This window comes from Nycticebus coucang, chromosome 13 (genome assembly GCF_027406575.1).
Source record: "Nycticebus coucang isolate mNycCou1 chromosome 13, mNycCou1.pri, whole genome shotgun sequence".
In the NCBI taxonomy this organism is placed as follows: Eukaryota; Metazoa; Chordata; class Mammalia; order Primates; family Lorisidae; genus Nycticebus; species Nycticebus coucang.
The window spans coordinates 7,171,315-7,315,493 of record NC_069792.1 but is presented as its reverse complement, the minus strand read 5'-3'; the positions used below and the strand labels follow the sequence as shown (position 1 = coordinate 7,315,493).

The 144,179-nt window shown below is 44.8% G+C and overlaps 1 protein-coding gene across 6 annotated transcripts; it reads right to left on the bottom strand.

The window, feature by feature from the left end:
• Positions 1–23,371: 23,371 nt before the first annotated feature.
• LYN (LYN proto-oncogene, Src family tyrosine kinase) lies at positions 23,372–140,733 on the bottom strand. 6 transcript variants are annotated; one of them, XM_053558419.1, is made up of 13 exons: positions 140,494–140,733; positions 88,636–88,709; positions 84,020–84,065; positions 83,124–83,229; positions 80,696–80,794; positions 80,472–80,575; positions 79,780–79,929; positions 78,201–78,353; positions 63,833–64,015; positions 61,493–61,569; positions 37,450–37,603; positions 34,843–34,974; positions 23,372–24,821 (listed from the first exon to the last, which is right to left on the bottom strand). In XM_053558419.1, exons 2-13 carry the CDS (start codon positions 88,702–88,704, stop codon positions 24,619–24,621), a joined length of 1,476 nt encoding a protein of 491 aa, XP_053414394.1. In that variant the 5' UTR covers positions 88,705–88,709; positions 140,494–140,733; the 3' UTR covers positions 23,372–24,618. The 6 variants fall into 6 exon arrangements, with proteins under 6 accessions (XP_053414394.1, XP_053414390.1, XP_053414393.1 ...); XM_053558415.1 differs by having other exon boundaries at positions 88,573–88,709; positions 140,494–140,732; XM_053558418.1 differs by lacking the exon at positions 140,494–140,733 and adding an exon at positions 107,781–108,144 and having other exon boundaries at positions 88,573–88,709.
• Positions 140,734–144,179: the final 3,446 nt, after the last annotated feature.

Below are 144,179 nucleotides of genomic sequence, written 5' to 3'. Positions count from 1 at the left end.
TAATTATTTGTAATTTAAGGTTCCTGTCTATCAGCATAATATATTGTAAACTCTGGGGCAATAACTCAGCCTCCAATATATTCCTTTAGGTCAGGAAAGATAATACAATTCTGTTTTGCATTGGTATCTAATGGGTGTAGTATGCATAAAAATATTAAAGATGAAGATGGAAGGCTCGGGGGCCATAGCTCAGTGGGTGGGGCACCAGCCACATACACCAGGGCCGGTGGGTTCAAATCCATCCCGGGCCTGCTAAACAACATTGACAACTGCAACAAAAAAATAGCTGGGCATTGTGGCAGGCGCCTATAGTCCCAGCTACTTCGGAGGCTGAGGCAAGTGAGACTCTGTCTCCAAAAAGAAAAAAAAAAGGAGATGGAAAATTACATGAACTTTCCCAAAGACAGATGGGGGTCTGTAGAACTAATAGTGACAACGATGGCCTCTGAACAAGTGAATGACCTGCTGGGCTGGAAAGGGGATGTGCTAGTATTTACTTTCACATTGAAATAGCTGGTAAAACAGCTCCCATTTCCCCACCTTGATTAGCAATGATTCAGATCCAGAAACAGGGTGGAGTTCGTCCCTCTTTTGCCTTGTGATGTGTTACTTGTACTGAAACATTGTTTGGGTGAGATCAAAGAGGCTAAACATTTTATACAGAAAGAGGTAGAAAATAAAATTTTATATTTTCTATGTACCACACCTCTCCTATACAATTAATTATAATTCCCATTGAAAATATTATCAACAAATGTCCTGACTTCATATTCTTTTCCCTGACCAATGAATGTCCTTAACTTTCCCAAATATATTACAGTCATGTATGGCTTAATGACAGGGAGGATTAAGCAGATTTTGTCCTTGTGCCAACATCATAGAGTGCATGTACACAAACCTAGAGGGTATATATATATATATATATATATTTTTTTTTTTTTTTTGGCCAGGGCTGGGTTTGAACCCACCACCTCTGGCATATGGGACCGGCACCCTACCCCTTTGAGCCACAGGCGCCGCCCTATATATATATATATTTTTTTTTAACATGCATTTTTTTCATATGGAATACTAAATGTCTCAGCACCATTACTGAATACTAATCACTTCTTCTACTTGATCTGCAGTGCCAATATCAAGCACCATATATCACGTTTCTATATACAGTTGGCCATTGAACAGCTTAGGAGTTAGGAGTATTGAACCCTCCTGCAGTTGAAAATCTGCATGTAACTTTTGACTCTCCCCAAAACTTAACTACTAATATCCTACTATTGATCTTATTTAAAATATATACAGTGGATCAACACATATTTTGTAGGTTATAGGTATTATATACTGTATTCTCATAATAAAGCAAACTAGAGAAAAGAAGATGGTATTAAGAAAGTTATAAAAAGAGAAAATATATTTACAGTATTTGATCAACATAAATGTATCAATAACATAATTTACATTCCCTGTTTAGAAGCTGGATTGTCTGTCTTAAATTATAGCAAAGGCAACTGCAGACCTCAGTCTACAGCACCCATCAAGCAATTCAACTTTTTCTTCTAATGCCATGACTTTGTGTCTTGGGAGCACTTCCAGCATCACTTGTGACACTTTGTATGGGTCCCACGGTGTTATGTAAGGTGTGTGGTATCACACTAAATGTGATGAATATGTGAGCACCTCAAGAGATCACATTTTACTGTGATACACAATTTACTGGAGAAATGAACTGGTCACTTGGATACTCACAGCATTGGGGTGAGAGGTGGCTGCAAAATTATTATGGTAGTACAGTACGTACTAAAGTTAATTTTATGCAGTTATGATTTAATGCCACCTCTTTACATTCGTTTATTACATTTCTCTCAGTTGTGAATGATGCCATGGGTTGTCTGTGTTTGTTGTGTGGAAGTTTTGGTACGTTTTAAATTTTTATAATAGATTTGTATATATTTTATGGTAGTAAATGATAAAATTGACTAATTTCTACATATATTTTATGCACTCTGGACATACCTTTTTTAAATTTTAAAATATTTCTAGACTATAAGTTACACTTATGAGTTTTTTCAAATTGCCACAAATCTCAAAAAAAGTTCCTATATATATTTTTATTTTTTTTCTTTCTCTGTCTGTCTCTCTTTTTCTTTCTTTTTTGAGACAGAGTCTTACTCTGTTGCCCTAGGTAGAGTGTGGGAGTGTTGTCATAGCTCACAGCAGCTTCAAATTCATGGACTCAAGTGACCCCCTTACCTCAATCTCCTAAGTAGCTGGGACTACAGACGGATCCCACAATGCCTGGCTAATTTTTCTATTATTTTCAGTAAAGATGGGATCTCACTTTTGCTCAGGCTGGTCTCAAACTCCTGAGCTCAAGCAGTCCTCCTTCCTCAGCCTTCCAGAGTGCTAAGATTATAGGCATGAGCCACTACACTCAGCCTCCAATATATTTCTTTAAAAAAATTGTTTGTAAGTGAACCCGGACAGTTCAAGCCTATGTTGTTCAAAGTCATCTGTCTGCTCCAGAATAATCACATAGGATCAGCACTCCTTGATCAAAACATTAGCATGCAGCATGGCTATATTTCTCTTCCTGACTCAATGGGCTTACTGTGATCTCTCTTTTGTGATTATGGGAGTGACTGGCCAGCCTAATCTTGGACACCCTTTTTTCTATAATGACCCTGAACAAAGCTCCACCCGCCCTAGCTAGGTCTAAAATCTATTGTGCATCAGTCCATCCTACAGATTTGATGTGGTCAAAACAGGTGGAGCACAAGAGCATGTCTGCGGTGGCATGTCTTGTTCTCATCCTCTCCTTACTCTTCCACTTTTCCTTTTATTAGGAAAAAAAAAAAAAGGCAGGGACGGCCCGAGTGTCCAACCTGTGGCCTGCCAGGCGCATGTTGATTATTTGGACACTGCCTTGCTCATCTGTGGTGTCAGATATCCCAAAAAGTGCATACGCGGACCTTTTGTTTGTTTTGCTCATCAACTTTTGTTAGTGTTTGTGTATTTAATGTGTGGCTCAAGGCAACTCTTATTCTTTTAGTTTGCAGCAGAGAAGAAAAAAGGTTACACCCTTTAAATCATTCCCATGTCAGCCGTTCGCATCTCAGAAAAAAAAAAAAGACAAAAGAAAACGTTTTTGATGTGCTTTTTCCATTTGAGGAGGGCGTGGATGTGAAGCACTCAACACAGCCCCTGACAGGATGAACAAATGTTGATTGATTTCTATCCCCTTCCCTGGGAACGGTCAACGTTTTGCTTCCTATCTCAGTATTGATTCTCTCGGTACATTTGGAGGCCGGCGAGCCAGCGGCCGGGGCTTGGGGCGGCGGCTCCGCTCGCTGCTCGCCCGGATCCCGCCCGGACCGAGTCTTCCTTCCCAGAGGTGGGGGCGGAGCCCGCCGCGAGGCCTCTCATTGGCCGAGCCCGGCTTCTGGCCTGTCCGTCAAAGCGGCCGCCTTCAGATGACGTCACTCGCCCGCAGCTCCTCGGGACTTAGACCCCTCCCTCCCGCGCTCTCCACGTGGATGTCTTTCCAAAAAAGTGCTTTATAGAGATGATAATCTTCAGTCGATGTGTGATTTGGGGAGAAACAAACCCAACAAGCGCGCTGGGGTTTTATTCCTCCCTCCTCCCCCTGCCCGTGTCTCCTCGGCTCTCCCCATCTGACCTGACCTGGCCTTCAGTGCCTCTTCCCACGTTTGCCGAAGTTTTGCGTCGGGAATCCTTGTTTCCGGTGCCCGCACACCATTCTTTTCTTGCCCTGCTCCTGCCTGGCTGGGAGGAAGATCTTTGAAAAGGCAGAGTGAAGAGTCGTCCAGATTACGCTGTGAGAGAGTCCCGGGGAGCGTTCAGAGCCCTGGTCTCCTCCGGCCGTGCAAGGTGACCAGCTGCCCACCTGACCGGAGCCCCCGCCCCCATCGCGACTGCTGAGGACGAGGGGCACCGAAGCGCACCACGCAATTTATTCTCTAAAAACGAAGCAAAAAGTTTTGTGCCTTGTGATTTCATGTCTGTGACATTTTAGAAAAGGTAAAGCGATGGTGCAGAAGTAGGTGAGAGGCTGGGGAGGAGCGTGCGGAGGAACCGCGGGAACTTGCTGGGATGAGGGACACGCTCTTCCCAGATAGTGATGCTGGTTACCTGAGGGCACAAAGTGTCAAAACTTTTTGTATATCCAAAATTATTCGTGGAAAATTAGCTAATTTTTTTTTAAAGCTAAAATTCCCCCACCTTAAAACACGTAAGAGAGCCAAGGCAGCTCCCGGCCGCCTGGGTGATTCCTCCTCGGATTCCTTCGCTGGAGACCCGTGTCCAGAGTCCTGGTGTTCAGTGAGGAAGCCCCGCTGAGTGGAGCTGATGACTTTGCTTAGTTTATCTCTTTCTCATCAACCCTGAGGCTCCAAGGGAGGGTGGAGGATGACAACAATACACTGTAATAAGGAAATAAATCTGGAATCCACTTCATTTCTCTACATCTTTCGTGGATCATCCTAAGAACAAAGTGGATCAAACCCAACCCCCCGATTTCCACCCTTTGTCTAAACAGGGCTCTCTGGCTCCTTATTGGCCATTCAGTTGGGACTGGAGACCACAGTGTCCTGCCTAGGCACTCCCTGACCTCTCATGGGGAGCAGGCTCATTAGGCCAGTCCTCAGGACTCCGTGCCCTCCCATACACCCGGTTAATGGGAAGTGTCTCTTTAGTTCTCCAACAGCCCCCAGAATTCACTTATAGCACAGAACATCTTCAGGTGTGTTTATTAATGCCAGGGATTTGAGATTGGTATAAAATTTATTAGAGCAAATTTAAATCATTGCACAATTTAATTTCAACTTGAAGAGATTCCTGACAGGGATATTTTTCCCTCCTTAAATATTTAATAATATAACCCCTTGGTCATTAATCTGCCTGGGCAGTCAGTGGGAATGTTTTCACACCTGTAGACCTCATTCAATTATAAATCTCCGTGACCTCCCCTCATCTACCCATGGCACTGAAAGTCATTACAATGTTTTAAATTTACTTCATTCTCAAGGGGTATCCTAAGCATTTTAGTTACAGATAACATTTTGTGTCAGTGAACAGTTTCCAAACTTACTGTGCAACAAACACTGAGTGAAGAATTGCATTAAAACTGAAATCCTACTTCATTCCCTCAATAAGAAAACACTTTTAGGGGTCATAATTCTTACTTGTTTTTAAAGCAACTTGCATAATCACATGTTCTTTCAAGAATGTCCTTAAAAGAGTTTCTCAAATCAATTCACCTTCCCTTTTGCTAGGGATGAGTGAAGGTATATTTGTTGAAGACACACCCCAAAGAAACAGCGGAGGTCCACTGGAGCTTTTCTTCGTTGACTTAGGATTTGGACAAACATTATGAAATAAGTCAATGTGGTGACTTATTTTGTGACCTCTTATTTCATAGTGTTTATTTCTCTAGGGTAAGAAATCCTTAAAGTAGAAAGGGACTTATTCATCGTTGGAGGGAGCAAGAAATTTTGGAGAACAAAAGCCCAAAGCATAGACTAGTGTTGGCGCTGCTGGAGGAACACAGTGGTGGCGCTGCTGGAGGCCTTCTGCCAAGAGATTACAGGGATCTGGCCTGGGTCTACGGTGCAGATGAAGAGTAGAAATTTCTCTCTAAGCCATGGCCTGAGGGCCCTTGGTTGCCTCCTGGAGTGGGGCCATTATATTTCACTTGGTGGCGGCCCCACCTAAAATTTGGCAAATATGCCCACTGGTTGCAGTATTAGTCAGCGTTCTCCAGAAAAACAGAACCAGTCACATAGACACACACACATACACACTTGTTCTGGGAATTGGCTCACATAGTTATGGAGGCTGAGAAGCTTTCAGGGGCTGAGAGTGGTGGTATAAGTCTAAGAGTCTGAAGGCTGGAGAGTCTAGGAGCTCCTATGTCCAAAGGCAGGAGGAGATTCAGATCCCAGCTCAGGAGGACAGCCTGCTGCCCTTCCGCCACCTTTTTGTCAATTTGGGCCCTCAACAGATTGGGTGACGCCTGCCCACACTGATGAGGACAGGTCAGTGTCTCAGTGTCCCAGTACAAACTCTAATGTCTTCTGGAGATCCCCTCACAGGCACACCCCAAAATAATGTTCATCAGCTGTCTGAGCACCCCTCAGCCCAGGCAAGTTGACATATAAAATAAATTATCACTTGCCCACCCCTTGTCAACTTGGTACCCACTTGCTTCTCTTTAAACCATATTCAATCCCCAAATTAAGATAATAACAAGGTCATAGTGCCACCTAACATAATACGACTGTCCTGTGTACATCCAGAAATGCGTTACAGGCAGTTCCCAGATTACCAGTGAGATAGGTTCTGTAGGTTTGTTCTCAAGTTGAATTTGTATGTAAGGTGGGACAGGTACATTAATCTATTACCTGTAAGAGCCCCCATTCGTGTGAGTCATAGATCAGTCAGATGTTTTTTAGCTTGGGGACTTCACTGTAGTAGCCCCTGTATGTAAGTGAGAGGTGTAAGAAAGTCGGGCATTCGTAACTCAGGCACTGCCTGTAAACCCTTCACCAGAAGGGGAGGCAAAGTCCCAGAGAGATGCTTACTTTTCTCCTGATATCCCATAACTTAAATACTATGACAGAAAATTAATAGTATTTAAATGCTGATCTGATATAAAGTCAATGTGTCTCCTGTTACATGGTAAGGAAATGAGAGAGGAAAGAAAACAAAGATACTTGCTTAATCTATGTGTGTGTGTACAAACATATTCATAACAAAATAAGAAAGAAATACATCAGGTACAGCCTAGCATTTCTTACTTGCAAGCATCCTTATCATTTTCTTACATATGAAAAGAAAATCATTTCTTTTTTTTTTTTGAGACAGTTTCACTATGTCACCCTCGGTAGAGTGCTGTGGCATCACAGCTCACAGCAACCTTAAACTCTTGGGTTCAAGCAATTTTCTTGCCTCAGCCTCCCAAGTAGCTGGGACTACAGGTGCCCGCCACAACACCTGGCTATTTTTAGAGGAAGGATCTTGGTTTTGCTCAGGCTGGTTTTGAACCCATGAACTCAGGCAATCCACCCGCCTCGGCCTCCCAGACAGCTAGGATTAAGCCACCGCCCCTGGCCATGCAAAATCCTTTTTGAGTGCCTTCTTACATCAGATCCGGTGTTAAACATCTTCACACACATTGGCTCATTTACTTCTGAGCACAGCCTTCTGAGGTAGGAGGCTTTATCCCCGTCTACAGATGAGGTCTAACCAAGGAACTGCAGGAACACATGTCACCTCTGCCCTCCAAAGATGGTGAAGGAGACTCCCGAGAGGCAGCTCTCCTGGCTCTTTGCAGACTCTGCCCCCATGGTGAGGAGACTAATTCCATCTTCCTCACCCAAGGACCCACTTGTTCTTTGTAAGGACAACTTAGCACAGCCAAAGGCCACTTCTCCGCAGCTTTATGAGGATCTCAACCCGAGCTCTCTTCCTGAAGTTCCTGGCAGCGCTCTGTTTCCTCCTTCTGCAGGGCTTGGCGGTGGAATTTACCTCCTGCTCAGTGTTTTTCTTCTCACTCCTGCACACCTTCCTCATCCCAGGAAAACTGCCTCTCCACTGCCTGCCTGAGAGGCTTCTCTCATTCTCTCCAAGTTACCAACACCCTGGATGTTAAAAGGCCTCAAGATGGTTTAAGTCTGTGGAAACCATCAGAGAACACAGCATTTATAACACAGGTCTGAAGAGAATGCACTGTGACCCACGCTTTTATTAGACTGATCGCATGCAATTTTTTCTTTGGTATGTCCTAGGATTTGAGAAGAAAAATCCAGAATCTTATAAAATCTGTGTTGCTATAACATACGAGAGTCCATCCATCTTTGGACATCCTAAAGATTTTTTTTTTTTTTTTTTTGTAGAGACAGAGTCTCACTTTATGGCCCTCAGTAGAGTGCCGTGGCCTCACACAGCTCACAGCAACCTCCAACTCCTGGGCTTAAGCGATTCTCCTGCCTCAGCCTCCCGAGTAGCTGAGACTACAGGCGTCCGCCACAATGCCCGGCTATTTTTTGGTTGCAATTTGGCCGGGGCCGGGTTTGAACCCGCCACCCTCGGTATATGGGGCCGGCGCCTTACCGACTGAGCCACAGACGCCGCCCGAAAGTAATTTTTTTTTTTTTTTTGTAGAGACAGAGTCTCACTTTATGGCCCTTGGTAGAGTGCCATGGCATCACACAGCTCACACTAAAGATGTTTTATAAATGAGGCTCCATCTTTTCTTTTGGAGCCTAAGGGATTCATGAAGACCTTTCCTTATACCTCTGGCCAGTTTCTGGCTTTGCTGGATTTTTGCTCCAGCTTACACTTCTGCTCTTTCAGCTCAGGAAGGAAAGCAATGCGATAGGTGAAGATAGTTATTCTGATGAGTTCATATTTGAAAAGGAAAATGTTTCCAAATAATAATTCTGCCCTAGGATAAGTTGGTAGAACCAGTGATTTTCAGCTGGTGTGCCATGAGAAGATCTTAGGTGTTCCTTGAAAATTGTTAAAGATCATTAATTAAATTATTTTGAAAGAAGTTCAAAGCACAGTAAATATATTCTTTTTTTTACTCTTTTTTTATCAACATAATTTAAGTGTGCCACAGAAGTTTAACTATAGGTTCAAGTGTTCCCTGAGATAAAAAAGGTTGAAAAACACTTCCCTAGACTAGAGACTTCTCCAGGACACGCATACAGATGGGGCATTCTGCCTAATCTTCTGCTGGGGGTCACCTGTGTCCTACTTGTGGCCTTTTCAGTAGTTTTACTCATCACTTGCACTGTGTAAAACCTCAGAGGAAGAGATTTGGAATTACTTCTTGTTTCCATGCAGACTTACAGCACACATCAGAGCCATAGCTGAAGCTGAAAGCTGACTGTCGCCAACTCTTATTTTGTGCTTCAGAGTCCTGTCTTCAATAGCTTCACATTTTTGTTCATTTCTAACATCACAAAAAGTATTTGACTTTCTCTTTCTATACAAAGGGGAAATCAGCGTGGTTAGTGTCATCTGCTAAGTGTTACCATTGCTGAGAGGAGACCTAGAGAAGACAACATTGCTTACCTGGAGCTACAGACAAAGGAAGGCACCAGGCCCAGGGACACCTCTTTGCAGCCCTGAGTGCTGAGTGTGGGGTGGCTCTGTGCATGGCACAAGTCACTGTGGCGGGGAGGGGCGCAAGTTGCAAGCTTCTAAATAAGAAGGGGAGGGTGGAAGAGGAGGATTTCCCAGTCATCACCACATTAGCCTGCTGAATCAATTTTATCTGAATTTATGTACTGTGGCTTTAGGGATGCAAGGTTGATTTAACATAAGCAAATCCATAAATGTAATTCACTACACAAATAGAAGCAAAAACAAAGACCATATCATCCTATCATAGAAGTAGAAAAAGTGTTTGACAAAATTCAGCGTCCTGGCTGGGCGCGGTGGTTCACAACTGTAATCCTAGCATTCTGGGAGGCCAAGGTGGGTGGATAGCTTTAGCTCAGGAGTTTGAGACCAGCCTGAGCAAAAAGTGAGACTCCGTCTCTACTAAAAATAGAAAAACTGAGGCAAGAGGATTGCTTGAGCCCAAGAGTTGGAGGTTGTGAGTTATGACACCATAGCTCTCTTTACAAAAAAAAAAAAAAAAAAGAATTCAGGGTGGCATCTGTGGCTCAAGGAGTAGGGTGCCAGGGCCATATACCAGAGGTGGTGGGTTCAAACCCGGCCCCCCGGCCAAAAACTGAAAAAAAAAAAAAATTCAGCACCCTTTTCTGACAAGAACACTTAAGAAAATAGACACAGATGGGACATTTCTTAAACTTATAGAGGCCATCTACAACAAACCCAGAGTACTGAAAGGAGTAAAAGTATTTCCACTTAGAACCGGAACCAGACAAGAATGTCCACTATCACTACTACTATTCAACATAGTGCTGGAAGTTCTAGCCAATGCAATCAAGCAAGAGAAGCATATTAAGGTTATCTAGATGGGGACAGAGGAGGTCAAACTCTCACTCTTTGCTGATGATATAATCTTATGCTTAGAAAAACACAGAGATTTAACCACAAGATTCTTGGAAGTGATCGAGAAATACAACGTCTCAGGATATAAAATCAATGTCCACAAATCAGTGCCCTCTGTATACACTGAGCAAACCAAGGACACACTATCCTTTACAGAGCTTCAAAGAAAATGAAAAACCTGGGAATATATCTGACAAAGGAGATGAAGGATCTTTACAGAGAGAATTATGAAATCCTGAGAAAAGAAATAGCAGAAGACATTAACAAATGGAAGAAGATGCCATGCTCTTGGCTGGGAAGAATGAACATTCTTAAAATGTTTATACTACCCGGTGGCGCCTGTGACTGAAAGAGTAGGGCACTGGCCCCATGTACCAAGAGTGGCGTGTCCAAACCTGGCCCCAGCCAAAAACTGCAAAAAAAAAGTTTATACTACCCAAAGCAATCTACATATTTAATGCAATTCCCATTAACATACCAAGAGCATACTTTGAAGAACTCAAAGAAATAGTTCTGCATTTTGTATGGAACCAGAAAAATAAAACCCATGCAACTGTATTATTACACCTTCCTGTGTGTGAGTTTCTGTTTCTGTTAAGATCTCTTTTATATACATTACTTTTTACTGCATTTTTGAAAATAGAAATAGATATTTTGTAAACATAAAAATGCTAGGATAAAGTTGCAAATGAAATAAAGTTATTTAGGGCAGAGCCCCAGTAGCTCAGTGGGTAGGGCGCCAGCCTCATACACCGAGGCTGGTGGGTTCAAACTCGGCCCGGACCAGCTAAACAACAGTGACAACTGCAACAACAACAACAACAACAAATAGCCGGGCATTGTAGTGGCGCCTGTAGTCCCAGCTACTTGGGAGGCTGAGGCAAGAAAATCGCTGAAGCCCAAGAGTTTGAAGTTGCTGTGAGCAGTGACGCTAAGGCACTCTACCGAAGGTGACAGCTTGAGACAATGTCTCAAAAAAAAGAAAAAGAAAGAAAGTCATTTACATTTTATTACTCAAGAGTCATTTGAAATTATGAGCACTTTCTCGGGAGTTAAGGGGGGCCTGCTTCCGATTCATTGTTCTTTTCAGTTTGGAAATGGGAGTTAGGATAGGGTTAGTTATCCAAAGAGATGCAGCAAACAGAAATAACAGGAACCGCCATCGGTTCGTTTACGCGATAGAACACTAGATGGCGCCGCTTCCCGGCGGAATCGACAAGAATTGCCCACCGAGCCTGCAGAAAGCCTGTTTCAGAAGTTGGTTCCTTATTTTGTGTTTTCCAGAAGCGGGAGAAAAATATTCCCTTTACTTTTGGTGCTGAATAAAGTTTCAACTTTATGAATAAGCATCTAAATTAAAGCAAATATGGACTTATTAAGGTAGCTCTAGGATGTTGAGTAAAGGTGTCTGGCATGATGGGCTTCGCAGTCCCAAGAACTGACCCATGAAAGTTGTTTACTTTTTTTTTGCTGGTCTTAACAAACTTGATTTATGTAACAGTTTTATATTTATAGAAAAATTTCCAAGATCATACAGAGAGTTTCCATGTGCCCTGCATCCGTGTCCACTGTGATTGACATCTAGTGTGGTACATTTGTCAAAACCAGAGACTCAGTATGGACACATTATGATTAATTAAATCCCACATTTCATTCAGATAGCCTTCGTTTTCACCTAATGTCCTTGCTGTCCCAGGATGCCACATTCCATTTAAAGTCGTCGTGTCTCCTTAGGCCCCTCTTGGTTGTGGTAGTTTCTCAGACTTTGTTTTTTATGACCTTGACGGTTTGAGTGTGACTGGTTGGGTATGTTGTAAGATGCCCCTCTATTAAAATGTTTCTGATGTTTTTATTATTATTATCAAGAGGTGATAGGCTTATAGGATTAACACAACAGGGGTAAAGTACCTATTTATCACATCAACTCAAGAGTACATCCTCCCCACATGAGTGACCACAATTGACCTTGACTTTGATCACCTGGATGAGGATGTTGACCAGATTTCTCCACTGCAGCTATTTCCCCCTCTTCCTAGACTGTCTTCTTTGGAAGGAAGTCACTCTGCACAGTGAATACTGAACGTGTGGGGAGCTATGCTTCATTCACCTCCTTGAAGGTGAAGTACTAACATAAATTATTCAAAATTCTTCTGCCTGGGTAGTTTTTTTCTTCTCCCCATGTATTTATTTATTGAATTATTTATACCACCATGGACTCATGGACATTTATTTTAAACTCTGGGATACAATCCAATACTATTTTATTGATCTTGTTACTCAAAATGTTCCAGCTTTGGCTCTTGGGAGCTCTTTCAGTTGGCTCCTGTGTCCATTGATGGGCCCCTGTCATTGGGACTATCTTGTTAATAAATTGTTTACATTTTAATAGATAGTTTTTGTTGAGTCTACAAAGAATTTAGCCCCATTGTTATACAAGCAATTCTCTTTTCCATTATTAAAATAATACATAATAATAAAAATTGAAAAACACATGAAAATAGAAAAAAAGCCCAAATCAATATTTGTTATTATTTCAGTGGTTGTTTGTTTATTTATTTATTTATTTATTTATTTTATGTCTCCTGGGCTACAGTGCTATCATCACAACTCCTAGCAACCTCCAGTTCCTGGACTCAAGCAATCCTGTTGCTTCAGCTTCCTGAGCCGCTGGGACTGTGTATACACTGCCATACCTGGCTAATTTTTCCTATTTTTAGTAGAGATGGGGTTTCACTCTTGCTCTGGCAGGTCAGTATGTCTGAAGTCTTACTTTTCTTCCACTTCCTTGCTTTTTTCATTTTTATTACTTTGCTTTTTTTTTTTTTTTTGAGACAGAGCCTCAAGCTGTTGCCCTGGGTAGAGTGCTGTGGCATCACAGCTCATAGCAACCTCCAACTCCTGGGCTCAAGTGATTCTCCTGCCTCTGCCTCCCAAGTAGCGGGGACTACAGGTGCCTGCCACAACGCCCGGCTATTTTTTGGTTGCAGCCGTCATTGTTGTTTGGCAGGCCCGGGCTGGATTTGAACCCGCCAGCTCTGGTGTATGTGGCTGGCATCTTAACTGCTTGAGTCACAGGCACCGAGCCTACTTTGCATATTTTAAAAAATAGATGCAGTCATCGTAATTCTGTATTCTGATTTTTTATATTTAGCGATACACTGTGGACATTTGTCCACTTTCTTACATATATATCACCTAATAGTCTACATTAGTTCAACTAACCTTTTCCTTATAATTAACTAAAACTGACCCTTAAATAGCCTCTGGATGCCTGTTTCTTAACGCATAATGGACCTATAATGTATAGTGACTGGATGAATTAGCCATTTAGAGAGTTTCAGACAGTTCTGAATTATAAATAGTGATGCAATGACCACATTCGAACCTAAAATTTATTTAAGCAGTTTAACATTACAGTTAAGATTCCTAGAGAGTAAGCTAAGCCCATAAAAAAAGCCCATTTTTGAAGCTCTTGATTCATAATTAGATTTTTACAAAATTAGGTAACTGGTGTGAAGCTGATCCACAGAAGGAAAGGGAAAGGTTTATGCAAAGAGTCGCTGGTTGAGAATCTAAACAAAACCAGCTGGTTAATGAGAAATAAGACTTTTCCTATAAACAGTAAGTCTAATTCAAAGCCCGAGCACGGGCTTCTCAGCATGCATTCTCACTCAAATTTGTGCCACCAGTTTAATTCAACTTAGTTTAACAAAAGACAGGAGAAAATTTGCTATGGCTTACCCCTGTAATCCCGGCACTCTGGGAGGCTGAGCCAGGTGGATTGCTTGAGCTCAGGGGTTCAAGACCAGCCTAAGCGAGACCAGACCCTGTCTGTACTAAAAAAATAGAAAAACTAGCCCAGCATTGTGGTGGGTGCCTGTAGTCCAGCTATTCGGGAGGCTGAGACAAGAGGAATTGCTCAAACCCAAGAGTTTGAGGTTGCTGTGCGCTGTGATGATGCCATGGCACTCTACCAAAGGTGAGAGAGTGAGACTCTGTCTCAAAAGAAAAGAAAAGACAGGAGGAAAATAATCCAATCCAGTGCAATTCTGGTCACCTGACCCTTTCCAGAACTTTCTATGTGGGCAGAATGGGAGGTGGGGGGGCGTTAGTCTTCACTGAGAATTTCTCCCCAAGGTCTCTTCTCCCTTATACAAAGTGTTCATTACAGAATCAACACTGATGCCTGAAAATGCCAAAAACACCAGAAGTCGACTTCTACCTCGGGTAGGAGGTGGTATAATAAAGGAACGAAAACAGATTTCTTTCTGTCATTTTCTTTTAAGTAAAGAAAAAATATTTTCTTCTTTTAAAGAGAGAAGTCGGGTCATGGGTTTGCCTTCCTTGGTGTAATACGGAATTTCCTCTCAGGGTTTTACATTCAGATTTTAAGGCTTCTGCTCTCTGTTGAACGGCGGTTTGGGAAGTGTGTCTGAGGAGAACTCAGCCCCTCAGAGCGTCCTCTGCGGGGAGCTGATGGAGCTTTTCTACTGCCTCAGCCTCGGGCCTGCACTGTGTCCTAGAGAGAAGGCCCTGTCTCTTAATGCACAGCCCTTGTCCCAGAAGTGGGCATGGATGTAAATTCACTCACTTACAGTATTCATTAATAAGAATAAAATTGTTATCTGACTCTTTGGCATTGAGTTTTAATTTTTATGCTTTTCATTTCCTTCTGCTTTATTTCTTACCACAGTCTGAGTTGCTATCTGGAATATGGTTTGAATATTTTTAAAGACAGATGGGAACCCGCTGTTCAGAGAGCTAAATGATAACTTAAGTCACTATGAGACTTGTTTTGTGTTTGTGCCCAGGTATTCTTCAGTAGATGGGCTTAAAGTACAATCCTAAGAAAGGCATCATTAGGCAACTGCGTCTCTGTTCAAGTATCATACTTACACACCCCAAGATGGTACAGCTGCTGCTTCCCCAGGCTGCACAGCATGCTTCTGTCCTGAATACTGCGGGCACCCGTGGCATGTTGGTAAGTATGTCTGTATCTAAACACAGAAAAGGCACGGTAGAAACATAGCATAACAGATAAAAAATAGCACACCTGGGCGGCACCTGTGGCTCAATGGGTAGGGCACCGGTCACATATACTGAAAGTGGCAGGTTCAAACTCTCCCCAGCCAAACTGCAACAAAAAAATAGCTGAGCGTTGTGGTGAACGCCTGTAGTCCCAGCTGCTAGGGAGGTTGAGGCAAGAGAATTGCTTAAGCCCAGGAGTTGGAGCTTGCTGTGAGCTGTGATGCCATAGCACTCTACCGAGGGGGACAAAGTGAGACTCTGTCTCTAAAAAAAAAAAAAAAAAAGGAAAAAAAATGGCACACCAAGAAAGAAAGAAAGAAAAAAATGGCACACCTGTGGAGCTTGCAAGACTAGAAGTTGCTTTGGGGACGTCAGTGAGCAAGTGAGTGGGGTGGGAATGTGAAGGCCTCAGACATTACTGTAGGCTTTATAAACACTATACATGCAGGCTGCACTAAATTTATAAAAATATTTTTCCTTCTTCACTAGTAAATTAACTTTAGCTTAATTAAGTTAGTTTAATATAGTTTTTACTTATAAACTTTAGATTTTTTGAGCATTTTTATTTTGTTTTGTTTTGTTTTTGTGAGACAGAGTGTCGTTTTGTTGCCCTTGGTAGAGTGCCGTGGCGTCACAGCTCACAGCTCACAGCAACCTCAAATCTTGGGCTCAAGTGATTCTCTTGCTTCAGCCTCCCCGAGGCTGAGGACTACAGGCGCCTGCCACAACACCTGGCCATTTTTAGACATAAGGTCTTGCTCCGGCTCAGGCTGGTCTTGAATTCAAACTCATGAGCTCAGGCAATCCATCTGCCTTGGCCTCCCAGAGTGCTGGGATTACAGGCAGGAGCCACTGTGCCCGGACTTTTTTGACAGTTTTGTATTGGTACTTAATTTAAAACACAAACGTTTTGTACAACTATACAAAAATATTTTCTTTGTACACATATCCTTATTCTTTTTTCTATTTAAAATTTTCTTTTCTGGGCAGTGGCTCAGTGGGTAGGGCGCCGGCCCCATATACCTAGGGTGGTGGGTTCAAACCCGGCCCCGGCCAAACTGCAACTAAAAAATATCCGGGTGTTGTGGTGGGTGCCTTTAGTCCTAGCTACTCGGGAGGTTGAGGCAAGAGAATCACCTAAGCCCAAGAGCTGGAGGTTGCTGGGAGCGTGATGCCACAACACTCCACTGAGGGCGATAAAGTGAGACTCTGTCTCTAAAAGAATGAAATAAAATTTTCTTTTGCCTTTTAAACTTTTTTGTTTAAATTAAGACACAAACACACACATGAGTCGATGCCTATGCAGAGTCAGGGTCATCAGTATCCCTGTCTTCCACTTCCTTAGGATCTCACCCCACTGGAAGGTTCTCAGGGCAGTAACATGCATGGAGCTGTCACCTCCTGTGATAACAATGTTTTCTTCTGGGTACCTTCTGGATGACGTCCCTGAGGCTGTTTCACAGTTCACTTTTATATAAATATATGTATATAAAGAAGTCCCCTCTAAGTGATAAAAAGGACAGTATATATGGTAAATACATAAACCAATTAGTCATTTCTTATCGTTCTCAAATATTATGTACTGTACATAGTTGTTTCTGCTAGACTTTTATATGACTGGTCTGTTTAATGCTAGCGTCATAAACAGGTGAGTAATGCATTGGCCTGTGACATTATGATAGCTAAGATGTCACTGTGCGGTAAGAATTTTTCAACTCCATTACCGTCTTACAGTACCACCCTCGTTTATGAAAACATGGCGTGACTGTCCATCCCAGCTGGGCCCAGCACTCAGCTCAGTGCTGAGCACACAGTAGGTGATCAATCAATATTAGATAACAGAATAAATGGATGAATGAAAGTCAAGGATACTATTGTCCTACAGTGTCCTTAATTGAGAATGATTCACTCCTGTCTCCTATCTAGGAGTTTTGGTTTCTTTAGGGAAAGGGAAATGGTCTAAAATGATAATACTGACAATAAAATAACAAGATGTGTCAAGAAATAATAGCAAAGAGTTCTATCTCCTGATATAATTTAATGTTTTTTATTTTTGAGACAGAGCCTCAAGCTGTTGCCCTGGGTAGAGCGCCGTGGCATCACAACTCATAGCAACCTCCAGCTCCTGGGCTCAAGCGATTCTCCTGCCTCCGCCTCCCAAGTAGCTGGGACTACAGGTGCTTGCTACCGTGCCCGGCTATTTTTTGGTTGCAGCCATCATTGATGTTTGGCAGGCCAGGGCTGGATTTGAACCCGCCAGCTCAGGTGTATGTGGCTGGCGCCTTAGCTGCTTGAGCCACAGGCATCGAGCCAACTTAATGTTTTTGTTTTTTTTTTTTAAAGCTTGAAACATACTTATATATCTCCTTTGTAACTATGACGTAATGGAAGATGGTCACCGGGATGATATTATCTGTGTGTGGGGAGTACAGGAATGTGGCTGGAACTCACGTGGGCTTTGGTTCTTTTTCTATGACACGAAGGGACGACTCTGGTCACCATGGTGGCTGCAGAGCCCTTTACCAGTTGCCGTTCTCCCTCCCTCCCTCCACTGTCCTGCTGTTCCACCCATGGGCATTGGCCATGCCCAGCGGGGCACCTGCTCAGAGTGCCTGAGGGGTAGTTGAGGCAATGCCACCCCTCACTTCCAACAGTTTTTCTTTCTAGCTTCTCCATTTGGCCTAAACCTGTCTTGTGTTGGGTTCCACCCCCACGCCCAGCATCCAGTGAGGCCAGGCCTCTGCATGGGCCTCTGCACTGTATTTCCCTCTCGCTAAATGGTGCCATCACCCACTTTTTGCAAGGATTTTGGTGACAGCCTTTCCCACTTACTGTGAACAACATAACGTATTGTAGACCAGAGTGCATTCTTTAAATCATTTCCCGCAGCTGTTAGGCGACAGCCTGGAAATCCTGCGGAGGGGGTTCTGAGCAAATCCAGGGTCAGACTGGGTCAGTGGCCCAGGTGAGGCCTGAGGAGCCTGGCCAGGCCAGGGCCTGCTCATTGCAAAAGGGGCCCCAGTGGTGACACAGCTCTGGGTGCTGGGGCTGAGTTCAGGCTGTCCATCTGTCTGTCATACTGTCTGCTGACTGGACTTCACAATGTGCTTTTCTAACATTGCATTTTATTTAGTATCTTTTTTTTTTTTTTTCTTTTGAGACAAGGCCTTTCTCTGCCCCCCAGGCTGGAGTGCAGTGGCATGATCATAGCTCACTGTGTCCCCAAATTCCCAGGCAGCTCAAGCCATCCTCCTGCCTCAGCTTCCCAACTAGCTGGGACTACAGGCTGTGCCATCACACATCTCATTTTTAAAATTTTTTTAGGAGAGATTTCAGGGAGAAATCAGGTCTCTCAGTCTTGCCCAGGCTGGTATCAAACTTGGCCTCAAGTGATCCTCCCACCTCAACCTCCCAGGCTCAAGCAATCGTCCTGCCTCAGCCTCCCAAGTAGCTGGGACTACAGACCATGCACCCATGGAATCCGGCTAAGTTTTAAAATTTTTTCCATAGAGAGGGGGTCTCACTATGCTGTCCAAGCTGATCCCAAACTCCCAGCCTCAAGTGATCCTCCTACCTCATTTTCCCATAGTGCTGGGATTATAGGCATGAGCCACAGCACCCAAGCACTCCAAGGCAGTATTCGATCAGAGATGATATTGATAACTGTGTTTTTCACTGAGAAATATAAATACAGGGCAGGCATAAAGTTCACGTGCAATTTTAAATAGTTGTAACTTTAAATTGTACCTGAACTTAATATGTTCATCATGTACTTGGCATCTTTGAACGTGGCTGCAGAAGAGGCTTTTTTGAGTGACCAAAATCTGGATATCCTCCATCTGAATCAAATATACCACATTTTTTAAGTGGTCAAGGGGCAGGTACCCTTATCCACAATCCTGAAATCCATAAGAGCCGGAAAGGTGAAAGATTTTTAAGAACTTGCTTGATGGCAAAAGCTGAGATGAAGCTATTTATAGGCTACAATCATTCCATCTGGTGTGAAAATTTGGGCATTTTTCTGCAGCAATATTTTATTTCATGAAAAATTTCCTTCTCAGTGTTCACTGAGGGGTTTACCACCAAATTTTCAGTATACTGATTGTATTCATCAAAAAAAACAACTGAAATAAAAAACACATTTGACCTTCAGGGCAGCAGATAAGGGATGAAAGGCCTGCTGTCCAGCCCCATGTGAGGCTGATGCTAACAAAATACAGATAATTTTCCTGCTCTGTGACATGGTGTCTAGCTCAGTGCTGTAGATAAGGCCACTTTTGATTCTAGTAGTTCAGTGTTAACATTGCACATTGACCAACCTAGATTCTTTCTAAAGTCTTTCCAGAGACTTAGTGATAGAGGTCACCAGATTGCCCGGCATTTCCCTTCTTCAAGGGAAATACTCAAGGTCATACCGTAGCCGTGTTGGAAACTCTGTGAGCTTTTCTAGCATGTCTACCAGAAGTATTTACTAGATTCATCAGAACACCGAAGATTAACTTGGAAGTCATCCCTCTTACACATGGATCAGGTTAGAACTTTCTGGGACAAAATGATCAATTTTAACATAAGTTCATGTTATGAAATGAAGCATCAATGTTATCAAAACATTCTATTCTCAGCTGGGTGCAGTGGCTCACTCCTATAACGCTAGGATTCTCGAAGACTGAGGCAGGAAAATCCCTTGAGCTCAGGAGTTCCAGACCAGCCTGAGCAAGAGTGCCACCCCCATCTCTACTAAAAATAGAAAACCTATCCAGGTGATGTAGCAGGCACCTGTAGTCCTAGCTACTCCCCAGTTTGAGGCAAGAGAATCATTTGAGCTCAGGAGTCTGCGGTTGCTGTGAACTGGGATGACACCTGGCACTCTAGCCTGGGCAACAGAGTGAGACTCTGTCTCAAAAAAACAAAAAACAAAAACAAAAAGTGTAGTGTCTACAAGTTGTCTTTAAAAGTGTGAATGGAGAGTTGAATTCTTCCATTATTTTTTTTCCACAAATAAAATTACTCCCAGGAAATTTCCTTTCCCTTCTGTGTGGACTCTGGTGGAACATTTTATAAGTAATACCCTGGCCCACTCAGAACACCAACTGTGTTGGGGACATTCTGCTACACAGGTATTTCCTTGTATTGGTTTTATTTCACAAGTAAACAATATGAAGGGAATTTATTTCTGTTTCTTCTGAGGCTTTAAATGAAGGAATAATGAAGCTGATCTGTCAGCTGTGAAATGGCGATAGCCCTGTCCAGATCTCCCAGGGTTGTGTGAGTTAGCAATAATTTATTTTTATGTATTTACTTATTTAGCCAGGAATGGTATGTTGAAAATGGCAATAATTGTTATAAATGCCAAGGTACAAGACAGCCGGGAGTAAACAGTGGGTGTATGGGTATCTTCGTGTGTTTATAATCACCTTTTCCATCAGGAAGAATAGCAAGGCTCATTTCCCCTTAATCTACAGATAGAAGATGGGGAATTGGAGTCTCCCTTCCACCAGCCAGAGACAGAAGAGAGAGATGCTCAGAGGAAAGGGGGAGGGGAGATGCTCTTGTCTGAGGAGGAAGGAAGTGCCACCAGCTGGCACAGAGCCCAGCACTTATAACCAGAAGAGCTGGGGAGCCAAGCTCGGGGGCCTGCATTTCTTTTCATTCATTTGAACATGTCAGAGGCTGGGTTTTCAGTGTTGGGTACCTTTTAGTAGCTACGGCCCCTGGAGCTCGTAGAGAGCTAAGTGAGGAGAAGAGTAAAGAGAAAGCAGGCCCCACAGCAGACTAGGACACAAGTTCAAGACTGTTTCAGTACTTTTTTTTAGAGACGGAGTCTCACTTTGTCACCCTTGGTAGAGTACTGTGGCATCATAGCTCACAGCAACCTCAAACTCTTGGGCTTAAGTGATTCTCTTGCCTCAGCCTCCCAAGTAGCTGGGACTACAGGTGCCCGCCACAACGCCCGGCTAGAGTGAGGTCTCGCTCTAGCTCAGGCTGGTCTCAAACTCTTGAGCTCAGCGATGCACCGGCCTTGGCCTCCCAGAGTGGCAGGATTACAGGCGTGAGCCATCGCACCCCGTCAGCTTCCGTACTCTTGATCCATCCACTGGGTAGGCCGAGACTTAGGGCCTCTCCTTTTATTCACTTTGTGTGCACTCCTGGCACAGGGCTCCTGGCTTTTGTGGCCGTGTGTTTTCCCCAGAGGGGGTCTTGGGCAGCCTGCTTTTCAGGGGGCTTATCGGAAGAAGCCCCCAATTGGATTTCACAGAACCCAGGGGGCAAGCTTGGAGGGGCAGCCCCTTATCTCGGGTGTGGTGGCGCGAGCCATTCTGCTTATCAACGGAGACCCTGATGATCCAAGGACCACCCATCTCTCATCACTCAGGCTGGTCATGGGGAGGCTGGAACCCTGTGGCTGCGGACAGCCACTGTGCTCACAGGCCATGGAGTGAACATGCGCTTTAGCAGGTGCTGGGGAAGAGCGCCAGCTTCATGGACAGGAGAAGTCAAATGGAGAACCAGAAAAGGAAGCAAAGTGGAGAGAAGCCAGAGGAGGTGAAGGTGCATTTAGGAATTTCCTAGAGACATGTCTTTGCCTCAGGGCCTCTCCACACTTCCTCTGCAGGTTATCCTGGGTGATATGTGTGGTTCTGAGATAAAATGTGAACATGGCGGGGGGAGGTGGGAGGAGGGAGGGTGATTGGTGGGATTATACCTGCGGTGCATCTTACAAGGGTACATGTGAAACTTAGTAAATGTGGAATGTAAATGTCTTAACACAATAACTAAGACAATGCCAAGAAGGCTATGTTAACCAGTGTGATGGAAATGTGTCAAACGGTCTATAAAACCAGTGTATGGTGCCCCATGATCGCATTAATATACACAGCTATGATTTAATAATAAAAAAATAATAAAAAATGTGAACATGGGGGTGTATGTGGAGAACTTGCTACAGGAACCAAGTGACCATCTGTGCAGGCGGTCCCTTCCATCTGTGTGAACGTGGCACTTGTGAATTGAGAATTTTAGAATAATCTTTTGTGTTGACCTGGATAGAATTGAAGAACATTCTCCTCAATAAAGTATCTCAAGAATGGAAAAGCAGGCACCCAATGTACTCAATACTAATTTGAAACTAGCAGAATGCCGACAGGCCCACACAAGAGAAAATTACAACTAAATGCAAGAAGGAAGCAGGAGGGAAGGGCTCAGTAAGTCCCACGTAACAGGTGCAATGTAGGGGTGTATGGCACACCCCCTGGGTGAAGGACTGAAAAACGACTCAGACTTTTCCTAACAAATGCAAACAATGTAAACTTATCGCAAATACTCTTGTATTCATCTGAAATAAGAAAAAAAGAGGTGAAAAAGAATTTTAGAATATTGTATAAAGGATATTTTAAAAGATCACATAGGAAAAGAAATAAAAATTTCGAAAAAGGTGGCCAGGCACAGTGGCTCACGCCTGTAATCCTAGCACTCTGGGAGGTTGATGGGGGTGGATTGTTTGAGCTCAGTAGTTGGGAGACCAGCCTGAGCAAGAAAGAGCAAGACCCCCTCTCTACTAAAAATAGAAAAACTAGGTGCCAGACACATACACCGAAGTTGCTGGGTTCAAACTGGCCCAGGCCAGCCAACCAACAATGACAATTGCAACAAAAAAATAACTGGGTGTTGTGGCGGGTGCCTATAGTCCCAGCTACTTGGGAGGCTGAGGCAAGAGAATCACTTACGCTCAAGAGTTTGAGGTTGCTCGAGTGTGACTCCATAGCACTCTACCAAGGGTGACATAATGAGACTCTGTCTCAAAAAAAAAAAAAAGAAAGAAAGAAAGAAAAAAGAAAAACGAGCACTGTGATGGGTGCCTGTAGTCCCAGCTACGTGGGAGGCTAAGGCAGCAGGATTGCTTGAGCTTGAGTTGCTGTGAGTACGACACCATAGCATTCAACCCCAGGGCAACTGAGTAAGACCCTGTCTCAAAAAAAAAAAAAAAAAAATTAAAGAAAAATGGAATAGCTTATCCCTTCCTCTAATCCCCTGAAGACTAAATGAAACACGTGAAATATAATTGTCATGGTGCTTTGCTAAGCCTATTGGAAAATAAGTTCAACTTGGCCCCGCCAAAGAGTCCAGGGCACCAGGTCTTCTGTTCTCTGATCTGAAATGCTCAAAGGATGGAGGCAGAATGTACACACGTTTAAACTGTGGAGCTCTATGGAGCCACTTCTCAACCCCCTCCCCACCCCCCTGGTACTTACTTTTACATTGAAAATAGTTGAGCATATAAACACAAGTAAAAAGCTTGAGATGTTATTTGGGCCAGGTGTATTAAAATAAAATCCAAAAAATAGAAATATTAGGTATATACACGACAGCGTAAGTGAAACAACGTGATGGAGCAGTTTCCATTCAAAGCTTACAGTAGAAAGATTTAGTAAACAAAATCCCTTCAATTTCCTGCCATTCCGGCTCCCCAGAGCCTCTGAAGTCACACGGTTTCCTTCAGATCCTTGAGTATAAATAGTCTCACACACACCTTACACAATTTAGAACAGATTGCTGAATCACAAAAATAGCCCCAAATATGGCATTTTTTCTTTCTAGAGTACAACTAAAATTAATATTTGATCCTGAAAATAATGTTTAAATCTTTCGAAGCAATAAAGGAAATTCCAATGTTTTAAAAAGCCCTATGAAGTTCTGCAGAGATTAGAATCCTAATCCTACATTGTCTAAAAAGTCTGTATCTAAGAAATGGCGGAAAGGAAAGCGCTGGACCATTAAAAATATGACTTCTGAGGCTCCCCTCCTGGGAGGTGTGGGCGAGCCCTGCGAGGTCAGAGGTCCACATTGCACCATGTGGCAGTTGTGCAGGCCCCCAAGTGACACTCCTGCTGGACAGGAGAGACGGGCATGCTGCTGCAAGTCTGGCGGACCTGAGAGGTGTTCAGAGAACGAACGTGTTTAACAGCCTCAGATTTCAGGGGGGCAGGGTCCAGGTAAGAAAAACAATAAGCCACAGAACTCTGGGAAAGACATTTTTAAGTGGCTGATTTCACCTGCAAAGTCTAATAGGGTGGATTAGTAATTTTTCTTTTTTTAACAAGTAAGCCAAAGCATAGAGAAAAATGTAAAGAAATGTCACGCTATGTGTCTGGTTATTTCAGCTTTATAAACGGGTCTAGTTCTGCTACTATCAGGGATTCGTTGCAATGGTCTCTGAATCTTGGAGTCATGTGTCCAATTGTAAACATAGGACCAATTGGGTGCATTTTTGGAGAGAATAGTTGTTTTCTTCTCAGGAGGTTGTATTCAGCCGTTGGTCAAAGTGGAATACAGCTGAGGACCAGTCCACGCCGTAACCCGCTAGGGCATGAGTCTAAGAGAACAAAATACTTTCCCATTTACGGGATATTCTTCCTGAGAAATTAAACCTCTTCCTTCAGGAGCCATAGATGATTCCTGTGCTGGAGAGGACCGGCACACCCAGTGGTTGTTACTTTTCTTCTCTGAGGGACTCAGCCGCCTGGGCCTCGTGACAGCTGTCTCCGTGCTCTATGGCTGCTGCTGGTACTGTCCTTCTGTGGCGGTGTAGAAGTCATCCAGGACACTCTGTAAGTAATCAAATGTCGGCCTCTCTTCTGCCTTTTCTTTCCAGCACATTTTCATAATGTCATAGAGCTCATCTGGGCAGTTCTCCACACGAGGCATCCTGTAACCCTGGGCCAGGGCAGCCATCACGTCAGCATTAGTTCTCCCTAGGGCAGGAAACAAAACAAACCATGCCATTTAGAATCCCAATAGAGGCGCCGGTGCTGCAATGGTCTTTCTGCTACTCAGATCCCCTCACCACAATGGAAGCAAGCTATATTGAGGCTGTTATGAGCTGAACTTTGTCCTCCCCAAATTCATAAGTTGAAGTCTTAACCCTCAGTACCTATGAATGTTAACTTTTATGGGAGGTAATTAAGTTAAAACGAGGTCAATGACACCCCTAGGGTGGGGCCCTAGTCAATATGATTAGTGTCCTAATAAGATCAGGAGGCAGAGACCACATAAGGACACAGTAAGAAGGCAGGCATCAGGCGGCGCCTGTGGCTCAGTGAGTAGGGCGCTGGCCCCATATGCCGAGGGTGGCGGCCAAACTGCAACAACAACAAAAAAATAGCCAGGCGTTGTGGCGGGCGCCTGTAGTCCTAGCTGCTCAGGAGGCTGAGGCAAGAGAATCGCTTAAGCCCAAGAGTTAGAGGTTGCTGTGAGCCATGTGACGCCACGGCACTCTACTGAGGGCGGTACAGTGAGACTCTGTCTCTACAAAAAAAAAAAAAAAGAAGGCACGCATCTACAAGCAAAGCAGAGGGGCCTCGGAAGAAACTGAACCTGCAGGCACCATGACCTTGGATTTCCAATCTCCAGAAAAATGGGAAAATAAATTTTGACGTTTAAACCACTCAGTCTGTGGTATTTGTTAGTAAATTTTCTGTAAGCAACTCAGTAAACATGATTTAGAGAGGCCAGGCATGGTGGGTCACACCTATGATTCTAATGCTCTGGGAGGCCGAGGTGGGTGGACTACTTGAGCTCAGAAGTTCCAGATTAGCCTGAGCAATAGCAAGAGTGAGACCTGTCTCTACTAAAGATTGAAAAACTAGCCAGGCATTGTGCGCATGCCTATAGTCCTAGTTACTTGGGAGGCTGAGGCAGGAGGCTCACTTGAGCCCAGGAGTTTGAAGTTGCTGTGAGCTATGATGATGCCACAACACTATAGCCTGGGCAACAGAGTGAGACTTTGTCTCAAAAAAAAAAAGAAAAAATAGAGTTTTAGTATGAAGGGGATCAAGACACCATTTAGTCCACAGTAAAAATAGGCAAATGTGTTAAGCAGAAGTCAAAGCAGTTCTCTGTTACCATAAAGGGATGATAGACTTACTCAACCTTTTAAAATTAATCACTCAAACCCAATTCTAACCCTCAATCTCAAATACTTTCATAGGATAGAATTTTTTCAGCTTTTACTTGCAACATATGAAAATGTCATTCCTACACGTTATCTTATACCAGCGTATGTTTTTAAATTGGCTTTTTATTGCATATTTACATTATATAACAGCGTCCTTAAATCAGCCAGAACAATTGATTTTATGCTTCCAAATAGTTAAAAACTCCAGGATTTATTTGGAAAATAGTGATGGTTTAGATAATCAGAAGGACACTTGTCTGTAGTTTGTGCTATGTAATCTTGAAGTGGTCGTCTTCAAAGAGCAAATGAGTAATTCAGAAGAACGCTAGCTCCTTCATATGCTCATGAAATCAGTATCTGGCTGGAGTCAAAGCTCACCCTGACCCTTGAATTTGCATATTCTCAGCCTTCCTATTGTGACAGCAAGAGGGGACTGATGACAGAGGATGGCTTTCATGTGTTCAAATGTCTCAGTGTAGTTTAGAAGATGTCCTGTCATTAAATATCCTAAGACTAGTTCTAAGGCAAAAAGAAGATCATTGTATGGGCGGCACCTGTGGCTCAGTGAGTAGGGCACTGGCCCCATATACAGAGGGTGGCGGGTTCAAACTTGGCCCCAGCCAAACTGCAACACACACACACACACACACAAATAGCCAGGCGTTGTGGCGGGCGCCTATTGTCCCAGCTACTCGGGAGGCTGAGGCAAGAGAATCGCCTAAGCCCAAAAGCTGGAGGTTGTGAGGCGTGATGCCATGGCTACTGAGGGAGGTAAAATGAAACTCTGTCTCAGAAAAAAAAAAATAGCCAGGCGTTGTGGTGGGTGCCTATAGTCCTAGCTGCTTGCAGGGCTGAAGCAAGAGAATCACTTAAGCACAAGAGTTTGAGGTTGCTGTGAGCTGTGATGCCACAGCACTCTACCCAGGGTGACAGCTTGAGACTGTCTCAAAAAAAAAAAGAACATCATTGTAATCATAGCTTTTCCCTCCACTATTAAGTGAGATAGAGAAATGCTCACGTAGCAGAAAGTATCCACATCTGGTGTTTGCCATGTTTTGTGGACACCCTATCCTGGAGGGAAGTGAGCGTCTCTGTGGAAGAATATTTTGTGCAGAGAATATTTTCGTGTGGAATATGTACAGTCTCTGGCATGTGAGTGGCACTCTATTCATTACAACCAACTTCCTTTCCATAGTTGTTTCCTTTCCATGGCCATTGACTTCATCAGCAGTCACTGGAAGAATCTAAATGATAGGTAGCAGCTTAGGGGAAATGGTTTTAGTAGACTTGAAACAGAACCTTCCTTTGAATGTAGCCCCTAATCGTGTTTTTCAAGTTGTAGGTCACCTCCCACTTGGGATCAACAAATTTATTTTTTAGGAGACTACTAATACTTTTAAAAACATTGGTAGACTCACATAGAAAAGATTAAAAAAGCATCATCCCACAGTAAAGGTCAGTGTGCTTTCGCAAAAATTTTGCTTTACCTGTGGAGTAGGTGTCTGTGTTTCTCACAGAGGCTTACTCTCAGTGAACTCTGAGACCCTCTGCCTTTAGTAACCCTTCTTTGTCTAAGGCAGCAGTTCTCAATCTGTGAGTCGCGACCCAGGAACTGCATTAAAGGGTTGCGGCATTAGGAAGCTTGAGAACCACTGGTCTAAGGACACAATGGCCCGCCCGGAATTTAAACCCCTAAAAAAAGATGTGATCATTTCTGTCTTGGAAGATCCCCTGTTTTTGACATAGAAAGAGCTAAGCAAACTTCTTTTCTTTTTTTTGAGACAGAATCTCTTTGCCGCCCTCCATAGAGTGCCATGGTGTCACAGCTTTCTGCAGCTTTAAACCCTTGAGCTCAAGTGATTTTCTTGCTTTAGCCTCCCAAGTAGCTGGGACTACAGGTACCTGCTACAATGCCTGGCTATTTTCTTTTCTTTTTTTTTTTAAAGACTCAGTGCCTGTAGCTCAGCGGTTAGGGCACCAGCCACATACACTAGAGCTGGCAGGTTCAAATCTAGCCCAGGCCTGCCAAGCAACAATGACAAATGCAACCAAAAAATAGCCCGGCATTGTGGCGGACACCTGTAGTCCCAGCTACTTGGGAGGCTGAGACAAGAGAATTGCTTAAGCCCAAGACCTTGAGATTGCTGTGAGCTGTGACACCATAGCACTTTACCTAGGGCAACATAGTGAGACTCTGTCTCAAAATAAAATAAAATAAAATAAAATAAAATAAAATAAAATAAAAGACTGGTTTGAACACCTGAGTTCAAGCAATCCACCTGCTTCAGCCTCCCAGAGTGCTAGGATTTCAGGCTTGAGGCACCACACCTGGCCCAGCTTGAGCGCAGGCAAGAGGATCACCAGAACCCAGTATCATTCAGATCTACTGAGAGTTTTTTAGATGGTAAATTAATTTTTCTCAAGTCTACTTCTGAAACACCATCTTCAAATATTTGTATAATGGCATTTTCTCACTGGGAGAAATCATCTGATTCTCCTTGCTCAAATCCAAGGCAGACTTGTACCCTCTTCTCTATGTGAGGTTTTAGCCTCCATAAAATTATGTGGCTCTGGCTGTTGGAACTAGCCAAGCTCACTTGGATAAATTTCAGAAGCAATAGCTGCGCTTACTTCCTCATGGGCCTCGGGTTACGCTCTGGGCTCCTGGTAAACAGCAACTGGACCTACAAACTTCTTGGGAATAGCTCTTCCCCTTCCTTCCTGGAGAACCTTCAGTTGCATAAAAAGTGAGAATGTGTCCCCAGAAGAAAAACCTTCCTAAGGTCAGTCGCGTCCCCGGCAGCTTTCCTCTTCCTTGTTCTTGCTATGCTTCCCTAACTCTGAAGAATTCTCAACGCTGCTGACAAAGTCCAGGCATCCTCTGTCCTGCCTGGGGAATTTGACTTGGTAAGAGGAATTGGAAGAAGGGAAGCTGAAATCTATCTTTTTTTCTTTTTGAGTCAAGAATCCTACTCTGTCCTCCAGGGTAGAGGGCTGTGGTGTTAGCCCACCTCATTCGCAGCAACCTCAAACTCCTAGGTTCAGGTGATCCTCTTGCCTCAGCCTCTGGAATAGCTGGGACTACAGGTGCCCACCACAATGCCCAGTCAGTTGTTTACTATTTTTAGTAGAGATGCGTCTTGCTCTTGCTCAAGCTAGTCTTGAACCCCTGAGCTCACGTGATCCTCCCCCCTTAGCCTCCCAGAGTGTTAGGATTAGAGGTGTGAACCACCACCTGGCCAGAAGTCTATTTTTTAAGTACAAGTGAATCAACAAACAAAATAAGCTAAATGACAAGTTCTATTGAAACAAGAAAGTGGGAGAGAGAGACCTCAACCAGACCCCAAGATTACACTTGATAGCTGGTGCTCGGCATGTTGCTATGTCAGGGAAAGTGAACAGCATTGGCTGGTGATCTCCTTATTAGGTAAGCAAATTCACATTCCATCCTGCCTTCTTTCAAGGAGCCCTTGAGTGCTCACACTCGGGGCTGGGCCATTAAGGGGTACTAAGCTCAGAGAGCTGCTGTGATTAAGAAAGAGTTGCCCTCAAAGGGCACACAGCTCAGTGGGGACACTGTGCTCACAGAGGGAGGCGGAGGGGACAGGAAATGGAATGTGGAGGGGACAGTAATTAGCAGAGTCTAATAGTTGGCAAAGGAGCACAGGAAAGAGAAAACTGTGGGACAGCAAACATGAGGGGAGGAATGGGAGTTTGGGAAAGGGAGGGGAGCCCAGCAGCTCCACAGGCCACGAGTGTCTCCAAGGACACAGTGGCCCTCTGTGCTGAGTGAGTGCCAGGGAGGAGGAACCAATTATCCTGGGACCACGGCCTCCCGCCCCATCATACTCCTTCCAGAAAGACTATTTTTATTTTCTGAGCACTGCTTGTGACCAAAGTGAACGTTTGCAGGGGGATGAATTTCTTGATTCTGATTTACGCTCGACATAAAGATAACAGATTCATGTGTATCTGGGAAGGGACAGCCAGAAAACCATGATGCTTCAGAAGGTTTTCTTGTGTTCAAACCTCTTTTCTCTTTACAGGAGTAAAGCAACACAGAACCCCAACTACAGAAACCCCTCTTTTTTCTTTATAAAATTCACAGAGGCCAGGGGTGGTGGCTCCTGCTTATAATCCTAGCACTCTGGGAGGCCAAGCTGAACTCAAGAGTTCAAGACCAGCCTGAGCAAGAATGAGACCCTGTCTCTAGTAAAAACAGAAAAATCAGGTGGGTGTTGTGGTGGGCGCCTGCAGTCCTAGCTGTTCGGGAGGCTGAGGTAAGAGGATCGGTTGAGCCCAGGAGTTTGAGGTTGCTGTGAGCCAGGCTGATGCCACTACATTCTGGCCTAGGGACAGAGCAAGATGAGACTGTCTCAAAAAAATATTTTTTTAAGTATTTTTTTCTGTGAATTTTATTTACTGAACCACAGGTTCAGTTTGAAGTAAACGTCTATTGCTTCCTCTCCCTTTTTTACTGTACAGAAAAGAGAACAAGAAATAGAAACTTATATCCCACCTCTGATAATACTGAGACACCTGGCAGCCAGAGGCAGAAGTGGTTGAGCCAAGAGAAAGAAAGTGTAACCAATGTGCCCACAGAGCAGGGGCAGGAGGCCTATCCCTACAGGCCCCGGGTGGGTTCCCACAGAGGGGGGACAGCAGGCAGGAGGGCTATCCTGACAGGCCCTGGGTAGGTACCTGTAGAGGAGGGACAGCAGGCCAGAGAGCTAACCTGACAGGCCCCGGATAGGTGCCTGCAGAGGGGGGACAGCAGGCAGGAGGCCTATCCTAACAGGTCCCAGGAAGGTTCCTGCCGAGGGGGGGCAGCAGGCAGGAGAGCTATCCTAACAGGCCCCAGGTAGGTGCTCACAGAGGGGGGACAGCAGGCAGGAGGCCTATCCTGACAGGCCCCAGGTAGGTGCTCACAGAGGGGGGACAGCAGGCAGGAGGCCTATCCTGACAGGCCCCAGGTAGGTGCTCACAGAGGGGGGACAGCAGGCAGGAGGCCTATCCTAACAGGCCCCAGGTAGGTGCTCACAGAGGGGGGGCAGCAGGCAGGAGGGCTATCCTGACGGGCCCTAGGCAGGTTCTAGCAAGTGGCTGGCACACCGCGAGGGAGGGCAAGGTCAGTGGATCCAGACAGGGTGGCACCCAGAGCCCGCCTGAATGCTGGAGAAATGGAGGGGAGAGGGTCCACGCTCAGAGCTGCCAGGCCTGGCGGGATGGAGCTCATGTGGGATGACGACCAGGGGTGAGGAGAAAGGCTGAAGACAGGCAATGAGGCATTTCTGATGCAGGCCACACCACAGAGGGACTATGGGGGACATCATGCTGCGTGAAATAAGCCACACACAAAAGGGCAAACCTTCGGACCCTGCTTACAGGTCTCCAGAGTAGAAACCATCACCAGGTCGCTGAGTGGTGGAGCTGTGTGGCCGGGGCAGAGCCGGCTGCCTTTCACCTTCACTGGAATTTAAAGCCATGGGACCAGATTCTTATTTATGAATAAGTAAAATGGAAAAAAAAAAAACAAACTCTACTTTATTCAAGAGGCAAAAGTATAATATTGAAAACTATGAGCAGCAAATACTAAAATAAATGACCCAAATTCCTGCTAGTAGATTTCTTTAAGGAGATTGGGGGCCCAAGAGCCAACTTTTGATTAGAAGCTTTTTAGAGCTAATGTGTGTGAGAATATTTAATAAAAATATCATTGAAAAAATTACAAACTTTTTGGCTGGGCATGGTGACTCACACCTGTAATCCCAGCACTCTGGGAGGCCAAGGAGGGTGGACGGCCTGAGCTCAGAGGAGTTGGAGCCCAGCCTGAGCAAGAGCGAGATCTCATATCAGGAAGAAAGGAAAGGAAGGAAGGAAGGAAGGAAGGAAGGAAGATGAGCCAGGCATCATGACAGGTACCTGTAGTCTCAGCTATTCAGGAGTTTGAGGTTGCTATGAGCTGTGACGCCACAGCACTCTAGCCTGGGCAGCAGAGCAAAATTTTGTCTCAGGAAAAAAAAAAAAAAAACAAGAAAAGAAAAAATTATAAACTTTAGAAATGTGTCAGAAAGAAAATTAAAGTAACCTATTATCTCTTTACTCAAGGATAATAACATTTGGTATATTACACCTCTTAGCATTTTTCCCTCCAAAAATGTGTTCACTTTATATAGGGCTTTCTTATTTCTTTTTTATATTTTATCTCTTTTATTTTATTTTATTTTTATTTTGCAGAGCTGGTCATATGGCTTCTGTTAAAAAAAAAAATCCAGCACTTTACCGGGTAGAGTATTCTCAGATAATTCAGTTATCCATAGCCTCTCTCCAGGACCCATGTTATAACAATGGTGGAAAATGGCATACTTTGGCATGTTTACCAATTTCTATGCTCTCCGTGAATCAAGTCCTCTGATGTTCAAGTAAATAGGATTGCTTGATTCTGTTCATAATTGCTAATGCTAGAGGCTTTCATAACATACTGTGACTAGAAAATCCATCCATCAGAGCCCCAAAGATAAACCCTTACTAGGGACAAGCAAACTGGGGGACAGATCAGGAGATGGTTTCTGATTGGTTCTAATATGTGCATGGTGCAAATTCTCACCATTCTTCTACTGGTTTATCTATTTATTTATTTTTCAGTCAGAGTTTTGCTCTGTCACTTATTTATTTATTTATTTATTTATTTATTTATTTATTTTTGAGACAGAATTTTGCTCTGTCATCCTGGGTAGAGTGCAATGGCATCGTAGCTCACAGCAACCTTAAATTCTTGGGGTTGAGCAGTCCTCTTGCCTCTGCCTTCTAAGTAGCTGAGACTACAGGTGCCCACCACAACACCTGGCTATTTTTCTATTTTTAATAGAGATGGGATCTCGATCTTGCTCAGGCTGGTTTCAAACTCCTGAGGTCAAGCAATCCACCCTCCTCAGCTTCCCAGAGTGCTGGGATTACAGGTGTGAGTCACCACGCCTCGCCTTTTTTATTCTTTCAGAATAATTTTTCACCCCAGGTATCAAATATTTCCATGGCCATTGAGCACAGTGGGTGAGGATGAGCTCTTTTGCCACAGGTGAGGGGTCCAGTGGCCTTCCCTGAGCCTCAGGGGTGTGGCTGTGCAGCACAGGGAGCACACCACAGTGTTACACACTACTTAGGAGGTTCTAAGTTTACTTTATCAGGGGTCAGATTTCATATACAATCTGCATTCACTAAGAAGAATATGTTCCAGCTCCATCCATGTAAACATGAAAGACGTAAAGTCTCCATCTTTCTTTAAGGCTGCATAATATTCCAAACAATGTACGCAGCTATGATTTAATAAAAAAAACAAAACAATACCAAACAAAACAATCTGAACGCACGTCTTCCTCTGTCACAGGCAGATCACAGAAGCAGATGCAGGCACAGGCACAGAGACGCGGATGGCCCCTGATGAGTAACATCTTTCCTATCCTGCAGCAGAGTTAATTTGGTAACTTCAGCGTCTGCAGCTGGGGTCAGTGGGAACGTGAAACGCTGGCATGAGATGGACTTCCTGGGACAACTACCCACTGTGCACCATGGAAGGCTGTCAGCAGGTCCCTGCCCACGTCTGTGTGGCTCGTCCACACTCAGCTGCAGGAGTGATGGGAGCACACGGCTGCTCTGTCTGGAAACCTTCCCCGGCTTCCATCCCAGCAAAGTAGGATGGGACACTCTTACAGGCCACTGAGGCTCTCCCCATGCCACCCTGCTCCCAACTCGATGGCCTCCTTTCCCACCCATAGCCTGGAGGCCACCTGGAGATGAGACGGCTTAGTTGAGTCCCTCATTCATTCATCAAATGCTCACAGAGATGCAACCACGCTGGCCTCCTGCTCCCACTGGTGAGGCCCATGCGCTGCTGCCTCCCTGAGGCGACATTTATCCTTCGCGTTGCTGAGTCCCTGCTGTTGCTGGGACCAATGGATAAAACTAGCAGCTCCCCCAACCCACCTTAAACCATGCACGTGGGCTCCACAGCACAGCTGGCCCACTGCATAGCAGGCTGGACGTCCACTGATAACCATGAGGGGCAGGAACGAAGACCACCGCATCCCTAGTGCCTCCACAGTGCCTGACACACTCAGATATTGTTTTAAATAAGGGAACGGCTTAAACATTAAAAATTTAATTTTAAATTTACTTTATCCACAAGTTTTGTTAGTATTGTGAAAGTTTTGGGATAAATCCCTCTTCTTAACTGCACAGACCTTAGAAAAAGGGAGGGATGGGCAACAATCTGGCTTCTTGGGCTTCCTCTGTTAGGAATCCGGAAATACTAAACTAAGTCCTCTCTGATACCAGCATGTTCAACACTGGAAGGACTTTTCACTGATAAAAGAGGTGGTTATTTCCTGCAAAGGTAGCAATTCCAGCATACTTTTTACAAAGCCTGTTTTAAAACTAAACAAAAAGCATTGGAAACCCTTGTCTGTCTGTTCCCTTCCCTGTGGTGCCCTGCCTTGGAGGGAACTGGGGGCTCCACCCTCACCCCCACCCCCACCCCGGCGCTCACGACGTGCCAGGTGCATTCTAGTGGGAGAGTTAATTAGTGGAGAAAAAGAATATGCCCTCCGTAAGATAAGAAGGCAGAGAAGTGTCCAAGTATATTTTAGAACCATTTCTACTAAATACAGTAAAAATCAAACTCTGGCAGAAAGTGATTATTCTTTGCTTTTGATTGAATGGTTTGGGTTTTTTTGGGTTTTCGTGGTTTTTTGGGGTAATGCCTTCACACCATTAGACTTTTCTCATATCTACTACTTGAATGTAAATAGGTAAGGAAATGATACCTGGGTAGGGAATTTTCCCATAGGTGACGATTTCATATAGGAGAATTCCAAAGGACCACACATCAGACTTAATAGTAAAACATCCAAAGTTGATTGCTTCTGGAGCTGTCCACTTAATAGGGAACTTAGCACCTGAGGAAGAAGACACACGGTTCTTACTTGGGTACCTGAACCTTTTTTCCATGTTTTACTTAAAATATTTACTTTGAATAGGTAACATATACATACAATACAAAATAGAGATGGAACAAAATACTACACTAAAAAATGTGCTTCTCTCCTCTGTTTCCTTTTTTGCCTATTCCTCTCTTTAGAAGCAAGTTTCTTGGGCATACTTCTAGGGATAGAACAGTTACACAACGTCCATATAAATAAGAGGGCACAGAAGCGAAGGGCTCTGTTCTCAGCGTGCGCATCTGACCCTCAGTACCAGCCTCTAACTTGTTCAAATTCTCTCTCATGCACCCATACTATGTGTACAGGGAACATAAATATATTTTTATGAGTATATTTTGTGGTTAAATATCTTTACATTTGTACCAATATGAATGTCAGATGCTACTCCAAACTTTAATGTCTTACAGAACAAAACGTGACACTTTCAGGACTTAGCGGAATGATGATTTGCCAAGAATAAGCCAGTGATGAGACCGCTCCTTTCTCAGGCAAACCTGGTGAGGCCAGGGGCTGGGGGGTAGGCAGGCCAGGCCCAGTGAGAGAAGCAGGGGACCCTTGGGGAAAGCGGGGATTCAGGCCCCCGGGAAATCTAGCAGCGGTTCTCAACCTGTGGTCGCGACCCACAGAAACTGTATTAAAGGGCTGCTGCGTTAGGCTGAGAGAGCAACTAGCTAATGGCTCCTACCAACCATATTTTTAAAAACACTTTTAACTTGATTGTGTGTTTGCCTGAGAATTTTTTGTGGTACTCAACCAAGACTGAAATCCAGATAGGAACAATGGGGATGGTAGCGAGCCTCGTGGAGTGGCTGCGATGTGCCGGTAACATTGTCACACGCTCCTGCCCTCACCTCCCACCCCCTACCAGCCACTGGGTTGGGGGCTGGCCACTGGGTCACGTCCAGCCAGGTTTGTATCCTGGCTCTGGTGTTTTCTGCTTGGCAAGAACCTGGCAAGTCACTTCTTGTCTTTGTGTTGTTTTGGTGCCTTCATGTGTAAAATAGGGGAACAATCAGACCTCCCCAGCTTGCTGTGAGGATTAGCCGGTTGAACCAGGGGCTTGGCACAGTATAAATCCCAAGGAAGCCTGGTAACCAAGGTCCCAGCGAACGCCACGTCCTGGGAAGGTGCGCGGCCTTCCTGCCATCCCGACAGGAGCCAGCAGGTGGCGTGCTGTTTGATCTAGAACCCGAGCTCTGGGGTGGAGCCACGCTCTTTGCAAGAGAACCATTGCTTTTGTGAGACTCCCAGCTTGTCAAATTCAACCAAGCCGGTGGAGTTAATTCTAAAACTCTTCATGTACTTTGAGGCTAGATCTCCGGAGTTCGAATCCCAGCTCCACCCCTTACTGAGGGACCTCCAAAAGTTACAGCACCTCTCCTTCCTCATCTGTAAGGAGGGAACAATAATGATAATACTGAGGCCTCCCATGTAGCATTATTTTAGACACAGAAGAGAGCCCATTCATAGACACTGAACGTCCTCAATACATCTCAGCTGTTTTTTTTTTTTTTTTAAGCTTCTTTTCTTCCAACCATTCTTTTCTTCCTGCCTTTTTGCTGCAGATAAGCATTCAGGTCTGAGATGAGAGGACACAAGCTCAAGGCAGGAGGAGACCCGTCCTGCACACGGAGGAAGCAAGAGACATGCCCCAGATCAGAACAACGCCTGCCATCTGCTCATCACCTCTGTAAGATGTGTGGAATCTTCCAGAAATAACAAACATACTGTTAAAAGAAAAATAACCCTTTTTAACAATGCTTAGGGATGTCAAGAAAGAGCTTATTCTTCTGGAAGAGAGTGAGCCCTGCAAAAAATATTCACTCAATCCTGCCAGCATCCTCAGGTCACAAGCTCCACAGGTGACCCCACCGCAGAAGCAGCCAGTGCTTCTCCGACTGTGCTCAGCCTGTAGATGGTGTGATGGGCTGGGGGGAGTCCTGTCTCTGTGCAGTTTGGGTCCACATTTACAACACAGAATGTGGGAAAATAAAGGAGTACATTTTTGTATCAATCATAATATTCAGTTCTGTGTGTGATAATGTCCATGTTTTAACTTGTTATTAAAAGGCCAGAATAAAGACCTCTGAATGACCCTTAGAAATATTTTCTCTACAGTTAAGGAAAGTACACTTCGTTGTTTGCATGAAAACTCTAACAATATAAACAAGGAATCTTGATCTTGCTAAATCTATTTTTGTTTGGCTTTACTTAATTGAAGTACAAACGATAGCATTTGTAAAAAGCTACGAAAGAATCATGGAGAGTTATTCAAAGAAGTACTTTTTAGAAACGATGATGGTACATCTTGAATGTATCAAAAAGTTTGTTTTTCAATGATAACTATTGTGATTGTTTTGTTAGAAACAGACAAAAATGAAATAAAACAAAACAATGAGAAGACGCCTACAGATGGTTACTAGGACATACCTTCCCTTGCTGTGTATTCGTTATCCTCAATTATTCTAGCAAGGCCAAAATCTGCAATTTTGCACATGAGGGACTCTGAGACCAGGACATTGGCTGCTCGTAGGTCTCTGTGAATGTAGTTCTTCCGCTCGATGTACGCCATCCCTTCTGCAATCTGAAAACAGAAATAGGCCCTCTTTTCATATTTAGGGTGGATGATCACAGAGTGCCATCAAGGAAAACCAAAACACTTCTGAGTTCCTGAATCTTTTCACATGTATTATTCTGATTACCTGGGTTTTTAACACAGTGGGTAAAGACAATCATCATTTGAGCCTTTCCTAAAATAGCTGCTCTCCCCCATCTTCAATAGTGGTAATCCTTTTAAAAAACTAGCAAAACAGGGGGCAGCACCTGTGGCTTAAAGGGGTAAGGCACCGGCCCCATATGCCAGAGGTGGCGGGTTCAAACCCAGCCCTGGCCAAAAACTGCCAAAAAAAAAAAAAAAAAAGCAAACCACAGCAACATGTCTCAATATTTTCTAATCTGTGAATAATTTTTAAGACCCTACTAAATTCTTACATGTAGATATATAGATGTCATTATTCTAGTTTTTTTTAAATAAGAAAACAGATGCCATGGACTGAATATTGGTGTCTTCCCAGAATTCAGATGTTGAAATCCCAGTCCCCAAGGTGACGGCGTTAGGAGGTGAACCGACAGGAGGTGATTGGGGCCCCAGTGTGCAGCCTTCATGAACATGATTGGTGCCCTTATAAAGGAGTCTCCAGAGCAGTGGTTCTCAACCTTCCTAATTCTGTGGCCCTTTTATACAGTTCCTGTGGGTCACGACCCATAGGTTGAGAACTGCTGCCCCAGAGAGGAGCCTTCTACCATGTGAGGATAAAGTGAGAAGAGGGTGAGCTATGAACCAGCCAACAGGCCCTCACAAGACCCTACATCTGCTGGCACCTGGGTCTTGGGACTTCCTGACCCCTAGAACCTTGAGAAATAAATATCTGTCATTTAAGCCATTCAGGCTGTGGTGTTTGGTTACAGGAGCCCAAACCAACCAAGACAACAGAGATGCAGAAAGTGACAAGCTAATCCAAGTAAATTTTTGGGGTGTCAAGAACAGGCTGTGTCCTTGGTCAACAGCATCCTCTCTGTCAGGTTAATGAACAGCTTGTGGAACTGGTTCTCCACGTTCCCCATACACCGTCCCTCCAGGAGGGTCAGAAAGACTCAGGTGACAAAGCTTGACAGCAATAAAGAATCAAAGATTTAAACAAAACAGTAACACAGGAGAGGTGGGACTGCTATTCATCACTTAACAGAAAATGTGGTATTGTTCCGAAATTAGGTTTGTTGTTGTAATAGTGGTTCTTTTAGAGTCAGGGTCTTTTACCCAGGCTGGAGTGGTGCCATCTTATCTCACTGCAGCCTGGAACTCCTGGGCTCAAGCCAACCTCCTACCTCAGCCTCTCAAATAGCTGAGACTGTAAGTGTGAACCACATGTCTGGCTAATTTTTAAATTTGTTTTTGTAAAGACAGAGTCTTGTTATGTTGCCCACAAAATCAGGTATTGTTTTTGTTTTTTTGTTTTTTGGAGACAGAGTCTATGTCACCCTGTGTAGAATGCCATGGAGTCACAGCTCACAGCAACCTCAAACCCTTGGGCTTAAGCAATTCTCTTGCCTCAGCCTCCCAAGTAGCTGGGACTACAGGTGCCCGCTACAACACCTGGCTATTTATTTATTTATTTGGTTGCAGTTGTCAGTGTTGTTTAGCAGCTAAACAACCAGGTCGGGTTTGAACCTGCCACCCTTGGTGCGTGTAGCTGGCGCCGTAACCACTGTACTACGGGCGCAGAGCCGCAAAATCAGGTTTTTAAGAAAGACATTACCAAATTATAAAGTTAAAGAGAAGGAAAGAAGAAAGGAAGGGAAGAAAAAGAGAGAAAGAGAAGGAAAGAAAGAAAGAGAATGGAAGGAAGAAAGTAAATTTTTTAAAAGTAAGGAAAAAAAGAGAAAGAGAGACAGAAAAGCAGAAGGGGGGGAATCAGGGCGAAGAGGGAACTGTGAGAAGTAAATTTCTCTTCCTTATGAAGTAAGCCTTCTGTTATACGTTATTATAGTAACACGAAATAAACGAAGACACATTGTCTAGAAGAAGCTGAATGGAACAAAGATGGTTTAAAACCAGCTTTTCCCTGTGATTCAGAAGAGGGAACTACGTTAGATGTTGATATAGTCTAGACTGGAATGAGGTTAACACCTTATCAGAATGAAAGCAACCAGGCTAAAATTAAGCAGGGAAATATACTTTCATCCAAATAGCCATAAATGTAAAAAGGCAATAGCTGTCATGCCCCTTAGAAATTTTCGGGGGCCAAAAGGAGATTACTTCCCCAAAGTCATGCCCCAGGTGAGTACAGTGGTTTGGAAGTGCATTTAACTTTCCTTCTGTGCATTTTTCAGTTAAATTAACTTTTATTCCTTAAACTGGTATTTCTCCCTTCCTTCCCTCCCTCTTTCTTTCTTTTTTTCTCTTTCTTTCTCTCTCTCTCTTTTCCCTCCTTCCTTCTTAGACAGGGCCCTGCTATGTTGCCTAGCTAAGAGGGCAGCAGCATCAGCAGACCTTACTGTGACTTTGAACTCCTGGGTTTAAGGCTGATCCTCCTGACTCGGCCTCCCAAAGTACTGGGATTACAGGTATGAGCCTCCTGGAGCCTGATCTTAAGCCAGTGTCTTAAGCCAGGTCTTAAATCTAACAGGAGGAACTTGTAAACAATATCACTGTCTAGCCCCCACCCTAACCAATTCAATCTGAATCTACAGGAGCCAGCATCCCCTGGTGATCCACTCTAGGCCCTTGGGACACCAAGCGTGGCCCACAACCAGCACATTGAAGTTTGAGTTGGGTGACGCTAGATCATATGCTTGTAAAGTTAAGCTCTTTCAGGATTTAAAATTCTGGATGGATTAGAATAAGACCTTGGTCTCAACATATTACCTATGCACAACCTCACACCTGGACTATTGTCTCCATAGCGCTGGGGAGGAAGCCTGGATGCAACGGGCTTCAGAAAAGCAGCAGCAAGACTCACAGACCCAAGAGGAAGAGGAGGCTGCTCCATGTGGAGGCGGGAGAGGGAGGGGGCAGGTGATGAAAGTGCTCAAAGCACCTTGGCAGAATTCTTAATCCTTCAGCAGCTCAGAACACACTGCTTGAGATTCTGTTTTCCCGCCCCTGCAGAGCAGGACCCTGTGGGCCCCGCAGCTTAGAGACAAGAGGCATGACACACAGGGCCTCTCCCTCCGTATCCTCACCCTGGGGCTGGGCAATTACTTAGATCAGTGGTTCTCAACCTTCCTAATGCCGAGACCCTTTAATACAGTTCCTGTGGGTCATGACCCACAGGTTGAGAACCACTGACTTAGAGGGTTTAAGAAACCAATTCAGTCTTCTGGTTCTAAATCAACTGAGGAGATTCTCTTCACCTGGGCCACGCCAGCATCACAATGCCAGGCCAGCGGTGTACCAACTTTTAAACCACCTGCTGACACCGAAGCAGCCATCAAAAATGTCTCTTCTGTTCTGTCCTAGAGAGTCCATGTGTGAAGCCCCTGGAAATTTGAAGTAAAAAGCATCCCCATTACCTAAATGAGAGCAGCCATGCAAAGAGATGATGTTAGTGCACCTTTCAGACACTGGTTTAAAGGCAGCTGATTTAGGCTGAGACAGGCTTGCCTTTCTTCTGCTCTTTGGCTCAACTCGCGTGGTGGATGTGTGTTCCTCTTTTCATACCTTCTTTGAAAATACACGATGATGAAATTTTCTCCTTCTGATGTTTGTGTTTTATTATTTTTAAAAAGTGGTTTATTGAGTTGAGTGGTAAGGGAGCCCATGGTACACTATGACCAAAGCTCCGAGTGCAAAGTGACTATTTCTAAAAATGCCTGTGGCTGAAGCAAGTGAAACAGAAGGTGCTGTGCTTGAGTACGCGGCCTCCCTGGGTCAGATCCCTGGAGCCCAGGAGCTTGAGGTTGCCGTGAGCTATGATGACACCACTGTACTCTTGTCTGGGCAACGGAGTGAGGCCCTGTCTCCAAAAATCAAAACAAAAAAAACACCAACACCTGCTCCCCCCCAAAACGAAATTAAAATAACGAGAGTGAAGCCCAGGAGCCAGTAGCCCTGGTGAAACTCCAGGCATCTAGTGCCCAGTGAAGAGTCTGGGTCAGTGGTTCTCAACCTTCCTAATGCGGCGACCCTTTAATACAGTTCCGGTGGGTTGAGACCCACAGGTTGAGAATGCTGGCCTAGGTAGAAAGAAGATATTAACTAGGACACTCCCCACATTCAACTCAAAGCTCATCTAGTTTGGTGCTACATAAATAGACTGTTGTCCTCCAGAGCAGCCTTTCCAATGTAAAGTTAGTCATCTGGGTGAGTCTGCCTCTTCCCTGTGGCCCAATCAGCTGAACAGGACTTGCTTGCAACACCCTGCCAGGTGCACTGAGGCGGCTGGAGGCACACGTGGGGCCAGAGAGAAGTAAGGTCTTACCACAAATGCTGGGGTGAAACAGGAAGTGTTAACCCTCCAACTGAGGTGCCCTTCAGGCCACAGCAGGTGACAAGGTAGTGCTGCTCGGGTGGAGGGACCCAGCTGTCAGGGCTGGTGGGCGAGCAAGCTCAGGGATGGATTTCAGACTAGAGCAGCATCTGGGAGGCCACGGCAGACACCCGCTGCATCACTGTACATGGAGGTGCTGGCCATGTGCCTCTATTTTTTGGTACATTCTTACCTCTAGATGTGATATATCTCTCTCACACACACAGCCTTACTTACTTATAATGGTATCAGAAGACAAAATCTAAAGTCCTATTTATTTTGCAAATAATTTTTTTCTTATGGAAATGAGGTTAAAATGTTAAATCAGACCAAAAACTTAGGAAGCATTTGAGTTCACAGCCCTCATTTAAATTCCCTCTCTGCTAAGAAAGTTTGAGGAGAAAGTCTGCATTTCTTATACCCCAAGTGGAGTGTGAGCCGTCTCCACCTATGTCCACACAGCCTAGCCTGGGACACCCTGAGGAAGGCGCTGGTCCCTCCCTCCTGACAGCCCTCCAGCTCTGGGTCATCAAATATACTGACTGAGGAGCTGGCCGGCTGCAACCACAGTAGAGGCAGGAAATACCTAAGGAGGAAGGCCCTTGGAAACACGTAAGATGGCGTGGGCCCTAGGGGGAAATCTCAACTATGCTTTACAAAACGAAGCAGAGATTGGAACTCAAACTACACCCCTGGCAAGCGGTCCGATTTCCTAGTGATGGCCACCCAGGTCTTTCCCTGCTTTTCTCAAAGGCCCAAGGAGCAGTCTGTCAACCCCAGCACCCCCCACCACGCTGCAAGCATCCAGTAAGCTCCTCCCACCAGACGCCCAGGCCCTGAGCCATCACCACTAGACCGGTCACAGAGCCTTGCTGGGCACATGCTCTGTGGACTGAGCTGGGCACACACCCGGCTGCTGTCCCCAGGGAGTGTGGCGATGCTTTGGATAAGAAGCTCTGTGGATGACCTCTGCAAGCCCTGCTTTAATGCTCTTGTGCTCGTTCCAATTACTATCGCTTGTCGGAGAAACTGGTAAACAACAGGCTTGGTGAGATTATTTATTTATTTATTTTTTTAACTTTAATGAGAAGAACCCTCATTTGAGTCAGATGATGGAGGGAAAAAGAGGGATCAAAGGAACCTTATCGGGGACTGAATGTGATCTCTCAAGCAAAGCTAAAATCTACCCCAGGAAATTCCAGCCTAAACGAGAAAGTGGAACTGAGAACGCAACCTGTCTTAGACTCGGCTAGCTGGAAAACATTTGTCATCTAGACAGGCAATGAGAAAAATTAAACCAGAAACTACCAAAGAGAAGGAAAGAAGGAACCCTGGTTCTCAGCTGCTTCACCTGTTCTAGCAGCTTCACTTGCTCGCTCTCTAGAGATGGGTTTGCTTCCTACACTTGACAAAAAGAAGAGTTCACAAGATTAATCACGCTCAAAAGCCCTGCGAGGCCTACGCGATAAGGATATTAATAATACTCATAAGTGGAAACTGAAAAATAAGTAGCAATTGAGTAAAACCTATAGTTTCTCTGACGGATTCAGCCCAGGGGCTCCCTGTTACAAAGGACTCTTTGTAAATGACCTAAAAAGACAATTTAAGGACGACAACAGAAAAACAGAATGTAAAGAAAACAGAGTTTGCCAAAAGAAAGTTTAAGAACACGTGTGTACTTGAAATACGACACATTTGTTTTATCAACATTTGTTACAGCTCATTTTTGTGAGCTAATATTCATTGATTCCCCTACATTGGAGCCTTATTTATTTTTTTTGAGACAGAGTCTTACTTTGTCACCCTCAGTAGAGTGCTGTGTCATCACAACTCACAGCAACCTCCAGCTCTTGGGCTTAGGCGATTCTCTTGCCTTAGCTTCCCAGGTAGCTGGGACTATAGGCGCCCGCCACAACGCCCGGCTTTTTTTTGTTGTTGCAGTTTGGCTGGGGCTGGGTTTGAACCCTTGGTATATGGGGCCAGCACCCTAATCACTGAGCCACAGGCGCTGCCCAAGCCCTACACTTCACTCCATAATTGGATGAAGGGAGGGAACAGTGAGCTCATTCACTGGTATGTCTACACTCTACATTTTCTGGGTCAAAATTTCTTGCAAAGTTTATTTTAGATTTATTTGTCTATTACAATAATGTTCTTCTTTTTCAAGTAAAACTGCTAAGAACAATAAAACCCACACTTTGATAATGATCACGTAGCTACCACATGTTAGAGCCAACTCACCCAGGCAATGTGCTAGGCAGTTGTAATCATTAAAATAAGCCTATGAAGAAGGCAATATTCAAGTGAAGATGAGGAAACTGAGTCTTGGAGAGGTTAATATTTTCCTAGGAAGGTGAGGGATTGAACCCAAGTCTGTCTGGCCCCACCACCTGTGTTCTTAACCATTCATCCATGGAGGAGGGGCTCCTTCCTTTAAAAATAGAATGCTTATAAGATTGGGGCAGGATAAAAGGAAAGAAAACAAATTAAAAAATATATATATATATTTAAATTAGCACATTTACATGAAACAGAATCACCTTCCTTAGCAGAAAAGAAAGAGAAGTTTGTCAAGGAACACCCATTTAGTATCTCTTCCAAAAATTCACCAGACCACTTCACACATATTAGGAATGGTTATTATTAAAAATCAGAAGATGAGGGCAGTGCCTGCCGCTCAAAGGAATAGGCGCTGGCCCCATACGCTGAGGTGGTGGGTTCGAACCTGGCCCCAGCCAAAAAATTGCAAAAAAAAAATCAGAAAATAACTATAGTTAGAGAGGACATGGAGAAGTTGGAAACCTTGTACAACGCTGGTGGGAATGTAAACTGGGGCCCCTGCTACTTGTAGCTTTTCCAGGTTGCTGTGCCCCTTAGCATATGAAAGCTGACGAGCCTCCCTCCATCCATCCGCCCTGGTCCAAGTGCAGTGTGGACCATCATACAGTTTTCTCTGTGCTGTTTACTTTCCGACGGGGGGAGGCAGAAAATCAGCAAATAAACAGGTGGCTAAGAAGTGAAGAAAATGCATAACAGGCACCTGTGCTATATTTCAACTAAAACAAATTATCTTAAAGAGCCTGAGTTTGGTGGTTCTGAACAATATTCCTGCTCTGAAAACAACCCTTGACTTACCTGTTCTGCAAGAAACTTAAAGGAAGTCTGTAACAAAATCTCATAAATTCCAAATCTACCCCAAACAGATTTGCTATAATCTTTATTTATGCTTCAACCCCTTTGAAATGAGTTTTCAAAATAACACACGCTCACAAACGGAGCCTGGGGAGGTCCACCCTCTCCGGAGGGTGGTAGGCGCTAGAACAGCTGGATCTCCGGAGCAAGTAGGACCCAGCATTTTGCCCACTAGGTGGACTCGGCTGGTGCCCAGTGACTTGGGCAAACAATTACTGGAGTTCTCTAGCTTGTGGCAGTGAGAGAATAAGAACGGTTCCTCCCTAGCGGCTGCAGATTTATGACAGGGAAATCAGCATCCCTTTGAAGATGGGATGACCTAGAAAAATGACCACTCAACTCAGTTTAGCAGATTGTCTGCGGCAGTGTTTCCCGTCCAAGCCCACCAAACACAGCTATGCTGGGCCCCTCAATTACTGCTAACATGACAGGGACCAAGACATCTGTAGGTTTTAAACAACAGTCCAAGGCTTATGATAAGGCAAGTATATGAGACTCTGCAACACAGATTTCCAGACAAATAAGAGAACAAAAAAATTAGGAGAAGCGTTAGCTTCTCTACACCAACACTGCAGGCCATTCTAAACCTGCAGTGACAGCTTCTGCTCTGCCCTTTCTGAGTGAGGCCAGGGATGACTGGCAGGTCTGACTGGTGCCTCAGGGCAGGGCTCTGGCCACTGTGCTACCATCGGGGTCAGGAGGCAGCCAGAGATGGAGCGCAGGACTAGTCAGGCGACCTGTTGATCCATTTTGAGAGAGAGTGTTTAACGTGGGACTGGATGACAGGGTGGAGGAGTTATAGGGATGTGAATCTCCTTTGAGAGTGGGGCCAACTGGACTTGCTGAGAGCTGAAGATGCAATGTAAGAAAAAGAGAGTTAGGCTTGATGCCCGCAGCTCAGTGGTTAGGCACCAGCCACATACGCTGGGGCTGAAGGGTTCGAACCCAGGCGGGCCTGCTAAACAACAATGACAACAACAACAACAAAAAAATAGCTGGGCGTTATGGCAGGCGCCTGTAGTCCCAGCTACTTGGGAGGCTGAGGCAAGAGAATTGCTTAAGCCCAAGAGTTTGAGGTTGCTGTGAGCTGTGACACCATGGCACTCTACCAAGGGCAATGTAATGAGCCTCTGTCTCAAAAAAAAAAAAAGAGAAGAGTCAGAGCAACTTTGAGCTTAGGGCTGAACACCGCCAGGATGGGCTGTCCCCCCCCACCCCCAGCAGAAGAGAAGACTGCTGAGCATCAGGTTGTGGAGGGACGGGAACAGGAGCCCAGTGTGGCGTGTGAAGTCTGGCAGGCCTACTGCGCTTCCCTGGGGGCTGCAGAGTGTGTAGCAGCTTAGGGGAGACGTTCGAGGTGGGGGAGTGGATTTCAGAATGGTCAGGATACAGACAGTTGTACTGGGTCAAATAACGTGACCCCCAAATTTATGATCACCCTGAACCTCTGACTGTGACCTTATTTGCGAATAGAGTCTCTGCAGATTTAACAAATTAAGCATCTCAAGATGAAATCACAGCTGGAGTTAGGCTCGGCCCCACGTCCAGTGACTGGCGTCTATAAAGAGAATGGCAGAGGGAGGTCTGAGACCCAGGCAGAGGAGAAGGCTGTGTGAGGATGGAGGCAGAGACCAGAGCGACGCCGCCATAAGCCAGGGAAGGCCTGGAGCCACCAGGAGCTGGGAGGGGCAGGAAGGGGTCTTCCCCAGAGCTTTTGAAGGGAGCTCGGCGCTGCTGCTAACTTAGCTCAGCCTTCCAGCCTCCAGGACTGTAAGAGAATAAATTTCTGTTGTTTTAAGCCCTGTTGCAGTTCTAGGAAAATAAAACACTTTCAATGTGATCAGTAAGGAGATGAATACAGACAAAGAAGAGGTTGAAGGACTGAGTTCTGGGACATTCCAGCGTGTAAACGTCGGGAGATGAGGAGGAAATGGCCAGCGAGGCGCAGGAAAAGCAGATAGTGGAGTCTGAGCAGCCAAGCAAGGAAACATGTCAGGAAGGAGGGAGCGACCTCCTCTGAGAGACTGCTGGTGGCCCCGGGCGAGGCTGAGAGAGGCCCTGTGGGTTTGGCATCATGGGCCCCTGATGACTCCTCCAAGCTGCTTGGGTCCGGTGGTGGGTTCAAGCAAGCAGGAGGGGGCAATTGAAAGAATGAGTATAGTCTTTCATGGATGTTTGTAGTCAGGGGAGGAGAAACGTGGAGGCAGAAGTAGCTAGAGAGGATGCGGAGAAAGGAAAGGCTTTATTACGGCTTCCGTGAGTGGTGCAGCAGTCATGGGGTGGCCGAGACATCAGGAAGGCAGGCAGCGGGCGGCCATGGGGGCTCCCTGCTGGTTGCATCACCTGTCTTAGGGAGAGAGTCCGGAAGGTAACACACTGAGCAGGAGGCAAGGAGGCTGGAAGATTTGCGTGCAGAGGTCCAGGCAAGGCACTGTCATCTGGGAGGGAGTGAGGCATGTGTACAGGATTACTAGGCCCCTGGTGGGGCTTGAATTAGAAGTGCAGAAAGGCAGCTCAGCACATCTGCTCAGGCCCAGATGTCACGCAGACATGGGGACACACTGATGAAGACTTGGGCTTGCACAGGCTGGGATTTGCCTCTGCGAACGTGACCAAGGGGCAGGGGCAGGAGTGTGTGCTGGGGAAGGAGGGAAGAGAACCAGCAATGGGAGGAGGCTGGAGACGGGCAGGCCCCAGGGATGGGATGTGCTGGGGTGCACTGGAGCTGAAGCCCTGGAGGGCAGCGGTGGAAGTGGAAACGACACAGTGGGCAGAGGGATGGGTCATACCCGGAGAGGCTGGAGAAGGGACAGAGTGCTGGAGGGGAGGAAGCCAACAAAGAGAGAGGCCTGGGTTCACCAGGTGTTCCTGATCACCAAGAACAAAGCATGGGTGTGCTGGGGCAGGCGGGCAAGCCAGCGCTGAGCACAGTGGTGAGTCTAGGTGTCCACATCCAGGGACTTGCAGTGAGGCGAGGCAGAATGGCACAGGCTGATGGCAGGGACTTAAAATCTAGGGGTGCCGTGGACAGCAGAGGAGGGTCTGGACATAGCCAGAAGTATCCAGTTTGTTGCAGCACCTCAACGCGACCTCACCTGAAACACACCACTGGTCCTGCTACAATACCGCAGGCTGAGCACACCTGATCCGAAAAACAATCTGAAAGGCTCCAAAATCCCAAACTTTTTGAGTGCCAACAACACCCATTGGAATATTTTGGTTTTCATTTTCGGATTAGGGATGTGTTGTTGGTAAGTATAATGCAAATATTCTAAAATCCAAGAAAAGGAACTCCAAATCCCAAACACTTCTGGTCCCAAGCATTTAAATAAGAGGTACTCAGCCTGCAGTATAAATATGATCCGAATCACTGAATGTGCAAGAGGTCAGTTCTACAACATGCATGCTACCCAGATATGGCACAGAGACTGGGGGAGGAGGGTGGGAGATTCAGAAGAGCTGGCAATCCTCACTTTGCGGAAACTCAAGCCCACTTTGCAGGAATCCAGAGTCTGCCTTCGACAGCAGCAAGGGCTCTGCTGAACACCAGGGGCAGGTGCGAGAGGTGCTGGGTGACCCTTGCGGAGGACGGTCATGTTCTATTGTGGGTAGTTTCCCTCCAAATTAGACTAATTGCATCTGCCACTGGCTTCAGTGTCAAATACTTCACCTACAATTTCTCACTCCTCCTGGTGTTCTGGATGCCACAGGACGGCAAAACAAAGCCAGACTTTGTCTTCTCTGACAGCCTAAATGAGAACATTCCACTTCCTCCTTTTTTTCAACCAATAAGGTCAGTTTTGCAAAATAAAGTAAACTCATAGTTAGAGGAAGGAGAAGAAAATACTTCACGGTTAAATACACCTGAATAGTGACTCAGAAAACCTTTTAAAGAAACACATGTTCTTCTCGTTACTCATTCCAGGCTGCATGAAGCAGAGGATAAAGAACTTACTGTTTTAAACGGAATATAGGCAGCTCCCCTTGAAGTAGCTGATATAGCCATTCAGGAAATATTGATTGAATATGAACTGTATACAAAGCACTCTGCTAAAAGCTGGGGAAGCCAAAGAAACAAAAACTTATAAAAAATTTCAATTTTTTGAAAAAATTCAAATTGCAGTCCAGGCTATAAAAGAAACTGACAGAGGGCCACAGGCAGTGGGCAGGGGGGTGAGATGGAACCACTTCAGGCGGAAGGTCAGGAAAGGCACTCTTGGGAAGGAGCTCAGGCTGGGAGTTTTCAGAAAGTGGCTCAGGAGAGGGTGAAATAGGAACGCTCTGGGCAGGCAGCAGTAGGGGGTCAGTTACACGCTGGGCCATGGACTGTCTGCAGCCGTGGTGAGAGTCCACTAGAGGGAGCAGGGCAGGGACGCAAACTCGCCCAGCTGGTGAGGCACCTGGAGTGGTCACATGGAGAAGATAAGGGTGGTGGCCAAGGGCTTGGGGAGGAGAACCGGGAGCTGGTGTTTAACAGGTGCAGAGCTTAATGCCACTAAGCATATATTTAAACACGGGTACACCAGAATGTTTTATGTCATGCATATTTTCTATAACAAAAAAAATGCATAAAAACCGTCATCCAATTATCTCTGCCTGCTCAGTGGAGCTCCGAAAGAGGGCCGCCAAAGGGACTAGACGCAGAGGTCCTCAAACTTTTTAAACAGGGGGCCAGTTCGCTGTCCCTCAGACCATTAGAGGGTCGGACTATAGTTTAAAAAAAAAAACTATAAACAAATTCCTATGCACACTGCACATATCTTATTTTGAAGTAAAAAAAAACAAAATGGGAACAAATACAATCACACCGCCTCATGTGGCCTGCAGGCCGCAGTTTGAGGACCCCTGGGACGCATCAGAGGCAGGCCCACCAGGGAACGTGCACAGGCACACTTCTACTAAAAGTTATTTGTTGTTTATCTAAAATTCACATTTCACTGGGTGCCTCAAATTTCCCTTTGCTAAATTGGGCAACACTAATGAAGAGACAGCAGTCCAGATGCGAACGAGGGTGACCTGGGAGGCAGATGTATTTTGGAAGGACTGAGAGGGTTTGCTTATGAGCTGTCAGGGCAGAGGATGAACACAAGAGGGGCTCAGGATGACACCCTGGGGTGCCCCAGGAGTGGGATCCCACCTCCAGGGCACTGCAGCCTGCCCAGGTAGAGAGACACTTGCACACTCAGGCTCTGACGCCAGCAGCCCCCGGCAGGGACTCTGGGGGGATCTTAGTGTGGGGAGGCCCAAGGCCAGGGATGGGGCACCAGGGTGAACTACCTGTTGAGCTCTGTAGTCGCTAGGGTTGCTGGGGACAATACCAACTCCTCTAGGTGACATCGAATCACCTAGATTAGATGAGAGCTGTGCTGGGGGGAGGTAGAGCCCAACCTCAAGGAAACCCCGGGGAACACACTCGGGAGCCACGCTGACCTCAGAATAAACACGGAGTCAAACCAGTCTGATACTGGGGGAGGGGAGGGCTACTTTTGGTGACTCAATTTTAAAACAATTATCATATTGTGTTTTACAAAAACCCCATGAGCCACAAAGCTACATATAAGTCTTAAAGCACGTGTTTGGGGCGGAGAGAGCAAGTTTTTCTACAGAGGCTACAAAATCATATTTTTTAAAAGACCAATAGTTTAAAAGTTACTCTGTCAGTTATTTTATTTCATTTTCCTCCTTTATATTAGAAAACCAATATGAACCTACTCTTAAAAATAAGGATAAGGCATGTACGGTGCCATTCAAGCCCAAATGGAAATCAAGGTTTATTCAAGAGTGTGGTGGGAAGTGGGGGGGGCGGGGAGAAGGAAGAGGACAAAGCAAAGGACAAAGAAAGAGGACGATGAGGAGGAAGAGTCGGCCAGGGTCGGGGAAGCTGTGGAGCCGGAGAGCAGGACACAGGGACACAGGAGGGGGCGACAACGGGCACAGGGAGGGGGACCAGCTGAGTGTTTGGCGTCTACCTAAAGCACTGAAGGGGCCGGCCACGTCCTCCAGAGACTCCCTTGTCACAAAGTCCAAGGGAAGTTTCCTTGTTCCCAAACCCTATTTGAACGTCCCGTGCCCCGGCCCCATGCCCGCCTCCTCCTTCCAGGACACCTGCTCCTGGTCTTCCCAGGCCGGCCTACAGACCTGTCCCACTCAGCCCTTTCTCTGGGGTCTGCCCGAAGTCGGCTCTGCCCCTCCCCACATTTTCTTGGGGACCTCATCAAACCCCCATGTAAAGACCATCTGCAGTGCCAGGCTCCCAACTGCTCCAGCCCCAGCCCCCACACTAAGACATCTGTGCACCGAGCACCTCTCTATCCGAGGCCCCATGGCACCCCAAACCCCACCCAGCTGCGGGCACCCCCACACTGAGCCTGCACTGCTGTCACTCAGCCGTGACACCTTCTCTAGTTCATTCCTCCTGCGATGAAGAGTCCTATCCGCCCCCCACCCCCTTGTCACTGGACTCAGCTTTTCTCCTTTCTAATCAAGTTGTATACAGCGGGTGGCTGGGTCTCATCCTGGTGGGGGGCCGGCCCCAGAAGGAGGGACAAACGCCCACCCATCATCCTGCCCCGTGTCCTGGCTTGGGCCTCACACCTGCGGCAGCACAACACCAGGAAGCCTCTCGGAGGAGAGCTTTAACTCTCCCCAAACTTGGGGTGAGCTTCTTCAGGTGCCTCTTGGCTTCAGGGGGCAGGGAGAGGGCCTGAGAATCTAACTCTGAATTGAAACAGCTTCAAATGCATCCTGTCCGTTTCAGGGGTTCCCTTTAGCTCCAATGGAGTGCAGACTCCCCATCCCTTTTCTATCCCACCCTTCCCAGTCTCAGGTATAATAAACAAAACAAAAAACAGCAACAAAAGAAAATCTTAGGAGCATGAAAAATACAGAGCCCTGTGGCTCCCCAGCAGTCAAATAGGACCAAGTTCCGTAAAGAACATCTTGGTGTGGGGAGGTGGGGAGAGGCATAAGCCGCAGCTACTAATGACTAAAAGGTAAACTACAAAACTGTGAGTCCTGCTTCAACAACTTTCTGAGTATAATCAATTTTATTTTTTGCATACACATTCTGTAAACGCTCCTCCTCTGTGACTCAGAGTGGACACAGCTCCAGTTTCCTTAACGTCCCTGTCTCTCTCCACGCTGCCCCCCACCATTCTCTCTCTACACCCCCACTCGCGCCCCCTCCTACTACCTTTTTTGTGCCCTTTATGCATCAAATCCCCACAATTGAAGACACTCCCTGCGTCCACACCCCCTCCCAAGCTAGCAGGGCTAACCCTGGCTGTCAAGGCCACCTCCTCCAGGAAGCCTTCCCTCCCGCCAGCTCCCCACTCACTGGGCCCTATGCTCCTGCCTGCAGAGAGCCCTCACTAAGTCCAAAGCGCCAGCCTACCCTGTCCTCACCTGTTACTTACCCGCCTCCCGCACCAAGCCATTTGCTCCTGGAGGCAGGGTGTGTCTTGCTTACCACACCTTGGCACAGGGCCTGGCTGTGCTCAGCACAGGCTTGTGGATAAAAAAGAGGGAGAGGGTGTACAGGGAGGGGAACCCGCTAGGTTTACACTCCGCTACTCCCTTGAGGGTCCATTCAACGCCTCTTTTAAATTGTGAGCAGCTGGCGATAAACTCTGCCTGTTCCTGACCTACTTCAATTTAATTCTAGCCTTGCAGGCTTCCATGATGAGTACTCAAGAGCAAATTATTTTGGGACTTAGGGTAGCACTGACCAAAACCCCCACCCTTGGACAAACGAATGCCAAGAAAGAGGCAGATGTGGTACATGGGCTGAAAGCACACTCTCTGTCCCTCACATTGACCCAGAGCTTCTTTCTGGTGCTAGAAAGCTTTCCAATCCAATCAAAACACAGATAAATTCTTCTGTCCTATTTGCTATTTTAAACAGCTAGTCATCGTTCTGGGCAAAACACCCCTACCGCTACCTACCAAAAAATAAAAAGAGTTCCTTGGGTGGCGCCTGTGGCTCCGTGAGTAGGGCGCCGGCCCCATATACTGAGGGTGGCGGGTTCGGACCCAGCCCCAGCCAAACTGCAACAGAAAATAGCCGGGCGTTGTGGCGGGCGCCTGTAGTCCCAGCTGCTCGGGAGGCTGAGGCAAGAGAATCGCGTAAGCCCAAGCGTTAGAGGTTGCTGTGAGCCGTGTGACACCACGGCACTCTACCCGAGGGCGGTACAGTGAGACTCTGTCTCTACAAAAAAAAAAAGAGTTCCTGTTTTATACCACTTTTTCAAAACGTTTCTAGTGCATATGATCCAGTTTTGCAATCTGACACTCTAGTTTCGTCTGCCCATTTTCTAAGTCTTCATGGTCAAAGTTTAATTTAAAAATGTAAAACTCATTCTTCAAGAAAGATGAGAGTATTTATGTCCCCAAGAAGTGGGCCCTATGTTAATGTGATAAGTTTGTGTTCGTTTATTTATAGCAGTATCAAAGTCTTACATGAATGTCGCCTGAATACACACAGAGTCAGGATCACAACTTCGGGGCGACAATTCACATAGACAGCTCAGTAGATTTTCTTAGTCATGGAATATCAGAGTTGAAGCTGCAGGACACCTAACCTGTGCCTTTCATTGTACAGATGGGGAGGCCGGGCAGGTTTCCTGGCTCTCAGCTCTGTGTTCTTTCCACCAGTAACATCGTCTCTATTTCCATTTGCAAAATAACAGCAATACTTCTTGAATTCTGCAGAAATAGCTGCTGTGCTCAGCTGTTTTATGTTGGAGAGCCATGGCTTCCGAGCAGGGGCTCCTCTCACGCTCACTGAGGGACCAGCCTGTCTTCGTCAGCCTGTGGCCCCTTCTATAAAATTAATTCCAAAAATGTGTGGGGCTTCACGGTCTGCTTGTGCCCTGGAAACGATGCTGCTAGACCTGCCAGGGCCTCCAACCAGGGTGGGAGGAAACCAATCTCTTCCCTGGGAATTGGAGACTTCAGCGGGGGCCCTAGAGAAAGGTTTTACCCCAGAAACAGGTCAGCTTGTGCTCAGTGGATGCTAGCAGCTGCCTCTCCTTTTGTCACCCTGTCCTGACAATTCATGAAAATGTCTAAGAGCAAATTGAGCTCCTCAAGCAATAAATATTTGGACACCCCCCCACCCCCCAGTAATAATAACAATTGGTTCCCACTTCAGTGCTGGCCTTTGCCCTTCTGAGCAGGCCCTTGTGCTTGAAAGAATAGGGAGTATGGGTGGCGCCTGTGGCTCAACGGGTAGGGCGCCGGTCCCATATGCCGGAGGTGGCGGGTTCAAGCCCAGCCCCGGCCAAAAATAAAAAAAAAAAAAAAAAAAAAAAAAAGAATAGGGAGTATGGGGCCTTGGGGTAGAGTCGTGCACGAGAACTCCCCTGTGAAGGTGACATTAACTATGGACTGGGGACAAGGCCTGGTCTCCTGGTGAGAGCATAAACCAGGTCAGCACCAAGTACAAACAGCTCAGTGCAACTCTTCCTGCAGTTAAGTGAATTAAACTTCATGACATTTGATGACACTATCATTTAAAGGCTAATAATAATTTTTTTTAAATAAAGTATTTGCTTCATGAAGATAATAGCTTTTTTTTTTTTTTGTCTCACTTTGCTGCCCTGGGTAGAGTGCTATGGCGTCATAGTACATAGCAACCTCAAACTATTGGGCTCAAGCCATTATCTTGCCTCACCCTTCTGAGTAGCTAGGACTACAGGCGTCCACCACAACGCCTGGCTATTTTTAGAGACAACATCTCGCACCTGTGAGCTCAGGCAGTCCACCTGCCTCGGCCTCCCAGAGTGCTAGATTACAGGCGTGAGCCACTGCCCCTGGCCAAGATAATAGCTTTGAGCTGGAAAATGACAGGGAGATGGATGGAATGGGGAGATGAGTGGTATTATCAAATACTCCAGAAACTTCTGAGAACATCCCCTGCTACACACTGCAGGCTTGATGTACCATCAACAGACTGGTGGGGCCCAGTGCAGAGTTACTGCAGGGGATCCCGTCTACATGCTGCTTTCTCACCCAGCAGATTCAGTACCCAGGGCACACTCAGGAAGCGCTGACGTTAAAAGGCCTTCCTACTCAAAAAGGTCAAGAATTGTATACTTGTACCAATTTCCAACTTAAAATGTGGTTTAAAAGTTAACACTAGGAGCTAAATATATCCTAACAGTAATCACTGCATGATAGAAAGAGCTACACTCTGGAAATAAAGATTTTTGGGGGGAGAAGCTTAAGAAATCATTCATTTTCATAGGCAAAAGCCATAAAGGGGGAGAATGTGAATCACAGCAGTCCTGGGTCCAAAACAACCCTCGAAGCAACTCTGATCATGGGGTGACTGTGGAGCACAGGGAAACACTCAGTCACTGGAGTCAGAAGACCCTGGATCAGTCCCAGCAATTCAACCCACCAGGTCCAAGTACACCTCCTTGTCTGTAAAAAGATTTGATAACAGTATAAATGCTTTCAAGGCTGTTAGACTCAAATTAGATAAATGAGGGTGAAGTACTTTATCAACTAGAAGGAGGTAAAATACATTTATTTGTTGCCATGATTATGACAACAACTTTGGTTTTGCGTTTCTTATTGACATTTTACTCACAAATAATTATTTCCTTTTTGGTAGTTTTGACACTGTGGGGATGTTGTTACCAGAGGGTGATAAATGCTTTGATACACTTTGAATTACAGGATGATTTATTTTACCTCCAAACTGCAACTGTGAATTTTCCTCTTCTTTTTCCACTCAGTGTTACAAGCCTACAATTTCATCTCTGCTTCGGCAGAAGGAAATTCCTACTGATTTCAACCCCTTCTCCTTCCAAGTTCATTTTTCTTCCCTCACGTGGGGTAAAGTCCAGAAGGGAACTATGCAAAGTCTTTCTGAAAGTATCAAACTTCCTTTGCAAGGAGGGATTTTCCTATTTCAGCATAAAAAGCATAAATGTGCTGCATTTAGCCCATCTGCTTCATTTACCTTCCATGTGAGTTGTATTTAACTTACGCTAGTTTTGAGCCTAGGGTCTTGGGAAGCATATATAACTCACACGTCTCTTGATGTATCTTGACCTAATAAAACACTGTGGCCCCAAGGAAAAAAAATTCTTCTGGTGTGGCAAAAACGCATTGAATAAAGCTGCTGTGCAACCGAGAGGAAGGCAGGCGGGCTGGGAGGGTGGGGATTACACCAGGGCTCAGACAAGCGCTTCAGAACGCGTCTGGAGACAGGAAGTGATGAAATCAGCTCTCATATGAACTGTCATGTGCACCCCGCCGCTTCCTGTCTTGAGCGGGTAGAGGGCATGAGGAAGTGGGTCGTGGGCAGAGGGATGAGGTGGCCAGAGACAGACGGTGGGAAAAGTCCCAACTCTGCCCCTTACGTTTCCCTTATTCTTCTGGGACTGGGATTAGATAAATTGGTTTATTTCCCCTCCCAATAACCTATCTCTCATCATGAAAATCTGCTGTGAACACTAAATTGCCCAACTCTGATGCTGCTGACCACGCTTTTGGAAGACAGCATCAACACATTGCCAAGCCCACTAACTGTTTAGTTAGAGCTCAAATGCCAAATGGACTTTCGAAATTCTGCTCTATCCCTCACAAGTGAAGCCGGGAGAAGGGAGGGGAAAGGCTGGATGATCTCAGTGTCCAGGCCCGAGGGAGGCATCCTCTGTCACCTTGGGCGGCCTTATTTACGACTCTCATGTTATTCACTGTGGAAAACGAGTGACGCAGGTTAGAGAGGAAAAGGTGAAACTATGTGGCGATGGCGCTCTTGGTACCGGAGATCCTCTCAGAGAGGAACACCAAGAAGGAAGAGAAGCTCTGGGTAGCGCTGACCACCGGGAATCATGTGAGTAGGGCGCTGGCCCCATATATCAGAGGTGATGGGTTCAAACCCGACCCCAGCCAGAAAAAAACCCCCACCGGGAGTCGAGAGTGTTCCAGTAGGGTGAGGGATCGGGCTGCGCAGAGAGAGAAAGTGGTGAGTGAGGCAGGTGGTTTCAGACGGCGGCTGAGGCGTCCAGGCCCTACTCCTTATTGCCAAGGGTCAGGCTCCCCTCCTCACATTTTTGGTATTATAATAAGAAAAGTCACAAGCAAGGTGAAGTCTCATCAGCTCCACCTTGAGGGAAGGACCAGGAAAGTCTAGGTGAGGGTTGAACCTGGAATAAAAAGGCGCTCAGAAGCAGCTAGGGCTCGGTGGTAAGGAAAATGAATTTTGTGCTGAACCCCCCTGCTTAGGGTCTTGCTGGCTGCTGCTGACCTGTGACTCCCCCTCTAACACTGGCCAGTCTGGCACTTAAACTAGATGTTTCCCTAGTCCTACCAGGACCCACTGCTCGGACACAAACCCTGTGACAGGTAATCAGGAGGTCGTCTGGTAAGGACTGGAATTGGTAAACTGGCCACCCTGGATGGAGACCAGGGGTGGTGGCCGTCTTCTTTTTTTTTTGAGTCATGGTCTCACTCTGTTGCCCTGAGTAGAGTGCCATGGTGTCATAGCTCATAGCAACCTTAAACTCTTGGGTTCAAGCAATCCTCCTGCCTCGGCCTCCCAAGTAGCTGGGACTACAAGCATCCGCCACAGCGCCTGGCTAATTTTTTTTCTATTTTTAGTAGAGGTGGGGTCTTGCTCTTGCTCAGGCTGGTCTTGGACTCCTGAGCTTAAGCAATCCACCTTAGCCTCCCAGAGTGCTAGGATTACAGGCGGGAGACACCAGGGGCCTTCACTGTCCTTCGTATTACTGATGGGGCTCAGCCCCATCGTAGTTCACAGGGGTTTGGTGAATCTACCTGGAATCCACAGTTTAAAAGTCACACCCAGTGCCAGGTTCTGTGACAATCTTCCTTGCAAGCTACAAAGATTTAAAAGAAAACTTTTCCTCCCTACTCATTTCTACATTAGGAAAAGTTACTCCTTGTCACAATGGTAGTAATTTACAAGGTTATATTAAAGAATAGACATAAAACTTTGACTATGCCAAGATAACGTTTTATGAAATAAGCTAGGTAAAATCAAATACAAAATACTCATGTAAATAAATTCATTATCCAGGTAGAAAACACACTTCCAGTGCAAGTGATTTTGACCCCACTAAACTGTGGGCATAGATCAGACCCTCGAGCAGCTGGAACCACCTCTGGGCCTCCAGTCCCACTTCCTCATATCCCTGTAAACCCCTGACAAACCTTTACTACCCTTAAGCCTCTCACCCAGCAGGGGACACCCAAATCATGATTCAAGTGACATCCTCATTTATCCGCAGCGAGTGTGACCTCTGCTTTCCTCACTGCCTCACCTGCCATCTACGCAGGGTCCAGAGTGCCCACCCGCATGACCTCTGCTTTCCTGGGTGCCTCACCTGCTGTCTACACAGGGTCCAGAGTCTATGCAGGGTCCAGAGCGCCCACTCATATGACCTCTGCTTTCCTGGGTGCCTCACCTGCCGTCTACGCAGGGTCCAGAGCACCCACCCGCATGACCTCTGCTTTCCTGGGTGCCTCACCTGCCGTCTACGCAGGGTCCAGAGCACCCACCCGCATGACCTCTGCTTTCCTGGGTGCCTCACCTGCTGTCTACGCAGGGTCCAAAGCGCCCACCTGCGTGACCTCTGCTTTCCTGGGTGCCTCACCTGCCGTCTACTCAGGGTCCAGAGTCTACGTAGGGTCCAGAGCGCCCACCCGCATGACCTCTGCTTTCCTGGGTGCCTCACCTGCTGTCTACGCAGGGTCCAAAGCGCCCACCTGCGTGACCTCTGCTTTCCTGGGTGCCTCACCTGCCGTCTACTCAGGGTCCAGAGTCTACGTAGGGTCCAGAGCGCCCACCCGCATGACCTCTGCTTTCCTGGGTGCCTCACCTGCTGTCTACGCAGGGTCCAAAGCGCCCACCTGCGTGACCTCTGCTTTCCTGGGTGCCTCACCTGCCGTCTACGCAGGGTCCAGAGCACCCACCCGCATGACCTCTGCTTTCCTGGGTGCCTCACCTGCTGTCTACGCAGGGTCCAAAGCGCCCACCTGCGTGACCTCTGCTTTCCTGGGTGCCTCACCTGCCGTCTACTCAGGGTCCAGAGTCTACGTAGGGTCCAGAGCGCCCACCCGCATGACCTCTGCTTTCCTGGGTGCCTCACCTGCTGTCTACGCAGGGTCCAAAGCGCCCACCTGCGTGACCTCTGCTTTCCTGGGTGCCTCACCTGCCGTCTACTCAGGGTCCAGAGTCTACGCAGGGTCCAGAGCACCCACTCATATGACCTCTGCTTTCCTGGGTGCCTCACCTGCCGTCTACTCAGGGTCCAGAGTCTACGTAGGGTCCAGAGCGCCCACCCGCATGACCTCTGCTTTCCTGGGTGCCTCACCTGCTGTCTACGCAGGGTCCAAAGCGCCCACCTGCGTGACCTCTGCTTTCCTGGGTGCCTCACCTGCCGTCTACTCAGGGTCCAGAGTCTACACAGGGTCCAGAGCACCCACTCATATGACCTCTGCTTTCCTGGGTGCCTCACCTGCCGTCTACTCAGGGTCCAGAGTCTACGCAGGGTCCAGAGTGCCCACTCACATGACCTCTGCTTTCATGGGTGCCTCACCTGCCGTCTACGCAGGGTCCAGAACGTCCACCCGCGTGACCTCTGCTTTCCTCTCTGCCTCACCTGCTGTCTACACAGGGTCCAGAGCCTCGTGCTGCTGGGCGCTGGTTTTCTTTTTTTTTTTTTTTTTTTTTGTAGAGACAGAGTCTCACTTTATGGCCCTCGGTAGAGTGCCGTGGCCTCACACAGCTCACAGCAACCTCCAACTCCTGGGCTTAAGCAATTCTCTTGCCTCAGCCTCCCGAGTAGCTGGGACTACAGGCGCCCGCCACAATAGGCGCCCGGCTATTTTTTGTTTGCAGTTTGGCCCGGGCCGGGTTTGAACCCGCCACCCTCGGTATATGGGGCCGGCGCCTTACCGACTGAGCCACAGGTGCCGCCCCTGGGCTCTGGTTTTCAAACTGCAGTCCTGAAACCTTCAGAAGGCTGCACCTTTCCATATTAGATACTGGCATTCCAGCTCACACCTGAGTTTCCTACTCAAATGAGGAAGCTATTTTGTTAGGCTTGCTGAATTCCAGCAAAAGAGATGAGGACGGAGGAGGGTGACTCCCCCGCACACGTTTGCTAGGACGATGAGGTGTGCCCTCCCTCGGTTTCCCCAGCTTCCACCCCCGAGCTCTGAAGGGCTTGTGTCTGTGGCACCTCGTCTGATTTGACCCTCAACACGTCCTTAAGGTAGGAATTACCATTTCCGCTTTATAGGCAAATAAACTAACCCAAAAAGGCAAAGGTTCCCCAAGAGCAGTATGGCTCCTGAGTGGCGGAGCCAGGACACAGACCCTAGTCTTGCAGAGTGTGCGTTCCAGTCCTATCTCAGCTGATATTTTACCTGCATGTTCCTTCATTCGCTCCATCTCAGCTTCCCAAGAAGGCCTTACAATCTCCCAACTAAAACTGGAGTGTGAAAGGGAAAATCACAAAGACCAGCCTTCCCTGGAGTTCCTATAAGTCTCTGTGAGCTTCCTGGTACGTGGCCTCCCCAGCATGAATCACCCGTGGCCAATACTGAGAAACAAACAATCCGATTACTGAACGCCACTCATGAACACAGTGTAACTATTAAAGGTCGGGGCTGGCATTATTCAAACATGCATTTCCTTGATAGGTGAGGCACATGGCTGGGTTTCTGAGTATTTTGCCTCTGTCTTAAATACACTTCAATCAGGAAACATGTGATTCCAAACTAAACAGATGTGTAACTCTTAGGTTAGTACTAGAAATATTACAAATGAACATTTCACAGAATCCTAATAATAGATCCAACAGGAAGGGGCGAACAGGTAGAGAATACTGAGGACTTAAAAATATTATGTTATATTCAAAACTTAAATAAAACATATGCACCATTTAAGAGCTGCCGTGCTCACACAGTATGGAATTGTCTCTCCCGAATGCTGAGCGGCACCGTTTATAAGACTTGTGGGGACATGGACATAAACAGGAAGATGTTAACTTGTCTTACAGACAATGATATCAAGTCAAAACTAGACACAGGCACACACTCCACGTCAATCTCCCATGACTGTCTCCAAGAAAGTGTACTGCTTTCTCACAACCGCTGCTGGGAGACATACCCAGGAAACTCCTTCCATCTGGAACCGTAACTGCTTCATGAATTTGAAGCAGGCAGCCCTTTGCCAATTTACATGCACACCGGGCTTTTTAACATGTTACCTGAGCAGAAAAGTCGATGAGCTTTGGAAGCAGCACTTTGCCACCTTCATCACTCTTCAGGAAATCCAGCAAACTGCCTATGGAGAGAGCAGGAACAGTTAGTATAGTTCAAACGCACAAGAACATAATCCAAACAAAATTTAAATGATCATCACGACTGGGGAAACCCCTCACACAACGATTAGCTTTGCAATTCTACCTGGTTATATGGCATTCCCCTAGGTTGGTCATCCCTGCTCCCCTCTAAGAAAGGTCTCATCCTTTTCACCTCATTAGGTCCCCGTGGACCTGATGTGAAACACAGCATGTGCTCCAGGTGAGAAGGATAAGGGATGAGGCTGCTTTTCTCTCTACGGGTGTCTGAGAGCCGTGCATTTCAGGGCACCTGCCACCACGATCCACTTACTGCCGTCACCTGATCTTGAGCGAGCTCCTCTGGACAGAAATCTGTGAGGGTCCCCGGAGGCCTGCCCTCAGCAAACAGACGCCCGGGCTCACGCCTGTCTATACCTGGCAAGAAGCATAGAGCCCAGTACCCACCATAGGGGCCCCCCAGTATTCGATGAGTGAACTGTGCCTTGGAAAAAGTGAGGCCTACCTATAAAGGTGTGTGTGACAGATAAAGGGTTCATCTCTAAGGCAAGAGCTGCTTTTCCTCTGGAATTTTAAGTACCAAGCTCATGAGAAGCCATGCTCAAGTTATTTACCTCATCTGAGTCTGTAAAAAGTGACCAGGCACTAGCAGCTACACATGTGTCAGAGCTTTTATGAGAATATAATCAGAGGATGGGCTCAAAGCACGTGCTATGGGGCCAGGCTCAGTAAATGTCACATGACTGCTGAGAAGTAATAACTACTGTTATAGAAACCTAGGAAGAAAAAAAGAAGTCAGGGTCTGCTTTACCTATGGAAAGCATCAAGGATCTGGTATACAGTCAGTGCTCAATAAATGTTACACTACCTCATGCGCATAGAACAATAGTATTAGCCCCAGAATGCTGAAAGGATTAAGGGAGAGTACATGAAGAGGAGTCTGGTATACAGTAAGTACTCAATAAATGTTAGGTATTGTTACGTGGAAAAACTCACATTTACATTTACAATTAATAATCTTGTTAGTTAATTCATATTTACAGAGCTCCTACAAAGTGACTGGCCCTGAGTCTGATTTCTGGGCTACAGCAACCCAAGCCATAGAAATCGATTTTGTTTCGTTTTGTTTTTTTAAATGACGTCCTTTTTCTGTAAGGACCCTGATTGATTGATATTAATAGATATTAAATAAGAAGATGTAACATTCAGCTTTTAAACCTGTTCAACTATGACTTTACACTATAATCTCCATTAGGCAGAGGACTGTTAATTCTCGATTATTGTTATGTTTCTTTCCTTCCTTCATTTGTTACTTCTAAAGACTTTTCATTTGGGGACTGGGTCTGTAATCCCAGCACTCTGGGAGGCAGAGGCGGGTGGACTGCCTGAGGTAGGAGTTCCAGACCAGCTTGAGCCAGAGCGAGACTTCCTCTCTAAAAATAGCCGGGTGTTGTAGTAGGTGCCTGTAAACCCAGCTACTCGGGAGGCTGCGGCAAGAGGATCACTTGAGCCCAGGAGTTTGAGGTTGCTTGAGCTGTGATGCCACAGCACTCTACCCAGGGTGACAAAGTGAGGCTCTGTCTCAAAAACAAAAACAAAAACAAAAAAACTCGTTTGGCAATTTCTTGGTCTCATTCCTAAACTAGAGGTGGACCAAGAAGCTAAGATGGTGGTTCCAACCTCTCGATATGAAAGTAATAAAGGTAGGACGAGAGTTGAAGAAAACATGGTTGTTTGCAGCCTCCTCTTCAGCAATTGAATGATTACATGGGAATTTAACTTCCACAACTTTTAAAAATATTAACTTTTTAAAGTGACACTCCGAAGACTGAGATAATGTTAAAAAGGAAAATGAAACTTGGATAATGCTGGAGAATGAAAACAAAGAGGAATTTAGTCTGAACAACTGTACTAAACATGTAGTTTTAGAATTTTGAGAACTCACATTTTAGGTACATAACAAAAGAAATGTTCTTTGATATACACGGGGTACCACTCTCACTCAGGGCTAAGAGGTATTTGCAGGCAGATAAAGAGAAATCAGGAGGACTATGTAACAATTTTATAGCATGGATTACTTCTGGTGAGTAGGTTTCTGGAAATGGTTCTTTTTCCTATATTTTAGACTTCTCAGCAGTAAGCATGCCGATTTACAATTAAAGCTATTGGAGTGTCCTCTGACATTTACACATTTTACTTTCTCAGTCAGAAAGCCTTGAAAGGCGCCGGGCAGTGGGAGGCGCTCACCTTTGGCCATATACTCGGTGATGATGTAAATGGGCTCCTCCCTGGTGACCACAGCGTAGAGTCTCACCAGCTTGTCGTGCTGGAGGGTCTTCATGAGGTTGGCTTCTTCGAGGAAGGCTTGCACAGACATGGTGCCTGGTTTCAGGGTTTTTACCGCCACCTTGGTACTATTGTTATAGTAACCTAGGAAGAAAAGGAGCAGTCAGAGCCTGCTTTACCGACAGAGCATCTGAAAGCTCACTTTGCAGCTATGGCATTAGGAGACAATTTAGTTACAGGTAGAAAAAACCTGAGATAAAACATTATATGTTGTTTAGGCCGGATGCAGTGGCTCAGACCTGGAATCCTAAAACTCTGGGAGGCCAAGGCTGGTGGACTGCCTGAGCTCACAGGTTCGAGATCAGCCTGAGCAAGAGTGAGACCCCTGTCTCTAAAACTAACAGGAGGTTATGGCGGGCACCTCCCGCTACTCGGGAGGCTGAGGAAAGAGAATCATTTGAACCCCAGAGTTTGAGGTTGCTGTGAGCTATGACGCCATAGCACTCTACGGAGGGTGGCAAAGCGAAACTCTGTCTCAAAAAGAAAAAAAAAAAATGTGGCACCTGTGGCTCATAGGAGTAGGGCACCGGCCTCATATACCAGAGGTGGTTGGTTCAAACCCAGCCCTGGCCAAAAACTGAAAAAAAAAAAAAGTTATATACTGTTAAAATTAAGGGAGATAGAATTAAAGGCATCTGGGAATTCTCTGTATTTTCTTTACCAAAAAAATTTTATCAAAAGATTTTTATAAAATGACATTTAAAAAAATTATTTGCACTCTACCAGGAAGACTAATATTTTCCTCTAGCTAATAAAATCTTCTTTATCTATGACTAATAAAATGAAGCAAAGGTCTTTATACAATATAATCCTTTACACACACACAGACACACATTATAATCCTCATTTTAAAAATATAAGCATATGTTATAGATACACAGACACATATAAACAATAGTCTGGAAGAAAATACACCAAAATACACTGAGCACTGGCTATTGTCAATGGTACGATTATGAGCAGCTTTAGTTTTGCTCACTATGCCTTTAACTATACACTAGATTTTCTACAATGAATGTGTATACATTTTTATAATCAGAAAAAAGATCTAGTACTTTATAAAGTTACACATACGCACTAACCTTACAGTACAATATCCTAGAGTCAAATGAGCATTTCTCAAAGTTTTCAGAGAAATAAACTTGGAAGAGTCTGTGTGCCAAAGGGCCCCAAGCTAAAGGCACGTGGCGTCCTTTCCTGCACCCCTCCCCTTCCAAGAGACGCAGCAGGTGCCTTTGAAGCTGGGAAAGAAACCTGAATTTGTTCACCTTGGCATCTCCCGCACTGTCCTAAACTCAGAACATTTGTCAAGTTCCCTTTTCACATCTCATAGAACACACTGGAAGAAATACTGACTCCTTAACATAATTCCCTTAAGGCACTACTTTTCTGGGACATGCCTTAATGAAGTGTTTGACTTCAATCCTGATTTTTTTTGTGTGTGAAAGCCTTTTTTCAGTGATTTGCCAAAGCAAAAACATATGCTGCAGTTTTATAGAACTTGCCCTAAGGAAAGGTAATGGGAGTCCAGGCATGGTGGCCTAAGCCTGTCATTTCAACAGTTTGGGAGGCCAAGGCAGAAGGATCACTTGAGCCAGGAGTTCAAGACCAGGCTGGGCAATATAGCAAGACCTGATCTGTACAAAAAGTGAAAATATTAGCCGGGCATGGTGATGAGTGCTTATAGCCCCAGCTACTCGGGAGGCTGAGGCAGAAGGATCACTTGAGCCCAGGAGTTTGATCATGCCACTGCACTCCAGTCTGAACAACAAAACATGACCTGGTCTCAAAAAAAAAAAAAAGGGTGGTGTGGAGTGTTTAATTCCCCTTTGAAGGCACAATGCAATTTGTATATGCACAGTGAGTACAACGTGGGATGACTTTACTTTCTCTTGTTCTTTTCTATTTTAATTACATTTGTCAAAGAGTATGTAGCTTTTTTCTTTCTTAATGAAAGGAATTCTTTCTTTTTATTTATTTATTTATTATTATTATTTTCTTTTTTTTGAGACACAGTCTCAAGCTGGTGCCCTGGGTAGAGTGCAGTGGCATCATAGCTCACAGCAACCTCCAACTCGGGCTCAAGTGATCCTCTTGCCTCAGTTTTTCTATTATTATTATTATTATTATTATTTTTCTGTAGAGACAGAGCCCCACTTTATCACCCTCGGTAGATATTTTTCATTTCCCTTTACATTTATAACTAACAATAAGAGAATTTTTTTTTTTTTTTAGAGACAGAGTCTCACTTTATCACCCTCAGTAGAGTGCTGTGGCGTCCCATAGCTCACAGCAACCTCCAACTCCTGGGCTTAGGGGATTCTTTTGCCTCAGTCTCCCAAGTAGCTGGGATTACAGGTGCCTGCCACAACACCCGGATATATTTTTGTTGCAGTTTAGACAGGGCTGGGTTTGAACCCACCACCCTCCATATGGGGCCGGTGCTCTACCCACTGAGCCACAGGCACCGCCCAGTTTTTCTCTTTTTAGTAGAGACAAGGTCTCGCATTTTGCTCAGGCTGGTCTTGAACCTGTGAGCTCAAGCAATCCACCCATCTTGGCCTCCCAGAGTGCTAGGATTATAGGCGTGAGCCACCACACCCAGCTAAAAGGAATTATTTCTTGAAAGAAAACAAATTATGTTTCTATTTCTAAACTTTCTAACAGGCAAGAGAAAAGGCATTAACTTACAAAGAACAACCCTACCTAATGATTTTTCTCCTGGTCATTAAGACTGATTTCTGTATTAAAGTGTTGCCTTTCAGGGCCGTCTCAGTGGCTCACACCTGCAATCCCAGCACTCTGGGAGGCCGAGGTGGGTGGATTGCCTGAGCTCACAGGTTCGAGACCAGTCTGAGCCAGAGCGAGATGCTGCCTCTAAAATAGGCGAGCGTTGTGGTGGGTGCCTATTGTCCCAGCTACTCGGGAGGCTGAGGCAACAGAATCTCTTCAGCCCAAGAGTTTGAGGTTGCTGTGAGCTGTGATTCCACAGCACTCTACCAAGGGTGACAAAGTGAGGCTCTGTCTCAAAAAAAAGTTTCCTTTTATATTCCACTTGGGTTTATGCTCAGTGGGAGCTTGCCATGCCCTATACAAAAATGGAGAATATAGCATAAAATAAGTGTTAAATTATATGGAGAAGACAGTAATAGACAGCTAGCAAAAAAACACCCTAAAGCCTTTTCAAAAGCCACAATCTACCCCCACATAACTGAATCATGAATATACCAAATTGACTTGCCATCTAAATTTATAATTATAAGCAATAGGGCATTTTCTATACAGCGTGTTATCTTAAAGGAAATTCCACCAACAAAAGTCCTTTAATCCAGAGAACTCAAACGTATAAGCAAGAAAAGAGCAAGTGATTCCATCGTAGGCTGGGCAAGGGACTTGAAGAGAAACTCCTCTGAAGAAGACAGGCGCACGGCCTACAGCCATATGAAAAAATGCTCATCATCTTTAATCATCAGAGAAATGCAAATCAAAACTACTTTGAGATATCATCTAACTCCAGTAAGATTAGCCCATATCACAAAATCCCAAGACCAGAGATGTTGGCGTGGATGTGGAGAAAAGGGAACACTTCTACACTGCTGGTGGGAATGCAAATTAATACATTCCTTTTGGAAAGATGTTGGAGAACACTTAGAAATCTAAAAATAGATCTGCCATTCAATCCTATAATTCCTCTACTAAGTATATACCCAGAAGACCAAAAATCACATTATAACAAAGATATTTGTACCAGAATGTTTATTGCAGCCCAATTCATAATTGCTAAGTCATGGAAAAAGCTCAAGTGCCCATCGATCCATGAATGAATTAATAAATTGTGGTATATGTACCCCATGGAATATTATGCAGCCTTAAAGAAAGATGGAGACTTTACCTCTTTCATGTTTACATGGATGGAGCTGGAACATATTCTTCTTAGTAAAGTATCTCAAGAATGGAAGAAAAAGTATCCAATGTACTCAGCCCTACTATGAAACTAATGTATGGCTTTCATATGAAAGTTATAACCCAGTTATAACCTAAGAATATAGGGAAGGGGAGAGGGAGGGGAGGGAGGGGGGCGGAGGGAGGGTGATTGGTGGGATTACATCTGCAGTGCATCTTAAAAGGGTACATGTGAAACTTAGTAAATGTAGAATATAAATGTCTTAATCCAATAACGAAGAAAATGCCAGGAAGGCTATGTTAACCAGTGTGATGAAAATATGTCAAGTGGTCTATAAAACCAGTGTATGGTGCCTCATGATCGCATTAATAATGTACACAGATATAATTTAATAAAAAATTAATTAATTAATTTTAAAAAGTCCTTTAATCAAGAAGATTTCATTATATGAGTAAGTCTGTGACAAAATACAGCAAGAAAATGCGCTCTGTGACACGTCTAACTGGTAAGGAATTAGCATCCAGAACATATAAAATACTCCTACAAATCAATAAGAAAGATAAAAACCTTAGGCAAAGGCTTGCATGGACATTTCAAAAAGAGGAAATGCAAATGACTAACATACGTGGGTACTCAGTCACTTGAGTAATCACAGAAATGCAAATAAAGCCATAAGGAGAAACCAAAGCAGAATTTGATAAAATTTTTAAAAATCTGACAATCTCAAGTGTAGTTGAGCAGCACCTGCCCCTTGAGAGGGACACCGTGGCAGCCCCCCTTTTCTAAGCATTACCAAAATTCAACTGCAAAGCTTCTCTAACAGCATTCCAAGGGGCCCATGAAGGGAGCTGAGACAGCACCTCTTTCCAAGTGGCCACCCACTGTCGGTGTCGCCCTGAGGCCCACGTCCCCTGGGTACAACCCCAGAATTCTTCTTAGTAATTCTGGGCAGAAGCGGTGCGGGAGGAACTCTCACATGTTGCTGGTGGGAGTCTAAACTGGGACCAGCACTTCGAAAAACAACCCCGGGGAAGCTCATGCACTCTTGCATCTGCACAAAAATGTTCAGAGCACACTGTTCATAGCGGCCAAGTAAATAGTAAAGTGAATGATAAGCTGTTGTGCACCTCCAATAAACACACAACACAATGCAACACCGAATGAAGATGGGAACGTAGCTGCTACCCCAAACACGTGGATGAGTCGCACAGCCCCGCTGAGCACAAGAAGCAGGGCCAAGCAAGCACGTCTGGTATGATTTACTTACGTGAAGTTCAAAACCAGGCAAATCTGTACTGTATTTTTGGGATGAGAAGCATACATCCCCATATACAAAAGTAGTAAAACCATGAAGAAAAGTAAGGATATTATGACAAAGGTCAGAATAGCAGCTGTCTTGGAGGAGGGGGCAGGCAGGACTTTGGGTGCATGTGGATGGAGGCACGGGGTGGGGATCTGGGGGCGCTGGCAAGTTTCCACTGCATGAGCTCAGGTGTGGACAGACGGGTTTCACTCTGTAATTACTCGTGAGCCTGGGCATCTGTGTCCTGGGCACCCTTCTGTCCTGTTTGCTACATTACATAGCAAAAAAAATGAAAGAAGCAAAACTGTTCCTCCCCGTCTACTGTCAACAACAAAAACTGTTCTCCTTTTGTCATTATTAAGACAAGGGAGCTCATAGAAGCTCTTCCGTAAAAAAAAAGTATGGGTAAAGGTGGAAGAAAAAAATGCTCTCCAAGGGTAGAGGAAACTACCAGGAAATACTGCAGCTGCAGATATTAGAAATGCTGATAAGGAGTTTGAGACAAACAGTGAATAAAACAGCTGCGTCAGACACGGCACAAGCATGACAGCAGCTCCACGCATGATCTCGCTTTGTGGAACTGCTGACACTGGGACAATAGCATGGTTTTACCTTTGCACTAAACCATACTTTATTCCCCAATAGTTTCAAGGTTCAAATTAACCTAGTCACGAAGATTTGGGTTGTCAGTACAGATGGAAAATAATAATTTTTTTTTTTTTTTGAGACAGAGTCTCTCTTTGTCACCCTGGGTAGAGTGCTGTGGCATCATAAACTCACAGCAACCTCAAACTATTGGGCTCAAATGATCCCCTTGCCTCAGTCTCCCAAGAAGCTGGGACTACAAGTGCCCACCACAATGTCCAGATAGTTTTTCTGTTTTTAGTAGAGACGAGGTCTCACTCTTGCTCAGGCTGTTCTCCAACTCCTGAGCTCAAGCAACCCACCCTCCTCGGCTTCCCCAAGTGCTGGAGTTACAGGCATGAGCCACTGTGCCTGTGGATAGGAAAAAAAAAAGTCTTTTTAAATCTTTTCAAAGTAGTAAAGAACTTCTGGTGGAGGGCTGCTTTTGCACAGTTAAGGAAAGCAGATGTGACAACTGAAGAAGGCTCCCATTCCAGCTGTGACCGATTTCCTAAAAAGAGTTGGAATACCTCACAAAATGGACAGTGGTTTAAAAAAAAAAATGGATGCGGTTGATTTTGGAAGTTGGCTAGTGATTAACTTTAATTCAGTTGGCTCAAACAATAATTTATCAAGCAAAAGTCAACTTAAAAAGTTTCCTTTCAATACAAAGCCTCTTCATACACCAAGAGGAAATATCGTCCTTAGCCTCACTGTTCAGCCAGTTCCCTGGGAATAGAACAATTCACAGAGGAAACATGTCACCCAAGTCAGATGTCACAAGGATCACACAAACAAGAGGAAACAGCTTGAGGCAGAGACACCTCTTTCTTTCATCCCTCATCCACCCGCTTTCCCCAAAGAACAGGTCACTTCCTACTATTTGTTCACTGTACTTCAGGCCAAAGAAATTCAGGCCATAAAATAGACTGGCAGTTTATGAGTGATTGCTTATGTTTAACACAAATATTAACTTACTTGGTGAAGGGTAATATAATCTTAATTGGTTGTATATATTTTTTAAATCATGAGAGAAGCAAGTCTGCTTATCCCTTGAGAAGTAAAATCTCAACTGGGGCAGTTCTAAGCTGTACAGACCTTGTTAGGTCAGCAGCCCCCAGACAATCAGAATGAGGTGCACAAACTCACAATGGACAGGGGCATTCTCTGTCCTCTGATTCATAACACAGGAGCACTAATCTCTACTCTTGGTTTTATTCCCGGTATTCCTTTGCTTGAATGTATTCAACATACTAAAATTATCTCAATAGCCAAGAAGGAGCTCCCTGGTGGACAGCCAAACTCAGAGACACTATCAGCCAAAGATCCAAGGTCAAAATTTGCTCTTCTTTCCCCTTTTCTTTCTTTCCTTTCAATGCAAGACTAGAAGGCGAAAAGCGCTGTTTAAAAACAAACAACTATCAATGTCAATATCCTAGTCGTAATACTGTACTATAATTTTGCAAGATGTTGTCACTGGGGGAAACTTCATAAATGATACCAAGGATTTCTCTGTATTGTTTCTTTTATACATATGCCGGCCTTGTTAAAATAGAATTCACTGGCATGCATTTATTCATTTAAAGTATATAGTTCGCCAGTTTTTTGTACATGTAGAATTGTGTAACCACTACCACAATCCACTTTAGAACGCTGTCATCAACCCTCCCCGCCAAACCCCATACTCATTATCAGTTCTCCTCACTGCCCGCCCAGCCTCCCAGACCAACCCTCTGCTTTCTCTGTCTACAGATTTACCTCTTCTGGACACGTCATATAAGTGGAATTTATGGTCTATGCTCCTTCGTGGCTAACTTCTTCCAGCATGGTATCTTCAAGCGTCATCCGTGTTGTAGTATGTTTTAGTTCTTCATTTTTGTAAACTGCTGGACACCCCGTTGTGTGAATATGCTAGTGTTTCTCCATTCATCCTCTGATGGACATTTGGACGGGCTGCATTTTTCGGCTATTACACACAATGCTGCTATGAATGTTCACAGACAAGTTTTTGTGTGGATGTGTGTTTTTATTTGCGTGTTATTTCTTATGTCTGTATGTGAATCCACAATTATAGCAAAATAAAAAATGAATTAAAAAACCAAAGAAACAAACAGCTTTTGTTTATCGGGAACGCTCTGAAATTTGATAACAGCAGTGCTTTGACTGTTATCGGTTGGACGAAGGGCCTGCCTGCATCACTTCATTCAATCTTCACACCAGCCCCACAAGTCAGGTTCTGTGTAACTCCCATTCCAGACAAGGCTCTTCTGCTTCTCTCTTGAAAATATTATTAGTAAATCAAATTTTCAAAAATGACTTTTGAAAATGGGGAAAAGACTTGAACATACATTTCTCCAGAGAAGATATAGAAATAAACAGTAAGACACTCAAAATCACTAATCACTAGGGGAATGCAAATCAAAATCGATTATAAATGTTTTAACACAATAACTAGGAAAAAGACAAAAAGGCTATGTTAACCAGTGTGGTGAAAATATTTCAAATGTATATAAAACCAGCGCATGGTACCCCATGACTGCATTAATGTACACAGCTATGATTTAATAAAAAAAAAAACATAAGGAGGGCGGCGCCTGTGGCTCAAAGGAGTAGGGCGCTGGCCCCATATGCTGGAGGTGGCGGGTTCAAACCCAGCCCCAGCCTGAAACTTCAAAAAAAAAAAAAAAATCATAATGAGATACTACTTTATGTCCATTAAAGTGGCTCCTATTAAAAAACTCAACCAGGCCAGAGAACTTCGGGGGGCTGATTTGGGAGGATTGTTTAGGAACAGGAGTTTGAGGCAAGCCCAATTAAGAGGGAGACCTCATCTCTGCAAAAATAGAAAAAATTAGCCAGGCGTCATGGTGCTACTCACAAGGCAAAAGTGGAGGATTGCCTGAGCCCAGGAGTTTGAAGTTGCTGTGAGGTATGATGATGCCACTGCACAGCAGCCAGGGTGACAGAGTGAGACGCTGTCTCAAAAACAAAGCAACAGGGGTGCCTGTAGCTCAGTGATTAGGGCGCTGGCCACATGCTCTGGGGCTGGTGTGTTCAAACCTGGCCCGGGCCTGCTAAACAACAATGACAAAAAAAGCTGGGCATTGTGGCAGGTGCCTATAGTCTCAGCTACTAGGAAGAGAATCACTTGAGAGAGAATCACTTGAGCCCAAGAGTTTGAGGTTGCTGTGAGCTATGACGGCACAGCACTCTACCGAAGGCAACAAAGTAAAACTCTGTCTCAATACAAAAACAAAAACTAAAGCAACAAGGCCAGGCGTGGTGGCTCACACCTGTAATCCCAGCACTTTGGGAGGCCCAGGCAGGTGCATTGCCTGAGCTTATAAGTTTGAGACCAGCCTGAGCCAGAGCGAGACCCCCTATCTCTAAAAAATAGCTGGGTGTTATGGCAGGTACCTGTAGGCCCAGCTACTTGGGAGGCTGAGGCTGAGGCAAGAGGATCACTTGAGCCCAAGAGTTTGAGGTTGCTGTGAGCTATGATGCCACAGCACTCTACCAAGGGTGGCAAAGTGAGACTGTGTCTCAAAAAATAAAATAAAAAACAATGTGAGATGTAAATTTTATGTTATATGTATTTTATCATAATTAAAAAACCGTTATTAACAAATCTATCCAAGTGATGTATTTTCACAAAATTTTTATGCTCTTTCAAAAAGTTTAAATAAAAAGTAACACTCTGGGGAGAACAGCTACATATTTTCCAAGGTCCCATTCTCCTTTCTCCTGAGCCTGAGCATCTACCCTGTTTTCCCGAAAATAAGACAGTGTCTTATTTTAGGGTGTGCTCCCAAAGATGTGCTAGGTCTTATTTTCAGGGGACGTCTTATCTTTCCTGTAAGTAGGTCTTATTTTCGGAGGATGCCTTATTTTCGAGGAAACAGGGTAACAGGCACCACCTGGATACACACCAACACCATTCTCTAACATCAGAGTGAACGTTTAGCCCACGGCCCAGCAGAAGCACATGAACAGGGAAGTGTAAGGACCGGGCAGGGGGATTTCATATATCTAAATTAGAAGCAAAGCGGTTTTTCAATCCCAGACAGGACCAATGTGCTTGATCCCAAGGTGCACAATTTCAGCCCATGCTTGTCTTTCAGGACACACTGGGGGCCACAGGCAGCTCCACCCAGGTGTGTGCCCGACCGCTGCCCGCTCCTGACTTCCTGCCCCGTCCTCGCACTCACGTGTACACAATTCCCTCTGCAGGTGTAGTTAACAGACTCGGTTCATTGTCACTATCTCTCAGGAGAAAATGGCATTCATTTCTACACCCTAATCCTGGCTCCTCAGCTGGATGAGGGGAGGATGGGACAAAATTCCAAATTGTCACTTTATACGCTGTGCTACTGTTTCAGGGTGAACAACTGCACCCTGGGTAAGCCCTGTCTAGTCCCCTTCACGACACATATGCAATTCCTCCATCAGCATATATCCATAGGAAGGATTATTGATAGCTTTGTTTCATAATTAAAATTGGGAAAAATTCATCAAACTAGAGCTCCCGTGGCTAGAACCAAAGTGGAAATATCAGTAGAAAACAGAGCGCACAGAGCCAGACTCTCCTGGAAGCACTTCAGGTGCATAATAATCTCATTCTTCCTTTCAACACTGATGAGATAGCTGTTTGCCCATTTCACTGATGGGGAAACTGAGGCGAGAAAAGTCAGCGAGCAATAGAGTACAGGGCTGGTTCTCTCACTGCCTTGACCAACCTTGGGTGAGTTGCTTATCTGATTCTCAATGTTGTCACTTACCAAATGAGCACGTGAGAATATCCGTGAAAATGCACCTGAACGGGGCCTGTGGGCTGTACGCGACACACTTTTTCCTCCTCCTCCGTCATCTTTCTCCCTCCTGCTCCCACTTAAAATCACGGTAAGAGGGAGGAGCCCACAGATGGAGTAAGAGCACAACTAACTTGACAGTGATAATGTTTTTCCTGCCAAGATGCTCAGTGAAGAGAGAAGCCTTGAAGAGGGAAGCCAGGGAGAGAAGGCAGAAGACCCTGGTTCCTGACAAGGGCCAGGGGACCCGAGCAGACCAGCCCAGGAAGCCTGGGAGGACCCCAGGGAGGACTGCAGAGACCATGGCAGCTTCCGAGGGAAGAGAAATGAGCAGATGATGATGAAACCATCTTGGGAAAGTTCTATTTACACAGTCTCAAAGCATCCTCCCACAGATGATTTATTCATGACAAAAAGGAATAAAAAACCACCGTGGACCACCTTAAACAAAATCAAACACAAAATCAGCAAGAAAGGGCCTCCGGATGACCCACGGAGCACAGCACACCCAGGTGGTCAGACGCAGCTGGCAGGCACAGCGTGAGCCAAATCCCAAGAAGCATCAGAGGAACTTCAGTCATGGCACATTCCACAAACAGCTGACCTGTGTTCTACAGAATGTCAGCCTCGTGAAAGATGAAGGCGTGATCCAGGTAAGACTGAAGACATGTTGAATAAGCACAAATTTGTGGTCCCAGACTGGAGAAAAAGTGCCCCAAGGACGTTATTAGAACAACTCGGGAAATTCAGATATCAACTCTATATTAGGTAACAGTATGTACCAATGTTAAATTTCCTCCATGTGACTACTATCCTGAGTAAAATAGCCCTGCTCTGAGGAGACCCATGCTGGCGTATTCAGGAGTGAAGCGTCACCACGTCAGCAGCCTACTCCCAAGCCGTTCAACAACATATATGTGTAAAGCAAATATTAACAACCACTGAATCAAGGTGAAGGCTATACGATGTTCATTATACTATTCCTGCCCCTATTCTGTGGATTAGAGAGAAAATATGAAGAAACAAATATAACTATTTTGAGAAGAAAAAAGGCACTCGTTTTTTTAAAAATGAGCACATAATAGTTTTCCAGTTCCTCAAAACAGATCTACATAGACGCAACATAAGCCCCAGCAACTGCAGTCCTAGGTACATGTGTACACCCAGGAGAAATGAAAATATGTGTCCACCCAATAACTTGTACATAAATACTTCTAGCAGCCTTATTCACCACCGCCAAATGGTGGAAACAACCTAAACATCCATCAGTGAGTTAGTGGGGAAACAAACTGTTTCATATTCAAACAGCAGAATATTAGTCATAAAAATAATGAAATTCTGATGTATTCTACAGCATGAATGAACCTTGGAAACATCATGCTAAGTGAAATGAGCCAGATGCAAAGGAACAAATAGTTATGATTCTACTCCTCTGAGGTGCCTAGATCAGTCAAATCATAGAGGCAAAAAATAAAGGAGTGGTTGCCAGGGGCTGAGACACCTGGGGAGTTATTGTTTAATGGGTACATTGTTTTCCCCAAACATTTTGGAACTTGGCAGAAGCAGTGGTTGAACAATACTATAAATGTGTTAAATGCTACTAAATCGTTCACCTTAAAATGATTAATTTTATGTCCTATGTATTTCATGTGTTTTTTTTTAAAGGAGATAGAGAAATGAGGAGGAGGAGGATGTGACTTAGACAATAAGAACATGTCCAGGAAGAAGGCCAGGCAAGGTGACTCACGCCTGTAATCCTCTCACTCTAGGAGGCTGAGGCAGGAGGATCGCCTGAGCTCAGGTGTAGGAGACCAGCCTGATCAAGAGCGAGACCCCATTTCTACTAAATATAGAAAAACTAGCCAGGCATTGTGGTGGGTGCCTCTAGTCCCAGGTACTTGGGAGGCTGAGGCAGGAAGATCACTTGAGCCCAGGAGTCTAAGGTTGCTGTGAGCTATGATGACATGGTACTCTACCCAGGGCAACAGAGTGAGACTCTGTCTCAAAAAAATAAATAAATAAAAGAGTATGTACGGGAAAAGATATCTAACGTGAACGCTCACTCTTGAATCTGCTGACCGGCATAAACACAGTGCCTAGTGTGCTCTGCCAGCTGGTTGTGAGATGTGCCAGCCGAAACGGAGAACACGGAGTTGTGTAATTACAGTTTCCCTGAATTGTGTAATACGTTCACCGTGCAGGAAGAATTAATTACACGTTGGGTCGGAATCACCTATATTTAAAAGTCACTAAAGAGAGGTGCCAACAGGAGAAAGGGGCAAGGCTGTGGTCACAGGAGCCAAGATTTTAAAGGGAAAATCTGCCCCTGCGCAGATCCCTGGATGCCGAGGTGGCGTGCCTGCCTGGTCACAGCAAGCTGGAAGCTCACAGTTTCTGCTCAGCTGGGGCTGGGGAGTTTTTAAAAGCCATCTGCCCCTTCTGTTTAGAAATCACGTTTGCTTTCACTCAATAAAGCTGGTACAGAAAAGTGACCCAGTTAGATATGTGTGACCTAACATGTTACCCTTTCCAGAAGCAACCACACTTTCAATTAGAACCATGAACAGAGTGCTATACTTTCTTTTAAAAAAAATTGCTTTTTAAAAAATTCTTATCACAAAAGAAATTCACATTTACTATGAAACTTTAAAAAAGACAGATGGGCAGAAAAAACACTGCAGAAAGCCATTGCCATAATTTGGGTGAACTCCCCAGCCTGAGAAGGAAATACTTAACTTTAAGAAATGAATCACGAGGCCGGGCAAGGTGGCTCACCCCTGTAATCCTAGCACTGTGTAAGGCCGAGGCGGGAGGACTGCTTGAACTCAGGAGTTCAAGACCAGCCTGAGCAAGAGTGAGACCCCATCTCTACTAAAAACAGAAAAACTGAAGCAGGAGGATCGCTTGAGCCCAAGAGTTGGAAGTTGCTGTGAGCTATGATGAGGCCAGAGCGACAGCTTGAGACTCTGTCTCCAAAAAAAAATAAGAAAGAAAGAAAAAAAGAAAGAAATGAATCATTAATGACAGGGCTTTAAAGGCTTTAGAAACTTTCTTGGTGACCCTCAAATTATAATAAATGTGATGCTTTGTATGAAGCCAGTGGGTCCTAACCCCAAGAACACCTTTCCTCAGAGGAAGCAAATTTCCGGCACTTAAAATGTGCATCCAGGGAGGCATTTTTCTTTTCTTTCTTTTGGATGCTCTGCCATCTCCTTGCTCTTTTCTCCCTGCCCTCTTCTCTCTCCTCCACCTCTCCCTCTCTCTCTCTTTCCTATCTCACTCCCTCTTTCTCTCTTTCTAAGATAAAATCAACTTACACTTTTATATCCTAAAAAAAATATGCAACCAGGGAATCGGATGACTAGAGGCATGGAAGAGTAGATAGAATGATCATGATAAACACCATCATCACGTTCCTAAGGAACATTAAGAAAATTACCAAGTCACAAGGAGGAGCATGTAGTTTTGCAGGTCCCTTCTCAGCCCCAGGTAGACAGGGGAAAACAAGAGAAATGGTGCCTCTGATGTAATTCAGTGCCTTGCTCAGAAGCTGATAGAAATGGGCTTGGGCCCTCACTTCTCCAGCTGCTGTCTTCAGAGAGGACACTGGTCCTCGGGCCACACACTTACCCATCCAGACTTCCCCAAACTGTCCAGCGCCCAGCCTTTTCACCAACTTGATGGACTCTCGTGGGATCTCCCAGGCATCTTTATCCCACGGCTTCTGTGGCTTGGGACTAACGCATGCTTTCTCCAGCCTTCTGCACAAGCCATCTGACTGCTCTGATTTGAAAGGGAAAACAAAGGTTAAGAAATGCAATGCTTTATATTTTACCAGTGTCCAGAAAGAAAAGTTTGGACTATTAATCTTATTATTATAAGATCTGCCACAGTCTATAAACCTAGAATGTTTATAAAGAGTATCCTTCACATTAATTGTGACTTTTGAAATTCTTAAAAGAAAAGACAATTTAAAACATACTTAAGCCAAGACAGGTGGATTGCCTGAGCTCAGGAGTTCGAGACCAGCCTCCTTTGCTCAAGCAAAGAGCAAGACTGGGTCTCTAAAAAAGTAGCCGGCCTTGTGGCAGGTGCCTGTAGGCCCCACTACTCAGGAGGCTGAGCCAAGAGAATCACTTGATCCAGGGAGTTTGAGGTTGCTTTGAGCTGTGACACTCTACTGAGGGCAAGAAAGTGACATTCTGTCTCCAAAAAAAACCTTGATTTTCCTTATTAGCACTGCTGATATATAAAACCAAAATGAACAAAGCCAACAAACAACAGATACCTAAAGGCTGACAGGTTGTCACACTTAATGAAATGTGATTTCAGATTAGTGAGCCCACCTAAGCTCTACAGGACACCACGCTGGGAACCTGGTCATGTTCCCATTGAACTTCCAGCCCCAGAACAGGTCCAGAGCAGAGGGCGCTCTAGACACGTGAGCCAGATGCATACATGAATGGTGAGGGAGGGAGAGTTGGTGAAATCAGAGGCACCTGTTCTCGCCACACTTAGAGACCTAAGCAGGTCTCTAATGTGCATCCCCTTCAAGCAGGCCCTAGAAAAGAGAGGTAGTAAGAACCACCGCACCTGCCCTCAATCTCACAGGAAATGAACCCAGAGGTTACAGGTCCAGGCTTCACAAGGCTGGAAAGTGGCGCCAGAGGTAAAGGAACATTGAAAATATTTTGGTGGCAGTTGGGTATTATTTCTATTTTCTTTCAATGAGTACATATTACCATTACACACACACAAAGACACAAATGTACATATTTGCAGTCCTATTCCAGATATTTGGATGCCTTGTAAAAGTAGGTATATCCAAAAATTGTACTTATTTTTCTGTTGGTAATTTTGGAACACTGAATGTCAAACAGCACAGGACAAGGTGGGAAGGACCGAGAAAACTGTTCGCAAAGATCAGATCTTCCTCTGCATGTTTAATCATAGATGGATTCCGCCAACTTCATCCAAAAGAAAATTGATGCATACGAAGTTTTAATATAAAAATAGTGCTCAACACCTTACACGTTATCATAATAAATGTATTCTGTCTCGCCCAACCTTCGGTTTTTTTTTTTGTTTGTTTGGTTTTGTTTTTTTGTGATTTTTGGCCAAGGCTGGGTTTGAACCTCCGGCATATGGGACTGGCGCCCTACTCCTTGAGCCACAGGCGCCACCCAACCAACCTTTGGTTTTTACGTACTTTGATAATGCTTAATCATGTCGCTGATACAGGGAAAAGTGATCCGTGGAGAGATGTAATAACCCCCATTGTCCAGGCTTCTGATTTTGTAGTGCTTAATGACGTCGCCGTGCACGGGGTCATAGTCTCTGACGGACAGAGAGAAGCTTCCTGTCAGGAGAAAAGTGTCAGTAAAGTATACACTCATATTTGACCAACAAAATCTGCATTAGACAACGCTGCAGTTCACATGTCACCATTAAAATATGCAAAATATAAATTATGCATATAATGGATCATTTGTAAGTCCTATGAAAATTCTACTTGACAAATGAGACTAGCATTTTGTTTACTGAGTAGCTTGCCAATACACCATTTTCTTTCTTTATGATAATTGTAAAAGATTATTATTTAGCTGAATGAAGAACTTACTTTGATTTTCTTTCTCTTTACATTTCAGTATTTTCTGTAAATAATAATGCCAGAGGCTCAGCAAACATAAACAATAATGAGGACTGGCCATAACTGCCTGCTTTCTGTGTAACTTAAAAGCAAAACTCACCATTTCAGCTTATTTGCTATCACACTATGAAACTTTTACTACCAGAACTAGCATGTAGAGTATAGCCTTCTTTTTATTTTTGAGTAATTCTACAATAGTTCCTAGAAATGCTTTCCTAGTGTTTTGTAAGAGGACTTAAAACACTCCCCACCTTTTAACGTTTCACTTTCTCGGATAAGGAAGGAGCCAGCACTGTTCCCTGGAGCCAGGAGCTGCCTTTCTGCGTCCTTCCTGGTGATATCCTTGAAAAACCACCTGTCAAGACATTTTACCACTTCATGAATATCATGTTCCCCAGCAAGAAGATGAAAATATCAACAAGAAATCCCTGGAAGTAAACAAAACCGCTGGAGAGGACAGCGTCTGAGGACTCACTCTTCTGTTTCCAAGGTGTTGACTTTGGCCACGTAGTTGCTGGGGATGAAGCCTTCTCTCTTTGTTGAAAGGGACTTAGCTTTCCACCATTCTCCATGCCTGGAAAAGAAACATGCATCAAAAATAAGCCAAAGGAATTAGCTGGCTGTGGTGGTACCTGCCTGGGGTCCTTGCTACTGGGAAGGCTGAAGTAGAAGGATCACACCCCCAGCCAGGGCGACAGAGAAAGACCCACTTCTCCAAAAACAAACAAAATTAAAAAGAAGCAAAAGATATCAAATATGCCCATCAATATGTACAAATATTATATATCAATAAAAAAATAACTTTAAAGTGACACAGTATTTCTAATTCTAAAGAAAAAAAAACATGTTCACGCAAAAACTTGTAGATGAACGTTCAAAGCAGCATTTTCTGTAAAAGCTAACAGGTGGAAACGATGCAAATGTCTACCAACTAATGAATGAATAAACAAAATCTAGCCTATCCATTCAGTGGAATATTATCATCAGTAAAAAGGAGTGAAGTACGAATACCCAGAACAACACGAATGAATGTTAAAAACAATTATGATAAGTGAAAGCAGCCAAACAGGACGACTGCATGATTCTATTTAGATGAAATATCCAGAACAGGTCAATCCCTAGAGATAATCAGTAGATTAGTGGTTTCCTAGGGCTGGAGAGAATGGCAGGGTTAGGAGCAATGGTTAAGGAATGCCCAGTTTTAAAAGGGTTCGTGGCACTGGTTGCATAGTTCTGTGAAAACTGCAAACGAATTGCGTGCTTTAAATTGGTGAATTGTGTGGAACCGTGAATTCTCAATAAAGCTATTAAAAAAAGAGAAAAAGCGTTTAGAGAGGATTTTGAACACAGAGAAATGATGAATGTTCAAGGTGATGCCACATGGTAGAAACACATCAAAATATTACTCTGTGTCCCAGAGATATGTACGGTTATTACACATCCACCAATGTTAACAGGGGAAAAAGTGTTTATATCCAAGACTCAAGAGCTGCAAAAGCAATTGTTTTAAGGTACTTGTTTTGGGGGTGGGGTGAGGGAAAGTGAGGAATATCCCTGGGACCCCAGAATTCAGTGGGAAAAGTCACTCCTCTCAATGGAATAAAAATACGTTTAGAGACTGAAGCAAAGTGGGAGGTCTTACACCCAAAGTGGGAGGTCACTGTGTTCAGTGCTGCCAAAGAAGAGTTGGTAAAAGTGACTCCCATCTTGCAGAAGCAAAACATCTGTATCTTCCCCCAGGATAGCTAAGAGAGGCTTTAGGACCCTCACGGAAATGAGAGGCAAGAGAATAATGGGTCGTAGTTCTTGTGTTATATACTCCTTTGTTCGAACATCTAGTAACCATAGAGATGGAAGCCGCGAAGAAAAGGAAAGAAAACTGTAAAAGAATTCCCAGCAGGTGGGTCATCACCAGCTCGCCTCCCCTGGAGCCTGGGAGGGGCTGAGGAGCTGGTGAGGAGGAAGCAACGGGTCCCTAACCCTGTGAGCCTTCACTGTGTTCCTCTGTGAGTTCTACACGCAGGTGAGACCCCTGTCTGCAACCCATGAGGGACAGCGAAGCTAACACCAAGCTCTACCTGCTCTGTGCCCGTCCTGTGATCACACACGCTGCCCACTCATGCCCACTGCTGCTCCCCGTTTATAAGTGAAGAAACCAAGGTATAGAGTGTAAGTGCCTGAAAGGTCACATAACCATCAAGTGGCAGAGTCAGGATTAAGCGAGGGTCAATCCGTAAGCAGCACTGGGGTCTCTCAGCCACAGGACACCTGTCCCTTACTTAGTGGGTCTCCCTCCTCTAACCCTATTTGGCTGGCCAGGGTGACACTTCACGCAGGATTAGTAGGAGCAGCAAGCTAGAAAGAAAAGCTTTGGAGTTCCTTATTCTTGGTACTGTCCTTTGCCCTGTGGTCTGGTGGGGGTGGGGAGGAGGAAATGATGTGGCTGAGTGTCTGCACAGAAGCGTGGCCGCCTGGGCTTTTCCAACATGGCTGCGTTAGGACAGTATCCTCAGAAATCGAACCAAGGAGGGCCCATAAACCCAGCATGAATCTGAGTGAAATAATACAATTAAAATGTTATTTAAAATAACACAGATGCCACACAGACTCAAACGTCTTAACGTTGGCAAGGCTGGAGAAAGAAAGAACGGGCATTGGCCTGCACCTCGTGGATGGACTGATCCGTCACGATCCCTTGTGGATCGTGAACAGTGCTCACGGCTGAAGCTTCCTTTGGCCCTCCTCCTTCCAATGCCCTGCCACAGTGCAGCAAGGAAGCTGGGAGGCTACACTGGCTGTGGGGGTCTGGCTGTGGTTGTGGCACTGGAAGCAAGACAGTGGACAGCCTGCAGGACCCAGTGGGCAGGACAGAGGGGCGGGGGCCAGGTGTGCTGGGCACTTACTCCTCCAGGACTTTCATCTTTTCTCCTTTCTTGAATGACAAGTCATCCGGATGGATGCCATCGTAGGGGTACAAGGCCACCACAATGTCTCCGTGCTCCTCTGGATCTAAACAGGAAGAAGACAAGCAGATGCCTTTGAGAACCCATCGGCAGAAATGTTTTAGCAAGTCCTCAGGAGGCACGGAGGGCCAGATGAGGTGCTGAGGACAGGGCAGCCGGGATCAGGGCATGGGCGTCCTCTTATCCAGCACAGGGCCATGTGCTGTGTCACCAGGTACGGTACTATTACAGAAAGTCACTTTACACCTGGAACTTCAACTCTGTGATTAAGAAATAAAAGCCCCTCATTCACAGCAGCATTGTTGGCAACAGCCAAAATGTAGAAAAAAATCCAAATGCCCTCAGCGGATAAATGGGTAAACAAAATGTTGTACATATTTAAAATGGAAATATTATTCAGCCTTAAAAAGGAATACGGTTTTGACACATGGGACACCACAGAGGAACCTTGTAGACAGTATGTTAAGTAAAATAACACCAGGCACAAAAGGACAGGTGCTGAATGATACCATGCACAATGGTTAGGTATCTAGAGTAGTCAAATTCATAGAGACAAAAGTACGCTGGTGGTTGCCAGGGGTGGAGGGCAAGAACTAAAGGAGGGATTATTGTTTAACAGGTTCAGAGTTTCAGTTTGGGAAGATAAACAGTTCTGGAGATGGATGGCCAAGAGGATTGTACAACGATCTGAATGTTGTACAAGCCACCAAACTCGAGATGAAAATCTATGTACATGTATTTCCCCACACACACAAAAAAGTCTAGAACTACTACTATTTTATAGAAGCTCTAATAGTAAAGAAAAACATTTAACTAGGGTGCTACCAAAAACATACCTTTAGTTTGAAACCTCTGTCCTGGTAAAAGCTGAGATTCTGGAACCTACAAGAGAATATTTATTAGAAAGAAAAATTGTATGTTTAGTATCTCTTACGTTCATGTTGCATAGCATTTTTCTAACAGCAGCAACTGATGTTTGGATTTGTTACTTATTAAGCTGGAAAGAACAGGAGTGCAGCAAGAAAAATCTGCTCAGCTGTGTTCTCACCTACGTGCCCGGTGACATGGGTCTTGTGTCATTTGCCTGTGGTGGCAGGAAGTTAGCAAGGCCCACCCATCATGACTCCCCCTCTCATTTGGTAACAGAACCCTAACATTATGTGGGGTGGCAATCTGCCCAGCTCAGGGACTGGCTTCCATGCTGTTTAGCCCCTTAGGCAGGTGGGGGAGGGGGTGTTTCTATCAGCAAAGTGGTTACAAGAGGTTTTGCCAAAGGCTCCCCCTTTCCCTCTTCTTCTTCTTTCCAGCTAGAAACGAGTGAAGGCTGGACTCCCAGCAGTCAAGGAAACCACCCAGTACAGCAGGGTGACACACGGAAATGGGGGTGGGGGGCTGGTGACTTGGTGGAATTGCCACCCAGCCCCGGGCTGGCCAACTCCAGGTTTTGAAGGCTTGTTTAAAAACATGTACTCAGGGCTCTAGTACTGACTGCAGAAAGCAAGTGCCTACTGACCCAGGCTTTCCTGGGCTGACCCTGACTCTGTCATGGGGATAGCCGGCATCTCCTGTCATTTTAGTTGGGGAGGGAGGTAAATTATTGGGAAGGTGTAGTGGCAAAAAGCCCACCCCAATGACCCTTTAAATAAATCAAATATCTTTTTCTCAGAGCCAAGTGAGGCCTCTGGGCCTCTTGTAAAGAAGGTGCTGTCAGAGGTCTTCCTCTACCACAAAACATGGAACTTTCACCCCTTTTTTTTATTAAAGCGATTTCACAGAATGGGAACAAAATGGTTTGTACTTAAATTTCTGATGAAAGTCAGCCCATAAATTCTCTAATTCAGTGACAGAGGTAGAGGAAAATTACTTTATTGTGGTATCAGAAAAATCCGGTGTGTGCTATCCTTCAGTACTTATTTCAGAAGTTTTTATTTATTTATTTTTGAGACAGTCTCACTTTGTCACCCTTGGTAAAGTGCTGTGGTGACATAGCTCACAGCAGCCTCAAACTCTCGGGCTCAAGTGACCTCTTGCCCCAGCCTCCCAAGTAGCTGAAACTACAGGCAACCACCATAACACCGGGCTAGTTTTTCTCTTTTCTAGTAGAGACGGGGTCTTACTCTCGCTCAGGTTGGTCTCAAACTCCTGAGGTCAGGCAATCCAATTCGCCTCAGCCTCCCAGAGTGCTCGGATTACAGGCGTGAGCCACCACACCTGGTCTTTATTTCAAAAGTTTTATGCTGATTTTTCAGTCATTTAGATTTGCATAATTAGGAGGGATGATCTATTTCATATGATTTGGAGGGAATAATGAAAAGGTGAAAAAAATAATTAAATCATTCTAAAAGCAGCAAGCTGATTTTTCAAATATCAAAGAGCTTACATTTTAATACATTTTTAAAAATATGCATCTCATATTCTGTCACTCCAAATTGTTCTTTGCAATGGATCTTTCTAGAGTGTTGTTTAATTTGTATCAGCCGCCCTTGTCCTCAACTCATGGGTACATCTGGCTGGGGCTGAAAGTGGTATTTACAGCTGTGGAACAGCCCAAACTAACGAAAATTTCTGTGACCACAGACGGCCCAGACCAAAGCATCCATGGTATACATGGGACTTGAAAGATCTCCAGCCTGTTTACTACTTCTGCTTTCTAACTTAACTTTTCATATTTTTTACTCTGAGCAAGAGGGAAAAAATGGTGGGAAAGTTAGTACTTTTCTCTTTTGCTTTTCTAAATAAAGGACATCTTCATTTATCATTTAGAAACAGAACCCCCCCCAAAAGAGTTTTGTTTATTTATTTATTTATTTTTGAAACAGAGTCTCACTTTTTCACCCTCAGTAGAGTGCCGTGGCATCATAGCTCACACCAACCTCAGTCTCTTGGGCTCAAGCAATCCTCTTGCCACAGCCTGCCAAGTAGTTGGACCACAGATGCCCAAATAATGTGCTATTTTGAGAGACAGCGTCTCGCTCTTGCTCAGGTTGGTCTCCAACTCCAAAGCTTGGGCAATCGTCCTGCCCCGGCCTTCCAGACGGCTAGGATTACAGACATGAGCCCCAACGCCCAGCCCAAAAATGGGTTTTAAAACACCTAAAATGTATAGCATATGGTACCAGAAGAAAATGGATCCTTTTCATGAGAACTTTGAAGTCTGTAAGAAAAATATCTGTGACTCCAATTCCTCTTATTTTACCTTCTATTAATTATATTTACATAATATATATTTCTGTATCTGTACATACTTATGTAATAGGTTTTTAAAATTTTATATTTATATGTATTCATTACTAAATTATTAAAGGTATTAAGAATCTTACACATTTTAAGTATATAATTTTCTCTATATAAAATTATAATGTTAATTAATCCAGAAATATCACATATGATAAGTTAATAGCATTTTAGTCACTCTTCATCTCCAGACCAAGTGACTCAACAATGTGACTACGCCCAACCTGTCCCTTCACTATAATGGGACAGGTTGAGGGAAGGGCAGGCAGAGGGCTTGATGACAAGAACATAATCTAAAATGCAAAGGCATTTATAAGCATGTCAGGCTAAAGAAACTAAAAATTCTTAATAAAGACATTTGGGCTAACCTGGAATAAGCTGGTTCCATCTTAAATTCTAAGGAATTTTACAGAAATCTGTTTATGTGAGGATATACATATGTGTCATGAGAAAATATATGTTAAAAATATAAGTGCTGAAATAAAGTCGACTTAAGGTTATACTGTTTAGAGCTTCCTCCTTTTCGTGAAATATACTATTAATTCTGTCTTTGCTAAGTATTCCCAAATGCATCAAATAGCATATCACTCAGATAAAATTTGTAGTACAGATATTTGCCTAAGGTCAAGGAGGAGAATTAGATCTTTAATCTTTTAATTTACTATAATAGATCATGACAACTTAGGATTTGTACTATTTTGAATTGATTGAAGAAATGAAGTAGGGTGTGGTGCAACACACTTGTAATTCCAGCACGTTGGGAGACCAAGACAGGAGGATAGCTTGTGGCCGGGTGTTTGAGACTAGCCTGGGTAACACAGCAAGGTCCCATCTCTACAAAAAATTTAAAACTTAGACAAGCATGGTGGTGTGTGTCTAGTCCCAGCTACTTGGGAGGCTGAGGTGGGTGGGAGAGTAGCTTGAACCCATGAGCTTGAAGCTGCAGTGACCTATGATCCAGCCTAGACAACAGAGCAAGAAAGATCATGTCTTTCAAAATAGAAAGAAAGGCTTGGCGCCTGTAGCTCAGTGGCAGGGCTGGCAGGTTCAAACCCATCCTGGGCCTGCCAAACAACAATGACAGCTACAATAAGTGCCAGACGTTGTGGGAGGTGCCTGTAGTCCCAGCTACTTAGGAGGCTGAGGCAAGAGAATCGCTTTAGCCCAAGAATTTCAAGTTGCTGAATTGTGATGCCGTGGCACTCTACCAAGGGCGACTCAGTGAGATTGTTTAAAAAAATAGAAAGAAAGAGCGAGAAAGGGAAGAGGGAAGGAGGGAAGAGTGAGGGAGGAAAGAGGACAGAAGCGGAGAAGGGGAGGGGAGGGAAAGGGAGAGAAAAGAAAAGAAAAAAAGGTACAATATATGATACACAAAACACCACAGGACATTAGCACCTATTTTAGCTTCTGACTTGTGTCCTGCTCTCCTTTAGCTTCCAAACCACTGTGCCAATCTTACTACCTGTCTTAAATCACACAAGCCTATTTTTTGGTGAGGGTGCCCCCAAAATGCATATACATTTTAAGAGAAAAGGCTACCTATTTATTCCTGTTGCATGGTGACACTAGCATTCATTTGATGAATGGCATCTTTTGAGCAAAGATCATACTATACACTGCTACTGTAATTCAATTCAGCTTTGAAAAGTAATACACAGATAACATTGCTTCAAATGTGCATGCACTTTGTGGCACCTCTAGTATACACACGCGTGTATGTATATATATAAATAATAAAATAATAATAATAGATATATACACACACACATTTTTTTTTTTAATGGGGTCTTTGCAGTAGGGATATGCAAAGATGCTTCTTTCCGCACATAAGCATGTGACCAAGGGCCTTCTCATTGCACAATCAGTGGCCTGGCTATCCCTACACTGTTTATATGTTCTTTAAAGAATTAAGTTGCAGGGCGGTGCCTGTAGCTCAAGGAGTAGGGCGCCGGTCCCATATGCCGGAGGTGCCGGGTTCAAACCCAGCCCCGGCCAAAAACCACAAAAAAAAAAAGAATTAAGTTGCAAAGCATATCTAAATCACTCGAGGCCTGAATGATCAATGTGATTGTTTTGTGTGCATATATTACAGATTAGCTCTTCAATCATGTAGCCATGCTTTGATCCTGCTGTGGGATTCTCCCCTGAGACTTACTGGCCTTTGCTGTTTATTGGATGTTGGATCTCTCACATAAATAGCTCGGTCAGTATTACGTACTGGTTGAGTCTTCAAATCTACTCCATCGTCATTCAGATTGTCTTTCCTTTTTGATTCTATACATCCCATAGTTCCTGTTGGGATATAAAAGGAACGACATTGTTTCACCTTTCCAGAACTTGCTTCAAGCCACCAAAATCTCTCCCTCAAAGATGACTAAAAAGGACATACTTTTATTCCTTATCACACATAGATTAATAAACTCAAATGGAGACATTGTTCACACATGGTCTTGCCTGTTCATTCATTCATTCAACAAATATTTATTGAGCATCCATTTTACGTCAGCCAGACATAATTCCTGCCATAAATATTCTCATATTCTTGGGGTCAAGATGTGTGAAGTGAAATTAGGGTACAAGGGGGGTGAGTCAATAACAGGGGGTGCACAGGACCTAGGAAAGGACATTTAACTCGGGCAAGAGGGAAAGGAGGAGGTCAGGGAAAGCATCACAGGAAACGCTCTGTGAGTCCAAATGGGAGGAATGAAAAAAAAACAATTATTATAAAATAATATTATACATATAAAATAATCATCAATGTCAACTGATACATCTATGGACATTTTACAATGGAAATGACTGATGAAAATATTAAAAAAAAAAAAAAAATGGGAGGAATGTCAGCCAGGCTGCAGAGTCAGGAAAGGAATTCCAGGAAGAAGGAACTTCACATGCAACCACAGTGACCTCAGACTGATGTGGCCCCTCCAGAGGACCAGTTCTATGACACTAAAGACAAGGGGCAGGTAGGGAAGACCAGGAGTCCAGACGGGAGAGGGAGGCGCATGCCGCACGGAACGCTGGGAGGTAACGCCCCCGTCCCTGAAGACAAGTGACACATTCGATCTGCAGAGGGCAAGGTGAAGAGAGGGGGCTGAGGTTACAAGGGCAGGCGTAATTAAGAGCTCGAAGATGCAGAACCTGGCTGCAACAGAGCACGGCTTAGGGCCTGGAAAGAGGGTGTCATCTTCACCAAGACTGGAAATAGAGGAGCAGACACAGGTATGGTCGAAATGACACTTGTGGGAATATCCCAATGATCAAATCCAGTGAGACATTTGAGCCTGGAAACCAAGAGAGATGATGGCACTAGAGGCAAAAGGACGGCCTCCAGAAGCCAGATGGTACTGCCAAGGAAGGGCTGCCGCGGCGAGAGGCAGACAGCACAGCCACACGCCGTGCACAGTTCACACCGGGACGGGCTGAGCGCTGCGCACAGCACGCTGGGGACATCTGAATCAGGTGTGCGTCTGCTTTACAGTGTAGCCTGGGGGTCAAATCTGTACACGAATAACAAAACAAGGCCTGTTCTGTCCTGTGAGAAGGGAAGATCCATGAAAAGAATAGATTCTCTGGGCACATTCCAGGAACTTCAGGGTGCTCCCATGTGATCAGGGTAATCCTGAAGCACTGTCAAATTGGGGACCACTGTTTAGTTAACTTTAGAGGAAGGAGAGATGGCTTGGGGTGTGTTTGGGGCTGGGTACCACAGGGGACAGGCATGTTCTAAGAAGCCTCCAGAGCTCTTCCCCAAACTCCTGGCATCCTCACTGCCTGGCTGCCTCCCACCCATCCCTGCGCCTTCCTGCAGGCTTCCAGCTGCTCTGGGAACTTCAGCTTGTTTGTCATTTCATGAGTTGAGGTATGAAGCCTCCACAGGACAGCCACACCTCTTTCTGAAACTAGCTATAGTTCCCCAAATAAAGGGGAAGCGAGTACTTCTTTGATTCAAAACAGCACAACCCCACACCCCTATGCTGAAGTTTCTGAGATGGAGATAGGTTTTAAGAGTTGGTCTGCAAGGAAACCTCAGTTCGTTTTTTCTGCCAGTCTCACTCCTCTTTTCCCCAAGAGCTGAGTCTAACTAATCAACTCCAACAATGGTGCTTAATAAATGAGCAAATATGGTAATGGGAAAGCCCTGCCATTGGGACCCCTGAGCACACTGCAAGCTCCAGAGGGGGGTCACACACCCTGGCCCTTCTCAGTACTGGCTCCCACCTGGCTCTCACCCAGTCCAGCTGCTCAGTGACCAGGGGAAAGGAAGCTGCCCAGCCCTATCCTCCCCTGCACTGGGGTGACCCCAGCCTCTGGACAAGCTGGCTCTCAGCCCCTCACTCCAGGGCACACTCTCTCATCTCTGTACTCTGTCTCTCTTCCAGATCTTACCCGAATGTCGCCACCCAGGCAAGTCTGCACTAACCGCCCTAGTGACAAGAGCACCCTTATGGCCCCTGCATCACGATCTACACCCTGTCGTGGTACCACCTATGTCCCATTACAAACCGGTCAGCTGCCCCGGCTGGAGTCTAAGCCAAGGGGGCAGCCTCCTCTGCTCTGCTCACAGAGGCGCTCCCAGCGCCCAGTGTCACAGAATCAGTGAGCCTCCCCCACCTCGGTGCTCCCAGCACTCAGTGTCACAGAAACAGTGAGGCTTCCCCACCTCAATCCTCCCAGCGCCCAATGTCACAGAGATAGTGAGACTCCCCTACCTCGGTGCTCCCAGTGCCCAGTGTCACAGAAACAGTGAGGCTCCCGCACCGCGGTCCTCCCAGCGCCCAGTGTCACAGAAACAGTGAGGCTCCCGCACCGCGGTCCTCCCAGTGCCCAGTGTCACAGAGACAGTGAGGCTCCCGCACCGCGGTCCTCCCAGCGCCCAGTGTCACAGAAACAGTGAGGCTCCCCCACCACGGGACTTCCACATGCCCAAAAGGGGAGCCAGAAATTGGAAAGGAGGGGGAACTCGCCCTGGTTCATTGTTTTAAAAGAGGCATAAAGAGAGAAACCTCCAGCACCAGCTCAGTTTGTGAGAAGTCGAGGGGAGAGAGAAACAAGAGGGTAAGACAAGTCGGCAAAGTGCCGTTCCCTAAAGACGGCTGGCTGGACACTCAACCACGGGGACAGGGCCTGGCCTCCATGTCAGGGATGGCCAGACAAACAATGTGAGAACCTTGAACCTGGACAGGGTGGCAGGGAGTGGAGGGGAGCAGCTGGAGGGGTAACGGGGCAAACCGGAGTTGATCTGAGCGTGCTATTGGAGCACTGCCGTTAGGTTCTGTCAGTGTGATGACGGTGGTGTGGTTATGTGGGTGGTGTGTAGGGATGAGCTTCACCGTATCCGCAACTTCCAACGCTTCAGCCAAAATGAGAAGAGGGGCGAGAAGAAAGGACAAATGTGTCAAATATTTTACCAATTAAAGAATCTAAGGAAAGGACATATTCTTTCATTATTTTCTGTAGATTTGAAAAATTCAAAATTAAAGGGTGGAGGGTAGAAAGTGAGGATATAATGAACTTCACGCAAAAGACAGTTTTCAAAATGTTAGAAACTCCAGAGATCGGGCTCAGTGGTGCACGCATACAATCCCAGCTCTTTGGGAGGCTGAAGAGGGAGGATTACTTGCGGGCAGAAGTTGGAGATGAGCCTGAGCAAGACCTTGTTTCTACAAAAAAATTTAAGAAGTAGCTAGGCATGGTGGTGCAGTTACACCCCAGCTCCTTGAGAGACTAAGGCAGGATGTTCACTTGAGCCCCAGAGTTAACAGTAACCTATGACCACACCACTACACTCCAGCCTGGGCAACAAAGCAGACTCTGTCTCAAAACTTACCAACCACCACCAACAACAAAAAAGTGCAAATGGATGTGTGTAGGGGCATCCAAGAGCAGAAGATGTATGCTAATTTTGTATCTTCATTGCTGCCATCACCATAGATAATTAAATACCAAATGTATATATTACGGATGAAAAAACTCAAAGGCCACTCCACTTGGAGAGTCAGCTTGGCCTCAGCTCACCAGTCACTCAGCACAGAGTGTGTAGGGCCATCCCCACGTTCAGACCCCCTCTTATATGAAACCTCGGAGAGTTCCTCCTGGTGACATGGGTCTTGCAATTCCTTATGTTGTACAAAAGTACCAGAAAAGTAGAAAATATAATCTACACCTGATTAAAAACTGAGAAACTGGTTGGTTACATGTTTCCAAGTGATATGAACCATCCTTTGCAATGATTTACAACTTAGTATTTTTTATCACTTTTATTATAAAGTACCGAGCATATCATTTAATCCTCAAAGAAAGACTGCAACTAAATTATTATCCCCAATTCACAGAGGAGCAAACTGAGGCTCAGAGAGGTTAAAAGGCTGGGTCATAGCCATAGTCGGGGAGTGTGAGGTTGGAACCCCCTCACGCACTGCTGTAGTCTAAAGCCTGAGTCCAAAGCTACACCTGCAGCCTGAGCTCTTACCACTGTTAAACTTGTGTTTTACCTTTTTCTTAATGCCAACAAAGAGATTATTTTTACAGCCAGCCTCTTTCTGGAAAGGATTTGAATACGTTACCACAAAAGAATCAATAATGAGGTTAGTACAATAAAAACAGAAAACTAAAACAAAACAAAAGAGAGAGAGAGAGAATGCAAATATGGTGGCTCCATGGTAACAGGCCTGCTACAACTGACCTACACATTTGCCCAGAGTTTGCTGGAAGGAAGGGCCAGGGGACCGCTTGTGTCACAGTGGGAGAGAGGACGGTGTGTCCCCAACAGGAATTCCAGGTTTCTCTATGACTTTTTATAACTGCTGTGGATGTTGCAGTTGGCAATGCTTCCAATACTATTCTTTGAAGAATAAATAAGGGCATATTTTATAGGCAGAAACTTTTGGTAAATAAAGATAACATCTGAGGCTTTCGCTTGCAGATACACCTGAGATACACTGAGTTCAAGTACAGGTTTGAAGGGAACATTTACCAACAGGTTCAGAAAATAACAGGCTGGTGACTTTTCTTTCTAAAACATCTTTATTTCATTGGAACAAAGATCCATTTGAGGTGGCTCATGCCTGCTGCCTCAGCTAGTCCAGGCAGTGATTTGCTGTTCTTCACCTGCTTGACAAAGAAGCAACAGTGTACTGGGATCCTGCTTCAGGGGATCTGTTCTTTAGATACATTGCATACATTGCACAAGAACGATGGCCCACCATCATTATTTATATAATAAACAGAGATAATTCAGGTGTCTACCAGTAAAGGAGAGCCCATTAAAAGGGATGCATTATGAAGGAGCTAAAAAGGAAAATTCGTGTATTTGGACATTCTTGATAATCAAAAATTGCTGAATTTAGCCAGGCACAGTGGCTCAAACCTGTACCTCCAGCTATTTGGGTGTCGGAGGTGGGAGGTTTGCTTGAGCTTAGGAGTTTCAGACTGGGCAACAGAGTTAAGACTGTGTCTCTATAAAAAAAAAAATGCTAATTGAAAAAATTATGTATACACACTCATATATCCATATATATATCTCTCTACAAAAATATTTAATGTACACAGAAAAAGTCTGGAAGGACACCAACCACCTTGTTGGTTAGGTTCTAAAATCCATGTGTAAGGTGCAAGATTCAATATAGAATTTTCTGTTAAAAATTCGTAATGACAACACCACGATTTGCAAAATATTTTGGAGACAAGACTATGTAGTTAGATTACTGAACCCAATTCCTGGGTCCATGGCCTGACTTTGCAATGTCATCTAAAGCAATCAGAGTGACCCCAAGTATCAACTCGGGTCAGCGCCAAAAGCCCAGGGTACAGAAAAAGGACAAACAGGTTAAGCTCCTCCTTTGTGCCCAGCATTTCACCGGCAAGGAAAGTAAAGCCCGGAGATGAACCTGTGCCAGGTAATCAAAGGTCTCAGCTAAAACTGGAACTTGCTTTTTATTCCTTTTAATTGGCACATACATTTTACATATTTATGGGGTGTAGTGTGATATTTTGATACCTGTATACAGTGTGTAATAATCAAATCAGGGTCTTTAGCACACCCTTCACCTCACACAATTAGCATTTCTTTGTGTTGGGAACACGCAATATTCACTCTTCCAGTGAATAAACAATACCTCTTTGTTAACCATAGTGGCCCACGGTGCTATAGAAACTAGAGTTTCTTCTTCCCCAAAAGCCGCACTTCTCAACCCACCCAAGTCCCTGCTGCCTCTCTGTGGAGGGAGTTTTCTAGATTAGTTTAGAAAGAAAAGACAGGGGGAAAAGAAGCCAATGGGTGGTGCCTTGATCTCAAACCAAAGTGATTTTGAGCTTCAAATTAGTTTCAAGTCTGGTTGGAGCAATGCTTAGAGGAATCCATCCCTAAAAGCACGCCCTCCGGCTCTCACGCGCTCTCCAGCGTCAGCTCTGTAACTTTGGGGATTTATTCTTCCTGCCAACACAGGCGCCTGACCTTCGATTGCTTTCCTTCTTACTTTACTTTCAGAAATGGGATTCGTGTTAAAGAAACAAAGTCTTTGAAGGAGCTGCAATGCTTTCTCTAAACCACCTGTCAAAGTCATGGAGTCAGAAGAGCCTGGACAGTAGCCTCAGGATAGCAGAACAGAATGGGGCACCGGGACTGAGCTCCACCACCAGATCCATTAATTCCTAACTTACGCAGGGTCTTCTTTTGTCCATTTCCCTAAATCCCTTTTGAAAGAGGTAAAACTGAAAAGGATGGAGCCAGACTTGCTTTACTTAAGCAACTAAGATTTTTCTCTTTACGTACCATGGTAATCATTTTCCAACACTCTCTGACAATTTTCCTTTATAAAATCTCCCAGAAACCCAGAGTTGACATACTTGGTGAGCTGGTGACCCAGGGTGTCCTGGCTTCAGCACTGGCTTTCTCTGTTGGACCGGCCTGCAACAGAAGGCCCTCCCTGCAGCTTAAATGCTGTGCAGGACAGGAACAGTGCTGGGGGCAGGTAAGGCCATGTTGTTCTGGCATCTCATGATCCCTCAGGTTGCAGACCTGCTTCTACGGTCTGAGTAGCACCTCCAGTGAGTGACTACGCTGGAGCCATTGGGTTACCCGTAGAAGGGAGGAGGATATGATTTAGAAGAAGCACTTATTAATTTATAAGAAGTGAGAGAGAAGTCTGAAGGAGAGAGTGAAGCCTGGAATACAACCTGTGTCCTAGGCACCTGCCAGCCCCAGCCACTCTATTAAGGGTCAGCCGGGAAAGGGAGGTGAGATGGAAAGTGGCTTTAGAATATCGCGAGTTGCAGGGTCCTGTTCCTCCCCACGGTTGGGATTTCTCCGGGTCTGGAAGAGGCGCCCACGTCTCTCCTCCTTTCACATCTCACACAGGATGAAGCAGGGAGGGCAGCAGGTGTCACGATGAAAGAGCTGGAGGCTCTCCTGGGGGTCCCCTCACTCGGCCTGTCATGGCTTTTAGAAGATCCGGAAGTTTTCTGTGTCCGTACGCCTTGCTGTGTGTGTCCAGATAACACTCCCCAAATCAGTAACACCCAGTCAAATCTCGGCAGGCCGGTCAGTGGTCCAGCCCAGCCCGGAGAACCCGGACAGAGCCCGTAGCTCCTCCTCCCAGCGGCACAGAGGCACCCTGAGCCCACCTTGACACCGTCCAGGAAAGGAGCAGGGGAGTAGAGGCAGCGGGAGGGACTGAGCTCTCATCTTGAAGAAACTGAGTCACGGTGGCAGACAGACTAAACCCTGGTGGCAAACTGCAGATATTCTCCCTACGGCTACTATTCAGCAGGCTGAGGAAAGAGTGGTCACAAAATCTGAAGGCTTTTTGTGTTATTGTTTGCAGACAGCTGTATTGCAGTGCATGCATTTGGCAAGCCTGCTACATGTAAAACGGACTGGCTTCTGCAATTAGTGCTGGTGGTATATGATGTTGAGAAAATACTAAGACCTTCTAAATTGGATACTTTAGGAGGGTCAGTTTTATGGTATATGAATTTTATCGATAAAAATTAATCAAAAATGCCCCAAGGGGTGGGGAAAATATTTTTAAAATGCCCCTCCCAAGGAGATGTAGTGCAATATGGCTGGTCTCCTCTTTATTTTTACTTATTTTTTAAATTAAAAAAAAACTGACCAGGGCGGTGCCTGTGGCTCAAGGAGTAGGGCGCCGGTCCCATATGCCAGAGGTGGTGGGTTCAAACCCAGCCCTGGCCAAAAAAAAAAAAACAAAAAAACTGACCAATAGAAACAGATAGGTTTCCAGTGTATTGTATTTATGTCTTTGTGTTCCAAATTATTTTATTTATGTTTGCTGATATCTTTAAACTGCTTTGGAGCCACTTTCACACATAATAACCATAGCCACAGGGAGACCCAGGGGTCCTGTACGAATGTGTGGCAGAAACTTATAAAGCTCACCCAATTCTGAGACATTCTGAAATTATGATGCATCCAAACAGCCCATTAACTTTGTTTGCCGGAACTTAATACAGCACTGGGTACAGCTTTAATCACCATACTTACTAGAATGGGTCCAGAAACGAATTGCAAGACAGTTAAAGAGGTACGTGAGGGTCAAAGACCTGGAACTTGGTGTCTGGAGCAGAGAGGCTGAAGGGTCAAGGGGCTGTGGCCAGAAGGCCCAGGGGATGGTTACACAGGAGAGGATGTGAGACTCAGGAAGTCTGGCTGTGGAGTCCTACAGTTATATTTGATAAGAACTGGACAGTCCTATAGTCACAGGCAGATCACTTTCTTTTCCAGACTCTAGTTTTCTCACCATCAAATGAAATCGTTGGGCTTGGCACAGAAGGATAAAAGATATAATCTTTAACTTGATAATGAGTCCTTTGGAATGCATGCACTTTTTAACCCAATACCACCACTTCCAGGAATTATTTCTAAGGAAATATCAGGAGTTATAAGAAGCTCTGTGTAAAAGGGCATGTTATGGGACTGTTGGAAATACCATACAGAAATATACTTGTTTGCCAAATAATAGGTCATTGATTAAATAAATGCAAATCAGCTCTCAAAACTGATTTCACCAAAGACCAGTATTGTGAGGGTTTTCATCTCACAAGGTAATAAACTCACCAAAATTTATATCTTTTAACTATTGGTGAGGTTCATGTAATTTCATATTAGATGAGATAGTGTTTGACAGTTTATAACAGTTTGTCTTAGTTGGAATCATTTTTATATCTTAAGAATATAATCACTCTTATCAAATCTAATTCCTTTAAAAGATTTTAAAGATTTCCTTTTAAGGAACGCTCTCTTTTTAAAAGCTAAGCATTTGCTGAGTCCTCTTAGGACTATCCTGACCTTAATTCATAATAACAGGTAGCTTAGGTGTTGTCTGAGATACAGTTGTTTTTCTAGGTTCCCAATTCATTTCTTACGTCACCCATCCTTACATGTTTAGGATTTTTAACTAATGAATATCATGTCATGTTTTTATCGTATTTGAAGTTCAAGTCTCCTGCCTCTTTCTGGTCTCCCTCTGCACAGCCTCACATTTCTTCCTCATCTCAGAATGGTTCTGTTCTTGTGGGCCAGACAGTTCTGCAAACAGCTGCCAAATTATCCTAATTTTTTCTTTTTAGAAATTGAAATTTAAGGGGGGTGGGGCCTTGGTGTGTGTCACACTTTATAATAATAAAAAAAAAAAGAAATTGAAGTTTAAGGTGTAGGGACGGTTTTGGTCATTTTCAACCTCTTTCTGATGCTTCTAAATTTATATTTAAATTTTAAAATCAAAATTAAATTTTAATTAAAATTTTGCATTCTTAATTGCATAAACATCCATGTTGGCGTGCTATTTGAAGAAATAGCAGAGGAACATTAAAATGCATTAGTATGGCCATTATGAAAAACCATATGGAGGATCCTGAAAAAACTAACGATATCATATAATTCAGCAATTCCACTATTGGGTGTATACCCTAGAGAAAGGGAACAACAATATTTCAAAGAGATATCTGTACCCTCAGGTTTATTGCAGCATTATTTACAATAGCTACAATTTGGAAATGACCCAAGTACCCAGCAGTGAATGAATGGATAAAGAAAATGGGCATATATTCTAGTGAAATATTATTCTGCCTTGAAAAAGAATGAACTATTGTAATTTGCAGCAACGTGGATAGAATTGGAGGTCATTATGTTAAGTGAAATAAGCCAAGTACAGAAAGACAATTATTGCATGTTCTCACCCATTTGTGGGAGCTAAAAAAAGATCTCATGAAGACAGAAAGCAGATTGGTGTTTTCAAAGACTGGGAAGAGGAGGGGGGAGGAGGGAGATAAAGAGAGGTTTATTAATGGGTACAAATGTGCTGTTAGACAGAGGAAATAAGACTTAGTGTTAGAGCAGTAAGGTTACAATCATCTGTTGTATATTTCAAAATAGCTAGAAGAGAGTAATTTAAATGTTTCTAGCATAAAGAAAAGACAAATATTTAAGGTAATGGATATCCTAATTACACTGATTTGATCTTTCCAAATTATATGAATGTACTAAATTATTACATGTACCCTGAAAATATGTCCATCTGTTATGAATCGGTAAAAGCTATTGGCTATGAAAAAGTTTAAAAAATATTTTTTACAGATAGAAATAATATTCAAGTAATTTAAAAAAGTTTCTGGGGCTGGGGCACAGTGGCTCACGCCTATAAAAAATAATATTCAAGTAATTTAAAAAAAAGTTTCTGAGGCTGGGCGCAGTGGCTCACGCCTATCATCCTAGCACTCTGGAAACCCAAGGTGAGTGGATTGCCTGAGCTCACGAGTTCAAGACCAGCCTGAAGAAGAGTGAGACCCCCATCACTACTAAAAATAGAAAAACTGAGGCAAGCGATCATATGAGCCCAAGAGTTGGAGGTTGCTGTGAGCAATGATGATGCCATGGCACTCTACTCAGGGAGACAGCTTGAGACTCTGTCTCAAAATAAATAAATAAATAAATAAAATAAAATAAAAATAAAGTTGGGCCAAGCATGGTGGCTCATGCCTGTAATCCTAACACTCTGGGAGGCAGAGGCAGGTGGATTGCCTGAGCTCACAGGTTCAAGACCAGCCTGAGTCAGAGTGAGACCTCGTCTCTAAAAATATCCAGGTGTTGTGGTGGGTGCCTGTACTCCCAGCTACTTTAGAGGCTGAGGCAAGAGAATCACTTGAGCCCAAGGATTAGAGGTTGCTGTGAGCTGTGATGCCACGACAATCTACCAGGGTAACAAAGTGAGACTCTGTCTCAATAAAAAAAAAAAAAGTAAGCATTTCACATTGTATATCAAATCACTACACTGTACCCCATAAATGCATCAATGTACACAGTTCTGATTTAATAAAGAAAAAAAGGTCTTCTGGCAAAATCAGAACATTTGATAAATCATCAAACTGGCCTTTGGGTAATCAGCTTTTGGAACACTGATCTATAATATGATACCTCAATGTAAAAGAATATTATGGTGCCATTAAAATATTGTGCATCTGTATTTATTAATATAAAAGATATCTACAATATATTTAAGTGAAAAGAAGGTAAAAACATTACATATAGCATGATGCCATTTTTTTTGTAAGGGGAAAAGGTATGAATGAACGGAAAAAAGTCTAGGAAGAAATATGCTAAAATGTCATAGTACTCCTCTGTAAGTAATGAGAGTCAGGTATTTTTGGTTTTGCTTTTCCAAATTTTTCAATTTTCCCATCATATATGTGTGTGCGTGTGTGTGTGTGTGTGTGTGTGTGTGTGTATAGATGTGTATCTCAGTTTGAAGGTCCTTGGGTCTCATGCTCAGTTCATCTTTTTCTAAAATTTAAAAAAGTTTTCCATTCTGCGTATTTTGTGTATATAACTATACAATGTATTCTTATCCCTATAATACACACACTAGTTGTACATATGAGTATGTAGCACAATATATACAGCGTGGATGTATAACTTATACACGTTAATTTTATGTAACATTGAATATAACTGTTCAAAGTTTTAAATTTCATGCTATTTTAAATTACACACAAACTTTATGGACTCCCTGTATACTATACACACAAGTACACAATATATTTTTATTATATAGAAGATGTAATTTATACAAGTGTTATTTAACATACAAAAATAAAAAACATTTTTAAAACACTTTAAGAAAACAGTCTGAACCCACGGCCAGAGGTCCTTCAAACTCCGATCATCTGTAGAAATGAAAAACTTGGAAAGGATGCAGCTGAACCCATACTTTTTGCTAAGAATTTAAAGGGAAATGGGCCAGGCATGGTGGCTCACACCTGTCATCCTAGCACTCTAGGAGGCTGAGGTGCAGTGGGGGGTGGGATTGCCTGAGCTCATGAGTTTGAGACCAGCCTGAGTCAGAGTGAGACCTCGTCTCTAAAAATAGCAGGGTGTTGTGGTGGGTGCCTGTAGTCCCAGCTACTGGGGAGGCTGAGGCAAGAGAAGAGCTTAAGCCCAAGAGTTTGAGGTTGCTGTGAGCTGTGATGCAACAGCACTCATGAGACTCTGTCTCAAAAAAAAAGAAAGAAAGAAAAAAGAATTTAAAGGGAAATGAAATGCAGTTCATGAAGATTTTTACTAGCCTTAGGAAAATTTCTTGACATCTAGAAGCTGAACCTGAGTGTGCTCTGCAGAGGTGGTGAGGGCACAGCTGGGTGTCCAGAAGGTGCCCGGGCAGTGAGGTAGAAGAACCAGGCCATACTAAGGTCCCACAATCAGAAGGAGCTGCTGGGGCTGGAGTGAAGCCAGCACAGGAAGGAGAAAGACAGAACAGAGGCCAGAGCTTGAACCTCACAGGCCAGTTTGCAGCTGCCAATGAGCATGTCCTGGCTCTGTCCTGGCACAGTCTCTTAGACCAACCTGCAGTAAAAAGCCTCCACTAAGTGGCTCAACTTCATTTGCATAACTTAGTTGAGCAATTTCACACAGAGGAAGACAACAGTGGATTGTTGAAACAAGTGGGGTTTTTTTGGTTTTGTTTCTCTTAATAATAAAAGGGAACACTATGAAAACAAGATGAGCTCATGGAAACTTATGCATGATAAGGAAATAGGGCATTTAAAAGACCAGAAGAGGAAATTCAAAGGGGACTGAATTACGCACGTACGACCAATCCAGAAGCATTATTCAACGTCAACTTTGTTTTCATAATTTACTATCTAGCCACCTGTATTTAGAAACATACATAATTATGTATTTATGCCCCTCTTTAAGAATTAAACCAGTTTACATAAACGCATGCAACATAATAGAAACTATTATGAAATCAGGTAAAAGTGAATCTAAGCTCAAGAACGGAATGTTATGCCACACCATAAGTTTCTGCACAATTGCTAGATGTAGATGGCAAATCTACAAAAGTCTAAGTTATCTAGAGGCCAAAGCAAAGAGGAAAACATGTCCCTGAATATAAATATATCTCCTCTGCAACAAGATTTCTCAATCTCAGTACAACTGACATCTGAAAATTATTTGCTGTGGGAGACTGTGAATTGCAGGATGTCTGGCAGCAGCCTTGGCCTCTACCTACTAGACGCCAGTAACACCCCTCTACCCTTCCCTACCACCAGTGTGACAACCAAAAACTGTCTCCACATAGTGCCAAATATTCCCTGATGAAAGCTGTCTGGCAGGAAATCTGATGTTTCATGGCTAGTATTAACTAAAGTATTGATATTTTCTATTATAAATTGGGACAGATCAATATGCTTTTTTGTTAGGTTTAATATCCCATTATAAAATTTAAAGAGCCATGGCTCGGTGCCTGCAGCTCTGCAGCTAGAGCGCCAGCCACATATACCAGAGCTGGCAGGTTCAAATCCAGCACAGCTGGGCCTGTCAAACAATAATGACAACTGCAACCAAAAAATAGCTGGGCATTGTGGCGGGCGCCTGTAGTTCCAGCTACTTGGGAGGCTGAGGCAAGAGAATCACTGAAGCCCAAGACATTGAGGTTGCTGTGAGCTGGAACACCACGTCACTCTACCCAGGGTGACATAGTGAGACTCTGTCTCAAAAAAAAAAAAAAAAATGTAAAGAGCCATACCCAGAAATCTTCTCTAAATAGATGTCTGCCACTCTGCCTGTGACAGACACAAACACATATGCATAGTCTTGGTGCCTGTTGCAATAGACCTGAACACTTCTTATGAGCAAAGCATTACCTTGACTATATACTTAAATATAGAGTAGTCTCATGGGACGAGGCTAGAAGAAACAGCAAGAGTGATTTATTCTGCTTACCAGTCCCTCACATGAGCAAACTAAGGGCCAATGAAATCAAACCAAAACTGGTTACTAACAGATTTTATTTTCACTGAAAGTAAGAAAAAGACATACATATTCTATACCTACAAAAGAGAGCCCAGAAATAGAATCATACAAATATAGTCAACTGATTTTTGACAAAACAGCGAAGGCAATTCAATGTAGAAAGTACAGTCTTTTCAATAAATGATACTGGAACAACCGAACCTGGAAAAAACAAATAATAAATCTAGACCCAGATCTTACACCTTAAAAAAAAATGAACTCGAAATGGATCATTGACCTAGGTGCGCAATACACTAAACTATACAACTGCTAGAGGACAACCCAGGAAAAAGGCCAGGTGACTTTGGAGTTGGTGAGGGAAGTCCATCTGTGAGGGGAGAAAAAAAAAACTTCTGCTCTGCAAGATGCTTAAGAAAGTGAAAAGATAAGCCAAAAACGAAAACAAAATCTTCACAAAATACATATCTAATAAAGGACTGGTTGCCCCAATAAGAAAGAACACTTAAAAATCAATAATAAGAAAATAACCCAGTTTTTTTTTTTTTTTTTGCAGTTTTTGGCCAGGGCTGAGTTTGAACCCACCACCTCTGGCATATGGGGCCGGCGTCCTACCCCTTTGAGCCACAGGCACCGCCCAATAACCCAGTTTTTTAAATGGGCAAAAGATATAAACAGACACCTTACACAAGAAGATATACAGATGGCAATAAGCCCACGAAAAGATGCTCCACATCCTATCTCATCAGGAAATTACAAATTAAAACAACGAGATATAACATTACACTCCTAACAGAACAGCAAAAATCCAAAACACCAACAATCCCAAATGCTGGCGAGGAACTCCGTTGCCTGCTGAGGAAATGTAAGACAGTCTAGCAGCTTTGGAAGACAGATCTGCAGTAACAAACTAAACAATTCTCTCACCTATGGTCTGAAAACCATGCTCCTTGGTTTTCATCACATAGCCACAAAGATGTTTACAGCAGCTTTACTCCTTATTACCCAAACTTGGAGCCTACCAAGATGTCTTTCAGTAGGTGAATGGATACATAAAATATGTTATATCCACACAATGGGATATTTTTCAGTACTAAACAGAAATGAGCTATCCAGCCATAAAAAGACATGGAGAAAACGTCAAGGTCTATTACTAAGTGAACGCAGCGAGTCTGAAAAGGCTGCCTACTGATGACCCCAACTACACGACATCCTGGAAAAGGTACAGCTATAGAGACAGGAAAAGCTCGGTGGCTGCCGGGAGTTTAGGGGAGGGATGAACAGGAGGAGCACGGGGGATCTGGGGGCAGGGAAAGTGTTCTGTACGACACGTGTGTACTGTCATGGTGGATAAGTGCGATTACACATTTGTCAAAATCGATGGAATTACAAGACAAAGAGTGAACCTAACGAAAACCAGGGATTTTAGTTAATAACGTATCGACGTCGGTTCGGCACCCGTAGCACAGTGGTTATGGTGTCGGCCACATACCATAGGTTGAACTCTCCCAAGGCTGGAGGGTTCAAACCCAGCCCGGGCCTGTTAAACAATGACAACTACAACAACAACAAAAAATAGCCGGGCATTGTGGCGGGCGCCTGTAGTCCCAGCTACTCGGGAGGCTGAGGCAAGAGAATCGCCTAAGCCCAAGGGTTTGAGGTTCCTGTGAGCTGTGATGCCACGGCATCCTACCGAGGGTGACATAGTGAGACTCTGTCTCCAAAAAATAATAAAATAAAATGTATCGACTTGACTCATCAACTATAACAAATGGGCACACTCGAGTAGGGTGTTAATAAAAGGAGAATGAACCTGGTTGGTAGAAGAGTTGAAGGGCAGTGAGGGCTGTGTCTGCTCAATTTATCTGTAAACTAAAACTGCTCTAAAAACTAAAGTCTACTATGACAGGATAGACATCTGCCCGTATACTTTTTGTTTTTTGGGTTTTTTGAGACAGAGTCTCAAGCTGTCGCCCTGGGTATAGTGCCGTGGTGTCATCGTGGCTCACAGCAACCTCCAACTCTTGAGCTCATGTAATCCTCTTGCCTCAGTTTTTCTATTTTAGTAGAGACGGGGGGTGGGGGGTCTCGCTTTTTGCTCAGGCTGGTCTCAAACTTGTGAGCTCAAGCAATCTGCCTGCCTTGGCCTGCCCATATACTTTTGAAACCATATTTCAGAAAATGGATCCTCAATTTTGCAAAGACTATTGCTTGAAAATATTTCTGCTGAGAAAATGTGCACATATCCATGTAAGGGGCTGTTTCTTTCTACCCAGGAGTTTTCACATTTATCAAGGGCAGACTCTTAACTAATCTGTCTTAATAATTATGATTTAAAATGCAACAGAATTTCATTAAATCTGCCTGTTAATTCTCAAACTTCTACAACCTCAGCTCATGAAAAGTTAGAGCTGAGAAATCTATTAATGTTTTTTGTTACACACAGTCATTATTTATCACACAGTCATTATTCTTATCAATATGCCCATAACTATCTATGACAGATCAAATGGACAAGTACATTAGACTCATAAAAGCAGCAAGGCAAAGTACGTCTGATAATGTGGCCTGAGCTTAAATGTATGTATGTGCATAGTCAACGAACTTTATCAGCAATGAGCGATCCTACACTTTCAATCAACAGTTCAGTACCTCAATAAAACAGGATAAACTGTTGGTGCGTGATGTATCTGGGGCCATCCAATCACTACTCCAGAGACACTGGAATTCAGGGTAAGAACGTGGTTTATCTGGTGGGTAAATCTGGGGGCGGGAGGTGCCTTCAGGAAAGTGGGGCAGGCATCTGAGTTTTATGTTAAAGCTTTGATAGTCTTCCAGGGGTCCTCAAACTGCGGCCCGTGGGCCACATGAGGCGGGAGCTTTCATGGTGTTTGACACATGTCATTACATTTTTATTTTTTTCTTTTTCTTTTTTGAGACAGAGTCTCACTTGTCAACCTCGGTAGAGTGCCGTGGCGTAACAGCTCACAGCAACATCAAACTTTTGGGCTTCAGCGGTTCTCTTGCCTCAGCCTCTGAGTAGCTGGGACTACAAGTGCCTGCCACAAAGCCTGGCTGTTTTTAGAGACAGGGTCTTGCTCTTGCTCAGGAACCTGTGAGCTCAGGCAATCCACCCATCTCGGCCTCCCTGTGAGCTCAGGCAATCCACCCATCTCGGCCTCCCTGTGAGCTCAGGCAATCCACCCATCTCGGCCTCCCTGTGAACTCAGGCAATCCACCCATCTTGGCCTCCCAGAGTGCTAGGACTTACAGGCATGAGCCACCGCGCCCAGTCCTCATTACGTTTTTCTTGAACGTTTGAAATACCCTGCGGCATCCCTATGACTTCACTGCGGGACCCTGGTATGCCTCAGCACACAGCTCCTCAAACTTATGGCACATCTTGGCCATCTTCATTTTTAAGAAAATAACTTTGGATTCAGTCATGACCTGGGGTTTTCTTTTAACTCCTAGAATGAATTTAAAAGGGCGTTCTAGTCCACTTCTAGTATCCTGACGCTGTACAGAGGCGCCACTTGGTAAGTCACTGCCGCTTTGGCTTCAAGCTGGGTCCAAAGAATGGTTTCCAGTCCACATTCTGCCTTATTTCTTATGTGTTTAAAATTTTGTCCCAGGTTTCAATCCTTGCCTGGCTTTTAACCATCACACTTTACTCTAAGCTGGTGGTTCTCAACCTTCCTAATGCTGCAACCCTTTAATATAGTTCCTGTGGGTCACGACCCACAGGTTGAGAATCGCTGCTCTAAGCTCATGAGTGTGCTGTTCCTTGAGGAAGAAGAATTTTCTGTACATTTATCTATCTTGGATTTTTTTTTTTTGAGATGGATTCTCACTTTGTTGACAGGCAGGACTCATACTCTTGGCTCAAATGATGCTCCCGCATGACCTCATGAGTAACAGGAGTTCAGCAAGTGCGTGGTGTCTGCCTGGCTATCTTGAATTCCTTTTTATTCTACCACAACCCCAACGGGATGCTATTTGTGACCCTACTATATGAGGAAACAGGCCGGCTCAAGTGCCAAGGAACAACAGAAACACCATCTATAGATGTTGCTTTTTTCCCTGTTGTGGGACAATCCAAGAGGCTACCCTAGGTACAAATGACTGGTATATTGGATTTGATTTTAACTTTCTATCACCTGTAATGTGTAAGAGCCTGGGGACTCTTCAAGGGCAGATACTGTCTATCATTCCTCTCTCTAGACCACCCACCTCCACCACCACGGCAACCACCCAGTTTCCAACTCAGCAACTGAACACCATTTGTTCAATTAAAGTGAACTTACAAATCCTAGGGCCTGTATTTTGTGGTCAACAGCCATTCTGTGAGTAACAACTTTTTTTTCTTAGCCACAATCTATTTGGTTTACAATAGGTGATTAATAAATGCGAATTCCTCAAATTGTTTTCATTTCAGATCTATAGACCATAAAAACAAGCAAAAGGACCCCCATTAACTGAAAATCTAGGATCAGTCAAGAATTTGAACTGAAAATCTCTTCCTGTAAGAAACTAATTTTCCTGACATAAAGCAGTAAAGGGCCTTAGAATGGGGAAATGGCTCCAGCCCGGGTGATCTACTTATCAACAGCCACATAAAGATCAGCAATTTACTTAATTAAACTTCATTTTCCTCTTCTGTTAAATGTAGATAATCCTCCTCCTTCCTGGTTTCTGGGAGGATTAAGTGAAATAGCGCGAGTTAAAAGCTTCTCCCGAAGCAAGCAAACAATGTGCTATTTCCCATTTTCCTTCCCTGTCCTTCAAAACAAGGAAAGCCCGATGATAGTGGCATTACCATACTTCCGTGAAGAAAGGCTCCTGGGACCTTCTGCACTAACAAAATTGTTAAACAAGAATTGTTGTGAGTGTGGATCCTTTATGAGGGTGGATTCTGCTCAGGAGTTTCCACAGCGCCCCAGCTCAGTTTTAACGCGCCCCCAGCTCCTTGCCCTCTTTCCACTTTACTGAAATATAAGTGCTCCAAATTTGAGATCTTTCCCCAGCCCACAGGGGCCTCCCCTCAATTAATCTGCTAAGTCGTTTTGCTGTAGTGACAACCCACACTCACATACACGGCAGGAAAGTACGTTGTCCTGGCAGGTATTTCTCTTTCAATTAGCAGTGACTTTTTTCCTCAGATTTTGTCACCCAAGTAAGTAGAAAATGAAGACTTCTATTTTTCAGCCTCAAGGCATGTTGAGCTGAAGAAGAGGTAACACTGTTCACTTCCCCAGGTGGACGCAGAATTAATTACAAAGTTGCCTCTGCGCGGCTTCTTGGCCTGAAGAGCCAGTCCCCAGGACTCATGCCCCGGCAGGCCAGCCTGTGTTAAGTCACCGGGCCAGTCCCCAGTGCCCTGCCTCCCCGGCCAGCCTCCTGCTGAGGAGGAAGGGGACTTGGCCTCCTGGGAGGAAGATTTGGTTTTTAAGCAGCCCCAGGAGGAGGAAGTTTCTTGTTCCAAGGGCCTGGGTTTTTCTTTCTATGGGTGTGTTTTCTCTTTCTGCAACCAGGAAGCGAAATTTGCCTAATGGTTAAACCCAAAAGGATTAGAGATTCTTTCTTCAAGAAGCCACAGTGGCCTGAGGTCTATCCCACCCCTTCATGTTAAAAATCAGCCCATTTCCAAATCACCCTGGCAGAAGGGGGGTTTCCAGACCCCCAGTAAAACCTATTCTACTACATTATTTGTATGAAGAGGACTGTATTACCAAGAGCGTTCATGTCCCTCATACTTCTCCCCCACGCTCCAAAAGTACAAATGCTAATATATATGTAATATATGTAGAATTTGTTCAATTAAAGTGAACTTGGATAGATAGATATCTATCTAAGAAAGTTAGCTCTGTATAGAACTTTTTTATATATATAAAAATTTCCTAAAAAGACAAACACACTTTCACTCCCCATCTCCTCTCTTTTTTCACCTCTTTTAAAGAAATTACTATTAATTTCAGATTCTCACACACTTACATGCTTCATATTTTGCCCCTAATTAGCCCTGAAGGCAGAGCAAGTTCTGCTTTTCTTGCAATAATTGAGATCCTCTTTCCCTCCCATTATTTCTGCATTCTCCCTTGGTAACAAACCCCAATGCATTCAACGGTACTTCCTGTCAAGAACAAGAACGTCTAACTGACGTCATTCTTGCTGCTGAAGTCCACTTCCCCGGTGTGACCTCCATGGGGCGGGGGGAGCCTCACCACAGCCCCTGCACAGCCCTTGGTGGGCACCCGGTAGAGGTGTCAGTTAGGGTCCTGCAGTTGGCTGGCCCAGTGGTCTGTTTGCCAAAGAACTCGGGCGTAGGCTGAGTCTGAATCCTGAGCTGCCAGTCAATCCCTCAGCCTCAGTTGACTCATTTGGAAAATGAGGGTATTGCCACCTGCCCCACACGGCCATCATTAGGATCAACTGAGGTAGCACCCCCAGAACCCCTGGCTCAGTCTGGGAGGCTCTGCTCAGTATCACATTTGTGTGGTGACCTGCAAATGCCTTATTATTCTTTAACAATCCCTTCTAGAGCTGTCATCCTTACTTAAACACACTTTTAGCTGCACTGGTTAGAGCACCACATTTTGTATTTCTCCTGTCAATGCAGAGAGCAATGATTTATTTATTTATTTATTTATTTTGAGACAGAGTTTCAAGCTCTCACCCTGGGTAGAGTGCTGTGGCATCACAGCTCACAGCAACCTCAAACTCTTGGGCTTAAGCAATTCTCTTGCCTCAGTCTCCCAAGTAGCTGGGACTACAGGTGCCCACCACAATGCCTGGCTATTTTTGTTGTTGTTGTTGCAGTTACATCGTTGTTTTAGCTGGCCAGGGCCGGGTTCGAACCAGCTAGCCTGGGTGTATGTGCCCGGCCCCTACCCACTGAGCTACGGGCGCCACCCGTAATGATTTTTTTTTTCCCTGAGACAGAGCCTTGCTCTGTCACCCATTAGGCTGGAGTGTAGCAACCCCATTATGGCTCACTGTAGCCTCAAACTCCTGGGCTCGAGGCAATGATTCCTAACCCTGGCTGCACACTAGAGCAGGGAGCTTTCAAGAAAAATACACATCCCACTCTGTGCCAGACCCCTGTCCGCTCACGCCAGTCTCCGAGGCTCACAGCAGACCAGGCAGGCCCCAGAGTCTGGCCCCTCAATCCCTGGCCCTGAGGCAGAGCCTCAAAGCGCATCTAACCACCATCCCCGGCTTCCACCAGGCTTGCCTTGATGATGAGTGTATCTTTTAAACCAGCAAGCCCCTCCCCAGGGACCCACCTGGGTCTGCACCAGTCCTGTGCTCCATTACTTGAATAGCAGGATCCCCTGTGTTTTCTCCTGGTTGGTTCTGCTGCCCCTCAGGGCTCTCAATCATGAGGCACCCAGCTCCAGCACCTGCCATGCTTCTTACTTTTAGCCCTTATTTATCATTTGTCTCCCCCATGGTAGGGAGCTGATGCCCTTTGTCCTTTAATAAAGTTTCTAAAGTATCTAAAAAAAAAAAAAAGAAAGAAAAATGCACATGCCCCACTCCACCCACACCACTTAAATTGGAGTCTTCTGGAGCTTAAGCCCGAGCATTGGTAGTTTTAAATGTCAGCAGGGGAAGGATACCTTCAGACTTCTCCATGCTGATAGGTGCGATAAAGAGTACAAAAGCAGGGTAACGGGAGAGAAGGGAAGGGGTGGCTGGTCCAAGGGTCTGTGTGAGCTTCCTTTGGGGCCTCCATGGAAAGAAACAACCATGCAGAGTGTCCCACTGGGACCAGACAGACAGCAGAGACAGCCTGAGCTGATACAGCGTCACTGGGAGACTCACGAGCTGCCGCCAGCCCAGACCACCCTGGGTCTTTCTCATCCCAGACTTGCTTGCTCAGCCCCTCCTTCAGTTTCGTGCAATTTTGTGTAAGACCTCAGCTTCCTTCAAATAAATTCCCCATTTTTGCTTAAGCAAGCAAGAGGAGGTTTCCATAGAAACCCAAAGAACGGGAGGGGGGAGGTGGGCAGAGGGAGGGGGATTGGTGGGATTACACCTGCGGTGCATCTTACTAGGGTATATGTGAAACTTAGTAAATGTGGAAAGTAAATGTCTTAGCACAATAACTAGGAAAATGCCAGGAAGGCTATGTTAACCAGTGTGATGGAAATGTGTCAAACGGTCTATTAAACTAGTATATGGTGCCCCATGATCACATTAATGTACACAGCTATGATTTAATAAAAAAAAAAAAAAAAGAAACCCAAAGAACTTCTACGGATACAACATATCATGAGTTTAAATTGGTCTCATGTATGCAGTTGTGTTTGCCAAACGTGGGGTTCAAATCAGGAAATTTGGGGGCGGGGGGGACTCTGTTATAGCCACTGAGTATCCCTAACATATTCCTTAACTTTTTCTGAGTCAAACAAAATACTCATCTCTTCTAGCTCTAATTCTGTGACCCTCTGGACCTGGGATCACCTTCATGTCTTGAGCATGTCATAAGATGTTGAAGCTGGGTGTGCTGTGATCCCTGCTGAGGGAGGACAGCCAGCAAGGGCCTATTTAGAGACCTCTTTTTCTTTCCTCCCTGCTAGCCTGCTACTCATCACTACGCTATCCTAGGGCGGCGCCTGTGGCTCAGTGAGTAGGGCACCGGCCCCATATGCCGAGGGTGGCGGGTTCAAACCCAGCCCCGGCCAAACTGCAACAAAAAAATAGCTGGGCGTTGTGGCGGGCGCCTGTAGTCCCAGCTGCTCGGGAGGCCGAGGCAAGAGAATCACGTAAGCGCAGGAGTTAGAGGTTGCTGTGAGCCGTGTGACGCCACGGCACTCTACCCGAGGGCAGTATAGTGAGACTCTGTCTCTACAAAAAAAAAAACTACGCTATCCTCCCCTCCCCACTCCCTGTGCACCATAAGTTATATGAAATGCTTTTAGTGTAACCAGGATATAAAAACTATTCAAAGGCTGGGCGCTGTGGCTTATGCCTGTAATCCTAGCACTTAGGAGGCCAAAGCAGGTGGATTGCTTGAGCTCATAGGTTCGAGACCAGCCTGAACCAAAGCGAGACCTCCTCTCTAAAAAAAAAAAAAAAAAAATAGCCAGGTGTTGTGGTGGGCGCCTGTAGTCCCAGCTACTTGGGAGGCTGAGGCAAGAGAATTGCTTGAGCCCAAGAGTTTGAGGTTGCTGTGAGCTATGATGCCATGGCACCCTACCGAGGGCGACAAAGTGAGACTCTGTCTCCAAAAAAAAAAAACTTTTCAAAAAGCAGTGTCAAAATACACAGTAGAATCCCCATAGCTGAACATCTCACTACATTAACCACCTCCCTAACTTAACCTCACTGTCATAGCACAGACGTGTCACATCAGTACAGCAGGCCTGGTCCCTTATGCTGATCACTACCAAGTGTTGACCAGTTTGTTACAGTCCCTTGGGTGGTCAACTTACAGAGGTTCTACTGTAATAATTCCCTCTGACCTCAGTCATCACCCCAAATAAACAGAAATTTGATGTTAAATTTTTCTGTCTGATAGGACACGCACACACAGAGCCTACGGTGGCATGTAAGTATTCTGTTTGGTGGGAAGAGCAATGTTACTGTGGGACGCAGACAGACAGAGGTCAGCTTGGGCTCTGCTCCCAGGGGTGGAGGGAGTGGCAGTCAGTATATGATGAGGGATTGATAGCTTCCTTCCCATCTGGCATAGGAATCATCATCAATGACAGGACACCCACTTAGAGCAACTGTCCCGGAGTAACAGGCTGCATCATGGCCCGCAGATGTGAAGTTCACTGCCACTGTGATCTATAGCAGCACCATGTTTCTAAATCACCCAAGGTAACATGGCAAAGTCCAGGAGACGTAGAAGGGTTTGCCTCAGAAGCACCACTTTCAAGTTAGAAAGCAGGACTATTTGACAGTATACAGTGGGAAACAGTCTCGTCAGTTCTAATTTGTGAACATTAAGAGCATATTAATACAAAACGCATTTAATATTACTCTTCAATTCTCCCTTCAAAACACATAAGTATCTTCTTTAAAATCAATAAGAAACTAGTTTCTTAGCCAATAATCAACTCAATTTTTTTTTCTGAAGACTTAGTTAACAAACGGAAGTATCACAGGAGATAATTTACCATAAAGTGGAATTACCAAATTGATTTACTCAACATGCTATATATACTAAACCTAAGATACCACCAATCTGATACCATCATGCTATTTTAAAAAATAGAAGAAAAAGGCTCGGCGCCTGTGGCTCAAGTGGCTAAGGCACCAGCCACATACACCTGAGCTGCGGGTTCAAATCCAGCCCAGGCCCGCCAAACAACAATGACGGCTGCAACCAAAAAATAGCCGGGCATTGTGGCAGGCGCCTGTAGTCCCAGCCACAGGTGGAGGCAGAGGCAGGAGAGTTGCTTGAGCCCAGGAGTTGGGAGGTTGCTGTGAGCTGTGATGCCACAGCTCTCTACCCAGGGTGACAGCTTGAGGCTCTGTCTCAAAACAAAAAATAAAAATAAAAAATAAAATAAAATAGAAGAAAAAGGGCCCAGTGTGGTGACTCATGCCTGTAATCACAGCACTCTGGAAGACCAAGCAGGTGGATTGCTTGAGCTCAGGAGTTCAATACCAGCCTGAGCAAGTGTGAGACCCCCAGCTCTATTAAAAATAGAAAAACTAGCCAGGCATAGTGGTGAGCACCTGTAGTCCTAACTACTTGGAATGCTGAAGCAAGAGGATTTCTCAAGTCCAAGAATATGAGGTTGCTGTGAGCTATGATGCCATGGCACTCTACCCAGGGCAACAGAGTGAGACTCTGTCTCACAAAGAAAAAGAAGAAGAATAGCTACTCTTTAAAATATTAAGATGCCATTAACTGAGTTCAAAGGTATTAAAATAAAAAAATACTGACCAGGCATGGTGGCTCACCCCTATAATCCTGCACTCTGGGACGCCAAGGCAGACAGACCACTTGAAGTCAGGAGTGTCAGGAGTGAGTTTACCTTGAACAAGAATGAAACGCCATCTCTAGTAAAAATAGAAAAACCAGCAGGGTGTTGTAGCAGGTGCCTGCAGTCCCAGCTACTCAGGCTGAGGCAGAAGGATCACTTGAACCCAGGAGTTTGAGGTTGCTGTGAGCTAGGCTGAACCCATGACACTCTAGCCCGGGCAAGAGAGTGAGAGACTCTGTCTAAAAATAAATAAATAAATAAATAAAAATACTCATATTTTAGAGATTGTGATGCTCATGGAATGTCCATTCTTTTTACTTTTCGAAGATCATACTCTCTGTTCTATTTTATCTTCAAAAGTTTCTTTCTTTTTCTTTCAGTGTTGCTTCATAGTCTTTTTAAGTAGGAAGGATTTAATTATTATTAAAGTAAGTTTTAATGGATTTGATTAAAAAGGAACTCTTTTTCTAATTTGATATTCAAAGTGAATAGTATTTGAAAAGCCTAGCACATGATTAGGTAATCATCTCTAATCCATGCTGAACTCGTTTTCCAATTCAAACATTGTCCTGACAGAAGTTGATAAAAGCTAACATTTAACACTATGTGCCTGGTACTTATATGGCTTATTTCATCCAATGCTAACAACAGCTGTACAGATACTATTATTATCCCCATTTAACAGATGAGAAAATTGAGGTTTGAGGAGGTAAAGTGAAATTTGGAGCTGGAGAAGACTTTAAAAGGTCATCCAGACACACAGCAACATCAGCATCTCTTGATAACATGTGAGCAATACAAATTCTCAGGCCCCAGCCCAGATCTGCAGAATCAGACTCTGGGGACAGTTGGGGAGGGGAGGGGAATATGAGTTTGAGCAAACCCTCCAGGGGATCCTAATGCCTGCTAAATCCAAAATCCACGATGATCTGACCATCCTCCTTATTTTACACACAATATGGCCAGACACATGGACATGATGAAGTGATTAAAAACAGAATTCACAGCCTTTACGATTTTAAAACTTAAAGATCCAGAACCTCAAACATTTCTTTATTGTTTGGTTATAATTTAGCAGAAATATCTATTTCCAAAAAAGTTGAATTTAATAAATATATTTAAACAAACTATAGCTAATATAATTAAGCCTGAATAGGGAGGCTTCACGATTATCTGGAATCACAGTGGGCACGTTCACAAAACATCAGGCAAAGAGCCCAAAGAGCTGCAACCCAGAAGGCAGGCAGCTTCCAGCTATAGAAGCCACAGAATTGGGCAGCTGCCACCCAGCGTGATGGAAACTGAAATAAGAAGATGGATTTTCAAAAGGAAGAACAGATAATAGATAAGGCCTTCACATAGAGTGCAGCCGTAGTTACTAACCCATGGTTAATATGATAAGCATTATAAAATGTAACTTCTGCATCTAATTAGCAAAACCATTTATCCTCTCCCAGGCTAATTGGACACTATTAAATTATCCGAATTCAAAGCAGGTGAAACCCCAGGCACACAGGCAGAGGCTCAGACCCATTTCAAGTTGAGCTGACGCTGAATCCCATTTGAAATAAATGCACCAGCATTGTTCATTTTCTACCTTTGTTTGAAACTTGGCTCTGGTGTTACAAACAAAATCAACAGAAGGGGAAGGAGAGTGAAGGGAATTGCAGCTTCCTAGGCCTTTGGATTTTACCTATCAAGTAAGTCAATCTACTGGCTATGGTTTGAAAATAGTGTTTGCGGAGAGAGACAGACATGGGCGGAAAGGACGTACAAAGAGCGTAACCAACGTGGTGATCCTGTGGTCTGGATTTCCACCAAAATTGCTGGACATGGAGGTCTCAGAGAAAGGTTGTGGACAGCGTGTGGAGGAGCTCATCACAGCAGCCTGACTCCCTGCCAGGCACCTCTGAGCTCTGGCCAAACACTTCTCACAGGAGCAAATAAGAACATTCTTTTCTTCTTTCCCTGTCACCTCAGGGGAGCATCTGCACCCTGAAGTATCGGGGTTGCCTCAGCATATTTCATGTCAAATACGAAACACTTGAGGACAGCAGCAGGGCTGGCATCCTCAGGACACAGTGTCCCCATTCCCTCAGAATTAGCCCCAGCACCCCAGTCCCCTCATCCACCCTGTGCCTCCCTCAGCACCCTCCTGGACCTCACGGGGCTGTAATAAAGCTCTCTGACCTGGCCTCCTGTCCTCGTTTCCTCTCTTGTTACCATTTGTAGTTTCTCTCTCTCTCTCTTTCATACCACCCCACCACCACCAACTCCCCACTCACCCCCATTCTCCACTCTGCATGCTGCCATTCAATTATCTTTCCCACACAACCACCCTTCTATCTCTCCCCAGTTTCCTCTCTGCAAGTCACTTCTCCACCGTAGCCTGTCTCCTGGCAGCTCACGGCCACCATTCCGACACACAGCACCCCCAAGCCTTTAACACCTCCTGCTGCCCTTGTACCTACTCGCTGCCCAGAGCCCCCACCAAGTGAGCAGTGTCAGATGACCCCTTCCGGCAGACCACACGTCTCAGAGGACTGTCCCGAGCCCCCAGACAGAACTGCTCATCTGTCTTCCACGTTCACATCCATTGCTCATTTCCTAGCTTTGTCCCCTTACCATCTTCAGCACCCAAGACACTGCCATGCACCATTAGATGCACTCACTGCACTTGGCTGAGTTATTTAATTAATAAAGCAATTAAAGTCTGGTGCAGTGGCTTGCCCCTGTAGTCCCAGCTACTTGGGAGGCTGAGGTGGGAGGATTGCTTGAGCCCGGGAGTTCAAGGCCAGCCTGAGCAACATAGTGAGATCACATTTCTAAAAATAAAATAAAGGATAAACAAAATGTTTTTCTGCTTCCTTCAGCAAGGAAAAGAAAAGGAAGAAGAGAATTTATGTGCAATTATTTATCCACTAGCCCCTCAAAAGTCTCCTCCACTTATACCTTTAACATGGTTGAAATTCAACAATCACAACTTTTATCTTTTTGCTCAAACATTTGCCCAGTGTTTTCCAGATTTGCCAATTCACAAGACCAGGGTATTTGTTAAAAACACATATTCTAGGGCCCTGCATTAGGCAGACCCCTGGGTTAGGGGTATTTGCATTTATAGCAAACAATACAGGTAACACAAGCGACACTGTGTCCCTATTAAAATGTGAGTACCTTTGGAAAGAAAGCAACCCAGCAAACTTTATTAGCTATTTATACTTTAACATAGATTATTTGGAAAAATCCTTTGCTGAAAGATTTTAAGGAAGCAGGTGGGAAAAAAGAAAAAGATCGTGTAATGTGTCCACTTTTGGTTTTTACAAAACATTTTCTGGGTATGAAACCATTTTATAGCCAACCTCTTTGTAATCAAAATACTTGTCTAATAAAAGTGCCTTCAAAAGACCACTCTCCCACAAACTATACCGCATATTTGCAACTTCAGACAAGGAGCAACATCAATTCTTCCAGTGGTTAAATGCTGATAACAGCAGACACGGATCTAATTATGGGATTTCTAATTATATAAAAAATGGAGTGGAGATAAATAAACTCTTCACACAAGGAACATTTTAAAAGAAACTATAACATTAGTCCATTTTTTAAAAAAGATACATCTTTTTAATCAGGAAATTCAATATTATAGCTATGTTTACATACCTTTTTTTCCCCTCAGCATGAACGAATTTCTTATTTGGGTTACAATTTCAAAATATACTGGAGTGCAGAGGTGGTATAGTCTACCCATGCTGTTAGATTTTATAAAGATTGTGTCAAAGACACCTTTGAGCCTGATTAATTTTCTTTCCCTGAATGCCCATGTTACCACTTTGTCACAAGCGCTGTTTTGTTTCATTTTGCCTGGCAACACAGCCTTGTAGATACAGGTGCAGTGCAAAACAGGGGCCCTGAAATACCCCTCAGTCCAATTCCTTTAAAGTACACGGACTTTTACCATCATTCCTCCTCTGCACCACAGCCTGGCTGGGGTCTACATGTTTATATGGAAGGTAGTGTGCCCCAGGCACACTGCTCTGAATTGCTTCTCTCTCCTTCCATTTGAGTGATGGGGGGTAAAGGTAGATGGCGGAACAGATGATTCCAAGCTCACTCAGAATCCAACTCCCACATCTCCACCTGGCCGTCCACCCCACCCACCTGTCATAAGACCTATTCCCATCCCAATGCACTCACAACCCATCTTCTCCTCCTCAATGAAGGGCACTACCAGGGGCCAAGTTTTTTTTTTTTTTTTTTTTTGGCCGGGGCTGGGTTTGAACCCGCCACCTCCGGCATATGGGACCGGCGCCCTACCCGCTGAGCCACAGGCGCCGCCCCAGGGGCCAAGTTTTAAGAAGTCATCTTTGATTCCTTTTTTTCTCACTTTCCAAATCTAGTTCATCAGCATAGTATTGCAACAGACATACAAAACCGATCTCCTCAGACCCCTGACACCGTCACCTAAGCAGTTGCCCAAACACTCGCAGGTCTCTGCCCCTAGACTTGCCAGCTAAACTGCAGCATGCCAGGTGCACCAGCATGTCACATAAGCAGCAAATCATGTAAACATGCTTCAAATATTGCACAAGACATACTTATGCTACAATGTTTTCATTACCTGCACCCTGTATTTTTATTTGCTTTGTCTGACAAGTCTATCCACCTCCACACAGGCAAATCTTTATTGATTAAAGCCCCTCCCACAGCGTTCTTAAGAATTTAGCAGAACCCCAACAATAATAAAATAAAATAAAAGAATTTAGCGTAAGATTTAAGTTCTTTACCTACATCTTGGGGCTTCAGGTTGGAGAAGGCTTCCTGCTGTCCTCTGCAACTTCGCTCACCCTCTGACCTCAGCCACAGAAAGCTCCTTTCCTCCCTGCAGACACCCAAGCTCTTTCCTACCTCAGGACCTTCGTACTTGCTGTTCCCTGCACCTAGAACCCTCTTCCTTCCTTGTCTTCCAGATCACAGCTTGAAGAGCTCCCTATACTAAAATACTTAAAGCAGCACCCCCCAACATGTACACATCCCCTATCCCAGCACCCAGCTCAGTGTTCCTCAGAGCTCTAAGTCCAACCCGAAAGTGTTTATTAGTATTTTGTCTTTGCACCCCACTAACAATGCATGTGCCATTAGGGCACAGCTGTGTTTTTTATGTTCATGTCCCCAGGGCACATGGAACTGAACTTGGCATCTGATAAACTCTTAATATTTATATAATGATAATGAATGAGTTTCCCATCTGTAAAATGAGAGCTCTTTAAATTCTAGCCAGTCTTTGCTTTTTTATCTTCAACTTTGTTTTTCCAACTGTCAGCTTCTCTAAACTTGCTCTGCACTAGACTCGTATTTCTTCCACCAAGCAGCGAACGCACATTCCTACCTGCTGCCCAGTAGGGCTGTGCCTCCGAGCTCAGGGTCATCAGGAAAGTCATCTCCGTCTACACACAAGGGACAGCTAAGGCCATTACTAGAGCATTTCATTGATTTTTTTTTTAATTTAGCAAAACAAAACAAAAAACATTGATGTGAAGGCTATAAAAACCTGAGGTTCTGTAAACCTAATCCGACTATGACAAGGTAAAAGTTACCACAAGACAAGCTAAAAGCAGGAACTCTTCAGCGTTAAGTAAAACACTCTTTTAGATTTAAGCTAATAGCCTTAGTGCTAAAGAAAATACATAAAATTAACGACCAAGGATGAAACACTGAACATATAGAAAATTATGTCTAAATGGGAATGTGTAAATGATGTAAACTGCTTAGCTGTCCGGGAATTGATGTTGTTACCACATATAACTAACTATTCATGGCTTTCAGGCTTAGGAGGGGGAATCTGGCTGCCTGTGCACCAGTGTGACTGGATCCGCAACTAGCATGTGATAATCCCTCCCGTGATTTTATAATCCTCCTTACTCCTGGGATCTGCTACAGTTTCTAAAAAAGTAAAAATTAAAGTTTTAGTTTAAGCTCTTAGGAGCTGCTAAGATAATGAAATGTTTGCAGTGGTCCTCCGACCTTTACATTTAGATAGACAATTTTAAGACACAGCCAGAGCCACAGGGCCAGGAGGAAGGGGAGCACCTAAGTCCCTGAGGTGGGTGTTGGAGTTCATAAACAAATTCCAGCAAAAAGGGGAAAAAAGGAGACAGAACAAACAGGCTCAACAGAAGCCAGTCATTCCAGGCTCCCAATTTCAGGATTCTCAATGCTCACAGTTTCCTTAACCATTTCACAGATACAGTTGTGCAAAATATAGGCACGTATTTTCTTGAAGGAGACCTGGAAAACAACAGGATCATTTGGCATTCAGCAGGTTTCCACGAACACTCTCCTAACACCAGGCAGTGAAAATGAGCAAGACAGTCTCTGCACTGAGAGGTCAGGGAACAGTGGGGAAAGCAGGCAATAGGTGTGAAGGCTCTGGGGACCGCAGGTGCGACGTGACACCTGTCAAAGTCCGCCTCATGTAAACACAGATTACTAAGGACCTCAGGTAGAGGTTCATGGACCTCCCTGTCTGACACTGTTTTTCGATTGCATTTTTAATTCAGGTTAAGTTTATACAAAGTATGTGGAGACAGACGGCAGTGATGCAACAATAAATGCAGATATGCTTATTGCCACACACCGTATACTTACACGTGGTTAAAATTGTAAACGAGGGGCGGCACCTGCAGCTCAAAAGGGTAGGGCGCTGGCCCCATATACCAGAGGTGGTAGGTTCAAACCTCACCCTGGCCAAAAACTGCAAAAAAATAAAAAATAAAAAAACAATAAAATTGTAAATGATACATTGCACATATTTTTGCAAGAAAAATAAATTTTGATTTTCCGTCAAAAAAATATACATCTGATGAAAAGGCATAGATCTTAACTGCTTCATGGGTCAGCTTTCTGTTTGTTTGGTTTCTTTTATTTGTCTGTTTTGAGACAGAGTCTCACTTTTCTACCCTGAGTAGAACGCTGTGGCCTAAGAGCTCAAAGCACCCTCAAACTCCTGCGCTAAGCGATTCTCTTGCCTCAGCCTCCCGAGTAATGGGACTACAGGAGTGTACCATCACCCCCAGCTAGTTTTTCTATTTTAATAGAGACGGGGTCTTGCTCTTGCTCAGGCTGGACTCAAACTAGTGAGCTCAAGTAATCTACCTGCCTTGGCCTCCCAGAGTGCTAGGATTACAGGTGGGAGGCGCCATACCTGGCCACATGAGGTCAGTTGGAGGCATGTATATACCCACGTGACCATCTCCCATCACAAGACACAAGGCCCTGCTTGGCACCTTGCAGTTCCTTGGGGCCCTTCCTTTCTAAATCACCTCCTCCCATGACCACTGTTTTTAAACTTTTTGTTGGCGAAGTGTCCCATTTTATGAATATATCAAAATGTATTGAACCGCTCTTCTGATAAAAGACATCTGAGTTGTTCCCAGGCTTTTTAGTAACATGCACAGAGCTGCCATGTATAATATTACACGCGTCTTCTGTGGGTATGTTTTCCTCTCTCTTGCATAATAAATACTTAGTAGTGGAATTCCTTGGCTGAGAAGCAGACATGTAGAATTTTCTAAAAAACTGCCAGTGAGATTCATAGTATTTACACTGCAGTGTCCCAGTCCTCACACGTTTGGTGCTGTCACTGCATTTTGTGAGGAATGGTGATGGCTCACCAAGCAGCACTTGTGATGCCAAAAGAGTAAAATCATCCTCCACAGGACAGTGCTGTGGGCTCCCTGGAGGGCTCTTCTGTTCCCTCAGGCAGAAGGGCTTACACCCACTCAGTTGGGGTTTAAATGGGGTGCGTTTCATTATGTTCTAACAAAGCACTGTTATACACTCTTTGAAAACCAATCCTGATTAAACCCTTGTGATTTTTTCCCTCCCTACCTCTCTATTTTCTTTCCTTCCTTCCTTCCTTCTTTCTTTCCTTTTTTCCTTCCTCCCTCCCTCCCTTCCTTCCTTGTTTTTAGGGACAAAGTCTCTCCCTCTGTCAGCCAGACTGGAGTACAATGGCACAATCATAGCTCATTGTAACCTTGAACTCCTGGGCTCAAGTGATCCTCCTGCCTCAGCCTCCCAAGTAGCTGAGACTAAAGGCATATACCGCACCACACCCAGCTAACATTTTTTGTATCTGTAGAGATAGGGATTGCACTATGTTGCCCAGGCTAGTCTCAAACTCTTGGCCTTAAGTGATCCTCCTGACTCAGCCTCCCAAGGTGCTAGGATTATAGTCAAGAGACACTGTGCCTAGCCCTGATTAAATCATGATACAAAGTTCTAACAGATGGCAAAAGATCAGCTCAGAAATGGGATAACTTGCCCAGAATTCACAGGGCAACCTCATGGCCCAGCCTCTGACTAAACAAATATGCCCATTTCTGAATATTGTCAGATAACCTGTTCCATGTAAAAAGGAGGGAAAAAATACCCACCAAATACTGAATGATATGAGTTAGGACAGAACAATGCTACGTTTATAGTCCCCCACTAAACACTACTTTCTCATTCACGGGCAGCTCCACAGAAGTTGGGATGAATGGCCGACCCCCAAGTCACTCCCAAGGACGGGGGAGCGACCCTTTGGCCATGGAGAGACTCCAGGCCTGGATGGGACATCCCCACAGTGACAGAAGCTCTGTGTGCTCCCACCCTGCACACAGCACAGCTAAGGCAACGCTGTCTCTGTGAGTGAGGCTCTTCCAGGACCCTTCCTGTCTCCGGTGACTGGGAAGAGTAAACACTCCAATGCTGGGACCATTTCCACACTCATGCCTGGTCCCTTTGTGGTCCCCTTAAGGAAAGCTTTTCTATAGCTCTTCTGTACCCATCTCGGCACTCCAGGACATCTAACATTAAGGTGGGAAATGATCAGACAGTAACAGAGCCACCTTAATTCACTAATTGAATATTTTCCTACAGGAGCCCAGAGATCCCTCCCGTGGCTGAATCCAGTGAAATGGGCTCAGTCTTGGGACACAAACAGGATCACAGGGGAGTGCTGAAGAGCACCGAGGCCTGGGTCCTCCGTTTTTCCCACACACGGGCTGGGTGCAGCTGTGTGCAAGGAAGTTTAAATGCTTCCTGTTAATGGTAATGAGCAGCCAGGCTTGAGACCACTAGAATAACCCCACCCCAAGCTTTACCTGCTTTGAAAAAAGAATAAAACACATAGTCCAATAAAGTAGGGAACCTCTCGAAACCCTTAGCACCAGAGACTATAAATATGCATGGCTGACCTCAGGGCAGTCTGTGGGAAACTGCTGCAGAAATTATCCTACAGGGAACTACCGGGCCAGGACTTACTCAAGATTGGGGTTTGGAAGTCATCCCCTGCCAACCTAACCCCATATCTGAATCCTGAACTCAAAACAGAAAAAAATGTTGCTGAGGGTTAAAAAATAATTTTAAAAAGGTTCTAGCTGATAAATAGAGCACGTAACTGCAAGGGCATTTGCTGGTATTCAGTAAAGTTTAGTGAAGTTGAATTTCATATCATCTTTTGTATCATACAAACTTTGTTTTTGTTCTGTACACCTAACAGCCAAAACAAAAAACAAAAAATGGAATTTGGTTACACTATAGCCATGAAGAAAACAGTAGGGTTTACAAAGTAGTAGCTTCAATTTTATAAAACATTGTAACTCATTGTACCTATTTCAGATTTCTCTAGTATAAAAGTTATGCTATTATTTTTCTTTCTTTCAGGAGTCACACTATATATCACCAGCTTTCAGATGACAAATATTTTTATGACTTACAAAACAATTCTACTTCATGTTTAAAATTTCCAGGTGCCTATCATCCTAGCACCCTGGGAGGCTGAGGCAGGTAGATTGCTTGAGCTCGGGAGTTCAAGACCAGCCTCAGCAGGAGCAAAACACTGTCTCTACTAAAAATAGAAAAACTGAGGCAAGAGGATCGCTTGAGCCCAAGAGTTTGAGGTTGCTGTGAGCTATAACGCCACAGCACTCTACTGAGGGTGTCAAAGTGAGACTCTGTCTCAAAAAAAAAATAAATAAAACCTCAAGATCTACATCAAGGATAAACACTTTAAATTCTACATAAACAGGGCAGCGCCTGTGGCTCAAAGGAGTGGGGCAATGGCCTCATGTGCCGGAGGTGGCGGGTTCGAGCCCAGCCCCGGCCTAAAACTGCAAAAAAAAAAAAAAAAAAAAAATTCTACATAAACAAACAATAATCAGGTTGATCTTAAATGGATGACAAATTATGTTCAAAGACAGGGTGTCAGTAAACCTCAATTATTGTTTCTTTCTGGTTGCTTTAAAAAAAAAAAACCTTGATTACTCAGATTCAACTCTCAACACAGAAATAGAGCTTCACAGGAGATAATTTATCCCCCGATCTTAAAGGGAATACTCAGAAAAGCAACAAACTTCCAACCTATTTATTTTGTGAAAGATCGGTAGTCAAAAACACACAGAGTTATTTAGTTCATGACTCTGCTCTTGTTGAAATGTATTTCACCTTCGCTGCTTCCCTCCCAGGCCTTGATACAGAAGACTTAACACTTTATACTTACTACTTTATACTAATAATTTCCATAGTTTCCCACTAGATCTTTCTGTTCTTTTAAACACTTCAAATAAATACATCAGGCTTGGTGCCTGTAGCTCAGCGGCTAGGGCGCCAGCCACATACACCGGAGCTGGCAAGTTCAAACCCAACCTGGGCTGCCAAACAATGACAACTACAACCAAAAAAAAAAAAAATAGCTGGGGGTTGTGGTGGGTGACTGTAGTCCCAGCTACTTGGGAGGTTGAGGCAAGAGAATCGCTTAAGCCCAAGAGGTTGAGGTGGCTGTGAGCTGTGACGCCATAGCACTCTACCGAGGGCAACTTAGTGACACTCTGTCTCAAAATATAAATAAATAAATAAATCAAAGAAGAGCTCAACTCTTCTGTCTGCTCACTGCGAAGACCATTTCCCATTTGTGTAAGTACATGATACATCATTTTTTGTGTTTTTAAAACATTTTTCTGTTTATCTTCCACAAGTTATCTTTAAAAATAAAAAAACAGCAATTGTCTGATTCCTTTTCTGAATGTATTTATGTCCCTTGGTTCTTTACAAGTTTTTTGTTTCTAGTCCTTATCTTAAACATGGTTATTGTTATTAAATTTTAAGTCTTTTTAATTTTGTGAAGGCAAAAAAATGGAAACCTAATTACCACATGTATATGTAAAAATAAAAATTAAAGAATAAATAAATAAACCCCTTTCTCTTTGAGATGGGGGTCTCTGTATGTTGCTCAGTCTGGTCTTGACCTCCTGGGCTCACGCAGTCCTCCTGTCTAGGTCCCTGGACTAGCAGAGACCTCAGGCGGCCACCTTGCCCGGCAGCATGACATTTTTTAGCTGATGAAGCACCAACGCTGACCTCACATGGCTTCACTGACCCCAGATTCTTTCCTGGGTCTGTCCCGTCACGAATCCATCGCCACCCTGGGGTAGTACATTAACCCGAATCACAGTCCAAATGTCGTTTTTGGCAGAGGTCTTTCTCATCCGTTTGTCTTTGGATGAGCCACGAGAGGCAACAGATAATGAGTCAGCAAACGATTCAGTGTCCAGCTCTGAAGTGGAATCTCAAGTGGTCAGTGTAGGACAGGGCAGTAGTTTCATGTCTGCCAGGGGGTTTATTTAAGCATATGCCCCACCTTCATTCTGAATCAAGACTGAAAATACTGACACAGAGATGGCTCTATGCCCAACCCCACAGAGAGCAAAAGCTACATAGCACCCCAGCCTTAAGTTACTGTGTTTGGGGAATGTAACGTCCAAGGAGCTCGCCAAAGGTAGTTCCAGTTGGACCCAGTTAGAACACAGGTATACAAAAAAGAATCTTATACCATGAGCCCAAGGACAAGTCCAAGACCCAGCAATGAGATTAAACAGTTGATTAAACAGTTCCCTCTGTGTTAAGGTCAATGTCAAAACACTTCTGCTTATATCAACTTCATCAAGATAAGAAAAAGTTGAGGTTTTACTTGAAGAATCATCTGACACCCTCAGTTATAAAAGGAAGTGGAGGAATCCTAATCAATTATCTTTTTTTTTGGAGACAGAGTCTCCCTATGTTACCCTCAGTAGAGTGCTGTGGCATCATAGCTCACAGCAAACTCAAACTCTTGGGCTTAAGCATTTCTCTTACCTCAGCCTCCCAAGTAGTTGGGACTACAGGTGTCCAACACAATGCCTTGCTTTTTTGTTGTTGTTGTTGTTGTAGTTGTCGTTGTTTGGCAGGCCTGGGCTGGGTTCGAACTGCCAGCCCTGGTGTATGTGGCCAGTGCCCTAGCTGCTGAGCTACAGGCACTGAGCCTCAATTTTTTTTTTTTTAAGTTGAAGTCTTATCCATTTTTTAAATTGCTATTCTATCCAGAGAACTATCATTCAGAGATGGAATTATCCACTTATAAAGTATCACACACACCCAAAGAAAACATTCAGCCACGGAGGGCTCTATGCTGAGCAGAGACACAGCCGGTAGAGCTTACGTCACTTCCCAGGAATAAACTGGTTTTCCTCAAGCATCATAGCATGCCTGTCTAGAAACTCAGAAACTGCCACCCAGAAACTCAAAGGGGAAAGAGTTACCGTTGATTCCATCCACATTTTTCTTCTCCTTTTATCCTTCCTTTCGCTATTAGTAATCTCTTAACTAAAATCTTAACACCTTTTCAAAATCCAAGGTTTGTAACAGCATTTTTAAGTAAAGAGTTATGAGAATATAAAGTTTCAACGACAAAAAGTAAAAATAGAAAGATTTCAAAGAGCTACCATTTAATGGGAAGAAAAACACAAGCTAGTTAAGTGTTTCACAAAAGAAAAATGGGAGATCCATAGTGAAGGAAAGGCTTAATCTTGTCATCACCAAGTCGTAGCTCTAAAACAAATTATTCACTTTGCTTTGTCAGAGAGGGAAAACTATTTTTCCCCAACAAATGCTGAAAATATAATAAATACAAACTGCATCATCAGATAAGGCAATAAGCTCAACTGGCTTAACACCGATCATGCTTTAATGTTTAAATTTTCAGTGCAACTTCAATGAGTAATTTTCCTCATCTCTCCAAGTTATGGCCATGGCAAAAATTTTACCAAATTGGCCTAATTGGGGGCTCTCTTTCTTTGGCTATACACACTGTTTTTTGTTTTTTTTTTCCTTTTTCTTTTTTTTGAGACAGAGTCTCACTATGTCGCCCTGGGTAGAGTGCTGCGGCATCACAGCTCACAGCATTCTGAAACTCTGGGGGTTAAGAGAGTCTCTTGCCTCGGCCTCCCGCGTAGCTGGGACTACAGGCGCCCACTGCAGCACCCGGCTATTTTTTATTGCAGTTGTCATTGGTGTTTTAGCTGGCCTGGGCTGGGTTCAAACCCGCCAGCCTCAGTGTATGTGGCTGGCGCTGTAACCATTGTGCCACACACTGAGCCTACCCACTGGTTTTTAGTGTGTGAGATTTAGGGCTCATGTAGCAGCAAAGCTACGCCAGGGTCAAGCTTCGTCACTTCACACAGCAACACGACAAGGCCAAGCAAACCAACCTTCAGTTATCTACAAAGGAAGGGATTAGACTTGTACCTATTTCTTAAGGTCCTTATGAAGATTGAATGAATAAAAACTTGGCAAGTGTTTAGAGAAATAAATGGCATGCATTGTGTGCTCCGTAAACGTCGGCTGCACCCTATTTGTTACTAGTCTCGGAAAGCAATTGTATTCTCGTGTTTACATTGAAGTTAATGTACAAGGTCAACTTGATAAACTAAAGTCAATGACGTTACCTTCCACATATTATAATCAGGAGTTTTTTTAAATAACCTTTCAAAGGTAAATAAAACACATCAGTTTTGAAGTTGGGCTGACTTGGGTTCCTTTTTATTTTTGAGACAAGAGTCATCCTGGGTAGAGTTGCCGTGGTGTCATCATAGCTCACAGAAACCTCAAACTCCTAGGCTCAAGTGATACTCTTGCCTCAGCTTCCCAAGTCACTGGGACTAAAAGCATGCACCACTACACCTAGCTAGTTTTTCTATTTTTAGTAGAGACAGGATCTCACTCTTGCTCAGGCTAGTCCCGAACTCCTGAGCTCAAGCGATCCACCCACGTTAGCCTCCCAGAGTGCTAGGATTACAGGTGTGAGCCACGGCGCCTGGCTGCGTTCCCCTTACTTAGTGGCTAAATGGGCATATTATTGTCTCTGAATTTGACAAAAAAAATCACATTACAACAAAGATATTTGTACCAGAATATTTACTGCAGCCCAATTCATAATTGCTAAGTCATGGAAAAAGCCCAAGTGCCCATCGATCCATGAATGGATTAATAAATTGTGGTATATGTACACCATGGAATATTATGCAGCCTTAAAGAAAGATGGAGACTTTACCTCTTTCATGTTTACATGGATGGAGCTGGAACATATTCTTCATAGTAAAGTATCTCAAGAATGGAAGAAAAAGTACCCAATGTACTCAGCCCTACTATGAAACTAATTTATGGCTTTCATATGAAAGCTATAACCCAGTTATAACCTAAGAATATGGGAAAGGGGGAAAGGGAGGTGAGGGAGGGGGGAGGATGGGCAGAGGGAGGGTGATTGGTGGGATTACACCTATGGTGCATCTTACAAGGGTACATGTGAAACTTAGTAAATGTAGAATATAAATGTCTTAATACAATAACTAAGAAAATGCCAGGAAGGCTATGTTAACCAGTGTGATGAAAATATGTCAAATGGTCTATAAAACCAGCGTATGGTGCCCTATGATCACATCAATGTACACAGCTATGATTTAATTAAAAAAAAATGAATTTGAGTTTCCATATCAGTAACAAGAATATCAATAACATGGCTCGGCGCCTATAGCTCATTGGTTAGGGCACCAGCCACATACACTGAAGGTGGTGGGTTCAAACCTGGCTCAGGCCTGCTAAACAACAATGACAACTCCAACAAAAAAATAGCCGGGTGTTGTGGCAGGTGCCTGTAGTCCCAGCTACTTGGGAGGCTCAGGAAAGAGAATCGCTTAACCCCAAGAGTTGGAGGTTGCTGTGAGCTGTGACGCCACAGCACTCTACTGAGAATGACATAGTGAGACTTTCTCAAAAATAAATAAATAATAATATCAATAACATACCTTCCAGGGAACTGATCGCCTACCAGAGGACACACATTCAATAAATGTTTACCATTTTTACCTATTTTCTGTGAGAGGTAATTAGTGGTCAATACAAACGTAACACAAGTACAAATTTTTCCAACTAATAAAAAACCTTGCTTTCCCTTTTGTTTTGTTTGTTTACGTGACAAGACTGAGTTTACTGTGACAAAGAAAGATTGATTGAAAGGTTGATAAACCAAAGGGGGTGGGGGTACAGAATGTCCAGCAGTGGAGGCGGGAGTCTGAGTGAGAAGCGCCCTGCTTTCTCTTTTGTTCCAAAACAAATTATTTCCAGCCCCCTTTCTCTTTGGTCCTTGTGTATTAGAAAACAACCTCAGAGTGGACCATGTGGCTCCCCAGAACCAGTACTCAGGAAGGAGGCAAGGATGCTCAGGTACCCACAGCCTCAGACAGGTTCCAGTTCACTCCCAGGAAGAGACTGTCTAGAGGTGGGGGCCTAAGAGCCAGAAAGTTCGTTCAGCTTCCTAGAGAGGCTAAACAACACGTGGAAAACTTAAGTCATCCTGGTATGGGTTTCTCCTTTGTCCATCTGTGTTCATCCAAACATTCTTTTCCTTTTAGCAACACATTTTGCTTCTATGCTTGAGCAAACATTTCAAATGTGGTGCTGGCACAAGTCCAACCATGAGTCTGGGTTCAGATAATCACAGCCTCTGCAAAATGCTTTACTTTCTGCAACTACTTCTTGGTAATTTCCATATAGTTGCACAGAAAAGTGCTCTCTAAAGACTCTGATGGCCTAAAAATGATTACATTAATAGAAAAGCAAATATTAAATATTTATTAAGCCTCTGTTAAGTTTGGAGTATATCCACATGAATAATCAAAGAAACTTCACGATGACCTTCTATTATGAATTTCCAAGTAACAGATGGCCACAGAGAGACATGAGCGGTTAAGTGATTTGCCCAAGATTATAGGCCTCCAACGGAGAGAATTTGTGCCTCCAAGTGTGGAGCCAGGTCACCTGATTGGACCCTGCACCCGGTGCCTACTTGACGCTGCCTCTCACAAAAAATGGAAGGGCTAAGAAGCACAATCCTTGTGAGAGCCCATGGAAAGGTGTGATCATGTCTGTTCTCTGCGTGAGCATGCTTTAGGAAGCATGTAATTTATCGCTGGGTGTAGGGGGTTCTTAAGACACAATAGAGAAAACTTTACTGTCCTTAATCTAAAATCTGAATTTTCATTTGTACATGATACATGTGTCACATGAGTTAAAATTCTTGTGCAGTGATGTGCATTTTCCATATCCTTGTCAGGAGAAATTAGGCCATGCTTGGTGGCTGAACAATCAGAAGACAGACATGGCACAGAACCAGTTCTGTGGTCAGGAGCATGGCTCCTCATCTGGCCAGTTGAAGTGCAGGTATTTCCTTGCCCTCTAAATCGAGGTGAAGAGCTTGGGGGTGCACCTCTACCAAATTAAGTAAGGTTCTTATTCCCTGACACTTTACCTCTAATACTTGCTTTTAAAAAAAAAAAAATTTTTTTTTTTTGGAGGCGGAGTCTTACTCTGTCACCTGGATAGAGTCCCATGGTATTACAGCTCACAGCAACCTCAAACTCTTGGACTCAAGAGCTCCTTTTGCCTCAATCTCCCAAGTAGCTGGGACTATAGGAATCTGCCACAATGCCCAGCTAATTTATTTTTTCTATTTTTAGTAGAGACTGGATCTCACTCTTGCTCAGGCTGGTCTCAAAATCTTGAGCTCAATGCCTTGTTTAAAAAAAAAAAAAAATACTTTGCCCCTCACAGGATGCTGAAAGATGACCTAATACTAAAAGAAACAGTTTTCTGTTTGCCTATTGCTATAACATTTTAAGAAGAATGAATTTGCAGCTGGTGTGTACACCCAGTCTCAGTTTCACTGCAGGACTAGATGGTGTAAGAGCAAATCAACCTGAACAGGCCAGGGGGTGCCATGAGTGGGGGCAAGGGTGGGGATTCTCCCAAATCAAGAGCGGCTAGAGGGACTACAGCTTAACCCAAAACAACGGCCAAAGTGTGTAGTGAGTTAGAGGCCTCCAAGAACTCTCAGGGATAGTACCTCATTTAATTCGTGGCATATCCGGATGAGATACCAGAAAAGCATCTTTTATTAATGTTTTAGGTATTAGCAAAAAGAGGCTAGGAATATTATTCCACAGAGTGTGAACAAGGACCCCATTCCTGCCTCTGAGTTTGTGACTGACAGCACACTGCTCCTCATACACCCTTGAGTTCAAAGCCTAGAACATTTCTCTGGGTACAATGTTGGGTGTTTGTTTGTTTGAGACAGTCTCACTCTATCACAGTCGGTAGAGTGCCCTGGCATCATCATAGCTCACGGCAACCTCAAATTCTTGGACTCAAGCAACCTTCTTGCCTCAGCCCCCTGAGTAGCTGGGACTACAGGCATCCGCCACCACACCTGCCTGGGTTTTCATTTGTCGTGGCAATGGGAATTTATCCTAGTGACATAAAGTAGATTATTGGCAGCCTAGGATGGTCTTGCTCAGGCTGGTCTCCAATTCCTGAGCTCAAGCAATCCACCTGCCTCCCCTCCCAAAGTGCTGGGATTACAGGCGTGAGCCACCGCCCCAAGTACTATGCTGTTACTAATCCATGCTCTGCCTTCTTTACCAAGATAAATAAGGAATTCAGCCGGGATATCTCCCCATCTCTTTTTTGCAGCTGCAGAACTCACTCTTCATTTGAAAATTACTCTGCTGTAGTTAGTCTTCTTGGTTCAATATTCCCTCATTCCTAGGAGTCACTGTTCAAATCCTCTGTAGCATCTGCTGTCTGCCAGCAGAGACAAGCAGTTAAAATACAGAGGTGCCAAAGAGCGACAAAGTGAGGCTCTGTCTCTAAAAAAAAAAAAAAAAAGAATCTCAGTATAAAAATGTTTTGAATGCAAATCGTATAGATGTTGAGTCATGTATTAAAATACTGTGTTTCAGAAATGGCATCATTACCTACAAATTTGTGTTCAGCTCATTAAAAAAATTTTCTTTTTAGAGATGGGATCTTCCTATGTTGCCCAGGCTGGACTGGAACTCCCAGGCTCAAGGGATTCTGCCACTTCAGCCTCCCTGGTAGCTGGGAGGTAGCAGAACTATAGGCATGCCACCTCGCCTGGCTCAACGTTTCAAAAACATTGTTTTCATATTAGTAACTAATTGAATGCTATCTTTTAGGATATCTAACAGGGATTCCATTGTGTGGATGTATCTTCATTTGCATTTATTTAATAAATTTCCCTATAGGACTAGTGCCTGTGGGCCTGCTAGAGCCAGTCTCAGGGGCTCCAGGCCTCATTCTCCCACAGGCAGGAAGGAGGGGCTGCTCCACCAGATTTCCTTTCTGGTTTTTGTTTGTTTTTGTTTTGAAGACAGATAGATGTGTATTTGGGCATAAGGTCAAGTATGTTTCTTGATAGGAGTTGTGATCAAAGAAGTCTGGCAGTCACTGTCCTATCCCAAGAATTTAGCAAGTGGCTGTAGCCTAAGTAGCTTTAAACCGAACTATCTGAACTGGAGTTTAACTGAACTGGAGTTAGGATTAAAAAGTTACTGTATTGCCCGAATACTGAAAGATTTCAAAATAGCTATTTAAATTTTCATAAGTTTCCATGATAGGGAATTTCAAAATGTACATCTTTCCTCTGGTAGAAAACCAAACATGGCGACGGTGGACTTCACCAGAGAAGGCTCAACACTGACCACTGCAGAGACACTGACCATCCAGAGACACTTACCACTGCAGAGACCACACAGAGACACTGACCACCGCAGACACTGACCACCCAGAGACACTGACCACGGAAGAAACACTGACCACCCAGAGGCACTGACCACCGCAGAGACACTGACCACCCAGAGATATGACCACCACAGAGACACTGACCACTCAGAGACACTGACCACCGCAGAGACACTGTCCACCCAGAGACAGACCATGCAGAGACACTGACCACCCAGAGACACTGACCATGCAGAGACATTGACCTCCCAGAGACAATGACCACCTAGAGATATGACCACCACAGAGACACTGACCACTCAGAGACACTGACCACCACAGAGACACTGTCCACCCAGAGACAGACCATGCAGAGACACTGACCACCCAGTGACACTGACCATGCAGAGACATTGACCACCCAGAGACGCTGACCATGCAGACACTGACCACCCAGAGATATGACCACCACAGAGACACCGATCACTCAGAGACACTGACCAGGCAGAGACACTGACCAGGCAGAGACACTGACCACGCAGAGACACTGACCACCCAGAGACACTGATCACCCAGAGACACTGACCACCAAAGAAACACTGACCACCCAGAGACACTGACCATGTGGAGACACTGACCACTGCAAAAACACTGACCACCTAGAGACACTGATCACCGCAGAGACACTGACCACCCAGAGATATGACCACCACAGAGACACTGACCACTCAGAGACACTGACCACTCAGAGACAGACCATGCAGAGACACTGACCACCCAGAGACACTGACCACGTAGACACTGACCACCCAGATATGACCACCACAGAGACACTGATCACTCAGAGACACTGACAAGGCAGAGACACTGACAAGGCAGAGACCCTGACCACTCAGAGACACTGATCACTCAGAGACACTGACCACGCAGAGACACTGACCACCCAGAGATACTGACCACCAAAGAAACACTGACCACCCAGAGACACTGACCACATGGAGACACTGACCACCCAGAGATATGACCACCACAGAGACACTGATCACTCAGAGACACTGACCACCTAGAGACAGACCACACAGAGATACTGACCATCCAGAGACACTGATCACTCAGAGACACTGACCACCACAGAGACACTGACCACCGCAGAGACACTGACCACTGCAGAGACACTGACCAGAGACACTGATCACTCAGAGACACTGACCACCCAGAGACACTGACCACCACAGAGACACTGATCACTCAGAGACACCGACCAGCCAGAGACACCGACCAGCACAGAGACACTGACCACCCAGAGACACTGACCACCACAGACGCGCCCATCCTCTCTCCCGCTCCCTCCCCCAGGGGCAAATTAAAAATGAACAGAGCACCTGTCATCCCAGCTACTAGGGAGGCTGAGACAAGAGAATCACCTAAGCCCAGGAGTTGGAGGTTGCTGTGAACTTGTGTGAGGGCCATAATGTGAGACTCTCTACAAAAAAAAAAAAAGAAAGAAAACGAACAGAGCAGAAAGTGGTAGAAAGAACCTGAAAGAAAAAGCAGTGCTGGGTGGAAGGAGGTGGGGCTGCAGGCAAATGACCAGGACCCAGCTTCACCCCTGCAGAGGGAAGTAGCACTTCCTCCGCCCCCCGCCCCCCCTGCCCCCTGCCCCAGCCTTCTCCCTGTGGGCTCTGGTTACATTTCTGCTCTCCGTGACACAGCTTCCCCATGGAAAGCAGAAGTGATCCTCCCTCTCCAGAGGGCCCCTGTGAGACCAGCTTCTCCATTCCCTTCCACCCCTTGGGGGTTAACATTTACAGGGAGAGCAGAGGCACCCAGTGGGCCTGAACACCACAGCGATGATGACACTGCTTCAGCTGGAGGCAGAGTGAACATACTGTCTCCCTAGACTCACTGCACACTCCGACCAGCACCTCAGGCTGGGCCCAAAGAAGTGGCCAGAGCTTCCCATCGGATGCTTTAGCAATATAGCAAGGATGGAGGAAACTAGGGAGAAGCATTGGCGGGGTGCTTCCAGTCCGTATGGTCTGGGGTCACTGAAGAGAGACAGTTTTACCTGCTCATGGAAAGCTGGGAAGAGTGCAGGCAGGCAATATTTGACTTTGCCCGAAGCACGAACTGTAGAAACGAAATGAGATTAACTAAAAAAATCCTCTGAGCTACACAAAGACTTCTGCCCAATGTTCTATAAGTCAACAAAAGCAGAATGTAGATCAAACACCACTCAAATGCATCCTGTAAATGTCTCCCACTCGTGTGATTTTATAGGACATCCTTCACGTTATCTCAGTACTGTGAACAATGAGCACAGTTAGGATGAGACTAACTTCCCATAAATGGTCAGCTCCTACCATGTCAGTTCCCGATTCAAAGAAGTTTCCGTAAGATGTTAGTGAATGAAATTACGAGAGAAGAGAGAGAAGATGGGGTAAGGGTTGGTTGGACCTCTGTGGGGGGTTAATAAAGCACAGTGAAACAAACACTTCAGGGTGAGCACAGTGGCTCAGGCCTGTAATCCCAGCACTCTGGGCCGCCAACGTGGGAGGACAGCATGAGGTTAGCAGTTTGAGACCTGCCTGAGAAAGAGCAAGACCCCATCTCTATAAAAAGCAGAAAAATTAGTGTGGGTGGTGGCACCTGTAGCCCCAGCTACTCTGGAGACTGAGGCAGGAGCATCCCCAAGTTCAAGAGTACAAGGCTGCGGCGAGCTGTGATGGTTCCACTGTACTCTAAAGCCAAACTGAAAATGAACAGAGCTCCTGTAGTCCCGGCTACACGAGAGGTCAAAGCCAGTTCAACAGAGCAAGACCATGTCTCTAAAAAACAAACAAACAAGCCCCCCACCCCCCTAAAAAAAACACTTTGGAAGAGTTCTATACCAATGAAAACTATATCCTCCTTATAAACACAGCTTTCAAGAAGTAGCTTTGCAGCAAATAAGGAAAGCTGGCAGCTTACTTGGTGATAAGAGATAAAGGAAATGAAGTATAGAACAGAATGAAGAAAAAGCCCAAGAGTACACAGCAAAGGCTGCACGCGTCAGCATGGAGGAGCCTTCTAGTCATTATTTAAACTTGCTCTTCTAAATCGTGACAGCCCTGCCAGCTCCCGTAAGCCAATGACATCTAACAGCAAATGTATGCCTTTAAACTGGCCTGTTACAAAATTTCTAATTCCTCTTTGGCACATTTCCATACCATTTTCTGCACTTGGGTGTCTTCCCCAAATGGGAACTTACTCAAAATAGATTTTAGAAATGATGATAGAGTGAACTCAAAATTTCACAACTCAAGTATCAGGAAACTAGGCAGCTGTAAGAAATCTTTCAGTATTTTGGCCTGAAAAAAAAACGAAAACCAGACCAACTTCCTCTTTCATGTTCTCTTCATTAGCAGCCTTAAAAGATGGGAGGCAATGTATACCTATTCTAGAAATACAGGCTTAGAGCCGTGCCTCGCACACAGTAAATGCTCAGAAATGGGATATGTGTTTTGATGTGCGCGTATCAGCCCTGTCTCCGTACTTTCCGTTTTCACCTTGACTGATGCCCTCCACCTTACGGCAGCTGCATAAGGAGGCTGAGTGTCTAGTGGGGGCTGGAGAGAGTCCTTCTGAAAAGTATTGTTTGGGCACTTCTGTATTAACCAATAACCCCCAGATAGTCCCCAAGGCAGACACTAGCACTCTTTGGACAGTAGCCAGTGCAGGTGTCACCTTGGCAGTTATTAGAGACCTCCCTCCAACCCCAAGCAAGAAGCAGTGCTGACGGGAGCAGAAATTCATTTCCAGAAGCTCCCAGCTTGATGGTGCGTCTGCTCCTATATCCTGACCAGTTAGACACTCCATTGAAACAGTTACCAAGTGATTAAAAAAAATTACCTCATGACTTTTAAAAATGCTTACGAAATGATAAATTAGTTTCTTCGTTTTAAGTACAAATGGCCCCCAAGTTACAATGGTTTGAGTTAGGTGTTTTGATTTTTACAATGGTGCAAAAGCCAAACACATTCAGTAGAAACCATACTTCAAGTACCCATATAACCATTCTGCATTTCCCTTTGAGTAAAGTATTCAGTAAATTACATAATGTATTCAGCACTTCATTATAAAATGCACTTTGTGTTAGATGATTTTGCCCAACTGCAGGCTAATGTAAGTGTTCTGAGCATGTTTAAGCTAAGCTAGACTAGGCTAGACTAATCTAATGTTTATTGGTTAATCGTATTAAATGCATTCTCAACTTACAATATTTTCTTTTCTTTTCTTTTTTTTTCTTTGAGACAGAATCTCACTTTGTCCCCCTCAGTTGAGTGCCATTGGCATCATAGCTCAGAGCAACCTCAAACTCTTGGGCTCAAGCGATTCTCTTACTTCAGCCACCCAAGTATCTGGGACTACAGGAGCCAGCCACAACACCTGACTAGTTTTAGAGAGGAGGTCTCACTCTTGCTCAGGTCTCAAACTCCTGAGCTCAAGCAATCCACTCACCTCGACCTCCCAGAGTGCTGGAATTACAGGCATGCGCCACCGTTCCCAACATAACTTACAATATTTTCAACTCATGATTTGGTTTATTGGGACATAATCCCAGTATAAGTAAAGAAACATCTATAATTGAGTACCCACTACAGGTTCAAAGGCGGACAAGTGGGAAAAGCCAGAAAACATGCCTTCTACTCCCAGTGGTGCCACTTAACCAGGCCCATGACCTTGGACAAGTCCTTGAACCTCTTTTTCTGTATCTGTCCCTGCCTATCCTTTAGGGGCCACAAGAAGTTCAAATCAGAGTTCAGGAGGCTTTAAAGCCCTGAATTAATGAAGGGTGTTAGCACCACCATTGCCAAGAAGAGCCCAGAACAGGTGTCTGCTATCAGTGAGTCCTTGATCAATGCTCCCACTGATGATTGTGGTAACGTCACTACATGTACTAATGCATGCATCACTGAGATCATCAGTATGAATGAGCTAAAACAACACTCTCTGTGGGTTTGTACGTGATGTATTCTTACTTAGAAAATCAACGTGAAGCCGGGCGCGCAGCTCACTCTATTATCCTAGCACTCAGGGATGCCAACCCGGGTGGATTGCCTGAGCTCATGAGCTCAAGACCAGCCTGAGCCAGAGCAAGACCTCATCTCTAAAATCTCTAAACAACAACAACAACAAAAAAAAATAGCTGGGTGGTGTGGCGGGCACCTGTAGTCCTAGCTACTTGGGAGGCTGAGGCAAATGAATCATGTAAACCCAAGAGTTTGAGGTTGCTATGAGCTGTGGAACCACAGCACTCTACCAAGGGTGACAAAGTGAGACTCTGTGTCAAAAAAAAAAGAAGAAAACCAATTGATATTGGTTTGTATATGGATTAAATGGTTTAATTTTGTTAAGTTACAACTCCATATATTCATGTGAACTAACTGGAATATCTTGTATGTTTTGGCAATTTATTTCTAAAAATAGGCCAGGCATGGTGGCCCATGTCTGTAATCCTAGCACTCTGGGAGACCCAGCAGGTAGATGGTTTGAGCTCAGGAGTTAGAGACCAGCTTAAGCAAGAGTGAGACCCCATCTCTACTGAAAATGAAAGACTAAAGCAAGAGGATCTCTTGAGTCCTAGAGTTTGAGGTTTTTGTGAGCTATAATGCTACGACACTCTACAGAGGGTGAAAAAGTGAGACCCTGTCTCAAAATATATATATATATATATATATATATAAATAGTACAAATGGAACTAAAAGGCTTTGAAAGTTATTCATTCAAAAAACGGTGTTGTCCATTTTTCTGCTAACAGGAAGCCCTTGGACGTGGGCAGTATTATGAAGGTTCCACATACCTTTGCAACATCAAAAGGTGTGGGGCCAACTACCTCTGCAGGAAAGGTCTCACCCATAACACATTAGGGCCTCTCGTCCAGTGAGACAGTCCTGAGTAGAGATTCACATTTAGAATACCAGTGCTGAGTAACTTGACAGTCACCAAAACCCCTCAAATCCCCTTTTTGGAAACCAGGACAGAAAGGGCCAGTAGGCTTCAAAAGCCTTTTGGAGCAGCCCTGTTTCTCCACCTCTGTTACATCCTCGGCTTTGCACAAGGCCAGGTCAGAGCAGGCCTTCCTGCTTCCTTCCAGGTGTGTGGCAGGTGCGCAGACAGCACAGAGGCTGTCATTTTGCACAAGATGTATAAGCTTTTCATGGAGCTTCTACTGTAGTGGCGAACACAGGCTATAAACAGGCAGACAAATCATAAGATGGCTCTGGTCGCTACTATGAAGGAAATGTGGACTAAATAAATGGCTAAAGTGGTTTATGCCAAATCACAGCTCTGGTAAACGGTGGAAGAGGCCAAAGTTCCATTTTCCTGTTTCCTATTTTCTCTTCTCTTATTAATCTGCTGCCCTCTACCCTCCACTGGGGAAGAGGGTCACCCCATTTACATACAGGGAGGCCTAATCAATGAAGGATATTGACCTAATTACATTACTTCAAGCCTCATAAGGCTCACTGCCTCAGCTCCAAATGAGAATGGAGGGACTAACTGGACCCCACCCTTTCCCAGGACATCTTACTGTTGGTTGGGAAGGACTCAGTAAGTGTCTGTACTCTGTGCCCATTCCTCAGGGCACCTCTGGTTGTACAGAGAAAACATCCCTACAGCCAGGTGGGGGCACAGCAAACCCACGCCAAACATCTTTATTGGCTAGTTATTCGGGTGGGTCAGACTGCTGGGACAGCAAACCCCTCACATATTTATTAAACAGATTTATATGGCTAAATCAGATATGGCAGTCTCAGGTTCAAAATTACCAAGCTGCAAAGAACCAAGGAGCCTCGTTTATATGGACGTGATTAGTCACGATAAATAACACCACCATTTGTGAAAATGCCGCTTGGGGGTACCACGTAGCCCATGAGGAAGATGCGCGCGCTCTCTCCAAGAGGAATACAGCCACGGAGAGAATTAAAATAATGGGCCCCTTTCATAGACAGCTAGCAAACTGCCCGTCCTGGATTCCGAGATGGCAACGTTCAATGGATTGGGGATAATTAACACACACACACACACACACACACACACACACACACACACACACACACGAATATACAAAGAAAGGAAGAAAAAACCTCAAGTCCGCACGACAGGCGGGCTATTAGTAGGAATATTACAAACGCACAGCGCAGAGAAGATGCCACAGTTGGCCACGATAACGTAGAAAGTGGGAACTGACGCTTACGCCCTCCCCCCAAGGCGAAGGAACCGGCAACCCCTGAATTCTTAAAATAACTCTTGCTTCCTCTGGGCAGGCCCAAGCCCCGACTGCTGCTTGGCAGTTCTGCAGGCGCCGGCTCCGCCGCGGCCCCTGGACGTTACGCCCCTGCCGGGGGCCACCGAGGACCGCTGTCCCAGGGCGTGGGAGAAGGCGCGGGCCGAGCCCACCTCTCACCTCCGGGACCCGGGGCCCACTGGGGAGACCGAATTGCGCAACCGGAGGAATCCTCTCCAAGATCGCCGCGCGTCCGCTGCGCGTAGGCAAGGGCATCCCCGCTGGGCTCGGGGAGTGTCCAAACCTGGGACAGCTGCTGGCCCTCGGCCCGAGCCGGAGGCACCCACGGGGCGCCGGTTCCCACTCCCGCACCTCCCAGCACTTCCTCGCGCCGCTCAGCCGCGGACACCTGCGGAGCTGCCCGCCCCCGCGCCCTCCCTCCCCCAGGCCGAGTGACCCACAGACTGAAGTCATCAGGGGTGCCCTCGCCGCGGGGCTGGGCGCTGGTGCGGCCAGGAAGCGGTCCGCCACCCCCGCCGCGCCGAGACCGCCAGCCCCCAGCCCCGCCGGCGCCTGGGACTCGGGCCGGTGGCACCGCCGCAGACCCCGCATCGTCGCCCCAGCGCCCGCGCGCACCCCTCGGGCTTGCGCCGGGGACTCACCCGCTTTCAGTGAAAGTTTCGGGGCCGCGGCGGCGGAGCTCCACCGTGACTTGAGTTCAGAGCAGGGGCGCGACGGGGCAGCCCAGCCGGACCCGCGTGGGGAGGAGCTGCGGGCTCGGGGCCGGGGTAGCGCGGCCGCCCCTGGAGGCTGCAGCGCGTCGGGCCCGGAGGCACCAGGCACCACGGCCCGGGAGCGAGCGGCGGCGCGGCCCGGCGCGGCGGGAGAGGAACTGGCTGTCTCTGGGCTCGGCCAAAAGGTCCCAGCTACTTCCTGGTGATCGGATTTGCATACTGCACCCGGAGGGCGGGGAAGTGACCGTTCCGTCCCTACCCAAGGTTTGGGTGTTTGGTGTGGCCGTAGCCCAGGGCTTTGAAGACAGAAGCCTGGCGACTCAGCGCTACTTGGCAGAGTAGGGCAGCCTCGGGCCCAGCCTGTCCTTCTGTCCTTCTGACCCCCCAGAAGGGTCTCCAGAGGAGCCTGGGCATCGCAGGCACATCTTGAGTCTCCTTTCCTTTTCTCCTGACCTACTCCCAAGGTGTTAGGAAGTGAGGTGCCCCTGGGAGCGGTGCGCTCTGATCCGTTCCAAGGGTTGAAGCTCTTTACAGAGAGGGTGAGACGCACTGAGTTGATGCTCAGGCTCTCGTTGACTTCTTAATAATCAATACAGAGCATATTCCTTAAGAATGCTCAAGGTATTGATGGCAGGGGAGTGTGGCTTTGGTGGTCAGCGGCCTAGGACATACTTCTCAAAGTCTTAATTTCCTTGGGGAAGATAGAGATAAGGATGCCTACCTGGCAAAATGCTTTCTGAACAGTGCTGTCGGAGCTGTGGCTGTAGTTAGTTCATCCCTCATGCAGCAGGTGCTGGGCGCACAGCAGGTGCCTGACCAGTGTCTGCTGGAGGCCTTTCAAGCTCCTGTTCCAACCCAATGAATGGCACTTACAAATCCAAATGGAAGGTTCATCCCAGTCACCCTGGAGGTTTACTTGTTCTAAAACAAAATATGTTCCTGGGGAATCCCAGCATTGCACTGGCTTGTAGAATTTACAAAGAAACAAGTGGGACATTGTAGGAGATTTGGTCTTTGCACTAATAACAGCAAACATTTACATAGGCCTGAAGGTTACCAGGCGCTGCCCTGAGCGTGTATTTCCTTTCATCTCTGAAGAGGCTGGTCCCAGCTACAGTGTAACAGGTCAACGCAGCCACATTGTAACACAATCTCATACAACAGTGTTTGTTGCTAGTAAAGGAGAACTCAAGTTTGCAGACTAATTCTTTAGAAGAAAAAAGTAAGGTGGCTTATACCTGTGATGTTCAGGGGTATGCAGTTTGCTAGTGAAGAGAAGGGGTTGGGTTGCCCACGGAAAGGTGTGTGATTGTAATCTATTAAGAATCAGATGGAGTTGGCTAGGTGCCTGTGGTTCAACTGGCTAAGGTGCCAGCCACATACACCTGAACTTGCAGGTTCGAATCCAGCCCAGCCCACCAAACAACAGCTACAACCAAAAAAAAAAAAAAAAGCCAGGTGTTGTGGCAGGCACCTGTGGTCCCAGCTACTTGGAAGGAGGAGGCAAGAGATTGCTTGAGCCCAGGAGTTGGAAGTTGCTGTGAGCTGTGATGCCACAGCACTTTACCCCAGGGCGACAGCTTGAGGCTGTCTCAAAAAAAAAAAAAAAGGAATCCCAGGGAGTCATTCAATTTCCTGGGCTTTTCTTCTGAATGACCCTTATCTGCTATTGCCAAGGAGTCCTTGAGATCCTAGCTAAATGCATGGAGCAAATGAAAATAGGATATAAAATGTTTGGTCATTTGTAGTTTTTGGTTTCTTTCTTTCTTTCTTTTGAGACAGAGCCTCAAGCTGTTGCCCTGGGTAGAGTACTGTGACATCACAGCTCACTGCAACCTCCAACTCTTGGGCTTAAGGGATTCTCTTGCCTCAGCCTTCCAAGTAGCTGGGAATATAGGTGCCCACCACAGTGCCCCGCTATATTTTGGTTGTAGTTGTCATTGTTGTTTGGCAGGCCCAGGCTGGATTCGAACCTGCCAGCTCTGGTATATGTGGCTGGCACCTTAGCCACTTGTGCTACAGGTGCTGAGCCAGTTGATCACTGTTTTTGATAAGATGTCTCTGAGTCAACCCCATGGCTCACACCTGTGTTCCTAGCATTCTGGGAGGCAGAGGTAGGTGGATCACCTGAGCTCAGGAGTTTGAGACCAGCCTGAGCAAGAGTGAGACCCTGTCTCTACTAAAAAGATAAAAACTAGCCAGACATGGCGGCACACACCTGTAGTCCCAGGAACTTGGGAGGCTGAGCCCAAGAGTTTGAGGTTACCATGAGCTGTGACGCCAGGGTACTCTACCTAGGATGATAGAGTAAGGGTCTGTCTTAAAAAAAGAAAGAAAGAAAGAAGGAAAGATGTCTCTTGGAGTAAGGAACAAAGCATCCCAAGGCAGACCTGCACTTCCCTCCACCTCCACCTTCTAACTCCTCATTCTCAAGCATCCTGGCTAACTCCATCTCTTTATTCTTCTTTGGACAAAACAAAAAACAAATATGGTACTATGCTTATCCCTACTCCTCAAGCTGTATTCATGTATCCTGAATACTTCCTCTACCCATTCTCCATCTCTTTCTTCCTTAAAGTCCCATGAAAGTTCTATTTAGTAACGTTTCATTTAAAGCTCCACCATATGGCTTTCTTCTCTAGGCATCTACAGCACTTTCCCATCATTGAAAACAGACCAACACTCTATTTGGCAGTGTTTGCCTTTGTTTCACCTGTTAGCTTTGTCTCCCCAACTACTGGAGAACAGTTAACTCCCTTTTCGACAGTACTGCTTTTTTTTTTGCATTTTTGGCTGGAGCCGGGCTTGAACCCGCCACCCCTGGTATATGGGGCCAGAACCCTACTCCTTGAGCCACAGGTGCCACCCTAGTATTGCTTTTTATGTTTATTCATTTCCAACTGTACCTCCTAAAAGTTCTGTTGGGTGCTTTGAAATACATCTTTAGCATTGATTGACTGGTTAATTGATTGCTGATTTTTCTCAGCAGTGTTCTCTAAATTGAGTGCCGAATGCTGTAATCAGAGGCAGGTTGCTCCCTTGGCAAGGCAGGCCGCTGAAGAAAACAAGGACTATGACTGGCAGGGCAGAAGGAAGTACTGCAAATTCATTAACTATGAACGGTGCATCCTTATTTTTGCAGATACTGGATTTGTGAATTCACCTACTTCTCAAGATCAATACACAAGGTGCTCTTCCGGTCATCTACAAGCACCTGCAGATGAGGAGAAAATTTTTTACCACCCAGCGCACATCTTTCCAGCTGAGGGGACAAGCTGTGGACAGGCAATGCTCTGTCATCTTGTTTCAGTTGTCAGCCTGTAAACAAGAGTCCTCTTTATATAGTCTATTATAGTGTTTCCTCGTTTTTTGTGCTTTTTCCTGATGATTTTGTTATTTATAATGGCCTCCAAGCATAGTGCCGAAGCGCTATCTGGCATTCCTAACAACAAAAAACTGTGATGTCCCTTATGGTGTAAATATACGTGTTAGATAAGCTTCCTTCAGGCATCATTTACACAGCTGCTGGCTGTGAGCTTGGTGTTACGGAATCAGCAAAATATTAAATAAGTTGCTGTTAAACAGAAACATACATGAAACAAGGTTATGTATAA

Coding starts and splice junctions, on each gene's coding strand:
- LYN (XM_053558415.1), bottom strand. CDS start 88,704: ATGGGATGTATAGAATCAAAAAGGAAAGACAATCTGAATGACGATGGA. Junction 79,930..80,471: donor AGAAAGTGAAACGTTAAAAG/GTGGGGAGTGTT, acceptor TTCTCCTGACAG/GAAGCTTCTCTCTGTCCGTC. Junction 34,975..37,449: donor CGAATACACAGCAAGGGAAG/GTATGTCCTAGT, acceptor CTTCTTCCTCAG/GTGCTAAGTTCCCTATTAAG.